The sequence below is a fragment of the Nerophis lumbriciformis genome, linkage group LG29 (assembly GCF_033978685.3).
Source record: "Nerophis lumbriciformis linkage group LG29, RoL_Nlum_v2.1, whole genome shotgun sequence".
Lineage (NCBI taxonomy): Eukaryota > Metazoa > Chordata > Actinopteri > Syngnathiformes > Syngnathidae > Nerophis > Nerophis lumbriciformis.
Genome location: NC_084576.2, coordinates 20,140,854 through 20,255,000, shown reverse-complemented (window position 1 = coordinate 20,255,000; position 114,147 = coordinate 20,140,854). Strand labels below are relative to the sequence as shown.

The 114,147-nt window shown below is 39.1% G+C and overlaps 4 protein-coding genes and 1 non-coding gene across 10 annotated transcripts in view; all 5 read right to left on the bottom strand.

Annotated features, from left to right (window-relative positions):
* The window catches only part of plekha7a (pleckstrin homology domain containing, family A member 7a), a 321,572-nt gene extending 318,185 nt beyond the window's left edge, over nucleotides 1-3,387 (bottom strand). For all 6 annotated transcript variants that reach the window (XM_061924802.1, XM_061924808.1, XM_061924804.1 and 3 more), the window contains exons 1-3: nucleotides 3,187-3,387; nucleotides 3,009-3,085; nucleotides 2,854-2,911 (exon numbers count right to left, since the gene is read on the bottom strand). In XM_061924802.1, the coding sequence (XP_061780786.1) occupies nucleotides 2,854-2,911; nucleotides 3,009-3,085; nucleotides 3,187-3,269 (218 nt within the window). In that variant the 5' untranslated portion in view covers nucleotides 3,270-3,387. The remainder of the gene's footprint in view (nucleotides 1-2,853; nucleotides 2,912-3,008; nucleotides 3,086-3,186) is intronic.
* Nucleotides 3,388-14,053: 10,666 nt separating this feature from the next.
* LOC133572103 (uncharacterized) lies at nucleotides 14,054-19,206 on the bottom strand. The gene is made up of 3 exons (XM_061924813.2): nucleotides 18,791-19,206; nucleotides 16,598-17,544; nucleotides 14,054-14,695 (listed from the first exon to the last, which is right to left on the bottom strand). Exons 1-3 carry the CDS (start codon nucleotides 18,954-18,956, stop codon nucleotides 14,471-14,473), a joined length of 1,338 nt encoding a protein of 445 aa, XP_061780797.1. The 5' UTR covers nucleotides 18,957-19,206; the 3' UTR covers nucleotides 14,054-14,470.
* A 1,288-nt stretch (nucleotides 19,207-20,494) lies between these two features.
* On the bottom strand, nucleotides 20,495-26,976 carry rps13 (ribosomal protein S13). The gene is made up of 6 exons (XM_061924814.1): nucleotides 26,878-26,976; nucleotides 26,402-26,450; nucleotides 26,242-26,320; nucleotides 22,134-22,303; nucleotides 21,956-22,056; nucleotides 20,495-20,563 (listed from the first exon to the last, which is right to left on the bottom strand). Exons 1-6 carry the CDS (start codon nucleotides 26,898-26,900, stop codon nucleotides 20,530-20,532), a joined length of 456 nt encoding a protein of 151 aa, XP_061780798.1. The 5' UTR covers nucleotides 26,901-26,976; the 3' UTR covers nucleotides 20,495-20,529.
* LOC133572398 (small nucleolar RNA SNORA19) lies at nucleotides 21,795-21,922 on the bottom strand. Its single transcript, XR_009810540.1, has one exon. It is a non-coding gene; the product is annotated as a small nucleolar RNA SNORA19 (small nucleolar RNA).
* A 2,670-nt stretch (nucleotides 26,977-29,646) lies between the features above and the next one.
* pik3c2a (phosphatidylinositol-4-phosphate 3-kinase, catalytic subunit type 2 alpha) lies at nucleotides 29,647-111,918 on the bottom strand. Its single transcript, XM_061924815.1, has 33 exons — nucleotides 111,752-111,918; nucleotides 100,442-101,648; nucleotides 77,375-77,472; nucleotides 75,685-75,845; nucleotides 68,973-69,093; nucleotides 68,762-68,873; nucleotides 68,566-68,645; nucleotides 68,430-68,493; nucleotides 64,913-65,059; nucleotides 64,802-64,835; nucleotides 64,486-64,714; nucleotides 56,425-56,547; nucleotides 56,185-56,352; nucleotides 55,972-56,089; nucleotides 53,515-53,657; nucleotides 49,735-49,926; nucleotides 49,571-49,664; nucleotides 49,393-49,487; nucleotides 46,612-46,792; nucleotides 46,399-46,503; nucleotides 43,564-43,656; nucleotides 43,336-43,465; nucleotides 43,103-43,239; nucleotides 41,419-41,588; nucleotides 41,194-41,350; nucleotides 37,521-37,630; nucleotides 37,082-37,289; nucleotides 36,891-37,015; nucleotides 35,207-35,324; nucleotides 35,036-35,117; nucleotides 34,829-34,935; nucleotides 34,635-34,760; nucleotides 29,647-30,321 (listed from the first exon to the last, which is right to left on the bottom strand). The coding sequence occupies exons 2-33, from the start codon at nucleotides 101,576-101,578 to the stop codon at nucleotides 30,139-30,141; spliced, it is 5,148 nt and encodes a 1,715-aa protein (XP_061780799.1). The 5' UTR covers nucleotides 101,579-101,648; nucleotides 111,752-111,918; the 3' UTR covers nucleotides 29,647-30,138.
* Nucleotides 111,919-114,147: the final 2,229 nt, after the last annotated feature.

Below are 114,147 nucleotides of genomic sequence, written 5' to 3'. Positions count from 1 at the left end.
CCTTTATTTTACTATTTTTGTCTTTTTTTAGGTGGCTAAAATACGCGGTGCTGCTGACCGCCGTCTAACGTTACGTGTGATATATTGACTAACGTAACCCTGCTTAAAAAAAATCACTGAACAAAAAGTATGAATAAGGTAGTGAACTGCAACAGATTCCCGTGTTTGCAATAACGTTATAACGTTAGCAGTGAGTGCCTCACTGATTTAACTACACAGCAAATAAAAGTCACGTTACTTAGCCAATAAACGTTATCTTTCATTCAAAACTTACCGTTCTTTGTGCAACTTCAAATGCCGGACGAAGTTGGAAGTTGTTGCCTCTCCATCAGTAATTTTCGAACCGCATGTGTTGCATACTGCAAACCGTTTTGTGTTGACCACCTCGTAATTTTTATACCCAAACGAAATTATTTTAGGTATAATTTTTTGTTCACTGGCGTGTGGTTTGGACATGTCTTCTTCCTTGGTTGTCCTGCAATTTGATTGGATGAATGCTGTGTGATGAAAACAAAGTAGATCTAATTTGATTGGCTGTTGTACTGAGACCACACCAGCTGACACACGCAACGCTGATAGACAAGTACACGATGAAAAATACGGGGCGCTCCCGAATAACTTTTTCATCTTTGGGTTTTGGGGAAAGTAGCAAGTCATGTCAAGTCATGTCAATTCAAAAGGCTCAAGTCCAAGTGAAGTCACAAGTCATTGATGTTAAAGTCTAAGTCGAGTTGCAAGTCTTTTTACATTTTGTCAAGTCGAGTCTAAAGTCATCAAATTCATGACTCGAGTCTGACTCGAGTCCAAGTCATGTGACTCGAGTTCACACCTCTGGTTTGTGCCACTGCTTAATAACTGTTTAATAAACGCAGTTTTGGTCAATTGACGTAGTTGTGATTTCCCTCTCTGCATGAAAGTTTAAAATGAGCATATATTAATGCAGTATGAACAAGAATGTTTTAACATAGACACGTAGAATCATCATACTGGTGTGATTATATGCATCAAGTGTTCATTCAAGGCTAAGGAAAAATATTGAGATATATATCGTGTATCGTGACATGGCCTAAAAATATCGAGATATTAAAAAAAGGCCATATCGCCCAGCCCTATTTGAATGTTTTCTAAGCTTGTGTAGACATTTTCTTTCTGCCTTGATATCTGAGGGGATAATATTCAGAGGAAGGTTACATTTGAAAAAAAAATTGTTTACATTTCATATTTTTTTCTCATGGGCCTTACTTTTGACAGGTCGAAAAAAAATCAATAATTATCGATATTGACCACTATAAAAACTAGAGATGTTCGATAATATCGGCCAATAAATGCTTTAAAATGTAATTTTGGAAATTATCGGTATCGTTTTTTTTATTATCAGTATCGTTTTTGTTTTGTTTTATTAAATTAACATAAAAAACACAAGATACACTTACAATTAGTGCACCAACCCAAAAAACCTCCCTCCCCCATTTACACTCATTCACACAAAAGGGTTGTTTCTTTCTGTTATTAATATTCTGGTTCCTACATTATATATCAATATATATCAATACAGTCTGCAAGGGATACAGTCCGTAAGCACACATGATTGTGTGTGCTGCTGGTCCACTAATAGTAAAAACCTTTAACAGTTAATTTTACTCATTTTCATTAATTACTCGTTTCTATGCAACTGTTGTACTTTCTTTTTCATTCAAGAAAATGTTTTTAATCTATTTATCTTATTTTATTTTTATTTTTTTTTTAAAGGACCTTATCTTCACCATACCTGGTTGTCTAAATTAGGCATAATAATGTGTTAATTCCACGACTGTGTATATCGGTATCGGTTGATATCGGTATCAATAATTAAAGATTTGGACAATATCGGAATATCGGAAAAAAGCCATTATCGGACATCCCTAATAAAAACACTTATATAGTGATGCCGGTTTCAGCCGTATCGCCCAGCCCTAAGAGATAATAGTGTCACATTTTTACATACTTGCCAACCCTCCCGGATTTTCCGGGAGACTCCCGAAATTCAGCGCCTCTCCCGAAAACCTCCCGGGACAAATTTTCTCCCGAAATTCAGGCGGACCTGAGTGACGTGTCGACAGCTTGTTTTCACGTCCGCTTTCCCACAATATAAACAGCGTGCCTGCCCAATCACGTTATAACTGTAGAATGATCGAGGGCGAGTTCTTGGTTTGTTATGTGGGTTTATTGTTAGGCAGTTTCATTAACGTCCTCCCAGCGCGGCAACAACACACAACAACAGCAGTCACGTTTTCCTCTACCGTAAAGCAGTTCGTCTGCCGTAAACAGCAATGTTGTGACACTCTTAAACAGGACAATACTGCCATCTACTGTACATGCATATGTGACAATAACATCTACGGCTTTTAGAGTGCAGTGCACAACTGCGCACACAACAAGGAGACGAAGCAGAATGCATCATCAGAGAGGGTGTTCAGCATGGTTAGAAAAATAGTGACCGAAAATAGAACAAGGATGGACAATTCAACCCTTAACTCAACAATGAGTAGATGAGTGTTATGAGTGTGTATATGTGTAAATAAATGAACACTGAAATTCAAGTATTTCTCTTATTTTTATATATATATATATATATATATATATATATATATATATATATATATATATATATATAATAAAATAAATATATATATACTGTATATATATAAAAGGTTTTAGAAATGCATGTATTTGTGCGAACATGGCCTTATTACAGCCAATAGCCGAACACTAGCATAAAAAGAGCGGGTGAACAGGTGAGCAGTGCGTTAATTAGCAGCGCCCCTGCTGAGCCGCCGCCATGATGCATCTCACTTCCAACTTCAGCCAACTTACTTGATGAAGTAGCATGCTCCTTCGTTCGTAAAACCTTCCTCCCAACCCTGCGGCAGGTCTGCAAAGAAAACAAAAACAAAAAGGAAACTTGAAAGTTTTGTCCCCGCGCCCCCTCTCTCCCTTTTGCTGGGCCGAACCGAGCCAAGCTAGCTTACCTGAGCGGATCATGTGCCCTGAGTTGACCGGCTCGGAGGAGCGGGGATGCAGCCAAGAGGTCTCCCGGGTCTGGTCGCTGTCGTGCGGGTACACAGGAGGAGGAGGAGGGCGGGGGAGGAGACAAACACCTGTTAGAGCGGCGCCGAGCACTCCGCCAAAGCACCGGAAGACACTCACTTGATGAAGAACACCCTCCCGTCCCCGCACACGCCGTACGACCAGTGCTCCGGTAGGGAGTCCCGGCCCAGCGGCGCCGCCATGATCCGCTCCGGTGTCCTCCGGTCCTCTTTCGCCTTCCTGTCTTCCTGTCCTACTTCACCGCCACACGCTGGCGCTGCCTTCACGGACGCCACCGAGAGGCGGACATCTGACGACTGATGACTCACAGCTAACGAGTGACGTCTTTTCCACCGGCTTTTACTGTTTACACATTTATGCTACCAAGAAAATGACTTTATCTACGGACGGTCAAATGGGACTAAATTAAATAAATAAATACATCTTTAAAAAATGGATTAAAAATGTTTATTAATTAGTTATAATTATAAATAAGAACATACGTGTGGATATTTAAAGCAAAAATATATTAACTTTTTTAACCATTTTATTATTTAAATATTTCATTATTTATTTGAATATCTCACGATTTAATTAATGAATTTGTCAAACTCGGTCATTAAATTCAATGGGCGGGGCTAAAATATATTTAGACCTAGACTTAGACTTCCTTTTTATTGTCATTCAAATTTGAACTTTACAGAACAAAATTTCGTTACATAAGCTCATGGTAGTGCAGGATAAAAAAGCAATAAGGAGCATATATAAATAAATAAATAGGTTACTGTACAGATAAATATATTGCACTTTTCCACATGCGTCCACGTTTATGGATGTATGTTATATTGTCTTTTTTATTCCAGCCAGGGGCGCCTCTAGGGATTTTGGGCCCCATGAAAAGAATCTTTACAGGGCCCCCAACACAGTGTCATTATTTTTTCTGTATTATAATTTCATCATCATTAGGGGCCTCTCTGGGCCCCCCTCCATCATGGTCCCCTAGAATCCGTCTCCTTTACCCTCCCCCCTTTTCGGCGCCCCTGATTCCAGCCAGTTAATCCATTTTGGGGGGAGTTGAGGGGATAATTTAATTATGATGCGTTCAAGAGTCTTACAGCCTGAGGGAAGAAGCTGTTACAGAACCTGGAGGTTCTGCTTCAGAGGCTGCGGAACCTCTTTCTAGAGTCCAGCAGTGAAAACAGTCCTTGGAGGGGGTGGGAGGAGTCTTTGCAGATTTTCTGAGCCCTGGTCAGGCAGCGGCTTTTTGCGATCTCCTGGATAGGAGGAAGAGGAGTGGCATCTTGGGGCAGATAACTCAGGTGCCCCACACCAGAGATAACGATATGGCGGCTGAGAAGGTTCAATAGCAGCATAATAATAAAAAAAGAACAAGATTGTCTCACAATGCGTGCTGTTATTTGTTAGTTTTAGGAGGCATATATGTGTGTATATATGTATATTATGCATGTATATACATATATACAGTCGCGAGCATAAGTTTGTAAAGAACATAATGTCATGGCTGTCTTGAGTTTCCAATCATTTCTACGACTCTTATTTTTTTTGTGTTAGAGTGATTGGAGCACATACTTGTTGGTCACAAAAAACATTCATGAAGTTTGGTTCTTTTATGAATTTTACTGAAAATGTGACCCAATCTGCTGGGTCAAAAGTATACATACAGCAATGTTAATATTTGCTTACATGTCCCTTGGCAAGTTTCACTGCAATAAGACACTTTTGGTAGCCATCCACAAGCTTCTGGCAAGCTTCTGGTTGAATTGTTGACCAGTCCTCTTGACAAAATTGGTGCAGTTCAGCTAAATGTGTTGGTTTTCTGACATGGACTTGTTTCTTCAGCATTGTCCACATGTTTAAAGGGGAACATTATCACAATTTCAGAAGGGTTAAAACCATTAAAAATCAGTTCCCAGTGGCTTATTTTATTTTTCGAAGTTTTTTTCAAAATTTTACCCGTCACGCAATATCCCTAAAAAAAGCTTCAAAGTGTCTGATTTTAACCATCGTTATATACACCCGTCCATTTTCCTGTGACGTCACATAGTGAAGCCAACACAAACAAACATGGCGCATAGAACAGCAAGCTATAGCGACATTAGCTCGGATTCAGACTCGGATTTCAGCGACTTAAGCGATTCAACAGATTACGCATGTATTGAAACGGATGGTTGTAGTGTGGAGGCAGGTAGCGAAAATGAAATTGAAGAAGAAACTGAAGCTATTGAGCCATATCGGTTTGAACCGTATGCAAGCGAAACCGACGAAAACGACACGACAGCCAGCGACACGGGAGAAAGCGAGGACGAATTCGGTGATCGCCTTCTAACCAACGATTGGTATGTGTTTGTTTGGCATTAAAGGAAACTAACAACTATGAACTAGGTTTACAGCATATGAAATACATTTGGCAACAACATGCACTTTGAGAGTGCAGACAGCCCAATTTTCATCAATTAATATATTCTGTAGACATACCCTCATGTCAGCAGGCCAGGGAAGCTAGGGTCGATATTCTTCTCTTGATCATCTTCGGTGGCATAAGGAACGGTGTGAGCCAAGACATCCAGGGGGTTTAGCTCGCTCGTCTGCGGGAACAAACTGCCGCCATTGCTTGCCGTGCTACCGAGGTCCTTTGTCCCTGAATTGCTCACACACTCCGGCAGATTCAATGGGGGTCTGGCGGCAGATTTCTTTGACTTTATCGTTGGAAATGCATCTGCTTTGAGTGTCGCAGGATATCCACACATTCTTGCCATCTATGTCGTAGCATAGCTTTCGTCGGTAAAGTGTGCGGAACAAACGTCCAATTTCTTGCCACTTTCGCATCTTTGGGCCACTGGTGCAACTTGAATCCGTCCCTGTTCGTGTTGTTACACCCTCCGACAACACACCGACGAGGCATGATGTCTCCAAGGTACGGAAAGCAGTCGAAAAAAACGGAAAATAACAGAACTGATTTGACTCGGTGTTTGAGAAAATGGCAGATTGCTTCCCGAGAGCGAATAATAGAAAGGCGTTTAATTCGCCAAAATTCACCCATTTAGAGTTCGGAAATCGGTTAAAAAAATATATGGTCTTTTTTCTGCAACATCAAGGTATATATTGACGCTTACATAGGTCTGGTAATAATGTTCCCCTTTAAGTCAGGACTTTGGGAAGACCATTCTAAAACCTTAATTCTAGCTTGATTTAGCCATTCCTTTACCACTTTTGACGTGTGTTTGACATCACATGGACAAAGATAAGACCTTCTGGAGGAAAGTTCTGTCGTCAGATGGAACAAAAATTGAGCTGTTTGCCACAACACCCAGCAATATGTTTGAAGGAGAAAAAGTGAGGCCTTTAATCCCAGGAACACCACTCCTACCATCAAGCATGGTGGTGGTAATATTATGCTCTGGGCCTGTTTTGCTGCCAATGGAACTGGTGCTTTACAGACAGTAAACGGGACAATGAAAAAGGAGGATTACCTCCAAATTCTTAAGGACAACCTAAAATCATCAGCCCGGAGGTTGGGTCTTGGGCGCAGTTGGGTGTTCCAACAGGACAATGACCCCAAACACACGTCAAAAGTGGTAAAGGAATGGCTAAATCAGGCTAGAATGAAGGTTTTGGAATGGCCTTCCCAAAGTCCTGACTTAAACGTGTGGACAATGCTGAAGAAACAAGTCCATGTCAGAAAACCAACACATTTAGCTGAACTGCACCAATTTTGTCAAGAGGAGTGGTCAAAAATTCAACCAAGCTTGTGGATGGCTACCAAAAGCGCCTTATTGCAGTGAAACTTGCCAAGGGACATGTAAGCAAATATTAACATTGCTGTATGCATACTTTTGACCCAGCAGACTTGGTCACATTTTCAGTAGACCCATAATAAATTCATAAAAGAACCAAACTTCATGAATGTTTTTTGGGACCAACAAGTATGTGCTCCAATCACTCTATCACAAAAAAATAAGAGTTGTAGAAATGATTGGAAACTCAAGACAGCCATGACATTATGTTCTTTACAAGTGTATGTCAACTTTTGATCGTGACTGTATGTGTTATAGTGAACATACTCTGTGTGTGAATAAAAGTGTGTTGTGATGTTTGTATGCAGCAAACATGCTGCTGATCTCAGTCCATCATTAAGATAAACACAGCTCACACACACACACAAAGAAACACATGTGAGGTGTGTGTGTGTGTGTGTGTGTGTGTGTGTGTGTGTGTGTGTGTGTGTGTGTGTGTGTGTGTGTGTGTGTGTCACTCGTCAGGAACGTTGACATCATTGGAATTTCGTTTTCCAGCGTGTGTCGGGGTCTCCATGGGACGTGTGTCGGCGTGTCGGTGCCATGTTTAGGTGCCGTCCTCACCCGGGAGACAAACACGCCGGAGCTGTTTGCACTGAAACAACAATCACGCGCATAACTTCAGGTTTCAGTCGCAACACTTTGACTCTACAAGGTTCTTTGGTCTTTCCCAGATAACGTGTCCCCGAGGAATAATGGAAGACATTCCCAGCTTCGTCTTTGTGCAGTCAGAACTCTTTAAAAGTTGGATTTGCGTGACATTCATCTATTTAATAATAATAGATTTTATCTGTAAAAAGCACTTTACATTGAGTAAACAACCTCAAAGTGCTATAGTGCATTAAAAAAATAAAAATAAAAAGATAATTAAAAAAATAAATAAAAATAAAAACTAGAACAGCCAAATAGCTAGAACTAGTATGCATATATAAAAAATTTTTTTAAAAAGGGCTTTTTTAAAAGCATCCACAGTCTGTGGTGCCCTCAGGTGGTCAGGGAGAGCGTTCCACAGACTGGGAGTGGCGGAGCAGAAAGCCCGGTCTCCCATTGTTCGTAGCTTTGTCTTCAGAGGTTGGAGGAGGTTAGCCTGTCCGGAGTAGAGGTGTCGAGTGGAGGATTTGGGGGTGAGTAGTTAGTTACTTAGCTACACACACTGTGTGGTTTTAAAAACAAACATGTGACACGTCCGCTCCTCAGTATAATGACACTTTATACGCATCAAGTAGGAATTATTCATCATAAATGGAATATTTGTGATAATAGTAAATAAAGTGATAATAGTATATAATGTGGTAGTGATAATAGTATATATAGTGATATTAGTTTATAGTGTGATAGTGATAACAGTAAATAAAGTGATAGTAGTATATAGTGTGATAGTATATATATAGTGATAATAGTATATAGTGTTATAGTGGGTTATAGTGTTATGATAATAGTGTATATATATAGTGATAGTGATAATAGTGTATATTGTGATGGTGATAATAGTGTATAGTGTGATAGTGATAATATTATATATAAGGCCAGTGATAAAAGTGTATAGTCTGATAGTGACAATAGTATAGATAGTGATAGTGATAATACTATACATTGAGATAGTGATAACAGTGTATATTGTAATGCTGATAATAGTATATATTGTGATTGTGATTATAGTATATATTGTGATCATCATGATAGTATATATTGTGGTAGTGATAATAGTATATACTGTGATTATGATAATAGTATACACTGTGATAGTGATAATAATATACAGTGTGATAGTGATAATAGTATATAATGTCATAGTGACAGTAGTATAGATTTGATAGTGATAATAGTGTATATTGTGAGAGTGATAATAGTGTATAATATCATAGTGATAATAGTGTATATTGTGACAGTGATAATATTATACTGTGACTGTGATAATAGTATACAGTGTGATAGTAATAGTAGTGTATATTGTGACAGTGATAATATTATATACTGTGACTGTGATAATAGTATACAGTGTAAAAGTAATAATAGTGTATATTGTGATTGTGATAATAGTATATTGTGATGGTAAAAATAATATACATTGTGATAGTGATAATAGTATATATTGAGATACTGATGATAGTATATACTATGATAGTGATAATAGTGTATATTATCATAGCAATAATAGTGTATATTGTGATAGTGATAATAGTGTATAGTGTGATAGTGACAATATTATACATAGTGATATATATTGTGATAGTGATAACCATACCAAAGACTATAAAAATTGGACCCATTTCCTCCCTGCTTGACACTCAGCATCAAGGGTTGGATTTGGGGGTTAAATCACCAAAGCTGCTGCTCACTGCTCCCCTCATCTCCCAGGGGGTGATCAAGGGTGATGGGTCAAATCCAGAGAATAATTTTGCCACACATAGTGTGTGTGTGACAATCATTGGTACTTTAACTTTAACTCTAACAGTATGTATTGTGATAGTGATATAAGTGTATATAGTGTGTTAGTGATAATAGTGTATATTGTGATAATGATAACAGTGTATATTGTGATAGTGATAATAGTGTACATTTGTGATTGTGAAAATACTATATATTGTGATAGTGATAACAGTGTATATTGTGATGATGATAATAGTATATATTTTGATTGTGATTATAGTATATATTGTGATCGTAATAATAGTATAAATTGTGATGATGATAATAGTATACCCTGTGATAGAGATAATATTATACAGTGTGACAGTGATAATAGTATACAATGTGACAGTGTTATTAATATACAGTGTGATAATGATAATATATAATGTCATAGTGATAGTAGTATATATTGTGATAGTGATAATAGTGTATATCGTGATAGTGATAATAGTATATAATATCACAGTGATAATAGTGTGTATTGTGACAGTGATAATATTATATATTGTGATTGTGATAATAGTATACAGTGTGATAGTAATAGTGTATATTGTGATGACGATAATAGTATATTGTGATGGTGATAATAGTATATATTGTGTTAGTGATAATAGTATATATTGAGGTACTGATGATAGTATATATTGTGATAATGATAATAGTGCATATTATTATAGTGATAATAGTGTGTATTGTGATAGTGATAATAGTATACAGTGTGATAGTGATATTATTGATAGTAATTATAGTTCATAATGTAATAGTGATACTATTGCATATTGTGACAGTGAAAGAGAACATTCATAGTGATGAGAATAGTACACTATTCTGTCATCCCAGCTTTACTTTAACCAACAAACATTTCAGTTTATGCGGTCTTTTATTTCACCATTGAAAATGCCACAATATTGCACTTTAGCCTCTCGGCTGTTTGTGTGCACAAAGGGGCCCTCAGTGTGTGCAGCGGGATTGGGGGGGAGGTGGGGGACTCTGGCTCACAACCATGTCTGGAATCCTGCTCCTTGTTTCCGTTTACTTTTTGGGTTTTTTTCTTCCTCGCCGCTTTGTGTTTTCTCACAAAGAAAAGAATAACACAAGTCGACGTTGTTTAAGGCTGCAAGTCGCCGCGTTCTCATGCTGCACTGCACAAACATGACAACACTTGTTTTTACAGTGCACTACTGTAAATTGAAACCACTTTTATTTTGACGGTGAAAGTCTAACCAACGCTATCTTCATCATCAACAAAAATGTAAAAATTAAATCTTCAACGTACAGTCGTCCCTCACCATGTTTCACTTCAAAGTTTGCGGCTGTACACTTTGTAATTATATATTTTTTAAGGTGTTTTCTACTCATTTTTGGCCCAAACTAAGCATTTTTATGCACAAAAAATGACAAAATAAGCTAAAATATAAATACTACAGTATTATTGGCCACTGTCACACAATATACTACTATAACTATCACAATATGCACTATAATCAATGTCATATCATTATTACACTCAATGCAATACATGTAATACAGTACTGGCAGAATAAACGTTGTGTGTCACTTTGTCTCCCTCTAGTGGGGATAAACAGTATCATCATCTGTTAAACTGCTCACAGTCACTAGGAATTAAAAAGTCCAAAAATATCTGGATTGTTATGATATGCTGTGATATATCAATCAGTGTCATTTCTTCTGTGTTATAATTTATTTTACTATATTTAATATTATTATTATATATTAATATATATTATATATTATATATATATATATATATATATATATATATATATATATATATATATATAATTTAATATATAATATATATTATATAATATAATATAATATATTATATAATATAATATAATATATTATATTATTATATATTAATATTATTATTATATATTATATTATATATAATATTATTATTATATATTATTATATATAATATTATTATATTTAATATTATTATTATTATTATTATATATATATTACGATTATGTTTCAAAATTCAATGACATGCATGAATATGAGGGAACAGTACGGTGGCCTGGAAGTGCAAAACACTTTCATTTCATGAATTCAATTATAATCTCAGAAAAAACACACAAAAAAGGACGAAACAACCTACAATTTCAGAAAGCCCAAAAAGAAAAGCCAAAACAATGTACGATTTCGGAAAAATACTAACAAAAGATGAAACACTGTACAATTATAGATACAATTTACAGTTTCAAAACCCGGAAAGGGAATGTCCCAAAATACCAGATTGACAGCTAAATCAGCCAATCATTGTGTTCATGTCCGCACCCTAATGAGGAAGTAAATATTCAGCGGAAGTGCTCAAAATTATTGGCCAATTTAGCTGTCAATCTATAATTTGGGACATTCCTTTTCCGGTTTATAAAATTGGAAATCGCTTCGCCTTTAGTTTTTGCGTTTTCTGTCATTTGTTCCAATACATTTTAAAAGGCGTTTTGCACTTCCAGGCCACCGTAGTACAGCCTTCAAAATACAGTAAATAAACAAACTTAAACAATATTCCCACTATTTTATTCCAAATACGTACAACATATTCTGGTGGTAATACCCTTGTTCGCCACAAAAGGGCAGCAGAGCAAGTCTCCTGTTTGTTTTTCTGCTACACTATGGTTATTATTAGGCCACACATTTTAATATTCACGATTTCCACGCATGTCTAATAACACCGAGCAGAACACATTTAGTGATTTAATGAAACAAATAAGATCACGTCACCTGTAATATTCACGCACAGGACACAATATTAGGAACATGTAAACATTCTAATGATTCATTTTGAAGTTGGGTTGGAAAAGTCTTGATAATTGACTTACTTTTCAATTCGACAGCAGTACAATGAAACACGAGATGTTTTTTTTTTTAATTTGTGTTTTTGTGACAAGGGCAGAGAATTATTGTGCACTAGACGAAAGAAAAGGTATTATGCTGAGTGATGTGATGTATGATATTAGAGTGGGAGGGTTGCATCATCAGCTAATTGGCACCCAGGAGACGCTGGCAGACGCAGCCGAGCATCACGCCGGTGCTGATGCTGCAATCACCTGCAACACTTTCCCGCCAGCCGCGCCCTGCCGCGTCGCCTAGCAACCAGCACGCTGACGACGAGCGGATCTTTGTTGCGCGTTGACCTTTTCGCTCCAACTCCTTATCGCGCGTAACTAAAGCAGGGGGGGCGGGGAGTGTCGCGTCACGGCGTGTGGGCGTGGCCTCGGCACTCTCCCACTTAATTGATTTCATCCCGCTGGGACGTCGTTTCATCATTCCGTGTTTTGGTCTTACGAGAGACTTGCAACAGGCCAAGCAGACACTTCTGGGAAATGCACGTCACGTGATCTGTCAAAGACCTGTTGACGCAAACATTACATGTGTAGGTCGGGGTGATTATTGTCTCCTGCAGGGCCGCCCCTGGCTTGATTGGGACCCCTCAGCAGAATATCCCCCTCCCGTCCCCCCTCCAAAGTTCAAGGTTCAAAGAGTTTATTTTGGTGTGCATAAAATATTTCATCCTGAAATGATTTCTTTGCCCGTTAGTGCCGAGTACAGTAATGAAAGAAGGTAATATTTGGGAAAAAAATGAAAAACATTTGAAATATATGAAATAAATAAAAATATTATGTACAAAAAAAGACAAAAAATGTGGAGAGAATGTGACAATATGCATGTTGTGTAAAAAAAAAAAACACACACAAAAAAAACAAAGACTCGAGCACTGAAAAAAAAGTATAGAACATTTATGTGTATATAAAAATTTAAAAAATAATAAATTATTTCATTATTCTAAAATAATATGTACAGAAAATAATACAATTTGCAAAAAAGGTGAGAATATATTGTGTAAAAACGTGTGTGTTTGTGTGTGTGTATATATATATATATATATATATACACTTTTAAATATTATGTAGAAAAATGGAAATGTGCAGTGAAGGTGACAATATAATGTGTAAAGGGTACAGAAAATTATATATACACATATATATAGAGAACCCCCCCCCCCGTGACCCCAAAAGGAACAAGCGGTAGAAAATGGATGGATGGATATATATATAGAAAGAGGGAGAAGGTGACAATATATTGTGTAAGAGTCCAGAAAATTGTGTGTGTGTGTGTGTGTGTGTGTGTGTGTGTGTGTGTGTATATATATATATATATACACAGTATGTATATACACACAAACATATATATATATATATAAATACACACACACACACACACACACACGTATGTGTATGTATATATATATATATATATATATATATATACATACATACATAGACATTCACATGTGACAATATATTGTGTAAGAGTCCAGAAAATTGTGTGCATATATATATATATATATACACACACACACACACACACATATACATACATACGTGTGTATATATATATATATATACATACATGTATATACACACACATATGTATACATACATACATACGTGTATATATATATATATATATATACACACATACGTGTATATACACACACACGTATATATATATATATATATATATACACGCCCTGCGATGAGATGGCGACTTGTCCAGGGTGTACCCCGCCTTCCGCCCGATTGTAGCTGATAGGCTCCAGCGCCCCCCGTGACCCCAAAGGGGAATAAGCGGTAGAAAATGGATGGATGGATGTATATATACACACACGCATGGTGTGCTGTGGCTACAGGTGTCCTACGCTTGGTTAAAAAAACACTAAAACGCTGACATTGAGAATGACTTTTTGTTTTTATTAGACATGTTTTCAGTCATAGTAATAATCACAGTCAGTCCTAAAAGGCTCTATCGTGTTTTGGCTGCATTAGGAAAATACAAAAAGGCATCAAAAATAATAATTTACCAATAAATAAATTGCACCAGACATTAAACAGTGGATAAAAAAAACAGTAAAGCGGTTCTGCTGCTAGGTGACTCACTACATTCATGGCGTGAAAAGACGACATCAAACACGACTAGGTCCAAAAAGTAAGGCAAATATGGACAACATTGCACAGAAAAAGTTGAGGCCAAGACAAAAAGTGTCATCAGTGCAGCCGTCGCTAGCAGAAAACCTTTGAGGTACCAAGTTACGCCAATCATTGTTGCATTGCAACCAATCCAACACCCGCAGGAAGCCGCCAGGGCGCTCATCCTCCTCGCCGGGCGCCGCAGGCGTCGTCGATGTACGCGCGCAGCCTGTCTCTGTGGGCGGGGCTAAGGCAGTAGCCGACGGCCCGCTCCGTCTCGCAGACGCGCCTTCGGAAGCGCTCGCGGTCCCGCGCCATCTCCTCCCACGGTCCTTTGCGGGACGCCTGCCTGGCGTACGTCCACGTGCGCATCACGTGCACCTGCACCACCGGGGAGAAACGCACCTGCGAACGCACAACAGAAAGTTAACAACACGTGAGATGGTGTTTTGTTCCAGTAGGGGGCGCCGTCCAAATGAAACATTTGGAGGAGACCAGGGTGTGTTTAGGTGGTTAGGACAGTTAACTCCCACCAGTAGGGGGCACATTGAGTGTGTTACTACATAAAACAAAAACATTTGAGTAGATTTCATAGTGAATAAAAATAACAGCTCGAATCATTACTGTAAAAATAAAAGTGGTAATGTTCTTCAATTTACAGTAACGCTTTGTAAAAACAACATCTGTAGGATTTCACTTAGTACTTTTTTCAAAAAGTAATAAATAAATATGTATTATGTATAAATAATACATATTTTAAATAAAATATATTTGATTGATTGATATATTTTTATTTAAAATATGTATTATTTATACATAATACATATTTATTTATTACTTTTGTTTTTACATTTTTGTTATTCTATATTTTTCTAATGTTATTTATTGTATTTATTAAATTTTTGTTAATTCTGTGTATTTTTTTTAAAACTTTTATTTTTAACATTATTTAGTTGTTTCTGCTGATTATGGCACAGGGGTGCGACCAGATGAGCTTCCCACTCCTTTTTGATCAGTGCGCTTGTGAAGTTTTAACATGTTCCAAATAAAATGGAATAAAAGTTTTTAGGCTAAAACAAAAAAAAAATGACAGCAGAGTCACTAGAATTTTACTGTGAAAACAACAGTAGTTATGTTTTTAAATGTTTTCAATTTACAGTAACGCAATGTAAAAACTATGGCTGTAGATTTCCCACCCCAATTTTTTATTATTATATTTATTTATTTTATATTTTGAATTAAAATAAATTACACTTATTTTCAATATATTAAAATGTTTACTTAATTGTATTTTTTTGCCCCCTGCTGATTATGGCACAGGGGTGGGACCACACGAGCTTCCCACTCCTTTTTGATCAGTGCGCTCGTGAAGTTTAACATGTTCCAAATAAAATGGAATTGAACTTTTTAGTCTAAAACAAAAAAATTGACAGCCGAGTCACTAGAATTTTACTGTAAAAACAGTGGTTATGTTTTAAAAAAAATTCCAATTTACAGCAACGCAATGTAAAAACAACGGCTGTAGATTTTCCCCCCTAAATTTTTTATTATATTTATATTGAATTAAAATAAATTATACTTATTTTATATAGATTTAAATTTGTACTTAATTGCATTTTTTTTGCCCCCCCCTGCTGATTATGGCACAGGGGTGGGACGGACAAGCAAACCTTTCCCTTTTGGACAAAAGATCACTTTAGCAAAATGTAGTAAAGTTTCAACATGTTCCAAATAAAATTAAATCCAAGAATTCACAGACAAAAAATGTCAGCTCGGTCCCCAGAAATGATAGGTAATAACAGTATTGTACTGTAAAATGCACTGCAAGAGTCACCGAACATTTTACGAAAAACGACTTAAGTTTTTTTTCCAGTGTAGGTATTGAGCTGGAACATCTGGAATGTAGTGACGACCGTGAGAATTTCCCACCAGAAGGGGGCAGCACTGGTGTCTGATTGCATAATATCACCAGTAGGTGGCGCCACTGGAGTCCACATCAACGCGAGTAACAGAAGAAGTCGAAAAATGGATGCCGCCTCATATAACTTATTAATGTATCGGATGCTTTTAGCCTCTTGTCGCTACATTAAAAACAACAAAATGGTCGCTTTGTTAGCAGTGTGTATGTGTGTAAGCCCCGCCCCCAAACACTGCCATTCATTTTGTCATGTGACCGTTCTTAGAAATAGCGAAGACATTTTCAAGTTGTCAAAGAAGTATTTTCTCCCCTGGAATAAACGCCACGTTACTCTCTGCAGTTGAGTAGCATGATGCAATGCGGTGAGAGCGGGTTGCGTGTTTGTTTACCTTTTTTTGTGCGTTGTCGTGTTTCTCCGTCGAGTGATGTTTGCGATGGTGTCGTTTCCACTGCACCCGGGTGATGTCATCATGCTGCCTGACACGCCCCTTCGGCTGGAGCTTTTTGGCGCCGAGAGGCTGCGGCCTCAGCGCCGGCTGGTGATGGCTTAGACGGGCCTGAAAGTTGAGAGGGTGGTAGGGGTCGTCTTTCCGGCAGAGGGACTTCCACAGCTCCTCCTCGTCCTCGGAGGAAGAGGCGTGGCTGCTCTCGCTCTCCTCGCTGCCGCGCCCGAGGGCGGGCGGAGCGGTGGGGGGCGGGGCTTTGGTGACGGTGCAGGCGGTGAAGCACATGGGGTTGTACGGGTCGTTGGGACTGGCGAAGAACTCCAAAAGCCGCTCGCTCTCCTCCAGGTCGCCACCCGACGCGTCGGAGCTGGTCCAGCTGGACCAGCTGCTGTCGCTGTCGGAGCGGCTGACCCACATCTTCAGGCCCGACATGTCCTCGCCGATCTTCCCGCTTGACACGCCGTCACCCGACCGCTCCTGCCGCTTGCCGGCGTTTGAGGTGAGACACGCCGAGAAGAAGAGGGGATTGTAGGGGTCCTTGCAGGTGGACAGGGACTCCCACAGCGCCTCGCTCTCCTTGCTGTCCACCACCTCGTCCTCGCCGCTCTCGTCCTCCGGGAAGGCGCCCGCGAAGAACTTGTCCTCGTGCGAAGCCGCGCCGCCCGACACAAAGATGTTGAAGTCGCCGCGAAAGCCCATGTAGACGCCGTCGTCGGGCGCCGCGGCCAGACTGGACAGGAGCGTCCCCGCCGCCGTCTTGCCGTCCTCGTCGCTGTTGTCGCCGTCAAACAGCGAGGAGAAGAGGAAGGACTCGGCCGGGTTGTGCTGGATGTGCTGACCCATCTGGTCGGTTATTCGGAAATGGACCTCAAACCGGAACATCTGGAAGACTGGAAGAGAAGCAGGAAATAAAATGAGAACAATAATATATAATAAATAAATAAATAACATTAGAAGAATGAAGCAAACTATTTGTTCCGGCAAAACACAACATTATAAATTACATTAATACATAATAAATACATGACATAATAAAAAAATACATAAAATAAAAATAAATAATTTATATTTCACAGTAAAGCACATTATTCGTTCAGGCAAAATACAGATTAAATACATAATAAATAATATATGAAATAATATAATAAAAATAATAAAGGAAAAATAAACATAATTATTTGTTCTGGCAAAATACAACATTATAAATTACATTAACACATAAAATAATAAAAATAATAATAATAAAAATAATTTATATTTAAAAATAAAGCAAACTATTTGTTCTGGCAAAATACACCATTAACACTTCACATTAAATAAATAAATAATATAAATAATACAATAAAAATAATAAAATAAAGGAAAAAATGTACATTTCGAAATAAATCTAATTATTCGTTCAGGAAAAACACATTATACTTTACATTAATACATAAAAATGTATCAATAATACATACAATAACAATAATACAATAAAACAGGAAACAAATAATAATGTGTATTTTTTTTAAAGCCAGTTATCTGTTCCCGCAAGATACAGAATTATATATCACTTTATTACACGTTTACTCCAATATATGTGGCATTTTACAACGTATGTTTATTCCTTAAAATAGTAAATACAATTCCCCTTGGAAATACCACAGAGGCACCGTGGATGAGTCATAATAGAAGTAATAAGTCACATGATGTAACGTTACAGAGAACAGTATTTTAACCGTAATTAATTGCAGCTGACAGTTAGTATAATACGATAAACAGTCGAATTTAATCGTGAGAATAAAAAGTGGTTAACATGACACAATAAATGTTTTATTTGTTTTTATTTTACGGCGTTACAATAGCCGTCGCTTATTAATAGTGTGTGCTGAGGAAGTAGTCTTGTCTCCTAGCTACCACAAACGCAACACCCGCTAAAGTCAACCGGCGATTATAATATATTAAAAGGGAATTATATGAAGTTATTTAAACTATTTCAATATGATGTTATACTTAAAGGGGGAGTTACCTAGTAGAGTTAGTAGGAAATGAAGACGAGGAGAATCTACTAAAAGCCAGTGAGTAAGGGTGACCGTGAACGCAGCACAAAGGTGTAAGCTAAAGAGAAAAGGAGTGATGAAAGTTGATGAGGTTTACCTGACATGAAGGAGCAATAGATGACCTTCACCAGCAGCCAAAGCTGCTCCCACAACACCGTCAGCACCTGCTTGGTCCAAGGCAGAATGGCCATCCCTCTGTAGCCGAAGCTTTCCATGCTGGTTGTTGTTATTATTGTCCTCGGGGCAGCGGCGAGCGTCGCCATTTTTCCCCCTCGCTGGCGTGACTGCAAGAGCGACTTAAAACAGCAACTCTTATCACGTATTTTGGTATTCTTCGTCGAAAACCCACTGACTTCGCGTCAAAGACAGATGAATGTCGCTAAGCTGTCGCTTCATTTTCTGGCGAATCTTTGCCATTTTCCTCGGAGTTCTGTCAGGCGGTGTCCATTTTGTCGCTGTAGTCATCTGATATTGTTCTGTGAGGTGAGGAAGTGAGTCTGTGTCGCGGCACCCTCTGCTCTTATAGTCTTGTGACGTCACGGTGCATTCTGATTGGTCTGAGCGGCTGTCAGTGACGTCAAACTGCGTTCTGATTGGTCAGAGCGTTCAGACAGTCACGGCGCTTTGTTACTTTGTCAAACGTGGACCGCCCACTGGCTGTTAGTCGTCATGTGACGTCCAGAAAGTTGACGAAATTTCCCGAAGAAAACCCGACACGAGCTCGGAATAGAAACACAAACAGGGCGTTTCTATTTCTATTTCTATCTCTTAAGGCCGTTTCTTTATTGTTTGTGTCACCCCCCAAAAAACACCCCATAGGTAAATGACGATTATGAAATGAAAAGTCATAATTATGAGATTAAAATGGCGATTTTGTGAGATAAGAAAATCGAAATTATTTGATAAAAAGTCATATTAGCTAGGAAAAAAAAAAAATCGAAATTATGTGATACAAAAGTCTACATTTTGAGATAGGAAGTCATAATTAGAAGATTAAAGTTAGAATTATGAGTACAAAGGTAATATTTAATTAATGGCCAAAATTGCATTTTTTATTTAATAATTTTTTTACCCAATAATTTTGCATTTTTATCTTATAATTTAGACTGTTATCCATAATGACTTTTTCCTCATAATTTCGATTCATCTTCTAATTACAACTTTTTCCTCTTAATGACTATAATTTCGACTTTATCACCTAATTTCGAAGTTTTCACAATTAATCTCATTTTTGATTTATCTCATAATTTCGATAGTCTCAAGATCCTGACTTTTTAATATCGTAATTTCAACTTTATTACGATTTTCCATTGGTGTTTTTTTCAGTGGCAAAAACAGACTTCCATACTTAAGACTATGCTAATTTGGTTTTAACTAAGGTATTGTGTTTTGAATAAATTAAGCCTGTGTTGCGTTTTATGACTTTAGTGAAAATCACCCATATTAAAAGGTTTTAAATTATATTTTATTGTAAAACTTGAGTACCAAACCAGTCAATCATATCCCCTAGCAACTAGATAAACTTAAGTCAACATGTGTTTTGTGAGTTTATTTAACAATCTCTTTTAAATGTTAAAACATTTGGGTTGTTTACTTTTGTAGAACAATGCCATTTAAATATCCATACGCGTACAACAATGACATGTTTGTGTTTGGCTGGAATATTAGGAGATTCATGTTTTAGTTGTAGATTTCAAATGCTGATTTGAAAGTATTTTCAAATGAAAATAAGAAAAGCAGATATTTACAATCTTAATGTGTGAAAAATGACCACGTTACTTCAAAAAAAGACAAGAAAATGTTCAATTGAATCTTTCTTTTATTTGAAAAAAAGGTTTATGCCACCAGAGCTGAAGCTGTAGAGGATTCGCTGTGAATGGAATAAAAAAAAAAAAATCATTAGAAGACAGAAATGAAGTTGAATTTGATGGCTGAAGTAAGCAGTGAGAATTCTGTGTAGAGCTGGGCCATATGGCAAAAAAATTTGAACTATTATTTTTTTCATATCATCCAATCTCAATTAATATCATTTTTCTATTCAAGGCGGATTGTCCTGTTGTATCCTTACTGCAGTAGCTTGTAATATATGACAACTGTCATTTGGGTCATATGTATTATTATGTTTACTACAGTACAGGTAACCCACGCTAGTCTGTACCTCGGTTTTTATTTTGTTTGGTAAGTTTTGTGGGGGTAGATAACTTTTTCCCCTCAAGTTATTTTGCTTGTCATCACAAACTTCATTCTGCAGTAAAAGTATCATTGGTTTAGTGAATACTACAATACTTGTATTTCAAGTTAACATTTACTACACAATACTTTCAAATGGTCAATTATTTGTATTCTTTGATACATCAGTGCTTCTGACCGGTGCTTTGGAAAACAAACAATGACCTAGATTTTAGAGTATTTAAAACTCAAATAATGTAGCTTATATTGAATGAGTATACATTAAAGTGCAGTTTGAATTTGAGGTACTGTAAAATAATTTGTACCAACACAAAACACGTTTGATGATTGTTTTCGGAACAAAATATTTTTATCCACAAACTCAAAAATTATTTGAACAAAAAAAAGCCTGCAAAAAGACTGCAGTTTTTTTTAGTACATGTTACATCAGAGGAGTTGAAACAGAACAAAAACATTTAGATACAAAAATTGTTTTTTTTCCTGATTAAATTAGTGTGTTTATTCTCCCGATCGGGACCAATAGAGTAGTTGAGTCACAAAGTCTGCAACCAGGACAGGATTGTGGTGAGCTGCAGTAAGACTTAAGTGTGTCTATGCTAGTATTAGACACATTATTTCATTCTTCTGTGCTGCACTTCCAGCTGTTAAGTGAAAAGAGGCGCAACGCTGGTTGAACAATTATTACGTCTTGACGAGCCTGACTTTGGTAACGGTGGAACGGGATAGTCGCACACATACACGGACACAAACACAGGATGAATGAAGACAGATTATTTTGCATCGTTGCTTCCCTAATGCGGTATCTTCTAACAGACATTTCCGCCATGTTTGAGGAAATATGCTAACAGCTGATCACCGTGATCAAACTCAAATGAATCCCTATCATCGATCATGCAATCGCCCCGCTCTAATCCTGTGTGAAGGGGACTGGCAGATGAAGCACTGATGAGCCACTCTGCTAATTTACCTCCAGCTTTGCTTTTGCACAACAGAAATATCCCAACTCTCAAGGAGGAGAGCAGGACAATGAATTGTGCCATTCATAAAAAGTCTGATATTAGTTTATACGTACTACTTCCAGTTGGGGGCCAGAACTCTCTTGGTCTTATAGTAACGGGCCAGCCTGTGGATTCTGCTCTCGATGAGAATCAGACGGAACTTGGCGTCCTTGTCCTGCGAGTGGAGAAGCACAACGTTTGGACTCCAGCCCGTGGCTCGTCTGAACTAAACTAAAGTCACAGACACCACACCTTTCGGTTTCTCTCCAGATGCTTCCTGACGGCCACAGCCTTCTTGATGAGGTGGTACAGGTCCTCGGGCAAGTCAGGGGCCAGGCCCTTGGACTTGAGGATCCTCAGGATCTTGTTGCCGGTGACGAAGCGGACCTGGGCGACACCGTGGGAGTCCCTCAGAATGACACCTGCGCAACACACCATGGACACGTGCGGACGTCAAGAACCTTCATCACTATGCACATTTTATTATCACAGGGAACAGTTGCTTTGACAGTAGTGATGTGCAAACCGATATGTCGATAGATTTTTTAAGCCAATATCAATTTGCAAATCAAAATCGACACTTTAGTGCTTGGAGATAATATATATAATTATCAAGAACTCACGGTAAAGTAACTAAATTATTTGATCTCGTCTATATGAGACGTGATTTACTTTGTCTTCCGTCCAGGTATATACGTAACGCACAAGCGCAGCGTCACACTGTGTCATTTGTATGTTCAAAAAACGTACTGGCAATTAAAACGGGTCAATCTGTGTTAAAAAACAGCAAGTGCATGTATCATTTTATTGCAGGCTATTTAGATACACTGCATACAATTTAAGGCATTCAGTGGAGAATGATGCTGTTCGAAGAGGATTCGCCAAGAGCAGCAACACTTGAAATAAGGGCTGGGCGATATATCGAATATACTCGATACACCGTGGGTTTGTCTCTGTGCGATATAGAAAATTACTATATTGTGTTATTCGAGTAGAAGTTCTCACGCAGTTGCTTTTAGCTGCGGGCATTACACTACTGGCTCTTCTCATTTTCTTATCTCCTTCTCACAGGGACATAAAACAAGCGCACCTTTTTACATACGTCACATATTGTCGCGCGTGCAACGTCACACGCTCTCGCCGAGCAGAGAGGTAGCAGCATGGGTAATGTTAGCTGTGGCAGGTGGTGTAAACGGAGTAGTGCGAGTGGTAATACGAGAGAGAGAAGGTGCGATATCTGGTAACAAATGAAGGAAGAATATTTAATTCCCAAGAAAAACAGCAGGGAGTCCATCGTCTGGTGGTGGTTTGGCTTCAAGTGGGAAGATGTTGCACAAACAGTAATATGTAAAGTATGTGGCAGCAGCGTTGCTACAAAGAGTAGCAACACTGCTAATGTAGCATTATTTGAAAAGTCCCCCACTAGAGGATGAAGAGTGCTTGAAACGCCGCATGTCAACATCTCCGGCTGGTGCCACACCAACAAAATGCCCAAGCAACCACTTCCACATCAACACCGTATGAAAAAAAAAAAGTCAAAAACAGGAGATAACGTCCGCAGTAACCTTGATTGATTGAAACTTTTATTAGTAGATTGCACAGCACAGTAAATATTCTGTACAATTGACCACTAAATGGTAACACCTGAATACGTTTTTCAACTTGTTTAAGTCGGGGTCCAGGTTAATCAATTCAACCTACCACATAGCGAAGGACATACACTATTTGATTTCCTATTATGCAGCTAATTTTTATTTGAGTTATCTTTTGTGACATCATGCACAAAAGTGCACTTTATTTGTTTTAAACTATTGTAGTGGCGTTCTGTACAAAAAGTCCACTTTAATTTAGTGTTTTGATATGTCATCTTAGTAACATCATGCATAAAAGTGCACTAAGAACTTGTTTTAAAAATGTCTCTGACAATCTTGCACTTTCTGTTTTGAAATGACATGAATGTTTGTGCCACTGCTTAATAACTGTTTAATAAATACAGTTTTGGTAAATTGACTTAGTTGTGATTTCCCTCTCTGCATGAAAGTTTAAAATGAGCATATATTAATGCAGTATGAACAAGAATGTTTTAATGTAGACACAGAATCATCATACTGGTGTGATTATATGCATCAAGTGTTAATTCAAGGCTAAGGCAAAATATTGCGATATATATCGTGTATCGTGACATGGCCCAAAAATATCGAGATATTAATAAAAGGCCATATCGCCCATCCCTACTTGAAATACACCTTTTCATTTTTACCAGACCGGTACATTGGCACTAAGTATCGGGATCGGCGATACCATCCTGGATTTTGGTCAATGCCGGACAAAAGATCAGCGGCATTGCACATCACTTCTCTACAGTCGTGCAGAGAAAAATAGTATGAATGTGATATTGAACATTATTCAGTCCCTTCACTGCAGCCGAAAATGCTTGAATGCGCTCGAGCCATATTTTTTTAAATGATTTTAATAACATCACATCAATGTGAGATTTCATGAATTTGTTATCAATGTTCTTTGTAACCCATACCTCAAAAAGCACAGGATTTCAACATTCGAAAAAAAGTTTCAATGTTTTACTCGTTTTATACCACAGACAAGAGGGACTTGCTTATTTCGACAAAGTAGCTGCCGTGTTTGTCCTTAGGGTTCAATATGGGTTAAAAGATCAGCTGACAGAACATATTGTGTACTAGGACAGCATAAAAAAATATATAATATGTGGTTAATGGTGCAGGGTTGTTAGCAACACGGCTGACTAGGGATGTCACAATATAAAAATGTCATACCCCGATTGTGACCAAAATGATCCTGGCTGTCATTATTGAATGTGCTCAAAAAGTACTGATACACACAATGGAATCTTTCCACCAAGTTCTTTTTACCAATCAAAATAGACACAAAATATACATGAAATATTGCTCTGCCTTCATAAAAGCCGTATTATATTTGTGTGTTTAACTATGTGTATCTTCAATTTCAATTAGAAAATGTTTAAAGTTTTACTTTGATGGATGCAAATTGGGTGTTTGCCTCACTTACGGTTTATGTGACGTCACGCAACTCAGTTCACTTCCGTCGCTTTCAACTTGACATTTGGAGTAGAGATGTCCGACAATATCGACGGATAAATGCTTTAAAATGTAATATCGGAAATTATCGGTATCGGTTTCAAAAAGTAAAATTTATGACTTTTTAAAACGCCGCTGTGTACACGGACGTAGGGAGAAGTACAGAGCGCCAATAAACCTTAAAGGCACTGCCTTTGCGTGCCGGCCCAATCACATAATATCTACGGCTTTTCACACACACAAGTGAATGCAAGGCATACTTGGTCAACAGCCGTACAGGTCACACTGAGGGTGGCCGTATAAACAACTTTAACACTGTTACAAATATGCGCCACACTGTGAACCCACACCAAACAAGAATGACAAACACATTTCGGGAGAACATCCGCACCGTAACACAACAGAACAAATACCCAGAACCCCTTGCAGCACTAACTCTTCCGGGACACTACAATATACCCCCCCCAACCTCAACATGCTATCTCAGGGAAAGCATGTCCCAAATTCCAAGCTGCTGTTTTGAGGCATGTTAAAAAAAATAATGCACTTTTTGACTTCAATAATAAACATGGAAGTCCCATGTTGGCATTTTTTCCCATAAATTGAGTTGATTTTGGAAATCCTTGCTACATTGTTTAATGCATCCAGCGGGGCATCACAACAAAATTAGGCATAATAATGTGTTAATTCCACGACTGTATATATAAGTATCAGTTGATATCGGAATCGGTAATTAAGAGTCGGACAATATCGTAATATCGGCAAAAAAGCCATTATCGGACATCTCTAATTTGGAGTATTTATTATGCACTTTATGTTGAATGTGAATATTGTATCTTAGTTGTTAAGACAGTAATGTGTTTATACAAGTTTAGACGTTTCTCAAAGGGGAAAGACGTTGGTCTCATTTTCATGTTAGCATTTGTGATTGTTATCAAGCTAACCCTAGTCGGTCCATAATTATATGAAAGTGGTTATCAGTTTTTCGTGAGTTACACCGCTATTACTGTTTATCGTTACATCCCTACAGCTGACACTTTCTCCTCACTCTCCCCGTATCCCTTTGAGCCTCGCTTAGGGCAAGTTACCGCTCCTGCTCTGGCCGAGGAGGCTTGCTGGAAATATAATTTAAACTTCAATTCTAACAATATGGTGAGTCCATGTTTTTCAGACTAGTGCAGCACCGGCTTACACTACTAATCAATTTCTGTCTTTAGTGTCCTCACAGGCACTTAAAAGAGGAGCCCCTCTGACTATAACCATAGCATGTGTTTAGGTTTACTTACCAATCTGGGATGGGGTCAGGCCCTTTTTAGCCAGCTTGAAAATCTGCTCTTTGACGTCATCAGATGTCAGCTTCAGCCACTAAAGAAAGAAGAAAATGACTATGATTTTTAGCAAGCCTGACATGTGCATTAAGGGACATGTTCCATGCTGTCTACTCACAGTTGGGACACTGCGCCTGTAAGGCAGAGCTGACTGGGACAAGCCCTTTCTGTAGGGGGTAAATAAAAGACATTGCAGTCAAAACAATGCTTTATATATTAATGCTTATATGCTTGCTAGCAGTGGCCATGAATAGCTGGAGCCTAAGTTCAAGTTAACATAAAGGTGACATTTGCTACATTTAGTTGTAATGCTACAATAAAATAGAATGCATATGTTTATACTGTATGTGAGTTATATATTAGTTACACACTTTAAAATAGATCAGATAGGTTTCGTCAGCTAATGCTAGCTAGCACAAGCTAATTGACTGGACACGGCGCGTCTTTTCCCACGTTTTTCTCGCTTTTAGAGTGACATTTAAAGGCTCGACTCGGCCATTTTCTACTCTTAAGCAACTAACGTTGTCAATTCCGGCGTTAGAAGCAAGCAGTTGGCAAGAAAGAGCGACTTTAAAAGCTAAAAACGCTGATTACCCGGGAGCGTGCATGCGACCCATGATGGCGGTAGAGGAAGAGAGGCCGCACACGAGACACAAGATGGTACTTTGCGCCTGCCCCGGAAATGACGTAATGACGCACGCAGAACGCCATTTTGACGCTGGCTAGTTTAGTTATGTTAAAATATTTTTTTTTATTACACTCGTTTCTATGTTGTCGCTTACCATTGTAGTATTTCATATCGTATTTTATTTATTTTTACTTGCAAAATAAAGTACTGTCTCGAATCAACGTCAGTACACTTAAATGTGTACTGAGTTCTTGAGTGGGCGAATATTTAGTTCCGTCCAAAATGCGATAACTGACGTTGCGCACTTACTTATAACAATTATTTAAACTTTCCACCACCTGCTATTATAAGTTAGTCCAATCCTTTTTTACGCCTTTGTACAATGGCGACTATCGAAGTTATACTTTTTGTGTGTCACTGCGCATATCTTGAGCGCAACATCCGGGCACTGACTGTACACTTAGGTCAACATCAGTCGGAATTGAGACCAAAAAAATGAGCCTTTTTTTTACTCGGATTATCTTTATAGATAACGTTGTGACTTTTGATTTCTAATTACTGTATGTTGCAATCAGTCAGTAAAAAAATGTTATTTGTAGGGATTTTTTTGGTCCGTGGTACATAAATATTGCCGGAATTGACTTGCATAATGCATGGTATCCAAAGTGTGGCATGGGGGCCACTTGCGTTAGCAGCTAATTGTTTTAACAGACCACGGCACATTCTAAAAATACTATTTGAAACAACATTAAAAAAGTGGAATAAAAAAGCAAATAAGTGAAATGTAAGGAGAAAAAGTTGCAATGTTGACAAATAAAATTCTGCCTTTTTTTTTTAACAGTCATTGCTCAAAAAAAATCACAAATCAAAATCAATGTTGTGAGTTATTGACGTATGCAAAGCTACAATTACTTCAGATAAAACATGTTCACTTAAAATGTTGCATATTTTGTGTTTGTCATATAAAAAGCAAAGGTTTTTTTGACAAAAAAGAGCATTAAACAAAAACATGGAAACATATTTAAACAATAATGGACGGATAGATCTGAACTTGATTGAGAGACTTAAGCGCTGAAAGTTAAAAAAAAAACTTTTACTTTTATGCATGGGGCTCTTTTGGAGCCCCAATAATTTGGGACTTAAAAAAAATAAATACAGAAAATAATAATGAATTAAGATCAATGTTATGAATTATTTATCAATTGAGGGCTCCAATTACTTCACATCTATCACTCCACGCAGAAAATATATGTTTGGCGAAAATATTTAATATTTTGCTGTAAAAAAAACAAGAGCATAAAACAGTCAAAGTAAATAAAAAATAATTACTTCATATTGACAGAGAGAACTGATCAGCTTCAAAGCTGAGCAATAGAATTAGGCGTTGAATAATAATTAAAAAAAAGACAGAGATACTTCCAGGTTCCTGGGATTAAAATTGAGGGGAGTCCTTAAGGTAAAAAAAACAACCCAAAAACTATAATTGCAATGGTTTTGTAAATGTAAAATATCAAAATGCCCCCTGCATGCTTTGATTTTTGAGTGTACGGCCCCTTAGTGGAAAAAGTTTGGCCACCCCTGGTGTAATGTCATCACATAAAAAAGACACAATGTACAGGACAAACAAACAAAGGAGACACTGCTTCATATTTGTTCCAAAAACATTTAATTTGCTTCAGGAAAGAGGCGTTACAGTACACACACTGATCCATTGGAGTTACTGGTCACCAATTAAGAATAAATAACTGGCCGTGTTAATACAAACCCTCACACACAAAGAGTGGAGCAAGGTATATACATATATATATACATAAACATACATACATACATATATTTATACATACATATATATATATATATATATATATATACATACATATATATACATATACACACATATATACATATACATACATACATTCATACATATATATATATATATATATATATATATGCATATATAGACATATATATACATATACACACATATACTGTATGTATATATATATATATATATATATATACACACACACATATATATATACATATATGTATATATATATATATATATATATATATATATATATATACATACACACACACATTTATATATATATATATATACATATATACACACCTATATATGCACACATATACATATATTTGTGTATATATATATATATATATATACATATAAATATATATATATAAATATATATATATATATATATATATACATAAATATATATACATATAAATATATACATATAAATACATATATATACACATATATATATACATATACATACATATATATATATATATATATATATATATATATATATATATATATATATATATATATATATATATATATATATATAAGTTAATAAATCATCATTGTCTTGTAGAGGTGTGAACAACACACAGTGAGTTTGATAATTGCTCATCTTGTTCCAATTTTTTGTGTGAAAGCCTTGTAGTAAAAGTGCTGACCTGTGAAAATGTGTAACGACGCAGAAGGCACCGGAAGCCATCTCTGGAAAAGAAGTGATTACAGAAGCGGAACGGCTGACCGTTCCCCTCCCGGTGTGGCTCTTAATACCTGGTAGTGTGCAAGAACGTTACATTACAGAATATATCTATTTTCTCTTGTGACATTGTTAATAAAATATATCTAGCAATAAGGCCGAGTTAAAAAGAGAAACTCAGGGATTTGGGGGACTTTTTTTCCCCCACCGAATTACCATGGAAAAGTACCTAGTAGAAGCGGGGTGGGTCGTGTCACGATCCCAGGCACTTTTGAGGGGCCTGATTTGAGCACTTTTTCACAAACTTTGAGGTGCATCATTAGGAGTTACGTTCCGCACATTTGGCACTTTTTTTTTGACGGCAATCTGGCGTGCCCAACGCCCCAAAAGTGTCTGCAGTAAAAGCAGCAATCAAGGAGAGTGTGTGTAAAAAAGAAAAAAAAAAGAAGAAAGTAACCACCATTTGTTCTAGTCCTTAAAAAATAAACATGTCGTATCTATCTCTCTATATATATTTATTTATATTCACTCGTGTAATCGAGCTGTTTTGGTCCTCTAATGTCAAAATGTACAATCAGCTTCTTTGTTAGCGTTCAGGAGAGCGGCGATTGTTTGTCACAGGAACAACCCGCACGAGTCGGCACGTTGTTTAGTCGGAAGCCGCCAGTTTGCTCCCCAAACTAAGGCAGGCGGGGCTTAAAAGTAGGGCACGGCGGCGAGCTTGTACCACTTGACCGTCTCCTTGCCGAGGTCGAAGTCCTTGAGGCGGAGCGTGATGCCACCCAGGAAGTAGTTCTCCCGCAGGGACTCGGCGCTGAGCACGCTGAGCTGCAGCTCGCGGATGCCCAGCGTCTCCTTGCTGTAGCCGCTGTACACCAGCTGAGGGAGAAGAGGGTGTCGTCAGCACGGCGGAATTGGACAGAAGCGCAGAAGCGTGGCAGCCATTTTGGCTTTTCTTTACGTCCCTCACATTCACATCGACACATTCTGCAGCTTAAGCAGGCTCTACTGTAGGTGTTGACTTGTCCGACATCAGCAAAAAAAACAAGTATTGGGTTACATGGGCTTGTAGGCCTGGACGTTTATGGCAAAAATTATAATTAAGATTATTTTTATTGATACACGATTAATTATTTGAAAACATGAGTATTCATTGTACCACTAAAACTTCACTTTAAACAGTAAAAAACAGATATAAATTGGTTGGTTGAAGTTTATTTCCAACATGTATACAATTTCAGTAAGATACGTCACGTATTTTGAGGTGGGTGGGTGGTGGGGGTGGGGGTAGCGTGGGGTGTATATTGTAGCGTCCCGGAAGAGTTAGTGCTGCAAGGGGTTCTGGGTATTTGTTCTGTTGTGTTTCGGTGCGGATGTTCTCCTGAAATGTGTTTGTTATTCTTGTTTGGTGTGGGTTCACAGTGTGACGCATATTTGTAACAGTGTTAAAGTTGTTTATACGGCCACCCTCAGTGTGACCTGTATGGCTTGCATACGGCTTTTCACTTGTGTGTGTGAAAAGCCGTAGATATATTATGTGATTGGGCCGACACGCAAAGGCAGTGCCTTTAAGGTTTATTGGCGCTCTGTACGTCCGTGTACCACTCCGTACAGCGGCGTTTTAAAAAGTAATACATTTTACTTTTTGGAACCGATACGGATAATTTCCGATATTACATTTTAAAGCATTTATCGGCCGATACTATCGGCAGTCCGATATTATCGGACATCTCTAACACCAATACATTAAATTAATATGATAAAAAAAATAAAAAAATAAATGTTTTAATTATTTTTAAATTGCGTTTTTTTACCTTTTACACTTATTTTACTTATTAAAATGTTTGTTAATGAAACGCAAAAATCCTCACATTTATTAGTGCAATACATCTTTCGACAATGTTGACCAGTATTTTAGGTCAAAGCATAATAATTGTGTAAAAGTATCAATGAGTGCTTTAAGTACATTATGCTTGTGCAAAGGTCCTTTTTTGAAATCAGACCGGATGTGGTGCACCGCGCTATTATTGTGAAGGGGTGAAGTGTGCTGTGCTGCTGTTCTCAGCTTGTCGAGTAAAGCGGCGACTCACTTGAGGCTGTTAAAAAAAGAAAAAGAAGAACGCCTTTGAAGTTGCGACCACTGTTTGTACATTGATGTTACACTGATGATGTCGTTCACAACAACACAAGATGAGATGTGTTGTGGGTGTATGGATTGTTCTTGCTAGCTTTAGCTTCCTAGTTTAGTCGCTGTTTCAAGTGATTGCTCGACATTGATTGGTTCAGGACGGGGCGGTTGATTGTGTCGGGGATAAATGAGCGCTACCGGACACATTATTTTCCCAAACAAATGTTCCTTCTCTTCACAGTGACAACATTTCACTTACATTTATGTCAATTTCCATGATATTATTTTGGGGGGGGGTGGGGTATAATGTAGCTTCCCAGAAGAGTTAGTGCTGCAAGGGGTTCTGGGTATTTGTTCTGTTGTGTTTATGTTGTGTTACGGTGCGGATGTTCTGCCGAAATGTGTGTGTCATTCTTGTTTGGTGTGGGTTCACAGTGTGGCGCATATTTGCAACAGTCCTAAAGTTGTTTATACGGCCACCCTCAGTGTGACCTGTATGGCTGTTGATCAAGTATGTATTGCATTCACTTATGTGTGTGTAAAAGTCGCATATATTATGTGACTGGGCTGGCACGCTGTTTGTATGGAGGAAAAGCGGACGTGACGACAGGTTGTAGAGGACCTTTAAGGCACGCCCCCAATATTGTTGTCCGGGTGGAAATCGGGAGAAATAAGGGAGAATGGTTGCCCCGGGAGATTTTCGGGAGGGGCACCGAAATTCGGGAGTCTCCTGGGAAAATCGGAAGGGTTGGCAAGTATGTACTAGCGCTGTGTCAAATAAAAAGTAGCAACCATGGTGACATCCCAAAGTTCTCATAGACATGCTCCTTTTTTCACTCATTCCTTTCGCTCCTCATCTGTTTCATCGCCACAAGCTTCGGAATTTGCATGTATGTCGTTTTTTTTCAGATTATTATATTTCCATTATCGTGAAATGCCATAGTCAAAATTAAAATTTGATTAATTGTCCAGGCCTAATGTCCGATACATGCGCTATGGTACGCGCAGTCCTGCAGCGTGTTTACTTGTGCAAAGCTGGACAGCCAGTTAGCATCTAAATCAGGGGTCTCAAAGGTACGGCCCGCGAACAGGTTTTATCCGGCCCGCAAGATGAGTTTTCCAAGTATTAAAATGAGTTGCATTTTTTTTTTTTAATGAAAGAAACTGCTGTTCTAAATGTGTCTACTGGATGTCACAATAGCAATTCTGTTTTTTGACACTTTCTCTCCCATAATGTCAAAAACGAGAACACTTAACCCCTTTGAATAGTTTTTACCTCCGTTTCTTACGGTTTGTTGAGTTAGCACTGGATTGATACGTGGACATGACAAAGGAAGTATTTGATACCTTGAAGAGTTTAAATGTGTTTTTGTTCAATCCCAGAAAGACTGTGACAAAGTATAATCCTGGCTTTGTAGCTACACTGAGACGAAGTCTAAGCTCATTGTGTTTTTGAAGCTGCAGCAATTTCCTCAGAATTTTTCAACACACTTGAAGTGTTTTGTCCGGAGGATTAGTTGTGATTTGTATGTTTTCATAATGTGCTTGTTCTATTTTTGGCCAAAGTTAAACAAAGAAAAAACCTGGAGTTGTCTTTATTTTTAAGTTATCATGCCATGATTTTACCATTACGGGAGTAGATTTTCCTCCATGCAGCCCCCTGAGCTAAAATGAGTTTGACACCCCTGATCTAAATGGTCTTCTATTTTAGTCAAGTCCTTTACAAAAAGGTAAACATGCTAGGCCATGGGCTACTAGGACCTAGCAGCTACACAGCAGCTAAGCACACAATAGCACAAAGCGAGACATGCGTAATGAGTAGGGATGGGTACTCCGACCGAATCCGGCAGGCAACGCAAAATCCAACAGTGGCACGTTTCGGTACCTGGGTTGCGCGTGACGTCAGGCCCGGTTGCGGACTCACTCCAACAGGGAGCTGACTCAGCAAAACTACCTCGAGGTCATGTTGCAATTTTCACTGCCAACAAAACAATTCACTCAAGAAACGCTCCTACGTAAGTTAAGTAAGGATCCACTTTTCCAAAAATGCGCAAGCTTGATGCTAATATACATTGGCTTTGCTATTGACATGCTACTGATTATAAAGCATTAGCGATTTTACATGACGATTTCAACACCTCCATATTTGTTAATGAAAACTGCAACTAAGACACAGCTGGTGCGCAATAATCACAAAACTTATTGTATTAACACTTTTTAGGGCGCAACAAAATACAAGACAACACAGCATAAACTATACACTTCTGCCATCTAACGTCTAACTGCGATTGCAACTTAATGTCATACTTGCAAATGACACTCGGAAATGTGATAATAATAACCATAATCAGCGCATTTTTAAATGTTGCCACAAAAAAATAAGATTGTATTATGAAAAACAATTAATATTTATTAAGACACAGAAAAGTACAGAAAATGTGTACCGGTATCGACTCCCAGGTACCGAGAATTGGTACAGTATCGGTTCAAATGTTACCGATATCTATCTGTAGTTCTAAGTGTCCTTCATTGAACAATATTGCAGTCTAAAACAGCACATTTGTTAATATAAACAAGTATCAAATAATTACAGCTGCACATTACTTACACAATGCAGAATCGCATTAGAAAGTATCCAGTAACAAACGTGTCCGCATCATTCAATTTACTGCGTCATGAGACTAACTTTGTGAATTATTTCTTATAATAAATAGGTTAATGTTTTTCATTCCAATCATTGTTCTTTGACTAATTTTACTTGATTAAACCTTTTCAAACATTCCAGCATACAAAATAATAAAAGTATGTATGATTCCTGCTGATATCGTATTGGATCATTAACGTATCGGCAATACCGGAAGTGAAAAAGTTGTATCGGGACTCCTCTATTCCATTTTCTTTACTTTGTTATTATTATCACACGCTCAAATGATCAATACTTTTATCTATTTAAAATGATTTCTTCTAGTATAGGATCTCGATTGATAAAAGGACGTCCTCGAAATCCGATGAAGTTCCACAAATCTCTAAGGTATCCAGGTCGCTCTTAGTGGTGTCCACTCACCATCTCATTGAAAGTCGGGTTCCTGGTCTTCCTGGAAATCTTGGTCTTCCGCTTGGAGGTCTTGTGTGGATCCGGGAGCAGGTAGGTCTTCACGTAGGGGTTGGGGTCCGTTCCTTCCTCAGACACCTAGAAGGAAACGTTGTGGTGAGGGCGTGAGAGAGAGGCGTCGTGTGTCTGAAGCTGGGCGTGCTTACCAGGTCCTTGATGTGCATGACCATGATGAAGAGCGTGCTGTTCCTGTACGAGATGGACAGTTTGACCTCGCCCTCCACGCGGCCTGACGTGGGACTCAGCGGGGGCTCTGCAACACATTCTTCGTTATCTCAGTGTTTGTTTGTTTTTATCACGGTATAAAACAGGAAACGACAGCAGCAACATGAGGTGGCAGAAGATGTGCTCACCAAGAGCTTTAGGGGATGCCTCCAAGCCTTCAGCCTTGTCATCTCGGGCCACTGGGTGGAAGAAGGTGTAGATCAGGTCGCACTGCAAGAGAACAATTTTAGATGTAATACACACTTTTATGCACTAGCAGGTGTGTGTGTGTGTGTGTGTGTGTGTGTGTGTGTGTGTACCTGAGTGACCTCCGAGGTGCTCCTCATCAGGTTGTGGATGTAGTTGCTCAGCTCCAGCTTCCTCTTGGCCGCCACCTCTTTGATGTGAGTGCGACCCAGTACCATTTTATTCGGAAAACTGAAAAAAAAATCAGCCATATATATATGCATATATATATATGTATATATATATGCATATATATATATATATATATATATATATATATGCATATATGCACATATACTTACATATATATGCGCATATACTTACATACCTATGCACATATACTTACACATATATGTATGTACACATATAGGCAAATATATGTATATATGCATATACACATATATATGTATATACACATATATATGTATATATGCATATATATATGCATATACATATACATATATATACATATACATATACATATATATATATATATATATATATATATATGCATATACATATATATATATATATATATATATATATATATATATATATATATATATATATATATATATATATGCATATACATATATATATGCATATACATATATATATATATATACATATATATATATATATATATATATATATATATATATATATATATACCGGGTATATATATACACACACACGAGGTGTGGCGAAATTTGTCCTCTGCATTTGACCCATCCCCTTGTTCACCCCCTGGGAGGTGAGGGGAGCAGTGGGCAGCAGCGGTGCCGCGCCCGGGAATCATTTTTGGTGATTTAACCCCCAATTCCAACCCTTGATGCTGAGTGCCAAGCAGGGAGGTAATGGGTCCCATTTTTTTATAGTCTTTGGTATGACTCGGCCGGGGTTTGAACTCACAACCTACCGATCTCAGGGCGGACACTCTAACCACTAGGCCACTGAGTAGGTGTATATATATATATATATATATATATATATATATATATATATATATATATATATATATATATATATATATATATATATATATATAGAGTACAGGCCAAAAGTTTGGACACACCTTCTCATTCAAGGTGTTTTCTTTATTTTCATGACTATTTACATTGTAGATTGTCACTGAAGGCATCAAAACTATGAATGAACACATGTGGAGTTATGTACTTAACAAAAAAAGGTGAAATAACTGAACACATGTTTTATATTCTAGTTTCTTCAGAATATCCACCCTTTGCTCTAATTGCTTTTTCGCACACTCTTGGCATTCTCTCGATGAGCTTCAAGAGGTAGTCACCTGAAATGGTTTTAAACTTCACAGGTGTGCTGGAAGCTCATCGAGAGAATGCCAAGAGTGTGCAAAGCAGTAATCAGAGCAAAGGGTGGCTATTTTGAAGAAACTAGAATATAAAACATGTTTTCAGTTATTTCGCCTTTTTTTGTTAAGTATATAACTCCACATGTTCATTCATAGTTTTGATGCCTTCAGTGACAATCTACAATGTAAATAGTCATGAAAATAAAGAAAACGTATTGAATGAGGAGAAGGTGTGTCCAAACTTTTGGCTTGTACTGTATATGTCCAGATTTTTAGGGACACCGTGCAGATGGGCCACAGTTAATCATCATCAAAGTGGTACTGCATAAAAAAAACGATGAAGATCATATTTGTAAACGTGAGATGCGGTTGAAGCCGAATCTCAACTACGTGAACATGATGCGAAAAGCATGAGGTTTGTGAAGGACTACCTGGGCAGCTTCCAGAGCGGGAACAGGATGGTCAGCTTGTTGTGGAGCTCCTGAAACTCATCAAAGGTGCGGAAGACAAACTGGGGCTCATTCTGGCCGTCCCTGAGCAGCCTCACCACGTACGTCTGCGCACAGTCAAACAAGCAAGTTGAGACCCGCGACCCAACAAGAGCATCTTTCCACGAACTCACGTAGTACTTGTCAGGGCTGTATCTCTTCTGAAAGGAGAAGATGGACGCGTGGACGATGCGGCCCTCCTGCTTCATGGTGTACGTCTTGGGCGAGAAGGACAAAATGGGCTCGTCGTTGGCCGGCAGACCCGAGAAGCGGAGCTGAGCCAGGTTGTGGATGAAGAAGTTGAACTTGGTGGCCACGCTGCCCAGACTGGACTCGATAAGTCTGCGGCGACGGACAATGGACAATGTAAAAATAAAAGCAGTTTTTTTTACCAGTGTCACTTAACTTAATGAGGGTTTGTCGCCACCTGGTGGATATTTAGTTTATAACATAGAAAGCTATCAGTGTATGAAACAACATTTGGATGTTTGAAAAGCACGTGTTGGTGGTTTTATGAGTAAAACTCGACGGGGTTAAAAGCAAAAGTGGTTTTGAGGGTCCGGGGTGACGTACCTGGTGAAGAAGATGGTGGCCTCCGCGTCAGAGTTGTGGGGCTGCAGAGCGTCATAAACGTACTTCAGATCCTGGGAGCCCGTCAGCTCTGGAAGGCCCGATGACATCATCTGAAAGAAGACAGTGAAACCAAAGCTCAGTCTGAAATTAAGTCAGTAAAAGTAGCATGACGAAAATAGCCATTTTGTCCAATAATTACATTGAGTTTGGCCTTTTAGAATACAATATCAAAATACAGGCACAACACCACCATACATTATTATTTATAATTAAATTAATGAATCAACATTTATATGTCCTTGTAAATATTTAAAATAAAATGTTTTAATATTTTTCAAAATTATTCTATGACTCTATTATTTACATTATTATAATTTTTTGGTTTTAAAAAAAACAACAAAAAAAAAAATTGTTACGTAAAAGAATAGGTATGTGTGTGCCACAACACTGAGGGTGGACGATGTCGCTTTTGTCCCCTTTAATTCACATTTCCTCCTTCATTATGTCTCTTGAGCGTGAGGCGGACTTTTCTGATGGCAGCGCGTCAAAGAAAAGGAAAGTGAAAGGGAAAATTGGAGTGAAATTGAAAAAGGACATTGGCACTTTTGTTCTTTTTAGTGAGTTTTCTGCCCTTCATGGAGTCTCCCAAGCATGAGGCAAACTGTTCTGATGGCAGTGCGTCAAAAAAGGGAAATGAAGTGAAATTAACTAAAATGCTAAAAAAATGAAATAAAAAATAAAAAGTGGCAAAATCAACACTGCTTATGTTAGTGACACAGTGCGTCTCAATTATTTTGTGTTACGCCACCACTAAGAAGAAGTATCATTCGTCTATAGAATTGTTATAAGTACACCTCTGCATAACCTTGTATCCTTACTAACATTAAAGAAAACAAAAAAGACAAAATAAATAAATATTAACAACAAAGAATAACATTATTATCATTGATCTTTAGTCTGTAACAGAAAATATTTAACAGGCATCAATTTATCTGAAATTAAAACATTTATTTTTTTACCTAAACCAACATGTATACCGGTTCTGAAAATTGCAGAATTACCCGGAATTTTGCTAATACTGGTAATAATTTTACACTTTTTTTGTTGGTAATTTTGCAGCTGTTCCCCTTAGAGTCATAACTTGATACATGACACATGCCATCTGTTAGCATGCTAATGTTAATGTGCCAGTATGTTAACATTAGCATGCACATTTTTTTTAAAGCTAATTTTACACTTTTTATTTCAGCTAAATTCACAGGCGCACACCTTGGAATCATATAACTTGGTACGTAACACAGGCTAACTTTCTTAAGCTATTTTGGCTGCCGTACGCCTCAGAGTTATATAACTTGGCACTCACCATGCTAATGTTAGTATGCTAGCATGCTAACTACGTATGTTAGCAAACTTTACAGCTGTACACCTTGGAGTCATATAGATTGATACTAGACACATGCTAACGTTAGCATGCTAGCATACTAACATTAGCATGCTAAATATGTTAGCAAACTTTACAGCTGTACACCTTGGAGCAGTCCTGGGCAAATTAAGGCCCGGGGGCCACATGCGGCCCGTTAAGCTTTTCAATCTGACCCGCCGGACATTCTCAAATGATTTTTTTAGATCTTTAAGATGGAAACTGTAGCTGCCATTATGATGTGCAGTGATGTTTTCAAATTACCGTGAGTCTTCAACTATACAAAGTATTTCAATGGTTGGAATCTGCGCTTTTGCATGATATACTAATTACTATGGTAATCTAATTAGTTACTATGGTAATCTAAGTCACAGCAGCTCAGACGAGGCACCAAGCAGTGTGGGTGGGGAGCGTTTCTAGAGCGGCCAGCCTGACGCGGAAGGAGATTTTTACAACAAAGTTCTAAAGCTTAGTGATATATCAGATATATCAGATTGTAGGTGGGTTTGTTTTTTACCCTTCCCGTTCATATTTCGCTGTGTTTGTTTCATTTTTGTTGCGTTTCGCTTGATTGTAAAGTATGTCGATCAAGAGGGGGTGTGACGTTCATATGTTGTCAATATTCAGTGTTTTATCGTTCATAGTTAATATTGTCAATCCCACATTCTTTATTTTCATGTACATTCTGGGTGTCACATTCAGTAAAAAAATGTTAAATTCCATTCTGTTCACAACGTTTTTAGCATTCAATCAGACATTATTGTGAGGTTTTGTATTAGTGTTCCTAAAAATAGATATATCGGCCCCCAGACACATTTTTTTCTCTAAAATTGGCCCCCCGAGGCAAAATAATTGCCCAGGCCTGCCTTGGAGTCATATAGATTGATACTAGACACATGCTAACGTTCGCATCCTAGCATACTAACATTAGCATGCTAACTATGTTAGCAAACTTTACAGCTGTACATCTTGGAGTCATATAGATTGGTACTAGACACTTGCTAATGATAGCATGCTAGCACACCAACATTAGCCTGCTTACCTTTTTTAACCACATTTTCAGCCGCACACCTCAAGGTCATACAATTAAGTATGCGCCACATGCTAACTGTTAGACACCTAGCATGTTAATGTTAGCGTGCTAACTTTAGCACGCTAACCTTTCTCGTCAAATTTTCAGCCGTACACCTCAGAGTCATAATTCCGTACGTGACGCATTTCCACAGGAACAAAAGCAACACATTTAAGAATTTTTTTAAATTTCATTCTTGCAATCAATATTATTATTACTGTATTTTATATTTCCTTCATGTTTTCAGCGTAGTTTCTGACTTAAAGACTTATTATGTAATAATTTATGCTTGAATTCCGACTTAAACTGGACATAATTTAAAAAGGCGAGCAATGATTTCCCGCATTAAGTGAAATGATGGACTGCAGCGTTCACATCCGACTGTGTGTTCTATAATGGGCCGCACACTCGATGGGCGCTGATTCATCGGTGAGGCACTGCGAAACAGTTAAGCTAGGTTAGAAGAGAAGGCACTAAAACGTAACCCATGAAAAGTAAAAAGAATGCAAAGTTGGCAGAGCAGAAAATAAAACTTTATGTGCGAGCAACAAAGCGGCGCAGCAGCACAGCAGCACCTGCAGTGAGCGAACTCGTCTATTGCCCTTCTGTATCGACTGACATTTTAACCGGCAGTACAAATGCCGTTCCGTCTTCTAGCCGTCCATAGCGTTTCTACTCGTATGGATACTTCATACATCACTCCAAGCAACGTTTGTAAGTTTTACAATATAACTAAAGCTGTTAATATTTACTAAACTGTCCCATGTGTGATGTCTGTAGGAGTTTTTTGATGCATATGTGTACGTGTTTTCGTAATGTAGTCGAGCTAGCGTCGTTAGCATGAGCTAATATGCTAACACGTTTACAAATGTCTGTGTTAGCATTATTCAATTTGTTTCGTAAAACGCCACCGTGGAGTTATTGGGTCTTTTTAGCCGATTGGAGACCTAGTTTCCGCAGCTAGTGGGTCCAGGATGATGACTTCTGTTTTGTTTGATCATCCGTTTTACTGCCGTGTTACAGACACCGTTTGGAAACAATTAAGGTATGTAAATAAACATTTACAAAATATTTCTGTCAATAGCTCATTTCACAACGTATATATCCGGTGCGGCTACAGTAATAATGCTCAATTTTTGTATCGTTCTGCTGTGTGTGTGTGTGTGCGTGCATGCGTTCACCAGCGACAGCAGGTTGAGGAAAAGTCCAGAGTGTTTGCGGATGAGGTTGTAGGCCTGGCAGCACAAGTCGACAAACAGCTGGAAGCGACTGGTGGGGCGCTCGCCGCCGTTAATGACGTACGCCATGTCGGACGTCAGCACAAATGGCGCCCGGTCCCTTCAGGGCGAGATGCGACAGGATGTCAACACGGCGAAAAGGAAGGCAGAAAAAGCATTAACGCTCACCTTTTGAAGCTGCCGAACATCTGGGCGTGGCCCAGGAACTTGCCGAAGTCGATGTGGAACATGTGTCCCGTGGAGCGCAGCATGATGTTGTCGTTGTGGCGGTCGCAGATGCCCAGCACGTAGGTCGCCACGCAGCAGCCCGCGCACGAGTAGATGAAGTTCTCCGACGCCTGCAGGGAGTGGTGGGAGGACACAACATTAGGTACACCAGAAAGCTTGATAACCCGTGTGAGGCTATAGACAAGCACAGTGTATCCCACTGGGTCTCCTCCAATTATTGCGCAATATATGTGGGAATTAGGGATATCATCTAGATCCTGATATATAATATCACAATTTATGATTTGGTATGTTGTATGATAATAAAACCATTTTAAAACGGCTTACAAAGACTCCTAATTTAGCTGCTGACGTATTAAGTATGATTTTAATCCTTTGGTTTTTGCCCATAAAGCCCTCCTGTGTCCAAAGACGACCACTGGAGTATGGAAAATATACTAGGACCGGGCGATCAAACAATCTAAATATATAATCGCAATAGACATGTAGCTGACATCAATAAAAAATGTGTTTGATAAAACTTTTATTCATCTTTTTCCGCCAGTCTTCGTCGGAAGAAAGCGCAAGTTGCAAAGCAAGGTTGGTTGCATGAACAAACACACTCGCTCTCTAGTAACCGAGCAACGCAGGAAGTGATCACTGATCAGTTAGAGTGACACGCCAACAACCAATCAGGTAACCGTATCAACTATCAGGTTTAGTTGTGCCATCTTGTTGTCTCGCGGTTGATTCTTTGCATGGAGTGAGAAGAGAAAGTAAAAATGAAGAAATTTGTGGACAAAACAGGAAAAGTCACCTGGACAGTATGGCACTTTTTTGGATTTTTTCAAAGAGACTGTAGTCAGACCAATGTGGTCTGTAAATTGTAATACCACAGCACCTTAGCCGCACTCACCCTTAGAGCACAGCTGTAACTTCCTGGCACTAAACCTGCAGACAATAGTTCTTCTCAGGTTTCTCTATGTTTACATTTTCACACTATTTTGTTACACTTTATTAAACATTTCTTACATATTCCTTATTTTTGCACCTTCATGTTAAGAGCTTATTGTTAAGTGTTCAATGCTATTTTACGATTTTGTTTACATTGATTGTTTTCCATGCTTGTGTTGACATTTCTTTTCCTTTCTGCCTTATTAGCTAATGGGACTATAATCTGAGGAAGGTTATAATTTAAATAAAAATGTTTAAATTTAATATATTTTTCTTCTGGTCCTAATTTTGCATAGGTCATAAAAATATAAATAATTATCAATATCAACCCATATAAAACACTAATGTCATGATACAGTTTTCAGGACACTTTTGTTCGCTTGACGCTGTCAGATTAGCAGGACACTGCTAGCATGTGTCATCAACATGCATCATCACGACATAATAGTATTAAAATCTCTATAGTCTGCCTAATTTATATCATTTATATCATAAATCATGCAACTCTAGTAAGGGTGAGTATCAAATTCGGTACTTTTATAGGTAAAATTCTGTTATTACAAAGGATTTGATATTGTGTCACACCGGCTCAAGCACTTGGCAGGCAAACAGGCAAATTCGTATCATTCATGTAAAATAGTCTCGTCAACAGCTTTTTATTTATTTTTTATTAAAAAGAGAGCTAGCGCACCTTCTCGTACTCGTCCTCAGCAGGGTTGTACTTGCGGAGCCACTCGGCCAGCGGCTTGTCCTTGAAGGAGCCGGTGACGCCGTACTCCACCTGGATCTTCCTCAGGGTGTCGGAGGACGGCACCAGCTCCACCATGCCTGTAGCGACACAGCGCAGGGCTTGCACGTGTTCACGCTGGAAAAAAGGCCCCCTCCCTCACTCGCCGACAGAAGCGTTTGGCGAGTTTTTGCTACCTTTGTCCTTGCCCGTGGAGATGCACTTGAAGTTCACGATGCGCAGGTCCAGCCCCTCTTGCAGCCAGATGCGGTCCATGATGCGGATCATCTGCAGAGCCAACATGTCCTGCCTCAGGTCTTCTCCCACCTGACGTGGTAGGGAAGGGAACAAATGACACTGGGTGTTCAACTTTAGGCCACCAGGGGGAGCAGTGTTACAAGGACAATGATGTGAAATGAGTGTACCTTGAACATAACATTGATCTCCTCTCCCAGTGGGTCAGCGTTGACCAGCGCCAGTTTGAGAGGAACAGCATTGGAGTTAAAGAAGGAGCAGGTCTGCCCACACAAACAAAGTCGCACTTAAAATCAGGGAGAGGAAAAAAAAGGAGAATGTGCAAGCGGTGTGACTTTATCTAATATTCAATAGCTTTTATTGACTTACTATACGCAAAAAACTAATGTTATGTAGTTTAAATAGTTTAGTGGTTTTGTTTTAGTCAAGTGCACACACAATATTATGGACAAATGACAAAGCTCCAGGCAATGGCGTGCGTATTGTTTATATCCGGTTTCGGCGGCGCGGTTTTCATTAATCAAAGTTTTTATTTAGTGGTCAAGTTTTCTTTACATCCCTTGTCAATAGTGCACAAATAATAGGCTACATATATCAATTCATACTGTAACGACCAGCTATTGTTAACATTTTATGTTTGTGTGACTGTGATTTGATGTCAGTTTTTCCCAAGTTTACAAACACACCGTCCGTGCCTGAAACGTGATTGGGGGAGAATGAGGAAGTGTTGTTGCGTGTCCGGAGCGTGGCGCGGTTGGGAGAGTGGCCGTGCCAGCAACCTGAGGGTTCCTGGTAACCTAGTCACGTCTGTTGTGTCCTTGAGCAAGACACTTCACCCTTGCTCCTGATGGGTTGTGGTTAGGGCCTTGCATGGCAGCTCCTGCCATCAGTGTGTGAATGGGTGTATGTGGAAATAATGTCAAAGTGCTTTGAGTACCTTGAAGGTAGAAAAGCGCTATTCAAGTATAACCCATACAAGTATAACCCATTTACCATTTGTTATCATAAGATTGGTAATAAAAGTTAAAAATAGTGTTGCACATTGTGTGATTTCTTCTGGGGGCTACAATACATTATATTACTTTATTTGTTTTCAAGTTAAAAAAAAACAACAACCTTAATTTCAACTGCTGCAGTGTCCTTCCATTAAGTGCTTTCAAACCTAAGTAGAGTGTCGTTCAGTCTTCAAGCCGTCCATAGCGTTTCTCCTCATATGGATTCTTCATTCATCACTCCAAGCAACGTTTGTCAGTTTTACAATATAACTAAAACAATTCATTCTTACTAAACCATCCCATATCTGATGTCTGTAGGAGAGTTTTCATGCATATTTGTACGTGCTATCATAATGCAATGAAGCTACCGTCACAAATTCCTCAGTAAATTCACCAAAACGTCACTGTGGAGTTATTGAGTCTGTTTAGCTGATTGGAAAGCTAGCTTGTGGGTCCATGACGATGACTTCTGTTTTGTTTGTATTTTGTATTTCACCTTTTTTTGTTAAGTACATAACTCCACATGTGTTCATTCATAGTTTTGATGCCTTCAGTGACAATCTACAACAGGGGTGTCAAACTCAAATACAGAGTAGGCCAAAATTTAAAACTGAACAAAGCCGCGGGCCAAGGTTGAACAAATTAACCTTTTAATAGGGACCCAAACAAGTTTTGCATTGAATATTGAACAAGCAAGGCTTATATAACTTTATAGTGACATGCAAAATCGAGTTTCAAATAATAATAATTAAAAAATATCAATGGCATATCAAATACAATTTAAATAAAAATTGAATGCCTCTTTTCTATTTGCAGCCTTCTGAGGTAAATATCAACATTAACTTTTTCCACAGGTTAATAAATTTGAAAATAAAACAACAATGAATAAACCAACCATTCTGGACTTTAAACTGCTCAGTTTGCAACACACTGATCTAATCTGATGTGCCCAAGCCAGATACCTGCCATCTTTTCTTGGATGCTAGTTCATTAATGTCGGGGCTCAGGCTTTGAGCTGAGGCAACCTTCATTATCGAACGAAGGTGTTCATCAGTCATTATATCTCGTATTCCACAGTCGTATTTAACGTCCTCTACGAGCTGTTGTCACGTCTGCTTTTCATCCCTTCTAACAACGTGCCGGCCCAGTCACAAGATATGAGCGGCTTCTGTACGCACACACACACAAATGAATGCAACGCATACTTCATCAAAAGCGATACAGGTTACATTGAGAGTGGCCATATAAGCAACTTTAACATTGTTAGAAATATACGCCACACTGTGAATCCACACCAAACAAGAATGACAAACACATTTCGGGAGAACATCCGCACAGTAACACAACATAAACACAACAGAACAAATACCCAGAACCCTTTGCAGCACTAACTCTTCCGGGACGCTACAAAATACACCCCCCGCTACCCCCCAAACCCCGCCGCTACCCCCAAACCCCGCCGCTAATTTGGGAGTCTCCCGGGAGGTTTGGCAACTATGAGAATTAGCGGCATACCGCGGCACCGCCGTTGTATATAATCGGCGGGCCAGCTTTAGTGTTAATTTGTTATCACCTCAAGGGCCAAGTGAAATTACACGGGCCAGAGTTTGACACCCATGATCTACAATGTAAATAGTCATGAAAATAAAGAAAACGCATTGAATGAGAAGGTGTGTCCAAACTTTTAGCCTGTACTGTATACATCTACGACTTATAGTCTGCTGCGGCTAATATATGGAAAAATATTTTTCCTTTCTAAAATGTAATGGGTGCGGCTTATATACCGGTGCACTCTATAGTCCGGGAAATACGATATGAAAATTGTTATTTTGTACATCCCCAGACATGTACGTAAATAACTCATCTTTGTGTTATTGTTGCCAAAGCAAACAGTTTGTAATTGTTCTGATGTGACGCTGTGTTTCATTTTGTGTTCGGAATATAAAATGAAATGGGCCGAGAGCTTTAAAATCACATAAAAGGAGAGATAAGCTTCTCCGGGTGTGTTACCTTGACGTTTAGCTCTTTGGCCACCAGACTGGGGAAGAGAGGCAGCCGACAGCTATTCCTCTTGAAAAAGTTCTGAACACTTTCAAGGCCCTCCTGAAGAGCCACCTGAAAAAACACACACGCACACAATCGCATGAAGAACTCACAAGAAATGTGTTGAAGAGAAACAATACGTTCCGAATGCAGAGCAAACGTCGGAGGACGCGCACTGACCTGTCTCGTGGACCCTGCGGCCTGTCTCACCCTTTCGGCCACGGCCCCAAGCAGCGTGACCAGCTGAGTTTGTTTCTCCAGCTCGGCCCTCAGTTTGCCGCCGCACAGACACAGCAGGGCGCCGAGCACGCGCTCGTAACGGCGCCCCGACACGGCATCCTGCACGGCGTCTTTGAGCAACCTGCAAACGACACGCACACAGGGTTCAAGGTTCCAGGCGACTTTATTTGTGCCCGAAGGTAGATTTGTTTTGCAGCGTAAAATAAAGGAGAACGGCATCTGCATATATATCAAAATAAAGAAAAGTATTAACACAAAACATAGCAGAACATGACAACAGGCTGCCAAGGACCAGGAAAAGAAGAAAGAAAAAGTCACATGAACAACAAAGAGTCATCAAAAGATACAAATAAATAAATATATGAAAAACAGCTATCATTTGTTTACACTGGCATGCTGAAATATGACTAAAGTGAAGTGCACCCATCGGACAAAACATTAGGTACACTGTAAAGCTCATAACATACTTTTTTAAATAATAACTAGGAGGTGAAACGGTACCCCATAATGTATGGCTCGGTTAATTTTGGGTAAAATCCTCAAAAAATTAAAGTATTTTGAGCGTTTAAGATTTATTCCATTTTTTCAGAATCAAAATCAGCAGTACTTTATTAATCCCTGAGGGGAAACACAGTCCCATTCAAGAGCAGACTAACATTACAGGGAGACAGAACAGGATCGCTGATGCTGACGCTCTTTAATAACTATACCTCTATTCCTGTATTCATATCTACTGTATAAAGTACAATAACCTATCTGCACCCACGAGCCAGAACATGTATTGTGTTGCTTTCATATGCACATTCAATATTCTACTTGAGGTTCATACATACACAGGCTTTGCCCTAGACAAAGGGTGGGCAACCTTCACAACACCAAGAGCCATATGAGCCCATTTCCCGCCAAATAAAACACACTGGGAGCCGCAAACTTTGTTTGATCCCTAAAATGACGATAACGGCACTTATGGTTTCACTACACTTATAAAATAGCCTTCATGAAATCAAACACTAGACAGAAAACGACTCAAGTTTATTTGCTCTGATCAGCCTTCCGCAGCAGTTCCAAAACTGCTGTTTTACGGTCATCTCCAGCTGGGTATATTTTCGAAAATTCTGTGTGTTTGTTCTGGAAATGATTTTCTTTGGTTGTTTGCTATTTTATCCCCACATATGAAGCACACACATTAATCATCTTCAACAGTGAAGGCAAATTAATCTGTCCATGAAGCATTAAATGTTGCATTTTCCGTCAATTGTAGACCGCTAAAAAAACAATACAATTGCTTGGCAACAAAAGCAGTTGCATTGTTTAGGGTGTGCGATATACATTTCGATCGACAAAATATTAACATATGTTTTATTTTTATATTACAAGATCACAGAACTCTCCAAATAACCAATTAAAATAAACTAACTAAATCAAATTAATTCAAATTAAATAGCCATTATTCATTGAAATTTTGTGTCAAAGGCAAGCCAAAGGGAGCTCGGGCAGAGGCGCAGGTTGCAGACCCCTGCCCTACACTGCCAAGATACCTGTGGCGGTGGAGGCACGGTTAAGGGCGTGGCTATGGGCGTGGTCACTGTGACCGAGTAATTAGCAAAATTTGCTGTATTTGGTGAAAAAATGTATACATACATTTAAAAACATATTTGTTATTATTAATTAGTATTAACATTTTTTTATCGTTTTGCCATATTTTCAATTGTGGTTGCTTATTGTATTTTTTCAAGTGTCTAGCGACTTTTAATTATTTCTTAATTAAAAACAACGAGCAACAAATCTAGCATCTTTTTATGGCGTTATTATAAAAAGTAGTCGTATTTAGAGACTCTACTTCTGTCCCTCGAGCATGACGTCACACTTGCTTCACGCTGTTACTCCAGTTCGACTTTATCTTCTTAAAAGCTGCCACTGTCATCCTAATATTTGCACATTTTGTAGATGGCTGTCCACCGGTACATCTGGGATATATTAAAAGTTACGTCAACATTGCAGACATGCTGACAATGCTCCAGACAATGGCGTGCGTTTTGTTTACATCCAGTTTCGGTTGGGCGGTTTTCGTTAATCAAAGTATTTTCGGTGGTCGAGTTTTCTTTACATCACTTGTCAATAGTGCGCAAATATGCTATATATATATATATATATAAAATCATACTGTAACGACCAGCTAATGTTAATGTTTTTTGTTTGTATGGCTTGGATTAGAGTTAAATTTTTCCCATGTTTACAAACACACTGTCTGTGCCTGAAAGGTGATTGGGGGAGAATGAGGAAGTGTTGTTGTGTGTCCCGGGAAGCGCGGAGACGAAAGTGTGCATTAGAGGTCAAACCTGTTGGAATTGTGTCGTTTGTTATCATAAGATTGGTAATAACAGTTGAAAATAGCGTCGGACTTTGTGTGATTTCTTCTGGGGGCTACAATACATTATATTACTTTAATTTGTTTACAAGTGAAAAAAACAACAACCTTATTTTTAAGGTGTGGTGGTAATAAAAATGCCATGGCGGCGCGCAATATTCAATTACATCAGGGGGGAAACCCTGCATACATTTTGAATGTGTTGTTTGTGTTTTTCCAAAGATTCTGTGCACATTTAAAAATACTGCGATAATAATGATAACCGTGATCATTTTGGTCACAATAACCTTGATAAGAAATGTTCATAGCCTGACATCACATGAGGACTACAAAAGGAATTTGTATCAGCTCACCAGTAGAGGTAGTGCGCGATGTTGATGTTGCCGAGCGCTCGCGACAGCAGCAGCAAGACGAGGGCGCTCTTGAGGTGACACTCAAACTTTAAAGCCTGCGAGGGGACGACAACAACCACGCAGCTCGTTAAGAGGCCCCCAGTGCCAAGCGTGTTTGTGTGCCAGTCAGCGGCTGCACCTGCACTAATTGCGGCAGGTAGTCTGCCAGCTCGTCGTCGCTGCTGTCCTCGATCCAGCTGACGGCCACCCGCCTCACCTCGGTATCCGCAAACCTGCACGCAGGGGTCACTTGGTAACTTCAAACCAAGCAGTACGACACACGCGCGGGTGTAGGAGACATACTTGGAGTCGAGCAGCTCCAGCGCGGTGACGGTGGGCAGCGGGGGCCAGTGGTGCAGCAGGGCGTGGATGTGAGCCATGCTGGCCCAGTCCCAGCTGGGCGCGCTGGCCAGCACCTTGGGGAGGCTGCTGGGGTGATCCCTCCGACAGTGGAGGCGGTGGTCCCAGAGGAGCTGGTGGTCGGCCCGCTTCAGCCTGCGGAGGAAGGTGCATTAAAGACGCTTCCCGTTCCTCGTCACTCATAAAACACAATATAAATGGGATTTATCTGTGGAAGCAGCTTGTCTTCACAACTTGGTACAGCATACTTGCCAACCCTCCCGGATTTTCCGGGAGACTCCCGAAATTCAGCGCCTCTCCCGAAAACCTCCCGGGACAAAATTTCTCCCGAAAATCTCCCGAAATTCAGGCGGAGCTGGAGGCCACGCCCCCTCCAGCTCCATGCGGACCTGAGTCCGCTTTCCCACATTATAAACAGCGTGCCTGCCCAATCACGTTATGAATGTAGAATGATCGAGGGCGAGTTCTTGGTTTCTTATGTGGGTTTATTGTTAGGCAGTTTCATTAACATCCTCCCAGCGCGGTAACAACACACAACATCAGCAGTCACGTTTTCGTCTACCGTAAAGCAGTTTGTCTGCCGTAAACAGCAATGTTGTGACACTCTTAAATAGGACAATACTGCCATCTAGTGCATTTGATGAAAGCACTTTTGTGCGTGCCACACAGCAGTGCATCATCAGAGAGGGTGTTCAGCATGGTTAATAAAATAGTGACAGAGAATAGAACAAGGATGAACAATTCAACCCTTAACTCAACAATGAGTAGATGAGTGTTATGTGTGTGTATATGTGTAAATAAATGAACACTGAAATTCAAGTATTTCTTTTATATATATATATATATATATATATATGAGAAATACTTGACTTGGTGAATTCTAGCTGTAAATATACTCCTCCCCTCTTAGCCATCCCCCCCCCCCCACCCCACCTCCAGAAATCGGAGGTCTCAAGGTTGGCAAGTATGTGGTACAGTATGTGGTACAGTAGGTGGCGCTATGGATCGTAAAGCCACTTCTTATGCACCTGGGGCTTCATGGACTTGCCCTTTTTCACAGCAAAGATGAGATGACATTTTTAACTTTTTTTTTTAGGACCTTTAACATCAAAACTGTAGCCGCCATAATGATGTGCAGGTTTATATGAATATTGATACCAGATCTTTATGCTTTAACATCAATTCTCAAATCAAAATATCGACATATTTGATACTTCAGTTCAGTGGTGTTCAAACTTTTTCCACCAAGGCACGCATAGTAACAAGTCAAAGTATGCAGGGGCCATGTTGATATTGTTTAAGATTTGTATTGTAGGTTATAAGTAGGGATGATACTCGAAGCAGATTTTACCGGTTGTTCGGTAAGAAAAGAACCGAGTCCTCGGACTCGAATCCCTTTTTGAGATCCGGTACCAGTTATCGAGACCACTATAGTAAAGAAAAAGAGTTGGTTCTTTATTCGAATCCTTCGGAACGAATCCCGTCCCGACCAGAAATGCTCCGTGTGACATCACAAGAAATGACGTCACGTAGCTCAGTCATTAGGCGCAGAAAGGGAAAGCAGGAAAAAAATGGACCGGAAAAAGAGCTCCAAGGTGTAATAAAGTTCAAAACAAAAGGTATACGTAATCAAATGAATAACTTTACTGAGAGATTTGAGCAGGGTACAAACACATGACGAACACTTTTACGACCAACCGGAAACATAGCAACCAGGCTAGCAACGCACCTCCTTTACGGCAGCTGTCGCAACGTTCTTAAAGCAATCGCAGCACATACATACAGTATGTATACAACATATATGACATGATCTCCCTTTTTTAACTTTTGTTTTTCTTTCCTTGTAAACAAAACAAAATCACACTGTATATGTGTTGTCTGTGTAATTATAAATAATGCGGACGAGGCGTGTTGGCTGAGTTCTTGACGTTTACTTTCACAGCGTGCTCATAACCTCATTCTTAGCTGCCGGGTGGCGACATGCAACAACACTTTTCGGACCTACCGCACATGCTCGTCACTCCCGTTGCATGCTGGGTAGTGTAGTTGTTGTATTCCCTAGCTCATAACATCTTTCCCCCTATAAAGAAATAATGTTAACTCAATAAAGTGTATTTCTTTTTTTAGCTTTAACTTTTCATTTTTTAGCATTGTAACCACATTTGCAAACAACTTTTCCTTCAATAAAGAAATGAATTTCCTTCAATAAAGAAATAAAGTGCAAAAATGTCAAGGAATCATAACAAACAGTTATGTCAAATAGCAGCAGAAGTGCACTTTTTGGAGAGCTATATTATTTTCAGTTTTGTGCCCAATGGACTGATTTTATTTAACACTATATTATTATTTATACACCACAGAGACAGGTTGTTTTTGTGTTACTGTATATATTAGTTTTTCTGAAAAATCCCACTTAATATACTTTGGGTAACAACAGTCAATATATATATATTTTTTTTAGGGGGTTAACAGTCAATATTTGTTTATTTATTAGATTTAAAAAATTGTTTATATAATAAAAGTGAGCTTTTGTTAAACCAAATATTGTATGTTTTTTCCATATACAACAACTCGATAAGAGAATCGATAAGGAATCGGTTCGATAAGAGGATTCGATAATAGGCTCGAACTCGATAATTTCTTATCAAACATCATCCCTAGTTATAAGTTGACTAAGTACAGTATATTATTAATTATTAGTTGGAACATTTCAGCTTTTTTCCCGACTGATTCCTACTGAATTCGGATTAGGCAGAATGTGCAGATCTCAGGCACATGACTACTTTCAATATGGCTTGTGTATTTATAAGGGGGGGTGGCCTACGTGTGCCCAGCCAAACAAACCTTTTGATCAATTGGGATGCAACTTAGAAATGTGCTTGCGAACATTTTAATACATTTTTTACGTATCCCGTTTTCTAGATTTAAGCGTACACCAATTTTTTGTAGGAAATCCATCCTCTTAATACATGACACCCCTAGTCTGCCAGAGAATAAGAAGACGTAGCAGGAGGAATAAGATCTTCTACTCTTTATCAAAAAAGTAACAGGTGACATAACTACTGACTTCTTCTGGTGATATTGGGGACTTTTGGAGATGAATATTAAGCATGTTTTTAAGCTTTTAATAATTATTCAGCAATGGTCCTTTAATATGCAGCGGATTCTTAGTGTTTTTGCTTTTTTTTGTGGTCCACAGCTGACCTCCTTGTATAAATAATATGCAGCACTCCGGGGATCCGGCGAGCACCAAAACACAAAGGGAGCACACAAAAGCAGCTTCACAAGCCCTGTGCCCACACGGGGCCGGAGACAAAAATGGGAAAGAACAGGACGCGGGCGGCGAGGGCCCGATAAGAGAGCGCTCTGTGCTCCAGTGTCAGTAGAGTGGCATGGTTCTAGGCAACAGGGCGGATACTTGGCTTCGAGCAAACAAAGAAATGCAAAAACACATGTAACCAAGAAAATACGCCAATCAAATGATTGAAGCAGCATCAAATTAAAAATACACACTGCATCTAAAACAACTGCATGAGAGAAAGTTCACAGAACAAAACAAAGTGAGTCAGGAAGCATTTCTCTCATGCAGTTGCTTTGGGGGTTTGTGTGTATTTTTGACATTTGCAGCTGTTTGGCAATACAAGTTTTTCAAGGTACGAGCTGCGTCATCGAAAACCAATTGAACTGGTATCTTCAGGCACCACTGTTTAATACTTATTTTACCCGAAATTAGATGCACGGCTGCAGATTTTCTCCAGCTTGCGTCTCAGGTCAGGGTCAAGCTCCTCCAGTTTGTTGGGCTCTGGGCTGGGAGCCTCCTGAGGGCCAACATACAAAACATCTAGCGTCGACTTCGGAAAATCCACCTGTCGGCGACAAGTAAGAGTTCCAAACAGGTCACATTCAGTAATAATGCACAATGCAAAACCAGAAAGTTGGTTTCCATTAAAGGGGAACTGCACATTTTTATTTTATTTTGCCTTTCATTCACAATCCTTATGCAAGATAAGAGCACATTTTTCTTTTTTTATGCACTCCAAATTTTAAGCGCTAGCAAAAAACAGCTAACAATGGAGTTGATTGAAGTTGATCTAATAAACATCCATCAACGTTTTATATACATGATATAGGTATATATGTAATGTAGTAAACAGGCACATCTGTTAAAACGCAATATTTTTGTATTTTGATCATTTTAAGCATACAGCGGCGCATTAGTTTCACAGACGCGTCCCAATACCAAAATGTATTTCGATACTTTTCAAAAATAAAAGGGGACCACAAAAAATGTCAAAATTAACTTTATTTTAACAGAAAATCTTATGATACATTAAACATATGTTTTTATTGCAATCAAATAACAATATTGGCATTAAATAAGATGTTGAACATACATACTAAACAACTTGTCTTTTAGAAGTAAATAAGCAAACAAAGGCTCCTAATTTGGCTGCTGATGTATGCAGTAACATATTGTGTCATTTATCATTCTATTATTTTGTCAAAACTATAATAGATTATTAAACTACTTGTTCATTTACTGTTAATATCTGCTTACTTTCTGTTTTACCGTGTTCTATCTACACTTCTGTTAAAATGTAATAAGCACTTATTATTCTGTTGTTTGGATACTTGACATTGGTTATAGGTGATACTACAAATGTTGGTATCAATCCAATATCAAGTAGTTACAGGATCATACATTGGTCATAATTAAAGTTCTCCTCTGTCTAAAGACATATTTCAATAACAAAAGTGACAAAAGATTTTGTGATACCAAAAAATATCGACGTAATAATTGTAGTATCGAATATACACGGTTCTTGTACTTGGTATTGTTACAGTCGATGTCTGTGAAGATCCACCCACGACATTTGTTTCCATTCAGAAGCGGTAGCTTGCTGTTAGCGGTTAGCTATTGTATCCCTAACATGGATGTATGTTAGAACTAAACACAAATTTCAGAAATCTGATTTTTCTGACAGACAGGGTGATATGACTAATTACAGTACCTGTGGGATAATAATGATAGATAATGATGCATTTTATTTTTCAATAATTATGCAATTTATAGAGAATTTTTTATCCTTGCCTGAGCATGTGGAATTTAATCATTATTCAACTTACTGTGTTGTCATAATAAATCTATGCAGGCTGAATTGAAATAATCTCAGCTTGAAGAACATACACGTAATTTCTATTCGATTATTTGAATAATGTTTAATAACTGACAGATACATAAATAAAAAGGTAAAACGTATAGTACCATAGGTTACCATCATAGATGTCTTCAAAACTATGATTTTGTATTTATTTAATTGCTGTCGTTTCTCAAATAAAAATAATTAATAAAAAATATTGATCATGTTGCAATATTTTAACATGCCACTCTATGGAAATATAACATTATTGTCTGATTATCAAAATAGAAAAACACTAAAAATTAATTACCTATGATTTTGAAATAATATTATGTTAATTACAAAATAAGGGAGAGGAAATTATGCATTTACTAAATAATTCAGTTTTAGTGCGTATTTCCCTTCTTACCAGACGTTTCCGTGATAAAAGCGGCAACTCCTTTCTTCGATCTCAACATTGCTCCAGCATAAAGTGCAGTTTGCGTAATTTTCCCCTTTTCTTGAACGGATAATTATTCCTGGATAGGCTTTGGAATATTCTTCACGGAATAACTAATTTTATTTTTGGTTTAAGACTCGTTCGCTGTTTTTCTCCAGCTGATTCCATGGTCGTCCATTCGGTTGAGAACAATGGCGATTTGGTGCCTAACATTTGGCAGAGGAGCTACAAATAGCCTCTCGCACAGCATACAGAATCGCTCGACAGGAAGTTATCAGCGCAGTGCCGGGTTGTATTTGCTTCGATACGGTTCTTTCGCGATTTCACGAATAAATATTTTTTAAAGGATTTTTACGTTTGATCATTTTTAATGGAAAACCATAGTTTTTACCACGGCAGCCGTAAACCGGAATGGATTATCAAAAACCGTACGCAACCGTGGTTGGTGGCAGGTATGAAAGTGCATGGACACTTTCACTTCACACAAAAAAACGAACTATTTGAGAAATCAGACTAATATTACCGGTAGTGCATGGAAACATAGTGAGTGGTTTCTACGGATCACTAAAGTACTCTCAAAGTATTGACAGTAATTACTACCTGCAGTGCGATCCGCTCTGCAGGCATCTTCTTGCGGCCACTAGTGGAGCCGGCAGCAGGAGCAGCGCACTGGGTGGAGGTCCACAAACACAGCAGCCTGGTGCCGCTGGCGAGAACCCTGTGAGGCACAGCCCGCCAGGAACAGCCGTTTTTGAAAACCATTTGCAATCGTGACACCTGACTGAAGTGTCATTCACGCTGTGCTTTTTTTACCGTCTGAAGTCAAAGAGTGGCATGGACACTTTTCCCAGCATCTCTGGGGCCTTCCTCTGCTTGTTGGAGTCCGGAGAGCCTCCGGCGTTCTGGTTGAGCACGGCATACAGAGTCAGGCTGAGGACGGACTCCAGAGGGAGCACTGCCACTGCGATGGGGAAGTTGATGCTGGGACCGAGTGACAACGTCAGTGAAGGGGACGTGACGCACACGAAGAAAATGGATGGGAGCGTCACTTACAGCTCGTCCCATTTGATGTGGTAGAAGTAGCTCTTGTAGGTGCCCACTCTCTTGGACTGGACCGGCTTGAACAGGTTCTTGCCGTTGTGGGTGAGGGAACACACCAGGAAGTATTTCTCGTAACTGTAAGACATTCATGACAAAAACTTCTAAAATTATATTGGATACCAGTAAGAAGTTTCTTTTAAAATACTCCATAAATTTAAGGACAGGGTAAATCTGTATTCTTCTCCTCTTGGCTGAAAAGCTAAGATTCCCAGCCTGCTTGCCTGCTTTGTTGAATCGAGGGTTGGCTCCAGCCTGCCACTCCCACCCCTGCTCAGAGCTGCATAGAGATACACTCCACTTAACCAATTACATCCAAATAGAATCACTAAAAGTATTTTAACCTGCTGTCACTTTGCCATTCCCAAGATAAACAGATGGAAAATAGCATAACTATTTAAAAAAAAAAAAAAAAAAAAAAAAAAAAAAATACATCACGGAATATATTATTTTAAAACATATTATATCATATTAATAACATACTACTATTTTTATAAATTATTATTCATCAAATATTATATATAATTATATCAAATATTATATTCTTCTTTACTGTTTTCATTTGCATCTATTAGTTTGACAGGTACAATGCACAGACCAGAGAGTTTATTTTATTTCTTATTATCATCTTGAATTCATTAATTATTTATAGAATGTTGTATTTTACATCAATATATGTAATAAATAATATTTTTTTTATATATACATATATATATATATATATATATATATATATATATACATATATATGGGCGGTATAGCTCGGTTGGTAGAGTGGCCGTGCCAGCAACTTGAGGGTTCCAGGTTCGATCCCCGCTTCCGCCATCCTAGTCACTGCTGTTGTGTCCTTGGGCAAGACACTTTACCCACCTGCTCCCAGTGCCACCCACACCGGTTTAAAAAATGTAACTTAGTGATTGGGTTTCACTATGTAAAGCGCTTTGAGTCACCAGAGAAAAGCGCTATATAAATATAATTCACTTCACTAATAAATAATATTTTATATATATATATATATATATATATATATATATATATATATATATATATATATATATATATATATATATGTATAAGGGTGTCAACAAAAAATATTTTACGAATGAGTCGCGATTATTATTTGTAATAATGCTTAATGCATTCCAAAAAATTTTTAATCGATAGAAAGATTTTTATAAAAAATTTAAATATATACCGTATATATTTTTTTGTGTGTGTGTGTGTTTTTTAATTCTCTTTTTAATCTGTTCAGTCCAGCCACTCATATTGTTGATGTAGATAATCATAATTGCTGTACAGATTTACTTTAGAAAAGAGAAGTGTGTGATACTTCTTGTTGCCTTATTTGTATTTCCATCCATCCATTTTCTACCGCTTATCCCTTTCAGGGTCGCTGGAGCCTATCTATTTCACTTTATTAAATATATATATTTTTTTAAACAAAACCCGTTTCCTTTTAAGTAATCTAGAAATGTATCACAGCTGCGTGTTTATTTTATGGAGGAATGTAGTTAATCATAGAACTGGCACCCAATGTTATTAAAAAGTATTTATTTTGAATCGAGAAGACGCACGCACGCTAATCATAGAACTGGCACTCAATGTTATTAAAAAGTATTTATTTTGAATCTAGAAATGTATCACAGCTGCGTGTTTATTTTATGGAGGAATGTAGTTAATCATAGAACTGGCACCCAATGTTATTAAAAAGTATTTATTTTGAATGGAGAACACACACGCACGCACGCTAATCATAGAACTGGCACCCAATGTTATTAAAAAGTATTTATTTTGAATCTAGAAATGTATCACAGCTGCGCATTTTTTTTATGGAGTTAATCACACACGCACGCAACTACAGTACGTATATACATATACACACGCACGCGCACACATTATATATAATAAAAATACTATGTATTATATTATATATACATATATATAAAAAAATATATTTCTGGTCTTTTCAATGTCCCTGTCAAATTAATAAATACAAATAAATATAATTAGGATAAACACTGGAGAATCCAGCGTGGAACTGTGCTAATTTCACAAAACAGCTGTGTGTCATCAAGTGGCCAGAGCAAAGGAGCAGTGACTCGTCTCAAACTACAAAAAAAAACAAAAAAATCTTCCCACTGCTGCCTTACTCCGGTTTAGAGTTACACAATTCTTACATAAAAAAACATTTTGTAGCTGCTGTGATATTAAAGAGGGTGGTGGTGGGAGGGCTCATGTTCCCCCATTAGAACCAGACGTTGGCACCAGAACACGCTATGCTTTCTAGCAGTGTGATTAAACAAAGAAATAACATTGACGCCTACACGTTGGCATTAATAGCCCTCTTAGATCTCCATGTGTGCCCACACACACCTGAGAATAAGTCTAATTTAAACGTGTGTGTGTGTGTGTGTGTGTGTGTGTGTGTGTGTGTGTGTGTGTGTGTGTGTGTAGGAGCTTCAAAGTGTTCAACACTTTCAGGGCGACTTGGTTCTCACTCTGTGAGGTTACATTCACTCTGCTTCTCTGTGCTGGGCACCTTCATCTTACACGCAAAGTATTTCAACTAAAGTGCTACTATCTTTAGCAGAATTTCCCTCCAATTGGTATACTGTCTCAGTTATTAAACGGCCAAACATTGCACGCAACAAACCAGAACGTCTAAAAGCGTATCATTCGGCAGAATTGAGCATGCAAACAAGGAAAAGCCCGTGTTGGTGACTCATTCTCTGATTCGTTTTATTGAGTACGACTGCAAAATAATCCACCGTGGGTTCAGAGAAAGTTGCGAGTGCCAGCATATTGATAAAGAAGGGGAGAAACACTATTGAATTCAACAAATAACTCAAACTACAAAGATGCTGTCTTGGCATCTACATGGTTCTCCCCTCCCTCCTCCACTTATCCGTGTCTTTGCCGAAAATAGTTTTCAATAAAAGGTACATGTTCATTTCATTCGTCAGTTTTATGTATTTCACATTTTCTGTTAAACTTGGGGAAAAAACACATTTTTAAAAATGATTTAATTAAAATATTAAATAATTGGATTGTTCTCAATTGTTTTGTGCTCATATTTTTGGCTGGATTTACATGATTTCATATGGGAAATATTGCTTGCTTTGGAAATGGATCACTAACCAAAAGCGGAGGACCGCAAGTATTTCTATGAATGCCAAGTCTATAAAATGCATTCAGGAGAAAAGTGCCGCATGAAACTGCTTGTGTACATTTTAAATAGGGCATCACACACTGACGAGATTAGACGCGTACTATCTATAAAGAGAATAACAGGCAGAGCTTGTGTTATGACATTTCATGTGTTACCATTAAGTACAAAAAGACAAACATCTCAGACTTCTGTAATAAAGTACAACAGAAAGACTCCAAATTAGTGCACAAAGTCCGAATTATGACGTGTTTGTTTTTATGCGATTGCTTGTGTGATGCAAAATTGTAAACGTGCGAGCATACAGAAACACACAATTACATATTATTTTATAAATAAGACTATTTAGAGTTTAATATAATGCACATATAACTAGGGATGGGTACTGTTCACATTTGAAACAATACGGTACTTATTTTCAGTACTTTTGTGCGTATTAATACATGGTAATATTTGATAATAAAAAAATATTTTTTTAATGTAACATTTTAAAAATGATCAGATTAGCATAACAGTGCCATCCAGTTACATCTTGTTTTCTTATACCATTTGAGTCTCATTTGCAATGCAATAATAGGCTATTTATGGCATGTTGTCCAACTTGGAAGTAGCTTTTTTTCCAGAAGGCTAAATGTGTTATGATGCGCCTTACAAAGTGTTAATACTGTAAGAATTGTACTTTTTGCACACTAGCTGTTGGATTGCAACATTCATCCTAATTGTAGTTTTTAATTACCAAATTTGAAGGTGTTGAAATCGTCATGTAAAATCGCTAATGCTAATAGTAGCTTGTCTATGTCAAATCCAATGCAACGTAGCATCAAGCTAGCGCATTTTGAAAGAGTGGGGCTTTACTTTACGTTCAAGTGTTTTCTACAGAGCATACTTGCTTTGTTGGAGTTGATAACAGCAACATTATTTAGAGTGAGTTTGGCTGAGTGCTGCTTCAGTGATTGTTTATAGGGCTGTGAATCCTTTGGCACAACACAATTCGATTCGATTCTTGGGGGTAATGATTCGATTCAAAATTGATTCAAAACGACTCTCGATTCAAAATCAATACTTTTTAATTACACTGGGTGCCAATTGTATGATAACTAAATTCCTCCATACAATAGATGAACAGCTATGAAGATGTTCTATAACACTTAAAAGAAACTTGGTTTTGTTTAATAAAAATTCTACCCAAACATTTAATCAAGTGAAATAAGGCAACAAGAGAAGTATCAAACACTTTTTTTTAAATAAATCTGTACAGCAGATTTGGGCATTTACATCAACAATATGATTTGCCTGTGTGGCTGGACAGGACAGATTAAAAAAACGTAATAAATACAAAAATATATATATTTTTTTTTCAAATTGATTTTTTAAATCGATTAAAAATCGTTACAAGTCAGAATCGCTATTCATTCGAAAACAGATTTTTTTGACACCACTAAATGTTTACGCGAGACAGTGTTTAGTTTGCAATTGGACGTGACGAGTCTGCAACTGGAAGTGACGTTTATTGTAACAAAGTTAAAAGTTAAAGTTCCACTGATAGTCTCACACATACTAGGTGTGGTGAAATTACCCTCTGCATTTGACCCATCCCCTTGTTCCACCCCCTGCGAGGGGAAGGGAGCAGTGAGCAGCAGCGGGAATCATTTAGGTGATTTAACCCCCAATTCCAACCTTTGATGCCGAGTGCCAAGCAGGGAGGTAATGGGTCCCATTTTTATATTCCTTGTTATGACTCGTCCGGGGTTAGAACTCACAACCTACTGATCTTAGGAAGGACACTAACCACAAGGCCACTGAGCAGGTTAAAGGTATCGAAATATGGCAGTTTGATTTTACATGAATCGATACCTGGTAGTAGCGACGAAATTCGGACGGTGCCTATAAAAGTACCGAATTTGGTACCCATCCCACCCACAGAATCGATCCTTAATTTAACGATTCAAAATTTATACTTTTTTAATAACATTGGATGCCAGTTCTGTGATTATCTGTACAGCAGATATGATCATCAACATGATTTGCCAAAGTGTCTGGACAGGATATATTGAAAAAAATATAATTTATTTTTGATATTTTTAAATCGATTAAAAATCGTTACAAATAAGAATCGCGATTAATCTGAAAATCGATCTTTTTTGACACCCCCTAACAATCAGTATGACTTTAGCAGAGAGGCTGAGAGGCAGGAGAAGATGCCGTTAAACTGCGACAACTTTCAGTTGGCGGGTCCGGGAGTGACGGCCCGTCTGTTAATATGTTCATAATGAATAAAAAGGCAGCCTTCTGTTACAAATTTGCGAACATGGGAGCTTGGTGCCATCTGTGTTGGCAGCTCCGTCACTGGCCGGGGCCGTCCCCGCGGCCGCAGCAGATGGTTGACATGTGAGCCTCGCCAAAACAAACAAGAGCGCCACCTCAACAAGCGCGGATCACGACAAAAATGTCTGTCTGCTCGGCTGGTCATGGGAAACACAGCGACAATGTTTGCTGTCGGCTCAAAATAGAGCCAGCACTTTAGTACAGAAGCCAGTTATTAGGGGAAAATTTGCGACTGACTGATGGAACGGCCGAATCCATCCACAGCGGGACGGTTAGAGTACAAGTTTATGCTTTAAACACTGGATTGATCAGATGAATCTGTCCTGGCATGAAAAAAATGACAAATGCAACACAATGGTTTCTCCATAATCTTAGTACCAGGTGTTGGGTACGGGCCAAGGAACAATTTTTGCATCACAATCTGTTGAGCCTTTCCAAAGGTCTCCACTGAGATCTACCCATGGCTTTTCTAGTGACCCAAGCCATTTCTATGCCTTCACTGACTTCCAAATGGGCCAGAAGGGTACGAATTGTGGTTACGAATGCATGGCAGGAGCCTGAAATGGAAAATTCGGCTGTTCTCCGTTTCAGCCATGCATGTATGCACGCACAAGATAAAGCCAGGTTGAAACTGGACACCGGCGTGGAAAAACAAGCCGTGGGGAGAAACACTGGAGCTGTTTGTTAATCGGAAGGAAACCAGACGGTCTGCTTCGACTGTCGACAGCAGATGTCCTCACCTAACATCACGAGGGTTGTGCGATGTAGATGATAAGCATTTTGCTAACGACAGAGCGTTTAATACCATCGTCGTACCTTGATAATGCACGTTGATGACGCTAATTGGACAGCTGCAAGCGAATGACTGCGTCCTTAACGGAACGCAGCTTCCTCGCTAGCAGCTAACGTCCCTCAATCGTCCGAAGCCTCGCCTCAATGGCAGCAAATAAACTATGTTTCTTACAAGTATCATTATCACTGGAGGACGAGGAACAGCTACACTACACACCTTAGGAGAATACAATAAGCCATGCTAACCGCTGAAGGCTGGAATCTTTGGGCACCTCACGCTTCGATTTCAATTTTTGGGGTGATGATTCGATTCAGAATCAATTCGTGATTCAACACAATTCTTGTAATATATCATTTGGTAAATACATTGTGATAAAAGTATTTTTAAAACCGGTTACAGGTTACAAAAACTCCTCTTAGATGCTGCCGTACGACTTATACACGCAGCGTTGGCCTATCCATCCATCCATTTTCTACCGCTTGTCCCCAAAATAACGTATTCAAAAAAATATATTTTTAAAATTGTATTTACAGAAATCATAAAATGTTAATGAATCTAATAAAATAAAATAGAGACACCCTAACTCCGACCCAATCACAGCTTTAAAACATTTAGGATAGAAATTTACAAAGCAATTGAGAAGAAAATATGAAACTAAAAAAAGGAAAACCAAAAATGTATAAAAGCAACAATATTCATAATAATAGTAATTATAATAAATAACATCAGTAATAATGTTTAACGTTTTTAATACAAAACCTCATTCTTAAAAAAAAGAATTTTCAAAAAAAAAGTTCTGATTCTCGAAAATTAGAAAACGATTTAGAATAAACAAAAATCATTCTTTTGAGCACTCCAACTAACCGCTAAGCCTGAGCTCTTGAACGTAACCAGGAGTGGGAGGATTGATAAGAATCGACAGTAACGATACCAAGTATAGTATCAGTATATGGTCAATACTTAATGATTCGATCAATTTTTTTTTTAATACAAAATAGTTTTTTGTTGTATTTGTTATTGTTTACAAAATTAGAAAATACGTGTTAGGGCATTAAAGGACTTTAAAGTACCAGTCGAGTGGAAAAACAAGGTGACTTTATATGCTTATTTGTTTTTTTTTGTATTCATTAAACAACATTCAATTGTATTAAAATCCGCAAAATATGTGAAAACACAGTTTAAACATCGCAAAATGCCACAAATTTAGTCAGCCATTTTGAATATTCTGCTCCGAATACCTTCGGCTATTTTCAGAGATTTGTCATTAATCAGCTTTAATATAGAGCCAACTTGTTTTTCCACTCTACTGGTACTTTAAACCAAATTATTTTAATAAGTATTTGTGTAACAGGACTTTTTGCTTATGATGAGTTATTTTGCCCTATTGCCATTATTTTGCTCAAAACATTGACGGTAATAAAAGGTAATGAGAAAATTATTTAAATATTTAATTGATATTGTTACATCGCCATCCTGTGTTATCATGTTATCATTTACTGACGTTTAAATATCAACATTGGCATGAGACCAATACTGCCCCTATAACTACTTGGTATTGGATTAATACACAAATATGTAGTAACGGCCAAAACTAATGTAAAGTATCCAAACAGAAGAATAAGTGTTTATTACATTTGAACAGAAGAGTAGATCATCTCCCGCCAATAATAATCATAGTGCATGGATTCCCCCCCATCTTGAATCCATACAGTACAAGTGCTTGTGCGTTTACCTGCTGACCCAGTGGGCCGGGATGCCGTGCAGGGCGAAGAGGGTGAACTTGAGGTGGTCCGTGGTTCCAGAAGCTTCCTTGCTGCTCGGCTGCTCGGCCGTTTCGCCGTCTAGCGAGGGCGACATGAAGGAGGCGGAGGGGGCGCAGAAGGAGCGCAGGTAGAGCTTGGCCAGGTCGTACACGGCCTGAGTGAGCAGCGCCATGCTTTCATCCACGGCACTGCTGTTACCTGGCAGGTGTTAATCAAAGAGATGCATTCATTAATTCATTGCATTGTATAAATGGCACCCTTAGATGACAATTTAACGTGTGTTACCATTTGACGGCTGTCCAGATGGCGGGGACCCCATCTACAAGGCAGGGCGTGATCAATTTAGGAGCATATTCTAATGAGCAAGTGTGTTTCATGCGTGCATTTGGAGCCCACCTTGGGCGAGCGCATCCTGGGTAAGTTGACGGAGTGTCGCAGCCTTTTGACGGCCTCAGTGACGGCCTGAGTCTCCACCTCGTCCAACGCGCAGCAGAAGTTCTTCACTGTCTGCACCACCCGGTCCACAGTCTTGTACTGAGTACTCTGAAGCCGTAGATACACACTTGTTGGTTTGTTCTAGGGATGGATACTGTTCACATTTGAACCGATACGGTGCCAATACCTGGTCCCTCGGTATCAATACCGGTACTCAGCGGTACCAATTTAAAGTACTTTTGTGTGTGTTCATAAGTATTAAGGATTTTTGATAACAAAGTCTTATTTTTATCTAAACATTTTAAAATGAGCTAATTATGATAACTACGATCCGACTTAGATTCTTGGGGTGACAATTTGACTAAAAATGGACTCAACGTGATTCTTGATTTAACCCGATTCTCGCAATGTGTTATTTGGTATATTAATCGTAAAAAAACCTTTTCAAAACAGCTTACAGGTTCCAAACCTTCTTTAGGTTGCTGACCTATCACGTGTACGCGCAGCGAGTCAGCATGGAGATGGCCTAAAGCAGTGGTTCTTAACCTGGGTTCGATCGAACCCTAAGGGTTCGGTGAGTCGGCCTCAGGGGTTCGGCGGAGCCTCTGCCGCGGAGGTCAAGACACACCCGACTCATCGTGTAAATAAAAACTTCTCCTTATTGGCGTATTATGGATACCCCCGAACAATGTTCCCTCTAATTAGGTGTGTAATTTGTTGTGAGTTCATGCACTGTGTTGGTTTTGTTCTTTGAACAAGGTGATGTTCATGCACGGTTCATTTTGTGCACCAGTAAAAAAACATATAACTTTGTCTTTAATTGGAAAATGTTTTTGTTTTTTTCCACTAAAGAAGGGTTCGGTGAATGCGTATATGAAACTGGTGGGGTTCGGTAGCTCCAACAAGGTTAAGAACCACTGGCCTAAAGGCTTCTTTTTAAGATGGGATTTTAATTTTTGTTTTTATTATTACACAAATTTCATTTTTTAAATACATTTTTTTAAAACTATGAATCGATTTAGAATCGGAATAAATAAGATTGTGATTCAAATATAAATCAATGTTTTTAAGCACCTTTGCTTTTTCAGACTTTTGATTGGCCAAAAAAAGCATGACAGCCGATGAATGCATTTTTTTTTTTGTGGAAAATTGGCATTAATTTATTTTCTTTTTTCCACCGGATAACATATCCACGCTCATGTGGAAATGGCCTCAGTTTGCCTCCGTAATCAAAAAAGCACTGTAGCACCGGCACCAGCAACCATGAGCTGTTTTGTGTAAAATGGCCTTCAACACGTGCCGACAGTCCATTGTATATGCTATTATTAGCATGTATGACATCATGGGATTGAAGAGGGTAGCATACTTTGCAGCTGTGCAGTTTCTAACGAGCGTTTCCCTCCTCCAAGTGCTCAGCATACATTACGTACATGTGTGACTCTTGTCATTAGCTTGGTCGTATCCAAAAGCCTACTGAGGAACAAGGAAGCACTAGAAACTTATATTTTTTAAATGTTTAAAAAGTGTACTCCAGAAAGATCATTTTTACTTTTTTAAAACTGTCAACATGGGACTGCTTTCTGTGAATGTTTATGAAACAAGCTGGAGCATTTGCATTTAGAGGGGTGGAGCTACACTTCCCTGTATAGATACCATCCATCCATCCATCCATTTTCTACCGCTTATTCCCTTTGGGGTCGCGGGGGGCGCTGGAGCCTATCTCAGCTACAATCGGGCGGAAGGCGGGGTACACCCTGGACAAGTCGCCACCTCATCGCAGGGCCAACACAGATAGACAGACAACATTCACACTCACATCCACACACTAGGGCCAATTTAGTGTTGCCAATCAACTTATCCCCAGGTGCATGTCTTTGGAGGTGGGAGGAAGCCGGAGTACCCGGAGGGAACCCACGCAGTCACGGGGAGAACATGCAAACTCCACACAGAAAGATCCCGAGCCCGGGATTGAACCCAAGACTACTCAGGACCTTCGTATTGTGAGGCAGATGCACTAACCCCTCTGCCACCGTGAAGCCCCTGTATAGATACCAGCTTAGCGCATTAATAATGCAAAATGTAAATTGTTACGATCATACCTTGATTTTCAATTATGTTTGTTAATGTGTGAAATGTTTGGTCCTTTAATTCCTGTGTTGGTTCAAGATAGCTTAGCCATTTAAACATTTTTTTGACTGTTCCTGCGATGAGGTGGCGACTTGTCCAGGGTGTACCCCGCCTTCCGCCCGATTGTAGCTGTGATAGGCTCCAGCGCCCCCCGCGACCCCGAAGGGAATAAGCGGTAGAAAATGGATGGATGGATGGATGTTCCTGCTTGCTCTTACTCGGTGTGTAACATGTTTTTGCCCCATGCTCCAGTTATAATAGTACTTGCAAATAGGAATGGTTATCGTTCACATCTGTACCTGGGAATCGATCAACGGTACCTATTTATTAATATTAATCATGTTAAAAAATAAAATAAATTTTTTTATTGCAACATTTTAAAATGAGGTGATTATGATAACTGCTGTCCAGTTGTTGTATCTTGTTCCGTTATTACATTTCGGAGTCTCATTTGCAATTACCGGTAGGTTGCATTGACAGTTGCAAGTCCAAGACGTTAAATGGCAGTAGTAAATAGTTTATGGTGTGTTGTTTTGTTGCGCCCTAAAAGGTGATAACATTGTAAGTATTGCACTTACTACGCATCAGCTGTTTGATTGTAACGTGCATCTTAGTTGTAGTTTTCATTAACAAATTTGGAGGTGTTGAAATCGCCATGTAGGAATCGCTAATGCTAACCATTAGCATGCCAATAGCAAAGCCAATGCATGTTAGCATCAAGCTAGCACATTTTTTAAAAAGTGGAGCCTTACTTTCCTTTCTTTGGAGCGTTTTGAGTCAATTGTGTTGTTGGCATTGAAAATTGCAACATTAGAGAGAAACAAGCGGTGAAAAAATAGATGGATTGAGGATTTATTAAGTAGTAGATCAGTTTCGTCATATTTCCCGTGTTGAACATTTTATTTAGGTGATTACCTCCGTGCGGTGAGACGTGAGCGGCTGACTCTGTCTCGCCTTGGAAACGCTCGAGATGAAAGTATTGCTTTGCAGAACGCAGACTTTCTTACCTCCGCCAAAGAGGTTATGTTTTCGCCAGGGTTTGTTTGTCAGCAACATAATTCAAATAGTTATTGAAAGATTTTCTAGACATTTTTCAAGAAATGTCAAAAAAAGCAAAAACAATTCCTATCATCGACTACGAACACACTTCGCTTAAGCGCCAGAATAAAAACTACACCCCAAATGTTTGTATGATACCGTCAGGCGTCATGGTATTATTGTAAAGACTTTGGAACCAGAGCCGTTACATCCCTGATCGCTAGCCGATCGACTTACTTTTACTTTGAGTTTTAAAATACCAAAAATGTTCCCATACTTCATTTTCCCAACTTGTCAAGGGTTCACAACGTACCTCATTTTGTAGACAGATGCTGACTTGGTTGTGATAGCCTTCCAAGTAGTCGATCAGGCCTTGCCTGGACAGACAAAGACTGCAATGAGAGGAATATTCTGTTGCATGCCAAACCTTCAGCCTTGGGGATTCTTACCTGGTGGCAGTCTCCTTAAAGGGTCGCTCCACATAGCTCAGGTGCTTCTCCAGATTAATGGCAGCGTTATCGTCATCCACCTGAGGGTGGGGGGGGGGAGAGAAGATTAATGAGCAGGATCAGGTTTGCAAATAAAAATTCATGGCGGGGTAGCGGGGTTAAAGAGGACATCTTGGAGGAAATGAAAATGACTTACAGTGCGAGCCAAGTCCTGTTTCATAGTAGCATGAGATAGAAGCTGTAATGTGATCTCATTCTCCCACTTCCTGCAGTTCTGGACGTACTCATGGCTGCCCAGGCTGTGTTTACTGCAACAAGTACAAAAAAAAAAAAAAAGGTATCACAACCGTCTGATTTACATGACCTTGGTCTGTGTTGATGCCTCTTCTTTCATTGAATCAACTTACTTTTGCAGAACTTCCTCCCGCCCACAGACTTTGAGCAGGTAGCTGGAGAAGTCCACCTGGTTGAGGTCGTCGTGGACCCAGCAGAGAGTCTGACTGATCAGGAGCTCCACTGGAGAATTCACTGGATAGGGAAAGAATAGCGAATGAAGGGATGACGGCGCAGTGCTGAAAAAGGAACGAAATAACTACTTCCTGCTTTACTGCATACGTTTGGCCAAGTCGGAAGCAACATGGTAGTCAAGCAGTGAAGAACGTTTTCTTGTTGATTTCACGGGCACATAATTGGTAACACACATTACTGCCACCACCTACTCGTATAGATTCTCAGCTACGGGGAATTAGTAACGTATCGGTTCATATGTGAATGGCACCCATCCCCAATAATAAGACGCAAACAGACCCTTTAAAATGTCAATTTAATATGAAAATGTATGTAGAATGATGTTGTTATTGCCCGCGTTACATAATAACGAAGATAAAACAAAGTGTGTGGAAACCGTTAACATGAACTGTTCTGTCCAAATAAAAGACATTGAAATTAAGACAGACATGTTTCTGGCTGTTTAACTTTGTTGTCGATTACCGTTATCACTTTCATCCACCTGCTTATTAGAAGGCGTGGTCATTTCCTGCAGGACGACACAGGAGTTAGTCATTTTGTTGTTTGTTATATTGTGAGAGGCATGGTCTCGTCTTCGGTCGCCCTATAAAACCAGCGAGCGCATACGTGCTGCGAAGGTGTGACGAGACACTCCAACCTGATAATCAGCATGCTGCTTTGCATGGCTCACCTTTCAAATCAAACCTGTTCTCGGTCCAGAAGAAGTACTGCAGCAGGGAATTAGTGGCGCGGTAGGCATAGGCCAACAGGGAGTTTGTTGACACAAGCAAGCTTATTTTGTTCTTTTGCTGCTGTGAAAGCAGCTACTAATAGCGACTAAACCCTGGCAAATGGATGCAAAGTTAAGATAAGGTGGTTGAAGCAGACGTGTGTGTAAGTGGCCAGACATTTTAAGAGATGGAGACCACCCTGGGATCCAGTAATAACAGCCCTCCACCCATCAGAGGAATGGTGGTTATTTTTTTTCACCATTCCGCCAGTGTAACGGAGGACTTATGCTACATTCACAGTGCAAGGGAAAATGCCTAATTCAGATTTTTTGTTAAATCCAATCTTTTCACATCCGTGGTTCTTAAACTTTTTTCACCGAGTACAACCGCAATGATCGACATAAAATACAGTAGCGTAGTAGGCCTAAGTATTTGTTCAAAACAAGTCAGAGGTTGTATTTACAAAAATATTTAATATAACGCTTGAACAGAAACACTGTGTTGGAATGTAGGAATATAAAACGCTGTATTTAGTCAAGTGATTCTTTGGCGCACCACTAGATGGAGCTCGCGTACCAAAAGTGGTACACCGAGCACAGTTTGAGAATCCCTCTTTTATATAGTTGTTCAAATTACAAAAAAATAATAGATTTCCAATGTGACTGAGTAGTCCTGAGTTCAATCCCGGGCTCGGGATCTTTCTGTGTGGAATTTGCATGTTCTCCCCGTGACTGCGTGGGTTCCCTCCGGGTACTCCGGCTTTCTCCCACCGCCAAAAACATGCACCTGGGGATAGGTTGATTGGCAACACTAAATTGGACCTAGTGTGTGAATGTGAGTGTGAATGTTGTCTGTCTATCTGTGTTGGCCCTGTGATGAGGTGGCAACTTGTCCAGGGTGTACCTGCCTATCGCCCAGCTGAGATAGGCTCCAGCACCCCCCGCAACCCCAAAAGGGACAAGCGGTAGTAAATGGATGGATGGATGGATGGATGTGAACGCAATGGGACCCGCATGATGTCACGTGCTGCAGTGTTTACGGAAGTAAGCATAGCTTTAGTTTAAGTAGGTCTCGGTCCTGGCGCATTTGTGGCCATTTCAGGCATTTTTTTTAAACCGGAGTCAACTTTTTTTTTTTTTAAATCAAATTATTTGGCGTGGGAGATTTTAGGGAGTTTAGGGAGCATAATTACTTTGACACGTGTTCCAAGGACCGCGTAGAAGTGGTGGGACATTGAGAGGGACGGGAACTTTTTTGGCACCGACCGGATCCCGCCGAGCACCGGATCACGCAAAATCCAAAAGTACCATGTTTCGGTACCTGGGCTGAACGTCACGACCGGTTGCAGACTCGTCGCACTTCGGCGCTATGCGATCACCCCAACAGCATTGAGAGCAGACTCAGTCAGACTTCCTCTGGGTAATGTTGCAATTTTCCACTCTAACAAATTAATTGATTCAAAAACAGAAGTAAAGTAAGGCTCAATTGTTCCAAAAATGTGCTAGCTTGATTTCTTATATACATTGGCTTTGCTATTGACATGCTACTGATTAGCATTAGCGCTTTTACGATTTCAACACCTCCATATTTGTTAATAAAAACTACAACTAAAATATACAATACAATCAAACAGCTAGTGCTTAATAAGAACAATACTTACAGCAGGGGTGCCCGTAGTGTAGCCTGTGGGCCAATTGGGGCCCGCCGAGCCATTTCACTTGCCCCGCCAGAGGGTGGCTTCCCAAAATGTATTAGATATTCATACTCTTTTAAGCTCACACAATTATTATTAGCTTATCAGCAAGTTGCAATCTATCAAAGGTGATGATCGCGACTACCTTAAATAATGGCGGCTTGGGATTTAACTACTAACTTATTGTACAACTCTACGATTAAAATGGCTGTGATAGGCCCACGGCCCAATGGCACATTTTCACTTTGGCCCTTGGAGGCCAAAGTGAATTAAATCTTTTAAGGGCGCAACAAAAAACAAAATAGCACAACATAGACCAAAGTTGGTAGCAAACATGGCGCCCTGTAGTCACATGAGGGGCTTTTGAACCAATCAGGGAAAGAATGGCCAGAGGATCTCCTAAACGATTGGTCAAAAGCCTCTCACGTGACTACTGGGCGCCATGTTTGCTACCAACGTTAAAACAGAGTTGGCCATACCCTCGCTACACACGGCTCTGCCATAAACTATACACTACTGCCACCTAACGTCTCGGACTTGCAACTTAATGTCAGACTTGTAAATGCGACTCAGAAATATGATGATAAAACAAGATACAACAACTAGACAGCAGTTATTGTCAGCTAAATTTTACAGGTTGCAATAAAAATTGAGATTTTATAATCAAAAACATTAACAGTTATTAACACACACAAAAGTTATGAAAATTGATGCTGTTGAGTACTACCGGTATCAATTCCCTGGTACCGGGAATTGGTACCGTATCATTTCATATGGGAACGGTACCAATCCTTAAACATTAAGTCCTAAAGCATCTTACTTTTCTGCTCATTGATCCACTATTTATTTTTGCGACCGTCTATTTTGGCAAATGATTATGTCATTTGACAACGTATTAGTCCGATGAATGCGACGCGATCTTTCAGACTGCAGTTCGGATACATATCAGTTTTACGTGGATATCCAAATACGAAAAAGGCCTAAGTCGGATTTTTAAAAATTGGGAATTTTGGCCACATGTCACATGTGGGAGAAAAAAAAATCGGAATTGGCTTGCAGCGTGAACATAGTCTTTGACACGCCGGTGTTTTGTAAAGTACTGGATCCACCACAACACCTGTTATATGCACAGTAGCCATGTGGAAAAGCTGTCAAGAAAAAAAAAAAGGAAAGTATTTCTTTCGTCCGTAGAAGGTGAACTGGAAGTGAACACAGGAAGCTTGGAAAGCGGTAAAGGAAGTTCTACGTGCCGAGTCAGTGGACATTGGGTCAAGTCAGCCAGATGTAAGACATGACGACGCTGAGGCCCATTACTGGAAACATTTGAGGCATCAGCAGGATTGACAGTAAGATACACACACCCACAAAGCACACACACGAGAATTTACAAGCTATTAGTCGCACAAAAGGCAAAGTAGTGAGCTCGGTGTTAGGGTGTGTGAGGGGTCAGTATCAACTCTCCAAGGAAACTTGGTCGAAGGCCTTGGTGTGAGGAGGAAACATGGCTACTCAACTATTGTAGGTGCATTTATGCAGAAGAGGAAGGTGGTGTACTTCCTCCAGGGCAGGGGTGGGGAACGGGTGAAGTGTTCGGTCGCTCCTTTCTTCTCTTGAACCAGTAGGGACCTTTTTTTGTCAGTTACAGTGGGTACGGAGAGTATTCAGGCCCCTTTTAATTGTTCCCTCTTTGTTTCATTGCAGCCATTAGCTAAAATATTTTTAAAAAAATCATTTTATTCCTCATTAATGTACACTCAGCACCCCATCTTGACAGAAAAAAACAGATATGTGGAAATTTTTGCAAATGTATTAAAAATTAAAAAACCCATTGCTATTTGCAGCACCACTCAAGCTCCATCAGGTTGGATGGGAAGCGTTGGTTTTCCTACAGCATTCATCTTAGTCTAGTCAGGGAGGTGACCAAGAACACGATGGTCACTCTGTCGGAGCTACAGAGGAGAACATTCCAGAAGGACAACCATCTCTACAGCAAACCACCAATCAGGCCTGTATGGCAGAATTGCCTGACGGAAAGCTATTTGTAAAAAAAGTACAAATTAGGGTTGTCCCGATACCAATATTTTGGTACTGGTACCATTTTTCGATACTTTTCTAAATAAAGAAGACCACAAAAATGGCATTATTGGCTTTATTTGAACAAAAAAAAATCTTACTGTACATTAAACATACGTTTCTTATTGCAATCAAAGAACAATTTTGTCCTTAAATAAAATAGTGAACATACTAGTCTTTTAGTACGTAGTAAGTAAGCAAACAAAAGCTCCTAATTAGTCTGCTGACGTATGCAGTAACATATTGTGTTAGTTCTCATTTTATTATGTTGTCAAAATGATGATGGATTATTAATCTAATTGTTCATTTACTGTTAATATCTGCTTATTTTCTGTTTTAACATGTTCCATCTACACTTCTGTTAAAATGTAATAAACATGTATTCTTCTGTTGTTTGGATGTTTTACATAGTTTTGGATGATACCATAAATTTGGGTATGGATCCAATACCAAGTAGATGCAGAGTCATACATTGGTCATATTTAAAGTCCTCATGTGTCCAGGGACGTATTTCCTGACTTTATAAACATAGAGTTTTAAAAGTGTAAAAAAGATTTTGTGACGATAAAAAATATTGATGTAATCATAGTAGTATCGACTAGATACGCTCTTGTACTTTGTATCATTACAGTGGATGTCAGGTGGAGATCCACCCATTGCATTTGTTTACATTCAGGAGAGCCAGCTCGCTGTTAGCGGTTTGCTATTGTATTCTCCTGTGGTGTGTAGTGAAGCATGTTTAGCTATTCCTGGTCCTGCAGGGATGATACTCACTTTATTTGTCGCCACGGAGGCGAGGATTAGTGATTTAGAAGTAGCTAAAACACTGCCGACTGCGGACGGACGTTAGCCGCTAGCTAGTTATCCATGTTTTAAAGCACCTCTTGCTGAGCGGCGTTTCAGTATTACAGCTTCACCTTTATCGTTAGTTTTTAAGCCAAAATGCGCCCATTCTCCCTTTTCTGTCTACTACTTTCCGTCTGCTTGTAAGTACTTTATTTCGAGCCAATACAACCCAAATAAAACATTCCACATTTACTCTTGTTCTTAAATTGAATACACAAAAAATACATTTTCTTTGCTACTGTTCAGCCTGAAAAGGAGTAAGAAGAAAAACTTGTAAATTCCCACCCCATGATACTTTCACCTTAAATGGTTACAATGGTACACAAACAACGGTGATCATTTAGATTTCAAAACAAAAACAATGACTGTAATGAATTATACATTGTCGTAGATTATTGTTTATACATTTCAAAAGTATTTTCTTTAAAGTTTTTCTTGAATTTGTTGAAATATATACATTCTTGTAACTGCATTCCTAATTTATTCCAGAGTTTTACACTCTGCAGAGAGAGACAAAAACATTGTTTCGGTTGCTCTTAACTCTTATGATCTTAAAAGTTTGATATTCCACGCAAGGTATATTCTCCATCCCTTTTTGTAAATAGCTTTTGGATGTTAACAGGGACATGGTTATTTCTAGCCCTTTACACAATTTGTAGTGTTAAGAATTCCACAATATTCTTAAATTTTAACAACCCAGATTCTGAAAAAAAAAATTAATAAAAAGATAGAGAGAAAGATGAATGCAGCAATGTACAGAGACATCCTGGATGAAAACCAACACTTACCCTCCAACCAGATGGAGCTTTAGAGGTGCTACAAAGAGGAATGGGCGAGGTGGCATCGTATTAAAAAATACTTGAGGCTGTAACTGCTGCCGAAGGTGCATCAACAAATTGCTCAAAAAGGTAAATTTTGTCTTCTTATTCATATACTTTTCACATTTTTTTGTAATCAGACAATATTTTCGGTATATTAGATAGAATTTTTACAATCTAATACACTGAAAATATTGTTTGATTACAAGAAAAAATGAAAAGTGCATCAACAAAGTATTGAGCAAAAGCTATGAATACTTATGTACATTTGATATTTGAGTTTTTTTTATTTATAATAAATTTGCAAACATTTCTTTTTTTTTTATGTCAATATGGGGTGCTGAGTGTACTGAGAAATAAAAGGGGTCTGAATACTTTCTGCAACCCCCTATAAAGACCTCGCAGACATAACATCTGCTTTATGAGCTACACCATAATCAACACTCCTTACCATCACAGGTGAAGGTAACAGGCTGCTGAGAGTCGGAGATTTCAATGGACACCTTCACGGAGCAGCTGGTGTCCCCTCCAGCGTCCCTCTGGGCGATGACGGGACTGAAGACGTAGCCGGGGTTGGTGGCCATGTCGCCGTGAGGGAATTTGGAGCGCAGGCTGCAAGAAGATTCATGCAGCGGTCAGGACGCACATTCATGTTCTATTGCCACCTGTAGCAGATAGTGCATTAGAGCCCTGTTATCCGCGGGGGCTTCGTCCCTAAAGCCCAAGCGAACGGTGAAAAATGTGACGAATGGACGCACGCATAAAAAGCAACAAAAATTAAGGGTGTGAATCTTTGGGCACCTAACGATTCGATCCAATTCCAATTCAGAATTGATTCTCCATTCAATACAGTTCTCCAATCAAACCAATTCTTGCAATGTACTATTTAATATAATAATTATAATGAAACGTTTTCAAAACATGTTACAGGTGAGAAAAGCTCATTCTGTTTGCATGGAGATGGCCTAAGGACATCTTTTTTTTTTTTTTTTTTTTTTTTTTTTTTAAAGTATTCTTATAAAAAAAAAAAAATTGTTTTAATTATTAATATATTTGTTTTCTAAAATCGATTTTTGAAAATTATGAATCGATTCACAATCAGGATGAATAAGAATTGCAATTTGAATGCGAATTGATTATTTTGTGCACCCCTACTACAAATGCCTATTTTTGATACTCTGTCTAAACCCAAATAATGTGCCTCTCACCTATTAACATTACATTTGGTTTTACATTAAAGGGGAACTGCACTTTTTTGGAATTTTGCTTATCATTCACAATCATTATGAAAGACGGATGTATTTTTTTTTTTAAATTACATTCTAACTATTAAATAAACGTAAATAAAAGTCAGCTTATAGCGGAGCCAATGGAATCTCCACTATTCCGCCCATAAAATCAGATAAATAGCCATTCAAAAATACCGCCAACAATACTCCATTTACATTTCGTGACTTCATTATTAACCAAGTATTAGTGATATTGTTATTATAAGCGCTAACGCAGAAAAAAATATTCAGAGCGGCGTCGTGATCACGACCATGTGTGCCTATGTTTACATCATCGAGTGGTCTGCTGTTTCCTCGTTTCCCTGCTCCTGGGAAGTTTATTGTAGATCATGCCTTTCACCTGGAAAGTAGATGGCTGAGGATATAATACAACAAGATGGTACACTTCGACAGCCATTTAGGACCTGGAACTGATGAGAATGACACGAAAAGACGCTTGGTCCCCCCGCATGGTCCTCCGTTTCTTTGCGAGGATTATGAGACATTTTTCATCTAAATGGGAATATATGAACATCCTAGCAGTCGGCATCCTAATGACAGCAGACATTGTACAGTAAGTGATGCTGTATTATGTTTGGCTCTCATGAAGTCTGCAATGAGTAATAATCAGTGATGAAGAAAAAAAAAAAAAGCATGTATATAAAACATTAATAGAGGTGTTTGGACCACAGCTCGCATAGGCTCTATTGTAAGCAGACTTTTGATCTGTGTAAAGCAAAGTGTTTGATACAACTCTTGCAGCCTTGTTTATTTGTATTTTTTGTATGTCCCTAATCTCTTGTAATTTTCTGATGCGGGCCATGTTTAATTATATTTTTGGAATAAGCCTGGGGGCAATAAAACCGCTGATACCTTGTTATATCTTTGCAGAAGGAAACCACTTCCAGGTTCTGAGCGTCTTCTTCTTCCAGAGCGGCATTCTTTACCAGACCTTTTCCTTTCCCCTTGTCCTGTCAGAGTCACAAACACACACATGCTGAAGGAACTTTTGCACACATTGTATGCAATAAGCACTTTATCAGCATCACATGAGCTCGCCATCCTATAGCTGGGTTGGATATGATATCATATCCAACTTACTTCTGCACGGCTTAATTCACACGATGGTCAAGCAGCTTGAGCGTAACATTAAAACAGGTGAGAGTGAGTGTAGAGTTTGAGCAGAAAATGCCGTATTGTTGTTTTGTTCTTAGGGTGTTCCAATCGTTCAAATTCAGAGATAGGAAAGAGCTTTCGTAGAGTCCCGAAAGAAGTGGTTCATAAAGGTAATAAAGTCAGGGAAAAACGAAAGTGCGTCGAAGGAAATGGCCCCTAAAAATATCACTTTCATTATCTTGTGGAATACAATCGGACCATGCTCGTGTCTGCAGTGATCACTTTGTAAAATGTTTGTTTGAATATTTAAATTGTTTGAGAAACTCTCTGTGATGCAATGGAGTTTATTCTCTACTATATTAGTAGTGTTTAAGAGCAGAACTAAACGTAAAAAAGGACAAGAGATCGGATTATTTTGATTTCTTTTGTGGTTGCTATGCCTAAATATAACTGAAAACCTGCTTGTACAAATAAACTAATGTCATGTTAAGTCCTAGTAATAAATATTTTAATTGTTGGTCCAATCCACCGTATTTTCTTTCTCTATTTTCATCACAGAAACTAAAAGCTTAGTTTTTGTTGTACATGTAAGCCAAGTACTTTATTCGACACGGATGACCACATAGCGTCTTTGGTGATATTTGTTAGCATGAAGAAAATATAATAGTATTAATAAACTAGATTTATAAATCTCTGGTAGACTCAACAGCATATACTCAATCTTGATATCGCTAGCAAACATTGCTGAACACCAGGGACATCTATAGCCAAATAACGACAAAATATGAACTTTACACCCTAAAAAACAACTGCAGACATGAATTGCAGATGAGACTAAAGTTGTAGCAGGAAATCAACTGCAAACAAACATGTCCTTTTTCTCATTAGCGTCACGATCACAGCAGCACCGCACTCGTTATGTCAATCCAATACGTTACTTAGCGATGCACGAATAAGTCGAACTTTGTCTTTCACGGATTAATGTTTAATTTGTGGACCCCTCAGATGTAAAGACATGATGTTTTCTTCTCTAAATCCTTGTGAGTGTCAAATGAAGTACATGATAAATGATTTAAATATTTTACAAATATATTTTTCTTAAGAGTGGAAAAATCCAATCCATCCCATTTAACCTAATTTTCTCATTTGTCTATAAACCTTTTAAAATACGCCCAAATCTGCACTGATTCAGGTAAATAAACAGTAGCCTAATAGGGATCTCGACCATTGCCTGAAACCCGTAAGTCTGCGGATGTGCCTCGAGGTCATGTGATTGCAACCCAGCTATTCATTTTAAGATTTATGTTTGTTTTAGTAGCGGGGAATAAAGCGGTTTATCCCCAGCACACGTCAAGAATTAACACGTCCTCTTCCGGGAGCTCACAGTAACACGTTGTGCTTTTTACACGACTGTCTGACCGGAGGAATGCGCTTCCCTTGGCACAGGAAATGCTGGAGCAAAGAGGCCACGCCCCCTCTAGCGCCTGGCGTTTCGGCGCTCTGCAAAAGTGCTCAGTCACGGCATTGGGAGTGTGTGATTCTGACATCACTCCCGGCGAGGGTGGGAGACGGGGAGGAGATGGGTCTGGTGAAATGTTTGGAATGTGGATGTCATAGTCCCATTGGAGACGTCTGAGGGTTTGAACACACAAACTACTTGTTGACCCAGAGTGTCACAATCAAACAGGAAAGCAACAAAAAGACTTCCTGAAAAGGCTGACTGTCAAGTCACACAGTTCAGAGTGACCACTGGTGATCACGCAGGCCACAGGAAAAGCTTGCATTGCAAAGTTGCCAAAAATATATATTTTTTTCTTTGCTAAAAAAGCTTTGGGTTGTTACTTTATAGTATCTTAACAATGTGACTTGTTGCTCAATTCACACCATTTTTCCAGTTTAATTTGTATTAAAGCACCTCCAGGCTGTGCTTTGTGACAACCATGCTTTTAAAAAGTTAAAGTACCAATGATTGTCACACACATACTAGGTGTGGTGAAATGTGTCCTCTGCATTTGACCCATCCCCTTGTTCACCCCCTGGGAGGTGAGGGGAGCAGTGGGCAGCAGCGGTGCCACGCCCGGGAATCATTTCTGGTAATTTAACCCCCAATTCCAACCCTTGATGCTGAGTGCCAAGCAGGGAGGTAACTGGTCCCATTTTTATAGTCTTTGGTATGACTCGGCCGGGGTTTGAACTCACAACCTACCGATCTCAGGGCGGATTACAGCTCCACATCGGAGCTGAGCGCGTGATAGCAACTCTTTGAGCAACCACAACATCTATTTAGCGTTGGGAGCACACAACGTGATTAAACAGAGATGGGGAGTGCAAACTCAGGGTGGGAAATAAAATAACAAATATCAGCATAGACATGTAATCAATATTACCGTATTTTACGGGCTCTACTTTTTTCCTACACTTTGAAGCCTGCGGCTTATAAAATGGTGTGGCTAATTGATAGATTTTTATTCGCTAACGACCATAGTGTTTTGTATTCAACAAATAATTTTTATAAAAAACACCTGTGGAGACACTAAAAAGTTGTTTGTGCTATGGAGCCATCTTTTGGACAAATTCGCTCACTGCAGGTGCTGCAAGTTGTTCTTTTCTTTTGTTTAGTGCCTTGAACCAGAAGCACAAGTGCCGTTCCGTCTACTAGTCATCCACAGCGTTTCTATTCGTATGGTCTCTTCATTCATCACCCCAAGCAACGTTTGTAAATTTTACAATATAACTAAAACAATTCATACTCACATGTTTGAAAGTTTTGTTTTCATGCATATTTGTATGCACTACTGTAGGGTAATAAAGCTAGCGTCGTTAGCATTAGCTAACACGTTTACAAGCGTCTTTATTAGCACTATTAACTTACAACGGCATTCTTTTTGTATTGTTTCAGTTTCTCAAATTCCTCAGTAAATTCACCAAAATGTCACTGTATATGTATATGTCACTGGCGGTATAGCTCGGTTGGTAGAGTGGCCGTGCCAGCAACTTGAGGGTTGCAGGTTCGATCCCCGCTTCCGCCATCCTAGTCACTGCCGTTGTGTCCTTGGGCAAGACACTTTACCCACCTGCTTCCAGTTCCACCCACACTGGTTTAAATCTAACTTAGATATTGGGTTTCACTATGTAAAGCGCTTTGAGTCACTAGAGAAAAGCGCTATATAAATATAATTCACTTCTCTTCACTGTGGAGTTATTGAGTCTGTTTAGCTGATCGGAGAGTTAGCTTGACAACGACTTCCATTTTGTTTGATCGGCTGTTTTACTGCCATGTTACAGGCAAAGTTTGGAAACAGTTATGTATGAAAATAAATCTTCACAAAATCTTTCTGAGAAAATAACTAATTTCACAACCTTTATATCTGTAGCTTATAGTCCGGTCTGGCTAATATATGGAAAAATGTTTTTGTTTTTTTTGTGGGCGCGGCTTATATTCTGGTGATAGATTTTTTTTTTCTGTGTCGGAAGAAACCAGAAGTTGCGACGCAAGGTTGGTTGCATGAACTGAGGCACTCACTCTCTGACAACCGAGCAACCCAGGCAGTGATCACTGATCAGTGGGAGTGACACACTAACAGCCAATCAGGTAACAGTATCAACTATCAGGTTTGGTGTGGTTGCAACATTTTGTTGTCTCGCAGTTTATTCTCTGCATGAAGTGGGAAGAGAAACTGAAAATAAGTGCTGCACAAAGCAAAGAAATTGTGGATAAAAGAGAAAAAGTCACCATCAGTATGGCAGATTTGTCTATTTTTTGTCAAACGGACCATAGTAAGACCAATGTGGTCTGTAAATGATGCAAGGCACTCGTCCCTATCAAGACTGGTAATACCACATCACCTTAGCCGCGCTCGCCCTTTAGAGCACAGCTGTAACTTCCTGGCACTAAACCTGCAGAAAATAGAGTCTCAGGTTTCTTTATATTATCACAATTTTGCACTATTTTCTTACACTTTATTAAACATTTCTTACACATTCCCTATTGTTGCACTTTCATTTTAAGAACTTATTGTTAAGCGTTCAATGTGATTTTAAAATGTTGTTTACATCTTTCGTCGAAGCGGAGAGGATTATATATATATATATATATATATATATATATATATATATATATATATATATGCACGCGCCCGCGCAACAGAAAATACATCAAAACAAAACTTTTTTTTTTTTCTTCATCTTTTTCCATTTTCACACATCTCTGAAAGAGGTCCAGGGAGCCACTAGGGCGGAGCTAAAGCCTCGGGTTGCTGACCGCCGGCCTAACTTCACGTATTGCTTCCGAGGAGTGTAACGGCGGCCAGCCATGATGACTATCAAATGCCGTTAGTCAGCACGCTCGCCTCTTATGCGGATGATCGCGGTTCAAGTGCGAAACGGAAATGGCGGGGACCTAACCGCAAGGTGTTACAAGAGTATGTTATGCATAATGCAAATATGAATCTTGGCAAAGGTGCAGGTGTTAAAATAAGTGAGCATCATTTCTAGGTTTTTTGGGAAATCTTTACGCCACATGAGGCCGGGAGCTGACCTGCCGTACACTCAAGACGACGGTGTGGGGTTTTGACCGCGAACCACCTGCGTCTCTCAGCTAATGGGGCTAAAAGTCAACAATTGTTACAATTTCATACTCAGGAAACCAAACACATACACAGGGACAGAGTACAGTAAGACAGATCTGTCTTTGTTTGGAGCTCATGTGATTCCTGTATTGACTAAAGCCTTCTCTCAGTTTCATCAGTGTGATAATCAGTGCCGCTGGTCTATTGATTGAAACATCGGTGGCTTGTATTGTACAAATAATGGACTTGTGGCGACTTGTGGCAAGCTCTGCAATATACATCAGAGTAAGCAGTGACGGCGACAACAAATCAAATTCCTCTTTCGATCGGGAAGTGACTGGCGACTACAACCACTTCCTGCCGCGCACTAAAATCCCTCGCTGTGTCTCAGTTGGCGCATTTCTCTACTATTTTCAGTGCATACTCTAAGTGCGTTCAAACTGACTTGAGTGCCCTCTCTGCATTCAACATCTTAAAAAGTAGTGAACAGAACAATAAGGTGGAAAAAACATGTGTAGAAGAAGAAGACAAAGACAAAATGAGAAGGAAAACATCCAATCTTACGAGTCGTCGCCATCTTGGCTACGTAGTGAAAGGGGAGCTACCAAAGACATATACACTAGACCAGGGGTGCCCAAACGTTTTGCCTCCGTGGGCCAAATTTTCTTAACTAAAAGGGCCGGGACCTATTGTTGAGCTGCGAGCATCCCCTAGAGCAGTGTTTTTCAGCCTTTTTTGAGCCAAGGCACATTTTTTGCGTTGAAAAAATCTAGAGGCACACCACCAGGAGAAATCATTAAAAAACGAAACTCAGTTGACAGTAAAAAGTCGTTGTCGCAATTGTTGGATATGACTTTAAAGCATAACCAAGCATGCATCAATATAGCTCTTGTCTCAAAGTAGGTGTACTGTCACCACCTGTCACATCACCCCCTGACTTATTTTGAGTTTTCTGGTGTTTTCCTGTGTGTAGTGTTTTACTTCTTGTCTTGCGCTCCTATTTTGGTGGCTTTTTCTCCTTTTTCTGTATTTTCCTGTAGCAGTTTCATGTCTTCCTTTGAGCGATATTTCCCGCATCTACTTTGTTTTAGCAATCAAGAATATTTCAGTTGTTTTTATCCTTCTTTGTGGGGACATTGTCCATTGTCACGTCATGTTCGGTTACACACTGTGGACGCCGTCTTTGCTCCACAGTAAGTCTTTGCTGTTGTCCAGCATTCTGTTTTTGTTTACTTTGTAGACAGTTCAGTTTTAGTTTCAATCTGCATAGCCGTCCCTAAGCTTCAATGCCTTTTCTCAGGGGTACTTACCTTTTGTTTATTTTTGGTTTAAGCATTAGACACAATTTTACCTTCACGCTGCCTCCCGCTGTTTCCGACATCTATAAAGCAATTAGCTACCGGCTGCCACCTACTTATATGGAAGAGTATTACACGAGTACTCTGCCGAGCTCTAGACAACACCGACACTCAACAACAACACATCATTTGCAGACTATAATTACTGGTTTGCAAAAAATATTTTTAACAAATAGGTGAAATCAGACAATCTCCCACGGCACACCAGACTGTATCTCACGCCGTGGCACAGTGGTTGAAAAACACTGCCCTAGAGGGCCACCAAAAAAAAAAAAAATTTCAGCTGTGGCCCGTATGGGCCGCACTGGTACATAGTTGTAAACCACTTCTCCACAACAAGAAGTCTGGAGCTCAAATCAGAGAGAAGTTTTTAAGCGCAAAAATTATGACTAAAGTGGCGAAGCTGTATTTTCATTTGCACTTTAATTTTATTGAAAGATAGGTTAAAAAAATATAAAATAATTCATTTATTGAAATATTAATTATCAATCTATTTTATTTCATTATTATCTAGTGAGTGTGGACAAGACAGCGGTGAGTGACAAAGTCGAACGCCAGACTAAATCTGGCATCCAATACAATTAGTAATTGTAAAAAAACAGACTTTAAAAAACAAAACTTAAAAATAAACTGCAGGTTGTTTTCTATGTCCTGTTTTGTCTAAAAATAGAACAAGCACATTCTGAAAATGTACATATTACAAATAATCCTCTTGGCAAAACACTAAGTTAGTTGAAAATTCTGAGGAAAAAATTGGTGCAGTCTCAAAAACTCCATGGAGAACACAATTAACTTAGACTTTGTCTCAGTTTTTTTTACAAATCCATTAAACTTTAAGCACTTCCTGTTTAGGATTCTCATGTTGGCAGTTCACCATTAAAAACATTTGGAAAGGCAATAGTGTTTCTTCAAAACGCCGCGTTGGTGAAATCCGCAACTGCCACAACACATTCATTTATCATCATTCAAATATTACAATTATAATATAAACAAAACAATTATCAAAATGACACCATAGCCAAAATCAAAGGTAACATACTGTATTTTCCGGACTGTAAGGCACAATTAAAATAATTTTTCCCCCCTCAAAACTCGTAAGTGCGCCTTATAACCCGGTGCGCCTAATGTAAGGAATACGTTTGGTTGAGCTTAACCACCTCAAAACTATTTTATTTGGTACACGGTGTAATGATAAGTGTGACCAGTAGATGGCAGTCAAACATAAGAGATAAGTGTAGGCTGCACTATGACGGGAACATGTCTCAAGTAAACAACACCAACATTTTAAATGTTCCATTGAAAACATAGAACAATACACACGGCGCTAAAAAAATCTATCAAAATGTTTTAGTACAACTTTGGTAAGCTATGAAGCTGCACCGCTTGAAGGATTATCGACGCATTAAACATACAAGTATTATTATGGTGTGTGTATAAGGTAAGACATTATCTGGCGTTTTGTTTCGCAATATTATGCAAAAGCAACTTTTCTTACCTTCTGGTACCTGCTGATCAGGTTTTGGGATCTGCATAAATCCTGAAAAATTGCACGCGTCCGCGGCGACTCAGTAGTCGATAATCTTCTTCTTTTTCCTTTATCTTCTTGTTATGGGACATTCATCCTCCGCTGTTGCCATTTCTAATATAAAGTAGTGTAAAGTTCTTACTTATATCTGTCAGTAAACTCGCCATGAAAGCGCTAAAACATACGGGTGTAGTGAGTATACATTATTCACCCAAGGAACTTTAGTTATTAGAGTTCCGGTCGGACGTTTTTTCACGGAACACATTTCCAGTGTTGTTGTTTCCGGATGAGGAGATGCTGCTCCGTTATTGATTTAAGTCAAGTCTGAATGTCATTAAAACAGTTAGCTCCATCTTTTGACACGTCTTCCCCTCCCGTCCTTGCACACTACACCGCTACAACAAAGACGACGGGGAGAAGTCGCTGCCGAAGGTGAGCAACGTAAATAAGACCGCCCACAAAACGGTGCATCCGGATGAGACTGTCAGAAAGTGGCATGAAGATGATCTATAAAACATAATCTCTGCAACATTTTGACCAAAGAACCACCATTACATGTTATGTAGACCACAAGGAAATGTTTTCCATTTAGAAAATAATAATAATAATTAAGCAAGTTGCAAACAGCCCCTTTAACTACTAAACAATTGTGAATTAACGTAGGGAAAGCAGACAGATATCTTGTGTACTGATAAATGTTGGTGCTAATGCTCCATAGAGTGGTTGCAATTCCCCCATTAAAAAAAGAGTGAAGAAGCGTGGGAATATTGTGATCGTCATTTCCGGTCAGCACAGTAATACTTTTGGGACAGCACTACATTTTCAACTCAGGACCTTAGTACATGGTGTGGACACATTGTACCAACGGAAGTATTCCATTCACACGGTCTTCCAAAACAGATTTACAAACAAAAGACAATTGCGCAACTACTACATCTTCTCGGAGTCCGGTCTGCTGTTTCACAATTATTTCCTGTTCTGTGCCGGTAAACAAGGTCAAAGTTCAGGAGATGGCTGACTGGAATCTGTGCCACATCACCTGACAGCGCACTTTGTCTGCTGAGTTTGCTGCTGCATACTTAAGGTGCAATTAGAGCGTGAAATAAAACATCCACTCACTGAATGGCAGCACACAGTCAGGTAACCGTGCCAGAGCGGGTGAAAATCAGCTTGCACGGGGGAGACGGGGGCAGGCACGGACTTGCTCAGTCTGCCAACGCAAAATGCTTCTCTGGGTTTGTGGTATCTTGTTGACAAGCTTCATGGGCCGCGCAGCTTTCTCACAAATCTGGGACGAGGACATAGTGAACTGATCACATGTCCACTTTACTGGACTTCAATAGTTTTGTTGATCATTGTCTGGACGCACCTTTACATACAGCACGGGACACTTCTGGAATGTTGCTGTGCATAAATACGAGGGATGCATGATTCCGCAAAAAGTAAATGACATGAACCAAGATTTTCTTCCTTAGAATTGAGATTGCTATTCTTCGGGAGGATTTTATTTCTTCACATGAGCGCAGGCATACACCATGTTGGGATGAGTACTAATCAGTGACGTGCGGTGAGGTTGATGGCTGGTGAGGCACTGACTTCATCACAGTCAGATTTACAAACATATGAACCCTAAAGAGTATCTTATTCACCATTTGATTGGCAGCAGTTAACGGGTTATGTTTAAAAGCTCATACCAGCATTCTTCCCTGCTTGGCACTCAGCATCAAGGGTTGGAATTGGGGGTTAAATCACCAAAAATGATTCCCGGGCACGGCGCCACTGCTGCCCACTGCTCCCCTCACCTCCCAGGGGGTGAACAAGAGGATGGGTCAAATACAGACGACAAATTTCATTACACCTAGTGTGTGTGTGACAATCATTGGTACTTTAACTTTACACATACAAACTGTAGCACACAAAAAGCACATTTAATAAAAAAAAACTTATTATGGTCTTACCTTTACTTATAAATTAAGTCCATGCGCCGCAACTAAAGCCCTCACTTAAACTTTCCACGTGCAAAATTGAATCTATTTAAAAAAGTGTCACCGAGGGTTTATAAATGTCGCCTATACTGTATGAAACTACAAAATAACAAACACGAAGGCTCCAGTTTACACGAGGACCACTTTATTTACCTTCTTTCAAAAACTTCCGCTCCACTCAGTGTCATCACTTCCGCTCTTAGCGCCTTCAAAATAAGAGCTCAAGGCATATACTGTATAACAGCGCATAACAGGAACTTAACATCACAAAGAGGAAAGCCCATGAAAATAGGTTACAAAAGTTATTTAATAAGAAGCCAAAAACTGCAAAAACAATAATGTTCGTGTTGGAGGAGTTGTGAATTAGATACACCTGCAGTCTGCAGGTGTACCTAATGTTGTGGCCCTGCAGTCATTCACAACTCCTCCAACACGAACATTATTGTTTTTGCACTTTTTGGCTTCTTATGAAATAACTTTTTTAAATAGATTCAATCTTGCACGTGGAAAGTTTAAGTGTGGGCTTTAGTTGATATAACAATTCTACGGCGGGGGTGAAGGAGGCGGGATTACTGGAGCCTCAGCCAGTGCGTCTTTTGCAGCCGTTTTATGATCGCTCAGCACAAGAAATACGTTACACACATACAGTTGTTGACAAAATACAATGTACATTATATACCTCAGCTAACTAAACTATGGAAATGTATAATATAATTCATATAGCAATACAGTCTCACTGCACAGCAGGCCAGCAGTTAACCGAGTCCGCAATCCATGTTGAGGCACTGAGTGACGTGCCTCAACTGGCTGCTGATCACCGCACTGTCTCTTCTCAGTATTTGAACGGCAAATGTGAAAATTCAGCGATTTTGAATAAAAATAATCTAAAACTGGTGAAGTTAAATGGAAAATAACTTTATTGTATAATCACTGGATACATATTACAATTTAATTATTTTTTTTTCTTTTTACATTTTTTTTATTTCCATAATGGCAGGTGAGGCCCCGCCTCACCTGCCTCTAGTGACTGCACGTCACTGGTACTAATAGAGTACCAATACCTAGTACGTGACAAACGATACCGATACCTAATGGTACCAATTCCAGGCACTTTTTTGTGTGTTGAAAAATGTTATTGTTTTTGATAATAACATTTAATTTTCATTGCAACATTTAAAAATGAGCTGATTATGATATAGGGCTGGGCCAACAAAACGATATCAATATGTATTGCGAAATTAACATAATCGTTATAGAGTTTCCCCTTAAGGTAATTAAATGTGGTTGAAAATAAGGGCTTTTTTTGTACTTGAAAACGAATGAAAGAAATATAGTATATTCTAGCCTACAGAAAAAAAATCACACAAAGTCAGACGCTATTTTTTACTTTTATGACCAATTTTATGATAAACAATGGCACAATTCCAACAGGTTTTACCTGCCATGTGGCCTAGTGGCCTAGTGGTTAAAGTGTCCGCCCTGAGATCGGTAGGTTGTGAGTTCAAATCCCGGCCGAGTCATACCAAAGACTATAAAAATGGGACCCATTACCTCCCTGCTTGGCACTCAGCATCAAGGGTTGGAATTGGGGGTTAAATCACCAAAATGATTCCCGGGCGCGGCCACCGCTGCTGCCCACTGCTCCCCTCACCTCCCAGGGGGTGATCAAGGGTGATGGGTCAAATGCAGAGAATAATCTCGCCACACCTAGTGTGTGTGTGACAATCATTGGTACTTTAACTTTAACTTTAAAACAGTTACCATTCAGGCAATTACCATTCAGGCACGGACGATGTGTTGGGACATGGGAAAAACTGACATCAAATCCAAACCATACGAATTACGAACATAAAACATTACCACATAACAGTCGTTAGAGTATGAATTGATATATGTAGCCTATTATTAGTGCACTATTGACAAGTGATGTACCGAAATCTTGACCACCGAAAAAAAGACTTAGATCTCTGAAAAACCGCGCTGTCGAAACTGGATGTAAACAAAACGCACGTCATTATTTGGATCGAAGTTAGCATGTCTGCGATGTCGACGTGATTTTTATATATATAGTGCAGATATACCTGCGCGGACAGCCATCTTCAAAATGTGCAAATATTAAGAGGACAGTGGCGGCTTTTCAAAAGAGAAAGTCCAACTAGAGCAACAACACCAAGCAAGTGTGACGTCATGCTCGCTTCAGCCTCTTTAGTCAGGGACATTGAGGGACAGAAGTAGAGTCTCTAAACACAACTACGTTCTACAATAACACCAGAAGAAGATGCTAGATTTATTGCGAGTTGTTTTTAATTAAAACAAAGTCATTAAAAGTCTGTAAACACTTGAAAATATCTCAACAAAGTACCTTGTACAAAAAGCAACAACAATTAAAAATACCATAAAAATATATATGTTAATACTAGTTCATGAAAACAGATTAGTTTTAAATGTATACATTTGTTTAGTCTTTATAAAGAAACCATATCATAATGGCAAATTATGCAAACTATTCGATCATAACCTTGTTCCCACCGCCACAGGTTTCTTGGCAGTTTATGGGAAACCCTTCGATATCAATAAAAAATACGTTCAATAAAATATTTGATATAAATGAATAATTTTTGGTCGGAAGAAAACATAAATATTGAAGCAAGATTCGTTTCATGAACCCAGCAAACAGGAAGTGTCACTGAGCGATGGGAGGGACACGCTTACAGCCAATCACGTAACAGTATCGACTGCCAAGTTTGGTTGCGCCGTCTTTCTGTCTCGCTGTGGATTCTCTGCATGGAGTGAAAAGAGATAGTGTGATGTCTTGATATATCAACTCAATAACAACAAACTTTTGTTTCGCTGGTTTTGATCCAGACTGTGCGGCAACATCCTGAAACTTCCAATGTGTCGCTTTGATGAGTAGCTTCCCAAACTACTCTGGGTAGTGTTCACAAGCTTATACACTACTGCCATCTAGTGTCTGAAATCTGCAACTACCTTCAAATCTACTTTAATTATTTATTACCTTAGCCGCGCTCATCCTACCTGGCTACCAGACACCCTCTCCACTGATAAATAGCGCCCTTGGTAAATTGTAAATTGTTTTACTGTGTTTATTGTAAGACTTATATAAGTCATAAAAAGTATCAAGTTGTTATATCTTGTTTTACTATCACATTTCTGAGTCTCATTTTCAGGCGTGACATTAAGTTGCAATTACCGTTGCAAGACGCTGAATGGCAGAAGTGTATAGGTTATGCTGAGATTTTTTGTTGCGCCTTAAAAAGTGTTAATACTGTAAGTATTGTACTTATTACGCACCAGTTGTTTAACCATAACGTGCAACTTAGTTCTAGGTTTCAAGAACCAATTTGAGGTGTTGAAATCGCCATGTAAAATCGCTAATGTAAATCAGTAGCATGTCAATAGTAAAGCAAATGTATATGAGCATCAAGCTAGCAGATTTTGGAAAGGTGGAGCCTTGCTTTAATTGGAGCGTTTTTTTAAGTCTATTGCTTTGTTGGCATTGAAAACTGCAACACATTACCGAAAGGTAGTTTGGCTGAATTCGCTCTCAGTGCTGCTGGAGTAATCGCCAAGTGCCAAAGTACAAAGAGCCGGCAACTGGGCGTCACGCCAGGCACAACCCAGGTACCGTAACATGGCACTGTTGGATTTTACGTGAAGCGGTGCCCGGCTAGATTAGGTCAGTGCCAAAACAGTGCTGCTGCTCACTGCTCCCCTCACCTCCCAGGGGGTGAGGGGATGGGTCAAATGCAGAGGATAATCTCACCACACCTAGTGTGTGTGTGTGTGTGTGTGTGTGTGTGTGTGAGACAATCATTGGTACTTTAACTTCAATATTATCTTCTCTCTACACTCTTATTAATCTACTTGTTAATCTATCGCTTATTCGTTGCTTACTTTCTGCTTACTTTACTGAGCATGTATTTCTTCTGCTTTCAAGCTGGTTTATCAGCTATCTTAGCGATTAGCAAGCCTGCTTCTGGCTTGCTCTTGCTCTGTGTGTAACATGTTTAGCCTCGTCCTCTAGTGACAATAATACTTGTACAATAGGTACCTTATCGGCCACGATGGATGTGATAGTTATTGTCAGCCGAGGTATCCAAAATAGTGTCAGCCAGTTGTGATCGGCATTGCAATGCATTAATCGGCATTGGCCGATCACCTACTCTTTAACGAAAATCGGCCGATACTACTTGGTGGCATCCCTAATTATTTACAATATTATTAAGACTCCTCATTGCCTTGTTCTGTTTTAAATAAACGCTCAATAGTCCTTCTGCCTCTCAGAACGACACTTGAATGTAGGACTATTTAAAAGATTGCACAAGTCATTATTAAAAATGGCAGCATTTTTATAATGCAGCCTTAATTACCAAACAGTATTTTAAAAATTGTAGATTTGTTTTCAATTAAATCTTATGTTAGTGTAAGTGAAGATTGATACTTAAAAAAAACAATTGTACAGCATAAATAAATAGTTACACAAGCAGTAGCCACTGTTAAGGGAGTATTTGTACTCCTTTGGGCAAAACGGAAGGCCTTAGAAGTTACAAGCTTTGGCCTTGGTTCTGCTTTAAGATGATAAACACAATGACCTCACCCTGTTTCTTATCTGCACACACACATCATTCTCTATACTTTCAGGGATATGAGCACCCTGAGGGGAAAAAAAGAGGACATTTCAATCAGCACAAAGTACTGCAAAGCAAACCCAGAAGAAAGTTGACACTACATTTCTTGCAATTGGGTGCATTTCCACACTACATTTAGATTTATTCTTATCTACCAACCTCTTTTGGCTGTCTTTTTGACACTTACATGTCCCATGTAATGTACAGATTGTTTTGTTTTTTTTACTAGATAATTAAGAATAGGATAGACTTTTATTCATCGCACAATGGGGAAATTACATTGTTGCAGTGCAGGTTTTTACCTACAGTAAAAGAAGTACAGCGTAATGAAAAAAACAAAACTAATAAATACTACATATTGCTCACTAATATGTATGGATAGAAGATAAAATACAACAAAAAAAAACAATACATTCTCACAGTAACCACATACTGTAAGTGCGTTGTAAAGTGGCTGTGGGTAGAAAAGACCTGCGGTAGCACTCCTTCTTGCATTGTGGCTCGAACAGTCTAATGCATATTAAGATTATTATCATTGAAAATGTCATGTAAAATTCTATAACATGCATGCAAAGAACTCCCATTTGGCAACTCTATCCTCGGGCAACATACTTTCGGTGTCGTCACCTCTGTTTACAATCTGGCACGTCATAATTATACCTACTCCCTGGCTACTAATAAATACTCTAGAACTACAACTGGTTCGGGAATAACAGTGTTTGGATTGTAATCATCCAAGTATGATTAGCAGCGAAGTGGACAGCCGCCAACGTTGTGGCTCAGAGAGCGAACGGAGACGGCCACAAGTAAGCTAGATAGATGCTTAGCGAACTAGCGAGCTTGTTTCGGTGCTCCTGATCGCCTCCCCGTCCTGCAACTCAGCACAGCGTTTCGGCAAGAGGAACAGCGAGTACCTGCGGCTGAAGCGAACGCACAAGAAGTTTAGTTTAAGTCGTATTTTTATTGATATTTAATTTTTTTTTAAACCACGGAAATGATATTTTGACGCAAAAATGTATGTTTAAAAATGCTGATTTACGTATTTTGGCAGAAATTTCACATGCCTGTACTATTCGATTCTTGGTTGGTAACGATTTGATTCAGAATCAATTCTCTATTCAAAACGATACTTTTTTAATAACATAGGGTGCCAGTTTTATGATTAACTACATTCCTCCATAAAATAGATAAACAGCTGTGATATATTTCTGTATTACTCAAAAGAAAACTGGTTTTGTTTAATAATATATATAATTTAATAAAGTCAAATTCAAATAAGGCAACCAGAGAAATATCCCACACTTATTTCCAAAGTAAATCTGTACAGCAGATATAGATCATCTACATCAACAATATGGATTGACTTAAGTGGCTGGACAGGACAGATCGATTTTTATTTTTCCTAATCAATTAAGATTCGTCACTAATTCGAAAATCTTTTATTTACTTATTTTTTAACACTCTTATCCTGTACTTTTAATGATGTTAGGATGTACCAGGTACAGATGGAGTGAAAGTGAATGTGTGTGTGTGCGTGCGTTCAACACACACGCCAAGTTAACTTTCGGTTTGACATCTCCGCCAAGGCGGGGCAGTAAAATGGACAAAATCATGTGTGAAGAGCGACCATTTTCAGACAATGCACCGGACTTTAGGCAGCTCGGTTTTCTCTCCAGCGCTGGCATTGCAACTGCTTGTACTTACTCCATTTTGTCGAATAAATTGTTAATCCTTAATATTGGTCACCTCGCTTTATAGGCTGTCTGTTTATTCAGACAGCCTTCAAAATAAAATAATCTGTTCATAGAATGTGTTCATAAGTCTTGATTAACACTCAAGAACCAATCTATAAGCTTGTTGAGCCATTAATAAACGTTTTAACACAAAAGACAAAGCACTAGGCCAGGGATCGGCAACCCCAAATGTTGAAAGAGCCATATTGGACCACAAATACAAAAAAGTAATCTGTCTGGAGCCGCAAAAAATTAAATGTCTTATATAGGTGTTATAGAATCAGCACCTCCAAGTCCGAGTCCATGGTTCTCGTCCGGAAAAGGGTGGAGTGCCATCTCCGGGTTGGGGAGGAGATCTTGCCCCAAGTGGAGGAGTTCAAGTATCTCGGAGTCTTGTTCACGAGTGAGGGAAGAGTGGATCGTGAGATCGACAGGCAGATCGGTGCGGCGTCTTCAGTAATGCGGACGCTGTATCGATCCGTTGTGGTGAAGAAGGAGCTGAGCCGGAAGGCAAAGCTCTCAATTTATCGGTCGATCTACGTTCCCATCCTCACCTATGGTCATGAACTTTGGGTTATGGCCGAAAGGACAAGATCACGGGTACAAGCGGTGGAAATGAGTTTCCTCCGCTGGGTGGCGGGGTTCTCCCTTAGAGATAGGGTGAGAAGCTCTGCCATCCGGGGGGAGCTCAAAGTAAAGCCGCTGCTCCTCCACATCGAGAGGAGCCAGATGAGGTGGTTCGGGCATCTGGTCAGGATGCCACCCGAACGCCTCCTTAGGGAGGTGTTTAGGGCACGTCCGACCGGTAGGAGGCCACGGGGAAGACCCAGGACACGTTGGGAAGACTATGTCTAGGCCTGGGAACGCCTCGGGATCCCCCGGGAAGAGCTGGAAGAAGTGGTTGGGGAGAGGGAAGTCTGGGCTTCCCTGCTTAGGCTGCTGCCCCCTCGACCCGACCTCGGATAAGCGGAAGAAGATGGATGGATGGATGGATGGATATAGGTGTTATAATGAAGACAACACTAATTCGCTATATTAGCCTACTATCAAAATGACTGTGTCGCAGGCTGACGCAAATCTTCGTCGACAGAAATGTTTAAATTGTATATTTATTCTACACATTTTTACAACATTGGAAAACATTAGTAAAACTTCTCAGAGGGTGAGATAACTCCTGGAAATGAATGGCCAAATGTATAGATTTCTGTTTCCAAGTCAAAGGAAACGGCAGGCTGTCTTCTTCTAATGGATTTATTACGATCTTTGCAAGCTGGGTAACATTTGCTGTGGTCTGGAACAACATGGCGCACAAACAACAGAAATGCAGCCCATATTACATACAGATAATGTGTCATGAGACACGCAAATTAAATACACAAAGGACATAAGTAAAGGAAATTAAATGAGCTTAAATATAAGTACAAACGAGGCATAATGATGCAATTTGTACATACAGCTAGCCTAAATAGCATGTTAGCATCAATTTGCTTGCAGTTACACAGTGACCAAATATCCCTGATTAGCACTCCAACAAGTCAATAACATCAACAGAGCTCACCTTGGTGCATTCAAGCACAGCATAAAACGTTTGGTGGACAAAATGAGACAAAGGAGTGGAACATTTTACATGTAAACCAACTGTTGCGTCACAGTCCACACTACGGTGAGTTCAAGAACCGCCGAAATTAGTAGGACAGAACATTGTTCACCAAATACTCTCATCAGTGAAGCATACACACACACATATTAAACAGTGGGCTTTCTAACAATTGGGAAGGTTTGTGTCGTGTTTGTCCTCAAACAAAAAACATACTAAAACAAACAAAACATTTTTTCACCCATCTTTTTCCATTTTCAATCCTTTTTTAAAAATGCTCCAGGGAGCCACTCGGGCGGCACTAAAGAGCCGCATGCGGCTCGAGAGCCGCGGGTTGCTGACCCCTGCACTAGGCGGATGCATACCCAGAATTTGATGCATTCTTCCTTGAAATTGGTCATGTATTAGCTACAGTGGTGCTTACCAAAAACTTGTGTTGTGACCCAGGAATTTACTGCATAACTCCTCTAAGACTGTATAATATGGCATATGATGTGTCACTTGTAAATGCAGACATGTTGGAAATCCATTTAAACTGGCGTCAAACATGCTCTAACCTGACAGCTGTAATCAAGCGTATCAAAGAGTTAGTCGATAAGGACGTTCCAGACGTTGGTTATCACAGTGACCTGCTTACATATTTCTCATCTTGAAGTTGAAAGGATTTTTTTAGCTAAATCCCAACGGTCAAAGTCGAGATAATAGACTTGACCACTCATTCAACCATGTTTGTGACCACTGAAGCCAACTGTGACCCTGGTACAGTGCAGACAAACGATCACCCTTGTAATTAACACACCGCATTGTTGGCGCTTGACGTGAAAAATGGGCAGCAATATCGTCTCGAGCAAAACTTAAAATACTCCTTTCACATATTAAAATAGCGCAGCACTTAAAAGCATGGTAAGTTTGAGTTGTTAAGTACTGAAGAGCAAGCTGCAGACCAAGCTCGGACCACAAAATGACTCCCGGTGCCATACGGCACATGGCAACTTTGTCTTAAGGGAGAGAAAACCCTCTGCCACTCGCCTACAGTCCTGTCCTGGGGGCATGTTGTGAATACTCAACTCAAACACACTTCAGAAAGAATTATGGGATGCAGCAGTCGGCAGCAAACCGCAAACACAACAATGGGAAAATAATTCAAGAGGACGTGTAGATACAGACGTGACTCTTGATGGCGGTTAAATGCGTATATTTGTCGCCCTGGTCAATGATTACTTCAAAAGTGACAAGGTTAACATTATGGAAAAAAAATAAATATACATTAGTATCATAAACAGACACTATAGCAGTGGTTCTTAACCTTGTTGGAGGTACCGAACCCCACCAGTTTCATATGCGCATTCACCGAACCCTTCTTTAGTGAAAAATAAAATGTTTTTTTTCAAATTCAAGACAAAGTTATATGTTTTTGGCAACACTTTAGTATGGGGAACATATTCTAAGTAACAAAGACTTAATTTAGAGTTTTTTGGACACCAGGGGAACATATTCTAAGTAACAAAGACTTGATTTAGAGTTATTTGGTTAGGGTTAGAGGGTTAGGGTTATAATAAGGCCATGCCGAATAAGGCATTAATAAGTACTTAATAATGACTAGTTAAGAGCCAATATGTTACTAATTTGCATGTTAATAAGCAACTAATTAATGGTGAATATGTTCCCCATACTAAAGTGTTACCTTGTTTTTTTTACTGGTGCACAAAATGAACCGTGCATGAACATCACCTTGTTCAAAGAACAAAATCAGTGTGACTTCTGCTGTTGCCGTATCCGTAATACGCAGACAAGCACTGGTTCTTCCTGGTATGCAGCAGGACATTCTTTAATTTACACTGTAAAGATAATCTCATCTTTTCTTTCATTGTCCGACAACTCTTCACACGCTGCGAGAGACTATAGAGTAGGGGTGTCCAAACTTTTTGACTTGGGGGTCACATTGGCCTAAAACAAATTAGGTCGGGAGCCGAAAGGCAACTGCATGTAAAGTAACATACATTTACATATATATTATATATATATATATATATATATATATATATATATATATATATATATATATATATACATAATATATATACATATACATATATATATATATATATATATATACATATACGGTACATATATATATATATATATATATATATATATATATATATATATATATATATATATATATATATAAATAAAAGTACACATTTTTCTTTATTTATGCATTCTAATTTGTAACATACAGCAAATACAAGGTGGCTAACAATGCAGCTAATGGGAGTACTATATTGTGCCTATAAAGCCCTCTAAAAATGTCAAAAAAACTGCTAACAATAAGCACTTTCCATCTTGTGACATGAATCTTAAAGAAGTGTTAGCGATATTGTGACATGTACGCCTATAGATTATAAACAATGCCTCTCACATGTATAGGAGACGGTTGAGGACATAAACCGAGAAGTTGGCCAAAGACACAAAAAGACGCTAGTTTGCAGCACCTTTTTTTAACCCTTCGTCAACCTATCAATCGGCAACCCAGTGAGAGCAGACATTGTACAGTAAGTTATTGTTTTATTATGTTCGTAGTTTGTATTTTTTGTTTAGCACTTAGCAATACTGCTACTTGCTGGATCTACTTATCACTCAGCTTCTAAAACTTGTAACTTAGCCTCATTGTATTCAAGCTCAAAGATATTAGGTTCTGGATCCTCATTTTGAAAAAAATAGCGAACGTTGTGATGTATCTGTGAAATTAATACGCCGCCGTATGCTTAAAGTGAGCAAAATGCGTAAATATTACGTTATTATGAATGTGCCTGTTACTACATTATATATATATATATATATATACTTACAGCATGTACAGTATATAACAATGATGGAGGTTTTTGGATGTTTACTAAAGCTCTTTATATGCAGAATAACTCTTATTCCTGTAAATTCCGGACTATAAGCCACTACTTTTTTCGTACGTTTTGAACCCTGTGGCTAAAAAACGGTGGGGCTAATTTATGGATTTTTCTTTGCCAACGGCCATAATATTTTGTCATCTATAGTTTTCAATAAACACTAGCAGAAACATAAAATGGTGTGGTATTGTTTGTGCTGTGGCGCCATCTTTTGGATGAGTTGGCTCACTGCAGGTGTTGCGGCTTGAAAATTTAAATGCCTAAAACCGGACGTATAACTGTCCATAGCGGTCCCGCTTGAAAGGATTCTTCATTCATTTCTCCAAGCAACGTTTGTGAGTTTTACAGTATAACTAAAACCATTCTTATTGACTAAACCGTCCCATGTGTGATGTCTGTAGGAGTGTTTTCATGTATATTAGTATGTGCTATCGTAATGTAATCATGCTAGCGTCGTTAACATTAGCTAATATGACATGTTTACAAGTGTCTGTGTTAGTATTATAAACTTACAAAGGCATTCTTTTTGTATTGTTCCACTTTCACAAATTCCTCAGTAAAGTCACCAAAACGTCTCAGTGGAGTTATTGAGTCTGTTTAGACTGTTTGGAGAGCTAGCTTCCGCATCTAGTGGGTCCATGACGATGACTTGTGTTTTGTTTGATCAGCTGTTTTACTGTCGTGTTACAGATACAGTTTGGAAACAATTAAGGTATGTAAATACACATAAAAAATATTTCTGTGTAAATAACTCATTTCACAATGTATATATATTCGTCTTATTGCGGCTAATATATAGAACATATTTTTTTCTTTTAAATTTGGTGGTTGCGTCTTATATACTGGTGTACTCTATGGTCCGGAAAATACGGTACCTCCATTGTTAGGCTGACTTTTGCTAGTGTTAATTTTATGGGAAAAAAATTAAAATAAAATAAACTTGTGTTCTTGAGTCACATAACGAATGTGAATGATTAGCAAAATTCCCAATAAAGTGCAGTTTCCTTTTAAGAAACTTCTCTATGACATTATCTCAGTGGTTCTTAACCTGGGTTAGATCGAACCCTAGGGGTTCGGTGAGTCGGCCTCAGGGGTTCGGCGGAGCCTCCGCCGCGGAGGTCAAGACACAACCGACTCATCGTGTAAATAAAAACTTCTCCCTATCGGCGTATTATGGATACCTCCAAACAATGTTCCCTCTCATTTTCCATCTGATTTGCAGGTGTGTAATTTGTTGTGACTTCATGCACTGTGTTGGTTTTGTTCTTTGAACAAGGTGATGTTCATGCACGGTTCATTTTGTGCACCAGTAAAAAAACATATACCGTATTTTTCGGAGTATAAGTCGCACCTGCCAAAAATGCATAATAAAGAAGGAAAAAAACATATATACGTCGCACTGGAGCCCGGCCAAACAATGAAAAAAACTGCGACTGAAAGTCCGAAAAATACGGTAACTTTGTCTTGAATTTAAAAAAAAAAAAATTTAACTAAAGAAGAGTTCGGTGAATGCGCATATGAAACTGGTGGGGTTCGGTACCTCCAACAAGGTTAAGAACCACAGCATTAGCTGCACACTTCTTATTTGTTTAATATTGTCATTACTGCCACATGTGGTGGATAAGTGTATTACAACTGAGTGCCGCTCATATGGACCACAGCTTTTTTTGCTGCACTCCAGGGGGCGCTCGCGGCCCAAAATAGAGCCAACCGCAATAGATTACAGTCCTTTGGTAAACACTATGGATATCCGATAATGGCTTTTTGCCAATATCCGATATTCCGATATTGTCCAACTCTTAATTACCGATACCGATATCAACCGATACCGATATATACAGCCGTGGAATTAACACATTATTATGCCTAATTTGGACAACCAGGTATGGTGAAGATAAGGTCCTTTAAAAAAATAAATAAATAAATAAACAAGATAAATTTAAAACATTTTCTTGAATAAAAAAGAAAGTAAAACGATATAAAAACAGTTACATAGAAACTAGTAATTAATGAAAATGAGTCAAATTAACTGTTAAAGGTTAGTACTATTAGTGGACCAGCAGCACGCACAATCATGTGTGCTTACGGACTGTATCCCTTGCAGACTGTATTGATATATATTGATATATAATGTAGGAACCAGAATATTAATAACAGAAAGAAACAACCCTTTTGTGTGAATGAGTGTAAATGGGGGAGGGACGTTTTTTGGGTTGGTGCACTAATTGTAAGTGTATCTTGATTTAATTATAAAAAAAAAACAAAAAAAAACGATACCGATAATTTAAAAAAAAGATACCGATAATTTCCGATATTACATTTTAAAGCAGGCCGATATTATCGGACATCTCTAGTAAACACTGTACTCTATTGCCACGGCGCCACATCAGCACTGGAGACTGCGGAGTAAAACACAGCAGTTTTTTGGTCTTATGTTGCCACGTAGACAGTACCTAAAAGTTATGATAAGATGGATATAAAGTGTGTGTTTTTGTGTGCCTACCTGACAGTTGGGTTTGTGCTGCGAGGAGCTTCCTGGGATGTTGAGGGAGTGACTCCTCGTGACAGCAGCGCCCAACGACGCCCTCCTGTGCTGCGAGCGAACCGAACCGGTTGGCTTTCCCTCAAGCGGGGAGTCACCGCTACTACATTTGCCTTCCCTCTCCAGCACCGCGTCCCAAGGGTCACCTGCAGGAGGCCCCGGCGCGGCCGGCGATCCTTCCTCGGGCGAAGCGCTCGCTTCCTCGTTCTCGGCCTTGCGCTTGGTCAGCGGGTCCAGGTCCAGCCAGTCGAAGCGGCTGATGCAAGGGGGTTCCGTCACCGCCGGCGGCTGGACCGCAGGGTTGGGGGCCAGAGACGCGGAATCTAGGTCAGTGCAGGCCGATTTGCCATTCTTCAAGTATTCCGAGGTGCTGGCAATCTTATCGAAGAGCTTGGCCATCTCGGGGTCCACGGCGGGCGGCGGCGGGAACACCATGGCGGCGGTGGCAGCAGCGGGCTGGATGGGAGTGAAGGCCAAGAAAGATGGCTGCTGAGCTGGCAGCGCCATGAAGGGCGACATGGCCGGAGTGAAGCCATTCTGAAATGTCCCCGGCTTGGGGAACGGCGCGGAGGGGAACAGCGGCGCGGGCTGATGGTTGGGAGTGGACACGCTGGAGTTCGTCGGGGTGGACAGGATAGGTGTCCACTGGGGACTGTGGAAAGGGGAGGAGCTACAGGGATGGCCGGGGTAGGAGGCGCTGAGGTTGAAACCCAGCAGCGATGACGGGCGGGTTACTTGGCTGTTGGCCCCAAAGTTCTCATCCAGGAGAAGCTTTTCTAGCTCCTCATTGGTCAGCTTGTCCACGTCGATATCCCTGAACTTGTTGAGCTCCGGCGGTTTCTTGGTCTCGGGGAAGAAGATGAGGTCCTTTTCTGGTCGAGCGGTGAAGGGTGAAGGGCGAGGAGCAGCAGCGGTGGTAGTAACGCTGGCCGACTTGGACAGCTTTGACTTGGGGGAGGACGAAAGCGTGTGTCGCTTCTCCCGCCGCAGCTTTGCTAAAGCCTCTTCCTCCATGCGGAGGGCTTCCTCTTTACCCACGACCCCCTTTGGTGGAGGGACGTCCAGCTTAAGGCCATTACCACGCGATATCTGGGCCATTGTGTCAACTGGAAGGTGCCATGGGCGTTACTGCTTTCACACCAGGACTGCAGAGCAAAGCCTCACACACCTGGAAAGAGGAGAGACACCTTTAATTCTAAATTAATGGAAATATCCCAGTCATTGCTGAGAAATTAAAAAGGTGTTGGATTGAATAAACTCTGCTTTTTCCTACTCCTTTTCAGGCATGTTGACTTGTGCAAGGGTAATAAGCAAGTGATGCTCCTCCTCAATATCGACACATTATAGGAGTTTTTTGGAGTTTTTAAAAAGGGACCGTAGTCAATGTGGTCTGTAAATGATGCAAGGCGCTTGTCCCCACCAAGACAAGTACTACCATTTGAATCAGTGGACCCCGGCTTAAACATGTTGAAAAACTTATTCGGGTGTTACCATTTAGTGGTCAATTGTACTGAATATGTACGTCACTGTGCAACCTACTAATAAAAGTCTCAATCAATCAATCAAATCAATCAAACACCATCTTAGCCGTGCTCACCCTTTAGAGCACAGCTGTAACTTCGAGGCACTAAACCTGCAAAAAAGAGTTATTCGCAGTTTTCTCTATGTTTACATTTTCACACTTTGCACTATTTTGTTACATTTTATTAAACATTTCTCACATATTCCTTATTTTAAAACCTTCATTTTAAGAGCTTAGTGTTAAGTGTTCAATGTGATTTTACTATTTTGTTGACATTTCCTTTGCTTTCTGCCTTAATAGCTGAGGATAAACAGAGAAAGGTTACATTTGAAATAAACATGTTTACATTTAAAATGTTTTTTTCAGTAATAAGAATTACTAATAATTATTGATATCGACAAATATAAAACACAGATATCGTGATACAGTTTACAGCCACATCGCCCAATGCGCACAAGCCACTTTATTTAAAAAATAAAATGTATGTAGCATTCAATACCACAAATTGAATACATCACTTGATTTACAACAATACTTAAAAAGATCATCTATTGTCAAAGTATTGGATTGTGACCCGAAATCGCATCGAGATCAGAGGCCAAAAATGTTGATCAGGGCATCCCTAAATAAAACCATTACAGGTTCCCTCTTCTTGGAGGCGGTAATAATTCTATATTTGTATCGATTAGGTGTGTGAGAAAACGTGACGGAACATAGAACACTATGGGAACAGTATCAAAGTGTTCCCACAAAGTTGGACGCATACGTACAGATTGAGAGCGGAGTCCTTTAACGCGAGCCCTCCGTGGACTTTCCAGGAGGTTCTGACCTCGGGTCCAAACTTGCACCGAGCGAGACCGTAGCGGTGCTCAAAAGGACACTTGTCAAAGCGAGCATTCATGAAGGCATCACAGGGTTGAGCGAGTTCCTTCTCTCACCGCTCCTGAGCCGCCCCCCATACCCCCATTGTGGTGGAGGAGGCTGGCAGGCGGTGGATCTGGCCTCGTTGTGCAGCTGAAGAATTTGGCCGACTAAGCAACCTGAGGGGTCTCTCTCGCGCTTCCCTTGGCAAGCGGCGTGGCCCAAGATTGCGTTATCAGCTGTGCTAGCACTCGGCGGACGGCAACAGCGTGGCTGCACTTACTAAAACATAAAAAAACGGAACTTAAAAAAAACAAACACTTGCAGAAAAGTACCAGGTCATCATCTTTATGCCCCTGCTCAATTCACTTGAAGTGTTGTTGTAGTGTTTTCCATTAAGTTGAATGTGCCAGTCTTAGCTTTTGTTGAGTCCTACATCCTACAAAGTATTTACACTGTAAGTATTGTACTTACTATACACCAGATGTTTGATTTTACCATGCATTTAGTTGTAGTTTTCATTAGGGGTGTTGAAATTGCCATGTAAAATCGCTAATGCTAATCAGTGGCCTGTATATGGCATATCCATTGTAAATTAGCATTGCGCGGTGCTTCTCAATTTTTTTCCTTTATGCCCACCGGGGTGAGAAAAACATTTCGCGCCCACCGCACTCTTGGCCTCGATGATTAATAGCATAATTTTTCTATAAAATTGTTACAAGTACATCTCTGCATAACATTGTATAAAGACGAAACAATAAAGACGAAAAAGAAAGAAAAATAGATCAACTTACAACAGAAAAAATGTTTTTATAGTAATAAAAATAATCAGTTTTTAGTTTGGAATAGAAAAGATTTCAAATGCATCCATTTTTCTGAAATTAAAAAAAAAATCTATTTAGAATATAAAAAATGTTTGACCGACTTGAATCATTTGATGCTAAAAAAATAATTAAATAAACATAATAAATTCATTTAAATTGTTCAGCAACTCAGGAGCACAGTATACAAAACACCTTAAACTAAAAGACAAAAATGATTAAAACAATTTGTGCTGATTTTTTTTTTTTTTTTTTTTTTTTTAAACAAAATGAGGAAATCATGATTAATAGCTACAATGAGCACGTTTTCGAGAGCACAGCTTTGTTGAGGCGGGGTTTGAACCATGATACTTATAAAGCATGTTCCCCAGGGTCACATTCTCGCTCATCCGTGCGGACAGGACATTGGCCGAGAGCTAGTGGGCGGTCTAGGACGTAGTCAGCTCTCTTGGTTGCTTTGCTGTCTGTTCTCGTCTTTGCCCGTGTTTTTTTGTTTTATTTTGTTGTTTGTCTTTACATGGTGCAATCGTACGTATTAGTTAATACTATTTTGGGTTTTTTTTCCACTGTGTTTTACTTTTGTAGCTGTATGTAGAATTGTCTCAGCTGAAATGACAGCTGGTTGCATCAGCTCTGTGCTCTTTAATGTATTTTATGTTCTTAAATGTTTACCACTTGTTTTTACCTCATATTTTATGGATTTATTGAATTTGCACTGCAACCACATCACTTCCACATTGTGGGATGAATAAAGTCTATCCTCTTTTTTTCAGTCATGATCAAAAATAAACGTTATAACTATGATATAGACTCACCAGTCACACCATTAGGTACACTTGCCTTGTACTTATTAGCCTATTTTGACAAAAGAGTTCTGTGTAAAAAGCTGTGGACTAATAACAGACATAAGAGCAGGCGGTAGAACATCAACTGAGAAGGAATAACATTGGAGAATTTAAGAATTGGTACAAGAGAGCAGAGCAGAGAAGAGAGAGCTGGCAGAGAGCATGAACTTGAAATGCCCATGTAAATATGCCCGCCAACCGGTGACATCAGAAATGACCCACTGCAAAACACAGCGTTCAGAGGCATCCAGGACTGCATGAACCTTCTGATTTGACGTTTTGGAACGGTTTAACACGAGCATCCAACTTTATAACAACATCTGTAAGTCAGAAAAGTGGAAAACCAGCATTGGTCCCTTCAAGGATAAAAACGTCAGCTTTTTATCATTCAAAAAAGCCCATGGCTTGAGTTCCAATGGTTCAAACACAGCATTACGTTTACTTTGAGTACAACTTTTTTTCAGCATTTTAGCCAATATTTACAGACGGATTAAAAGATTTGATCACTGTAAGTACAAAGAAAGAGCAACGAACCATTCGGCAGTATTTACAGTCAAGCTATAGGCAATCACAGCAGCACTACAGTGGGTAGAAGAGTAAAAAAAAAGTGGTAATCTGCTCCAACTCAAGGTAAGGGTTAATCTCTATTCAATATTTTAGGTTACAAAGCAGACAAGACCTATTTTGTATATATTTCATTAATGAAATATATAAAATATTGTTCTGGCTTGGTTGGGTGAATACCAGCGTAAGGTTCCTATGGGTTCCGGCTCACACAGGCAAAACGGGCAATTAATTGGCAGATCAGCTGGCAAAGCAGACACTAATGCTAGAGCCACACAGAGAAGTACCACTTAGTAAGGCAGAGGCAAAATCATTTATCAAAAGAAATCTTTTGAAAAGTAGCAATTACAATGGGACATGAGTACAACAGGAAGACACTCGTATGCAATACAGAACACAGTAGGAGTGGGAAGAACTGTAAGGGGCAGCACAAAAGAGGAAGGAATCATATCATACCAGACTGAATGCACCTTATTAGTAAACACCAAACACCATGATTATATGACAGGTGCAATGAGATAGAGTGAGTGGAACAAGCATTCATTCATAGTGGAAAATACAGTACAAAAAGGAGAAAATTAAGGGAGGAAGTTAGAAGACATGGATAGAAGGATATTATTCTCAAAGGGGTACTCGGCAGCAAACAAAAATGTTAGTGAAGCTTCTAGAAGAGACGGGTTTATGCAATACAATTTAGTATGGGAAGGTATATATTATTTATGTCTGTGAGAAAGGGAGAAGGGAGGGGAATCTGGTTCACACTCCAATACAGTAGGTGGCAGTAATGCATTTTTAATGTTGAGTGCCCCGACATAAAGCAAGAAGCAGCACCCATAGGAGATCTGAAGTGAGACTTGAGACGTGAAAACGACATCAGTGTTGTGGACTGTGCCATATTCAGGAAAATGCAAAGATCACCGTAACAGGCGCTCGTTTTTGTTCCTTGGCAATTGACAATCCCACACAAAGTATTGTTCTAGTTTAACTTTACAGTCTGCAGTCAACTTTAGTCGTGGTTAAAACTGTCAATGTTAGCACTTAACAGGGTCAAAGGACACAACTTTAAAAATGGAAAATATGTAACTGGGGCATCTTTATAGACTTTGTGCATCACTGAGACCAACTACACAACTTTCAGAGCTGTGTGTGCTACAGTGGAATTCAAAGTTCATATTAGACATTTCTGGGAGGTAGACCTTCATTTTTTTTACCTTAATTCAAGTCCACAGCAGGATTGATGATCCTGAAGTGGTGTTTACATACATATTTTGTAGAGGTATGCTCCTAAGGTTCAACTACTGTATTTTCCAGACTATAGAGCACACCGCACCTGCAACATGTTTCAAAAAAGCTGGCACAAGTGGCAGAAAAGAGTGAGAAAGTTGAGGAATGCTCATCAAACACTTATTTGGAACATACCACAGGTGAACAGGCTAATTGGGAACAAGTGGGTGCCATGATTGGGTATAAAAGCAGCTTCCATGAAATGCTTAATCATTCACAAACAAGGATGGAGCGAGGGTCACCACTTTGTGAACTAATGCGTGAGCAAATTGTCGAACAGTTTAAGAACAACATTTCTCAACGAGCTGTTGCAAGGAATTCAGGGATTACACCATCTACGGTTTGTAATATCATCAAAAGGTTCAGAGAATCTGGAGAAATCACTGCACGTAAGCAGCATGCCCGTGACCTTCGATCCCTCAGGCGGTACTGCATTAAAAAGCAACATCAGTTTGTAAAGGATATCCCCACATGGGCTCAGGAACACTTCAGAAAACCACTGTCAGTAACTACAGTTGGTCGCTTCATCTGTAAGTGCAAGTTAAAACTCTTCTATGCAAAGCGAAAGCCATTTATCAACAACACCCAGAAACGCCGCCGGCTTCGCTGGGCCCGAGCTCATCCAAGATGGACTGATGCAAAGTGGAAAAGTGTTCTGTGGTCTGACGAATCCACATTTCAAATTGTTTTTGGAAACTGTGGACGTTGTGTCCTCCGGAACAAAGACGAAAACGGTTCAAAAGTCCAGACCTGTCTCCCATTCAAAATGTATGCATGAATGATATGTACAAATAATTGTGTGTATGTATGTGTGTTTGTATGGGTTGCACTCTATTTTTTTATATTAAGATTTTATTAGTCCTATGTTGAAAAACAACAGCAAAAGTGGCAGGTAAATATACTGTTAAAATGTTGATTACCGGACTTTTAATGGAAAATTTCTTGAATATTGAAAAGTGCAGAAAGGGTTTTCCGCTTGTTAATTCAACCTAAAGTGTTGGTTGCACTTTATTCAAAAATGATGTGAATGCATTGGTCAATAATTGTTGTTTACTTGCTTGTTGGTACCCATAATTCATGTATACATCATTCCCTTACAAGAAATAACAGGATTATAGGAAATTTCACCTGCAGTGTCCAGCATTTATTTGAAAGTCACACTAGTGACTAGTGATTTCAACTTGTTATTCTAAATCAGGGGTGTCAAACGTACGGCCCGAGGGCCGGATCAGGCCCGCAAACAGGTTTTATCCGGCCCGCGGGATGAGTTTGCAAAGTATAAAAATTAACCTGAAATTTTTGAATGAAATAAACAGCTGTTCTAAATGTGTCCACTGGATGTCACAATAGCAATTCTTTGTATCTTTGTAGATGATGTTACATATGTACAAAATAAACCACATGATGTTAGTGCATCAGTCAATCAATCAATCAATGTTTATTTATATGGCCCTAAATCACAAGTGTCTCAAAGGGCTGCACAAGCCACAACGACATCCTCGGTACAGAGCCCACATAAGGGCAAGGAAAAACTCACCCCAGTGGGACGTCGATGTGAATGACTATGAGAAACCTTGGAGAGGACCGCATATGTGGGTAAACCCCCCCCCCCTCTAGGGGAGACCGAATACAATGGATGTCGAGTGGGTCTGACATAATATTGTGAGAGTCCAGTCCATAGTGGATCCAACATAATAGTGAGAGCTACCAGTCGAGGAAAATTATCAAACTACATAAATAACATACTGTAATTTGATACTCTGGAATGCCCTACCGGTAACAGTTAGAGATGCTACCTCAGTAGAAGCATTTAAGTCTCATCTTAAAACTAATTTGTATACTCTAGCCTTTAAATAGACCCCCCTTTTAGACCAGTTGATCTGCCGTCTCTTTTCTGCTCTGCCCCCCTCTCCTGTGTGGAAAGGTTGTTAGGTGACCACAGATGACGTGCTAGCTGTTCAAAGTCGGGACCCGGGGTGGACCACTCATCTGTGCATCAGTTGGGGACGTCTCTGCGCTGCTGAGTTGTCTCCACTCAAAATGATCCCCTGCTGGCCCCACTACGGACTGGACTCTCACACTATTAACTAGATCCACTCGACGTCCAGGATGTCGTGGCTTGTGCAGCCCTTTGAGACACTTGTGATTTAGGGCTATATGAATAAACTTTGATTGATTGATTGATTTTCATATAATTTTTTTATCTTGATAGATTAAAAATTAACACCAAAGAGTTGACGGATGAACATTATCACAATTTATTCCAATGTTTTTCAACCACTGTTGAAAAATATTTTTTGCAAACCTGTAGTTATAATCCGCAAATGTGCCGTTGTTGAGTGTCTGTGCTGTCTAGAGCTCGGCAGAGTAACCGTGTAATATTTTCCATATCAGTAGGTGGCAGCAGGTTTGCTTTGTAGATGACGGTGGTTTGCAGTTAAAAAGGTATCTAACTCTTAAACCAAAAATAAACAAAAGGCGAGTGCCGCTAAGAAAAGGCATCGAAGCTTAGGGATGGCTATGCAAAACGAAGCTAAAATTGAACTGGCTGCAATGTAAACAAAAACAGAATGCTGGACGACAGCAAAGACTTACAGCGTGTGGAGCAGACGGCGTCCACAAAGTACATCCGTACATGACAATCAACACCAAAATAGGAGCGCAAGGCAATAACTAAAAAACTACACACAGGAAAACACCAAAAAACTCTAAATAAGTCACGGCGTGATGTGACAGGTCGTGACAGTAGACCTACTTTGAGACATTATGGTTTGAATGTATATCCAACAATTGCGAGAACGACTTTTTACTGTCAATATCGGCTGCTGAGTTTCATTTTTTTAATGTTTTCTGCTGGTGGTGTGCCTCTGGATTTTTTCAATGAAAAAAAAAATGTGCCTTGGCTCAGAAAATGTTGAAAAACACTGATTTATTCAGAAAATATAAATAACGACAAATAAAGATAGAATACTATTAAAGGGGAACATTATCACCAGACCTATGTAAGCGTCAATATATACCTTGATGTTGCAGAAAAAAGACCATATATTTTTTTAACCGATTCCAGGTGAATTTTGGCGAATTAAACGTCTTTCTATTATTCGCTCTCACAACGTGACGTCACATCGGGAAGCAATCCGCCATTTTCTCAAACACATTACAAACACAGAGTCAAATCAGCTCTGTTATTTTCCGTTTTTTCGACTGTTTTCCGTACCTTGGAGACGTCATGCCTCGTCGGTGTGTTGTCGGAGGGTGTAACAACACGAACAGGGACGGATTCAAGTTGCACCAGTGGCCCAAAGATGCGAAAGTGGCAAGAAATTGGACGTTTGTTCCGCACACTTTACCGACGAAAGCTATGCTACGACAGAGATGGCAAGAATGTGTGGATATCCTGCGACACTCAAAGCAGATGCATTTCCAACTGGACTGGACAGATCAGCTTTCAGGAAAAGAGAGCGGATGAGGGTATGTCTACAGAATATATTAATTGATGAAAATGGGGCTGTCTGCACTCTCAAAGTGCATGTTGTTGCCAAATGTATTTCATATGCTGTAAACCTAGTTCATAGTTGTTAGTTTCCTTTAATGCCAAACAAACACATACCAATCGTTGGTTAGAAGGCGATCGCCGAATTCGTCCTCGCTTTCTCCCGTGTCGCTGGCTGTCGTGTCGTTTTTGTCGGTTTCGCTTGCATACGGTTCAAACCGATATGGCTCAATAGCTTCAGTTGCTTCTTCAATTTTGTTTTCGCGACCTGCCTCCACACTACAACCATCCGTTTCAATACATGCGTAATCTGTTGAATCGCGTAAACCACTGAAATCCGAGTCTGAATCCGAGCTAATGTCGCTATACCTTGCTGTTCTATGCGCCATGTTTGTTTGTATTGGCATCACTATGTGACGTCACAGGAAAATGGACGGGTGTATATAACGATGGTTAAAATCAGGTACTTTGAAGCTTTTTTTTAGGGATATTGCGTGATGGGTAAAATTTTGAAAAAAACTTCGAAAAATAAAATAAGCCACTGGGAACTGATTTTTAATGGTTTTAACCCTTCTGAAATTGTGATAATGTTCACCTTTAACTGCATGCAAGTGTGAAAAAAAACAACAACTTCCACATCCCACCTCCCCGGATTGTAAATAACCAAATGTAAATAATCAAATGTATTTCTAATGTATATACTTGTTCTTATGCTATCTGAACGCACTATGTTCTCTGCTCGCTGTACATATCCTACCAAGTCAGACCGACACTGTTTCAATGCCCATTTCTCTGATGATGCAATTGTTGATGACTGAAGTGCTGATATCAACCAAACCCTCCTCACCCCATCCCCGGATTGTAAATAATGTAAATAATTCAATGTATATACTCTGACGATTAACTTGTGTGATAACTGTATTATGATGATAGTATATATTTGTACCATGAATTGATTACGTGGACCCCGACTTAAACAAGTTGAGAAACTTATTCGAGTGTTACCATTTAGTGGTTAATTGTACGGAATATGTACTGGACTGTGCAATCTACTAATAAAATTTTCAATCAATCAATGATTTGTACATTTTCAGAATGTGCTTGTTTTCTTTTTCAACAAAGAAAACAATCTGATGTCTTTATTTTTACGTTATCGTGCCGTGATTTTCCCAGTCCGGCCCACTTGGGAGTAGATTTTTCTCCATTGACACCCCTGTTCTAAATAAATATCGTCCCTCAATCGTATCGGCAGCCACACATTCTGAATCGAATCGTTGTTTTTTTAGTGCTGACTTTATTTTTTCATCCTGTCTTAATTTTAGACGAACAATATGCACAACGGAACTCTTCCAAGTCAAAGTCAAATAATTAGCACTTTGCAAGCTTCAGATGTAAAAAAGATTTGTGTTTTGTTGACTTTTGCACGAATTCCACGCAGCTAGCTTGTTGCTAAAGCAACATTAGGCACTACTTTGTCAGCAAAAAGAGGCCGGTTAGTTGCACACATGTCAACACTTTGATTGCACTTCTCGTCCAAGCGGGTTTCACTTTTTAAAAAAAACAAAAAAAAAACTTTACTTTGCTGCTAAGTTAGCTGCTAAAGTGCAAGTAAATGAGGCGCAAAAAAGGACACACTTTATAGGCAATTTTGGTTGGGTTTAGCTTAACGTTGACGTCGCTGTGCTCGCTTTAAGTTGTGCTTGATGGTTTAAAAGTGGAATGTTTGGTCCGAGCGGACACAACACGGAAGAAAAAAGCAGGTTTTTGTCAAGACGGGGAAGCTTTCAACGCGGAGTCTCTTTCAGGGAAGCGACAACCACTAGTAGCTCAAAGTTTCACACGCAGACACTTACGAGGAAAATGTCACTTTTTTCTTTTTACCTTTTATCGTAGCGGTGTTTGGAGCCATTTGGGTGCCGCAGCTGCTTTTTTTTCCATCCACTTGCACGGCGGAGACGTCAGTTCCTGTGTGGAGTTGGTCGGCTGCTCGGCTCGGCTGATCAGGACTTCTTGGTCCCGACTCGCCGCGCCGTGGCCGGCAGCGCCCTCTGTCGGACAAAGCGCGAAACGAAGGCATGACGTTGACAGTGACGTCATTGAGACCACTTCCGCATTCCGGTCGCACAGCGACAATAACAACAGATTATTGAAATACAAGGAATTAGAATACTGGGACAACATCTTGAACTTGATTAAGAAAGGAGATCATCTTATTGAACTCATAATGTAAATCATAAATTACTTAACTATTTATTTATGAGAACTTTATTGTGTGAATGTTCCAAAGCATTCACACTTATAGTTTTCTACACCAAAATGCATCTATTTATTATTGTGTGAATGCTCCAAAGCATTCACACATATGTTTTTCTACACCAAAATTAATCTATTTATTGTGTGAATGCTCCAAAGCATTTACACATATGGTTTTCTATGCCGATATTCATCCATTTATTATTATGTGAATTCTCCAAAGCATTCACACATATGATTTTCTACACCAAAATTCATCTATTTATTGTGTGAATGCTCCAAAGCATTTACACATATGGTTTTCTATGCCGATATTCATCCATTTATTATTATGTGAATTCTCCAAAGCATTCACACATATGATTTTCTACACCAAAATTCATCTATTTATTGTGTGAATGCTCCAAAGCATTTACACATATGGTTTTCTACACCAAAATGCATCTATTTATTATTGTGTGAATGCTCCAAAGCATTCACACATATGGTTTTCTACAGCAAAATTCATCTATTTATTGTGTGAATGCTCCAAAGCATTCACACATATGTTTTTCTATACCAAAATTAATCTATTTATTGTGTGAATGCTCCAAAGCATTTACACATATGGTTTTCTATGCCGATATTAATCTATTTATTATTGTGTGAATGCTCCAAAGCATTCACACATATGGTATTCTACAACAAAATTAATCTATTTATTGTGTGAATGCTTTGGAGCATTCACCCATTTGGTTTTCTACACCAAAATGCATCTATTTATTGTGTGAATGCTCCAAAGCATTTACACATATGGTTTTCTATGCCGATATTCATCTATTTATTATTGTGTGAATGCTCCAAAGCATTCCCACATATGGTATTCTACAACAAAATGCATATATTTATTGTGTGAATGCTTTGGAGCATTCACACATATGGTTTTCTACACCAAAACTCATCTATTTATTATTGTGTGAATGCTCCAAAGCATTTACACATATGTTTTTCTACACCAAAATTAATCTATGTATTGTGTGAATGCTCCAAAGCATTCTCACATATGTTTTTCTACACCAAAATGCATCTATTTATTATTATGTGAATGCTCCAAAGCATTCACACATATGTTTTTCTACACCAAAATTAATCTATTTATTGTGTGAATACTCCAAAGCATTCACACGTATGGTTTTCTACACCAAAATGCATCTATTTATTATTGTGTGAATGCTCCAAAGCATTCACACATATGTTTTTTTACACCAAAATTAATCTATTTATTGTGTGAATGCTCCAAAGCATTCACAGTTATGATTTTCTACACCAAAACGCATCTATTTATTATTGTGTGAATGCTCCAAAGCATTCACACATATGGTTTTCTACACCAAAATGCATCTATTTATTATTGTGTGAATGCTCAAAAGCATTTACACATATGGTTTTCTGTGCCGAAATTAATATATTAATTATTGTGTGAATGCTCCAAAGCATTCACACATATGGTATTCTACAACAAAATTCATCTATTTATTTGTGAATGCTTTGGAGCATTCACACATATGGTATTCTACAACAAAATGCATCTATTTATTTGTGAATGCTTTAGAGCATTCACACATATGGTTTTCTACACCAAAATGCATCTATTTATTGTGTGAATGCTCCAAAGCATTCATACAATACATAGATGCATTTTGTTGTAGAAAACCATATGTGTGAATGCTTTTTTGGGTTTCTACACCAAAACTCATCTATTTATTGTGTGAATGTTCCAAAGCATACGCTAAAATTAATCTATTTTTTCAACTTATTAATTTTATTATTATTATTCCTCTTTTCCAGATTTTGGCGCGTTCTACCTTCCACATTTTTCATCCGATTCAAACTGTTCCAACTTCAAACTGTTCAGCCTATTCGGGAATCGCAGGCTTTCCCTTGGCGAATTCCAAAAATTCACAGATATCCCAGAATTCCGGGTTTTCCGGGACATTTTTCCCACTCAAAATGAATTGGCCCTATTTCAAACTTTCACCATTTCC

Bases quoted from the DNA above. Each gene is read 5' to 3' on its own strand.
- pik3c2a (XM_061924815.1), bottom strand. From the start codon at position 101,578: ATGGCCCAGATATCGCGTGGTAATGGCCTTAAGCTGGACGTCCCTCCA. The intron at 68,494-68,565 runs GTAAGAATCCCC...TTGTCTGTCCAG, and splicing joins TTTAAGGAGACTGCCACCAG to GCAAGGCCTGATCGACTACT. The intron at 37,631-41,193 runs GTGAACGCATGC...GTCTTCTTTCAG, and splicing joins TCCTCAACCTGCTGTCGCTG to ATGATGTCATCGGGCCTTCC.
- LOC133572103 (XM_061924813.2), bottom strand. From the start codon at position 18,956: ATGGCGACGCTCGCCGCTGCCCCGAGGACAATAATAACAACAACCAGC. The intron at 17,545-18,790 runs GTAAACCTCATC...CTTCTCTTCCAG, and splicing joins CTATTGCTCCTTCATGTCAG to TCTTCCAGATGTTCCGGTTT. The intron at 14,696-16,597 runs GTAAACAAACAC...GTGCGTTCGCAG, and splicing joins ACGACAACGCACAAAAAAAG to GTGCGTTTCTCCCCGGTGGT.
- rps13 (XM_061924814.1), bottom strand. From the start codon at position 26,900: ATGGGTCGCATGCACGCTCCCGG. The intron at 22,057-22,133 runs GTGTGGTGTCTG...CTCCACTCGCAG, and splicing joins ATCTGGAGAGAAACCGAAAG to GACAAGGACGCCAAGTTCCG. The intron at 20,564-21,955 runs GTACGTATAAAC...TTCCATTCACAG, and splicing joins CTGGCCCCCAACTGGAAGTA to CGAATCCTCTACAGCTTCAG.